Here is a 123,379-nt window from a genome sequence, read left to right on the forward strand (position 1 = left end):
TACGTATATGTATATCGGCCATCCTCGATGTGACAGGCAAATTGGTTTAGCATAAAAACTTCCATTACTCTTTTGCTGGAAAAATACTAAGCACAGATTCGTGATTAGTATACCCCATTTACTATAGGGTTAAACTTGAAACACATTTTCATTAGAAAAAAACTTGGGTATATGTTATTGGTGGCTATAAAAAATAATAACAAGGGTTTTGCCAAGATGGCGCTGTAATACGTCACATATTATGTGTAAACCAAAAATAATGACGCTGAGATGGCGCTGTAAATCAATATTTACGCAAAAGATTCCGCTTTAAGATTATTAACCACAGTACATACAGTGGAACCTTATTCGTGGGGAATTCTCGGTGGTAACATAGCCGCCACCTTGGAAAAACACAGTGCTGTATATATTGAGTACAAAAACTTGAGTCATAAAATAGCAAATATTATATATATAGCTGTCTTATATAAAGCGAAATTATTTATTTTTGCTATATTTCACTTATAGAAGATTTTAACATCAATGTGTGCCATATTATATGAAAAAAATGATTTAATGTAGATGAGATATTTTAAAAGTGGTGAGAATAAAATACAGCTCTCATACAAGTACTTCTCTGTGGTAAGTTATTTTTGGCCACATTTATTTAAAATTTACTGACACAGATGCTTCTAGGCAGGTTCATAACTTCAACGCTGGGGGTTTCGACGATGTGCAGATCTGTCCAAAGGGGTACACCTCAAGGAGGCGTGCTATCCCCACTTCTATGGATCCTAACAATGAATAGTATGTTGTTAGATCTAGAGAAAGGGGGAGTATATGTGGTGGCCTACGCTGATGATGTGGCGGTATCAATTAGGGGAAAATTCCCACATATACTCTCGGACCTTATGCAAACAAGGCTAAATGAGATAAATCGTTGGGCAAAATCATGTGGATTAAGCCTAAATGCAACCAAAACTGAATTAGTGATGTTTACAAGGAAACTCAAGATTCCAGAGTTCACACCGCCATCATTAAACGGCACCTCGCTACCAATTAATTAAAAGACAAGCTACCTGGGACTAATTTAAGACAGGAAGCTGTTATGGAAACCAAACTTGGAGGCCAGGGTAAAGAAGGCAGCTTTGGCACTATACACTTGCAAAAGAATGGTTGGACCAAAATGGGGACTAACTCCCCGCGTATCACATAGGCTCTACACAGCTGTAGTAAGACCGATTATGACATATGGGATACTGGTCTGGTGGCCAATAATTGACAAGAAGTACGCAGTAAAGCGTATGGTAAGTTTACAAATAGCGGCATGTATATGTATCAGTGGAGCTCTCAGAACAACGCCGAGCCAGGCATTAGATGCGATTCTGTATTTACTGCCTATAGATCTATTCTGCAAGCAACTGGCGGCGAAATCGGCACTAAGGCTGAGGGAATGGTCGCTACTGCAAAACTGCAATAGGAGACATTCCAGTATACTCGGCAAGTTCCCATTTCTACCGAATAGTATGGACTTTCGAAATCCTATAGAAATGAATCTAAACTCGGACCTACACATATCCTTCCCCTCTAGAGAGGAGTGGGAATTGGGAAAAGTGGACAAAAATTTAGAGATAAGTATCTATACAGACGGTTCAGAGAAACTGGATACCAGAATCGCTTTCCGATTACCGGATCACTGCAGTGTTTTTCAAGCAGAGATCTCTGCAATTAAAGAAAGCCGTCTCATTTTGCAAAAAGAGTGCTAACGACTAAGCACATAGCATTTTTCACACACATTCATATTTTCGGATAGTCAAGCGGCTTTAAAATCACTAAAGTCGCATAGAATATCATCGAAGATAATGAAAGAGTGTTTGGATTTACTAATAGCAATGACATCATATTTCACGATACACCTGCAATGGATCCCGGGAAATAGCGACATTCCTGGAAACTGTGTAGCAGATGAATTAGCCAGATTGGGCACAACATTGCAGTTAGATGCAATTGGAATTTATATACCTCTGGCAACGTGCAGATACCTAATAGATAAACATGCTGTTTATATGGCTGAATCACAATGGAAACAATCAACGACTTGTTCCGTAAGTAGACAAACATGGCCTGAATGGAGTAAGAGCCGCACTTGTCGTTTACTGAAATTTAAGCGGAATGACACAAGAACCTTTGTAGGGGTGTTAGCGGGACACTGTCTGATTGGTAGACACGCCAGCAGGCTGGGGTTACCTTGTAACGATTACTGCAGAAGCAGCCAGGAAGAAGAAGATGAAGAATCGATTACACACCTTCTATGTGGATGTAAGGCTCTGTATATGAAAAGAATTGCAACTATTGTACGCGGTTTTCTCGAGGATATGGGTGAAGTTGCTCATATCAAGTTATGTGAACTTTTTCACTTTATTAAGACCACAGGGCGGTTCAAAGATGACTCTATAGTGTGAGGGATCACAGTCCCAGTGGTGTCCCAATGGGCCTCCAAAAGGCCTAGGTGCGTCGTTTTGACAACCACATAACCTTACCTAACCTACTGACACAAAATTAAAAAAAAAATATATTTGCTAGTTTTTACTTGAATTATTTACAAATATTTATATTTAAAATATTTTGCATTTTCCGCACCACCCCTGGCGTATGCAATAAGGCGCGTTACCGACTTTTTTTATGTGCTCGGTTCCCCTGTAGGCATATTTTCACCTTTACAACTTAAATTTAAAAGGAAAACATGATATAAAAAATGTAGTAATCACAACATATTATAAATAAATATTTTAATTTTGCAAAATTAAGTTCATAAGTTCTTACAGATATTAAATAAATATAAAAGAAACAAGTAAGGAAGGGCTAAGTTCGGGTGTAACCGAACACTTTATACTCTCGCTATTTATTTATTTAACTTTATTTATATTATGTATATAATACACAATTTGACCAACATATTCGTCATATATATTGTATAAAATCCATTGAAAGTTGGAAACCATAATATTAGGTTAGAAGCACCGAGGTCCTCGTGTTCGATATATGGGGCCTTAAAAACCTATGGTCCGATTTAGGCGATTTATAGAATGGGACTGCCACACTATAAACATAGTATTTGTGCAAAGTTCTGCACCGATATCTTCACTAGTGCTTACTTTATATATTGTAATGTAAACGATTCAGATCGTCTTCAAAGTTCTGGTATATAGGAAGTAAGCGTGGTTGTGAAGCGAGTTGGCAAGTTTCATTGAAATCGGTCGAGTAGTTCCTGAGATATGGTTTTTGACCCATAAGTGGGCGACGCCACGGCCATTTTCAATTTTGTAAAAAAATCTCAGTGCAGCTTCCATCTGCTATTTCTTATGTGAAATTTAGTGTTTCTGACGTTTTTCATTAGTGAGATAACCCACTTTTAGTAATTTTCAACCTAACCTTTGTATGGGAGGTGGGCGTGGTTATTATCCGATTTCAACTATTTTCATGATGTATGGTGACGTACGTAAGAGAACCGACTGCAGAAATATTGGTTTATATATCTTTATTGGTTTGCGAGATATATACAAATAACCGATTTGGGGGCGGGGCCACGCCCACTTCCCCGAAAAAATTACATCCAAATATGCCCCTTCATAGTGCGATCCTTCATACCACATTTTATTTCCATAGCTTAATTTATGGCTTAGTTATGGCACTTTATGTGTTTTCGGTTTTCGCCATTTTGTGGGCGTGGCAGTGGTCTGATTTTGCTCATTTTCGAAAGCAACCTTCCTATGGTGAATCAAGGTATCTTAGTTTTTACTCAAGTTACAGCTTGCACAGACGGACGGACAGACAGACATTCGGATTTGAACTCCCCTCTTCACCCTGATCACTTTGGTATATATAACCCTATAACTAACTCGTTTAGTTTTGGGTGTTACAAACAACCGTTATGTGAACAAAACTATAATACTCTCTTTAGCAACTTTTGTTGCGAGAGTATAAAAACAACAAGTTTTATTTAATAATAGTTTATCAGATTCAATTAGTGTCCCTTCAGGCGTTCCACAAGGTAGTCATCTCGGTCCGATTCTGTTCTTGTTGCTCATCAATGATATACCTTCCGTAATTAAGTTTTCAGAAATTTTGTTATATGCTTATAAAACTTTTTAAATCAAATACTTCTTATAACGAAAGGACTGAGTTACAATCGGATTTAAATAATTTAGTTACTTGGTGTCACAAAAATGTATGCCACTGAATCTTAAAAAATGTAAAACGGTGAGCTTTTCTCGTAGATCTGTTGACCATTCTCCATATGTATTAAATAATTTCAGTCCAGAGCAAGTTTTTAGCTTTGTTGATTTAGGAGTTACTATGGATCCTAAACTAAATTTTAACTCTCATGTAAATTCAATAGTTTTAAAAGCTAAAGGTGCTCTTAGCTTTGTTAAACGTTGGTCTAAAGAATATAGTGATCCGTATATTACTAAAATTATTTTTACAACATTAGTAAGGCCTACATTGGAATATTGTTCTGTTGGATGGAACCCTAGTCCGTTGAAAAACAATTTTTAATTTTCCCTTTACGTCATTTACATTGGGATTCAAGATTGAATCTTCCTCCGTATACTAGTCGTTAAAAACTCACCAGTCGCAGATAAATGGTAGGTATAATATTCCTAGTAAAACTTCAAAATGGTTTAATTTGTAGTTCATTCCTTTTGTCTGATATTAAGTTTAATGTCTCATTAATATTTACTTCTAAAATATTCTAGAACAAATTTGAGCTAAACGAACCATTCCGCCGAATATGTCATGATTTTAATTCTCATTCCAGCACATTTGATCCATCTGGCTCAATCTTTAGCATCAAAAAACTATTTTGTCTTCTCTTAATAAGAAATATTCAGAAATTTTAAACTTTTTGTTTTTATAAATTTTAAATCTCAGCTGTTGAAATAATTCTTTCTGTAGCTGAGCAATTTGAGAATTGGAAAAAAATATGTGGTACAAATGTACAAATTATGTGCTCTCTTAATAAAAATAATAAATAAATTTCGAGCATATAAAATGTTCGGGTTCACCGGTACATAGCCCTTCCTTACATATTAAATATAAAGTTGAAACAATAAAGTTCGGGTGCAATCGAACATTTGAGTTATATGCGAAGTTGTCGTTGTTGTGAACCGATTTCATTCATTTTCCACACGTGTCATCAGGGTGTCAAGAAAATAGTATATACCGAATTTCATTGAAATCTGTTGAGTAGTTCCTGAGATATGGTGTTTGACCCATAAGTGGCCGATGCCACACCCATTTTCCATTTTGTAAAAAAATCTGAGTACAGCTTCTTTCTGCTATTTCTTCTGTAAAATTTAGATGTTCTGTCGTTTTTCATTAGGGAGTTAACGCACTTTTAGTAATTTGCAACCTAACCTTTGTATGGGAGGTGGGCGTGGTCATTATCCGATTTCAACTATTTTCATGGTGTATGGTGGCGAACTTAAGGGAACCGACTGCAGAAAGTTTGGTTTATATAGCTTTATTGGTTTGTGAGATATATGTATACAAATAACCTATTGGGAGCGGGGCCACGTCCACTCCCCCAAAAAAATACATTCAAATATGGCCTTTCCTAGTGTGATCCTTTGTTCCAAATTTAACTTTTATAACTTTATTTATATCTTAGTTATGACAGTTTATGTGCTTTTGGTTTTCGCCATTTTGTGGGCGTGGCAATGGTTTTTTTCCGATTTTGCCCATTTTCGAACATGTACCAAGTTTCATTAGGATATCTCAATTTTTACTCAAGTTATCGCTTTCACAAACGGACGGACAGACATCAAGATTTCAAATCTACTCGTCACCCTGGTCACTTTGGTATATATGACTCTATATCTCTCTTTTAGTTTTAGGTGTTACAAACAACCGTTATGTGAACAAAACTATAATACTCTCTTAGCAACTTTGTTGCGAGAGTATAAAAATATTTTACTCCTTTGAGCCTATAAAATGATCTATTACACTCGAACTTAACTGCCATTATTTACTTATTGTAATTGTTCAAGTTATATTTTTAATTGTTTCTACATATTCAATTAATAGGTTTGCTTCCAAATTTTCAATTCAATAGAATGGCGAACACGATTGTGCAACATTGGATACTTTATAAGGGCATCTCTTTCTATGGCAACCATCAAAAATTTAACGAATTTCAAGGTGATCGTACGTCGGATGAGAAATGTTCACGATATCGTATTTGGAGCGCATCACGAAATTTTTTAAAACCGGAGAACAAGGACCAACGAGACTGTTAACTTGATCCGACTTTCCTATCGGCCGGAATGATAGTGTACACCGTTTTCTAGGATTCACATTGACTATCTGGATAAGGGTGAAGACCCTACTATCCTGAATAATTGCAATGATTTTACCGAATTTCAGAAAATAGAGTCCCTTTTGACAAATAAAAAATATAAATCTAACCTACGTCGGAGCAACCGTCACCGCCAAGAAGGCATTTTTTGCATACTTCCAGAATACTTATTTTACATAAATAAGTTGGAGCACCGAACTGAAATGGGGCTGTATTGAAAATTAAATCAGTATGTTTCCAAAAATTTCTTTTTTAGGCTAAGAACTAGAGACCGACCGATTAATCGGCCTTGGTATCGGCATCGGCCAGTATCGGCCACAAAATTAAGCATCGGCATCGGTATCGGCATCGGCCGTATTTGGCCGATTCTTAGCCGATTCTTTCTACTTCTTTCGGATTATACTAAAATACATTTAGTTTCTTTTTTGATTTCTTTAGAGCATAAAATTTGAATTCTTCTGTTTACCATATAAAACATAGTGATTCACATTTGACTAAACTAACAATTCATAATGGTGTTAATTTAAGTCTAGTATAAAGAAATTCAACAATTTTGCATTAATGAAAGGTTTTATTTAGCACTGCTAGAATTCGATAAGTCAAATATGTACAATTTTGTTATTGAGGTTTTGAAGATAATGTCATAAAGTCACTATTATAGAAGCATTCGTAACTAGGTTAATTTATTTTTAAAAGTTTGCCATAGACAGGGTCACGAATGAATCACATGGTGCTGGCCTGGATTATAATAAGGTGCATGGAAAAGAACCTCCCAACCAAGCTTCCGAAGTTTCTATTGAGTCACTATCACTATTTGCCGCCTTTCACAATGTGAGATATAATTGACAAAAGTCATATCTTTGAAAATAACGGACTCTTTTTACTAGACCTACTATTTTCGAATATTGGCCTTAATGCTCATATTTGTCCTTAAGGGTAACCCAGGTGTCCCCATGAAAAATTGGCGATTTTAGTGAATTTTTTTAAAGAAAGTACTCGGTCGAATGTTTCGAAGTTTTTTGGACATAATAAGGTGTCCTTTCAACTATATTTTAAGATTTTTATTTTACAAAAATTTTGAAAAATAAAGGAGTTATGGGTTGTCTTGGGAGGTGCCAAAAAAAAATTTCCTCAACTGCTGACATGATTCCGGCCGAATGAGAAACTGAAACACAAAAATTTAAAAAGGTTATTAAAGTTGAATATATTCCCTATACAATGACCTACGATTATTGAAAGATATCAAAAATTAACAAAATGGCGTAGTTCTGAAAAAAATTTCGATTTTTAGGTAAAAAATGGTCGTTTTTTAAATGCCAAGTTGACAATTTTCAACAAATAAAAAAGGTCGTAGGTCATTGTATAGTAAATATATTCAAGAACATTCAGTTTAAATTTGAAGTTGATCGGTCAATATCTCGTTGAGTTATGATTTGAGTAATTTTGTGAAAAGTCGTTTCGAGAGCGATTGCTCTTTAGAATGCTGCCATTCAAAAACTATTCTAGATACGACCTTACCTTTCACAGGATATTTTTGAAATTATAAACTTTCGAATAAGCAAAAAATAAAAAATCGATTTTTTGAAAATGTCACACCGGTATACCCCCTTAAAAGAAAAAAGCTATATTGCTGATTGCGAATAACTTATTTGTTCTATCAACATATATCTTATAATAATAATTTATTTAGTTTTGAATATTAATTAAATCACTAAACAACTTCATATTTATATATGAATTGAGTTGTTTACCTATTTTGTGATGTTATTTGTCTTTGTTTTTATACTATACTAATTTACTAAATAATGTTGTTGAAGAAAGAATCGGCATCGGCCGATTCTTTTCCAAATGGCCGATTAATCGGCATCGACATCGGCCAAAATTTTGGTATCGGTCGGACACTACTAAGAACTTAACGTATCGCCCTCGTATGTTTTCTCTGCCATAATTTCTACGACACGCCACAAGACACAGACGCCACATAATGAAAATTTTAACATTTGCAGTATATGTATGTATGTATGGGTCTGAATGGATATCAATTTTTTTCTTTCGATGCCATTCCATTGTCTATGAAGGAAAATTGATAAATTCGAATCTGGTTTATTGTTAGTGCACAAGGATCCAGTACTAGTTTTCGTTTCTTTTCTTTTTTAATTGAGCAAGAGATATAATCTGTCATGTCCTTCCGAAGTAGAGAGTATATAAAATTTGACAGTCGCTGAGGACGAAAATGTAGTAAATTAAATCGTCCAGCATGCCGTTGATAGATCATAGCGTTCGTTTCATATTTTGTATGGTCCAATATATATTTATTTTTTCTCTTATTTTTACTTAATTATTATTTCAAGTATACATTTCAAGATGTCTGTAGAATTTTTAAATTTCTAGGGTTCCTATAATCAATCTGGTCTGTTCTTGCTTCCTTCCATTATTTCACATTTGTGTATTTCTAGCTGCATATGTATACGAGTATGTACGTGTGTATTTGTATATTATTTGTTGTTTCGTTGTCAAGTTCTGTTCATATTTGTCGCCTTGCAGCCATTGCCTTTGTTTCATATTTTTATCTTCTATATCAAATCGTGACCCTCTTGACCAGGTTGTCATTGCTATTGGACTCAAGTAGCGAAAATAACGATTTTTAGCCACATTTTATTGTTTGGTTTCAATGATAAATGGCAAACAAAAATTTTTAGTCGCATGCTCACCATTATTTTACAGTTGTTTTCTGTTGTTCACATTCAGTTTCGTTCCGGAAGTCATACATAGTGCACGCTTCGCATATTTATTTACGACAAATAATTCGTTAAAAAGTAAAAAATAAATAAAATGACTTTACAGCTACAAATTGAAAAGCTCAAGGGACTTGACAATTATAAAGCTTGGTCTATGACATTAAGAGCCTATTTGGAGTCCGAAGATTTATGGACGGTTGTGGAAAATGGGCCTGAAAACAATGAGGAGGTAATTATTAGTTTCAGTTTTTGTGCGAAATAAATGTAACCAAGTACGTATTTACATCCTCAGTCCCTGCTCAAAGACAAACGGGCTAAATTCATCATATTGTGTTTAATCGAGACGAAGCTTTGTCAATTTATGGTGAGCATACGGACAGCCCGTGATTTATGGACCTACTTGAGAACACAACATTCTCTGCGTTAAAACCAATTCAAATGGGACATGCCAGAAATATGAGATAATTATAATTAAATTATAGATATTATTTTCTACTACAATTATGATTAGATATGTTAATAGTTTAAGCCTTATTAATTTCATTATATAATGAAAAAGGAGAGTAAACATTTAATCTTGCAATTTATTTAAGGAAACTACGTAAGTATATGAAATACAGTGTAAGTCTTAATGCTCAATGAGGGGAAAAATATAAATAAACATAATCAAACGAAAGTATGTTAAATATGTACATATTTCAATGACTCTACAAAATTTTATTATCAAAATTGTTGTATATAATTAAATATGGTTTGCTAGGATAAGATATGATTTAAAAATCAAATTTTCAACATGAGTCCACTTCAGTTGAAGTTTTAAAATTCAACTATGCTATCAACAACAACTCAACTCGTAAAAAAATCAGTTAGCCTAACAATGAGTTCTAAAATCTAAAATCTATTAAAAAACTAGACAAGCTAAACCAAGTGATTGTACACTGTTATTTTTCTCGATTTTTATTCAACCTTTGCTTATTTTATTCATGTTTGAGTTGAAAAACATATACCATACTAAAATAAAAAGTAATCAAATTAATAAAACTTCATTTTGTACCATAGAAAATAGCTATTTGTGCAAAATGCTCCTGTCCGTGTTTTTCAAAAGTTTTAGCCAATTTGTCATAGAATTGGCCAACTTTTACGGTCCTGAAACGTTTATCTTCGCCCATTCCTCCTCAAAAATGTTGCGGAAAGTATGTTCCATAAATCCACTATTGAATTCAGATCTAGACGTAATGACGCACACCGAAGTTAGGGATTATTACGCGACTCAAAAATGGCTTTAGTATACCCTGCGACGTGGATAAGTGCGTTATCCTGCTGGAACACCCAGTTGTATCCATGATATGCCTCGCCTCACTGTCCAGCAATTCCATATATAATTTTCTTTCATACGACTCGGGACGAGGCAAATGGGAGACTTCGCTTTGGCGCTAAGAGCAGCCCACATCATTAGAGATCCACCGTCATGTTTGTGCTTATAGTAAGTATGTCGAGGGTGCAGTGGATACCTCCAATGCTTATGGTCATTTAGATGGACCACATATGTTTACACAACACAAAATATAAAATTTTGAAGCTCTACTTCTTAGAATTTGCATTTTTCGAAAAAGGATGCATGCGTTTTTATAGCGATCTTATAAGCGCGATTTGGACCCTTTGGATTCATATTTAAGATTTAAGTCTCCTTTCAAAATTTGTTGTACTCGTTGTCTGGGCACTTATAGACGAAATTCCGCTTTAATTTGGAGCAACTCCTCATGTCCTGAGTTGCCAACTTACGAATATGCCATTTGGAACGTTCATTTATCGAAGATTTTAATCCAGTACGCTTATGTTTTTTGTATTCCTCGAGGTGTCTAAAAAGTTTTGTATGCTTTTTCGATGCCACATTACTTCAGGAGTATTTACATAAAATTTAAAACATCTTTGTTCATAATCTCAATCTTCATCTGTTCGTCAGACGAAATTCGGTTCCAAGTGGCATTTTTAGCTCAAATGAAAGTTAGTTGCGGTTTATATATATGTACATATAATTATTTTCCAATTATTATTAGGTTTATCTATCAGGATAATCTTCGGATTTTTCCAGGAAATTGGATAGTATCCAAAGAGAGCACCTGTACAGCAATATTTGGTAATTCAATTAACTATGTTGGATTAAGTTCTTTTATGATGCTAATAATTTCAGACAGTGAAGTCTTAAAGGACTCGGGCGACTCGTTTGCTGTGTTAGGTAAGATTGACAACTTATAGTTGTTCTTCGGGCAATTAGATTGAAATACCTTTCTATGTGATTTATAACACAATTACCCCTTGGACCACTTCGCTCCTAATTCCCACCCATGTGTCGAATAGGCATATTGGAGTCGACTGATGGCTTCATGGACTTTTGGGCTTCCCAAAGGGAATTTTGCTTGCTTGAGTTTGGGCACTGCTTCTTTATAAATGTATGGACTCACTTTGGAATGCTAGCAAATAGATATCTAAGTATACACAAATACACATACAAGTAATTAAATAAAAATTAAAATTAATTTATTTATTCAAAGGTCTTCAGCAGCATGACTTGTAAGGTTAGCTGTCATCGAGTGGCTAAGCGTTAGAGAGAAGCCAATAAAACGCACAATACAATAATTCCATGCGCTAAAATGTCCTCTTAAACTGAAGATCCATACCTCGCATATGCCAATGCGAACGTTTGACAGCTGAGTTGAATACACATATTCTTATGAGATGACCTCCAATGCTTTCGCATGTTTTAATGAGGCATCCGCATACCCTCTTGCACGAATTCAACTGGTTAACTTTGTTGTTGCTTTCACATGTAAAATTTTTGTCAAGCGAGCAGCGCCTAAAGATAGCGAGCAGAGAAGTGACCAATCGAATACAGCTATGATTCGTATTACATATCTTATTCCATGCAAAGTGTATTAAACAAAGTGAATTAAGTATTTGATTCACCCTTATTTTAATTATAAACAATTCATGTATTTGTATACATTAAATCGTTTTTTTTTTATCTATGAAGCCACTTGCATACATATATATATATAAATTTAGATATACATATTATTATTTTCAATTTGTCAGTTGGAGCACAAAAATATGGTAAGTTGCTTTTGCTTTGCTGCTTCGAGTTGTTTTCCATAAGCAGAAAATATTCGGCATTTTCTTTTTTTATTTAAAAAGTATTTTTTTCATTTGAATTTTTTTACTTTTGAATTTCAAAATTTGAATTTTTTAATAAATGCAAAGGTTACATCAATAACAACATATGTAGATGTCAAATAAGGGTAAAGAAATATTAGCTGTCATCGATTGGCACTGAAATCGAATTGCCTATACTTGGTCGCACTGAACTATGTTTTCTGCAACAAATTTAATTTTTATTAAAGTTTTTATTCAATAAATTCAATACAAAAATACTTACGATTTATCTTCGCCTGCCATTTCATTTGTGTATAACCAAAGTGTATTCAACAAAGTGAACTAAGTATTTGACATACCCGTTTTTGACAATAAAATAGTAAACAATTCATGTATTTGTTTACATTAACCCGTCTTTTTTATCTTGAAAAATAAAATATATATTGATAAAATTGTTTGCAATTTGTCAGTTGGAGCACAAAATATTAGCAAATTGCTTCCATGAGTTGTTTTGCATAATCAGAAAGTATTCGGCATTTTCTTTTATTCATTTAAAAAATATTTTTTTTGGTTGGAAATTTGTTTACTTTTGAATTTCAAAATTTGAATTTTTGAATAAATGTAAGGGTTAAATCAATGGCAACAAACATGCCAAATTTGGGTAAAAAAAATGAAATGTCATACACTTAGTTCACTTTGTTGAATACACTTTGTGTATAACAATTTTTATTATTTTGACAGTAATTTGTCCTTTGAGCCGTTCACAATAGTAAAATGGTTCTAAAATGTGTAAAACAAAACTTGATAGCACTCAGCAAATGGCGATAGAATTTTTAATGAGGTATTCGCATACTCTCCTGCACGAATTCAACTAGATAACTTTGTTGTTGCTTTCACATCTAAAATTTTTGACAGGCGAGCAGCGCCCAAATATAGCGAGCAGAGAAGTGACTAATCGATGGCAGTTATTAAATGTCATATACTTAGTTCACTTTGTTGAATACACTTTGATTCCACGTATGTGAAACTATTTATATTGTGCAAAATTTTGCGACGTGTATAGACGCTGTTAGGATTTAACTCGCTCTGTTTGTTTTGATATAGTTTGGCTGTCAACGGAAATTTTGTAGATACAAATAAAAATACAAAAACAATGAAAGAAGTAAAGATTGGCGGGTGATCATTGTTATATTTAATTAAATTTTTAAACCAAAATCTGTGGTATTGATCATTTTAAATACATACAAATCAAATCTAATGTTCTCGCCTAAAAAAAGTTTAGAAGCTCCCAATGAATATGAATTTCCATTTACGCCGTATAAAATTCAGAAAGAGCTAATGGAAGCAGTATACAATACATTGACCCAGAAGTCGATTGGGATATTTGAGAGTCCAACGGGAACAGGAAAGTCATTGACTTTAACTTGTTCTGTTCTGAAATGGATTGAAGATCGCGAGGTAATATATTTCGTAAAATATTTTGTTACTTATTAATAGATTTCCAATTTTTAAGAGTTTGGAACGAATAGAATTAACTGAACGAATTTCTAGTCTGGACCAAGAAGTTAAACGTATTGGCAGTAGTGTTGATGTTGTTCAAGATTGGATAACAGCTAGTTATGAAGCTACGGAAAAAAAGAAACAACTTGCGACCCATCGGCGTTTTCAAAAATTATTGCAGTTACATGATGAGCACTTAAAAGAAATGCAAAAGCACCAAATAGAATTTCATAAAGAATGTCGCAATAAACATTCCAAAGTATTAGTAAGCAAAACGGAAGCAAACCAACAAAACGAGGTGACAGACCCCGTAGATTGGAATGAACACACTGATAATTCCGATATGCAAAACCAAGGTGACGAGGTTGAAGAGGAAGATAAATATCGTCCCATTCAGGTATTGTTTATATTTGTATTAGTAAACTTCGGCATGAATTCGTGAAATACCCAATTTATATGAGATTAACTATAAACCAAGAACATGAGATATGAAGTATCACTTGCATTACATGTTAACTTTTTGAATAGAGATTTATCTTTTAATAATTACATACTGCAAGCACGAAGTACCAAGTTCTAAATAATAAAAATAGTCAAATGAAACAAATATAGAATACTTTTGTAAACAATTTTTTTCCTCCAACACTATATAATAATTATAATTGTTTTTCAGATATTTTTTTGCAGTCGCACTCATTCACAGCTAGCACAAGTCGTAAGAGAAGTGAAACGCACGCCGTACGGCCGACGAATACGATGTGTCTCCTTAGCGTCCCGGCTACAGTTATGTATAAATCCGCAAGTGAAAAGATTGGCCAACGTAAGTCTAATAAACGAAAAGTGCCTAGATATGGCTCCAAAAAATAAAGATGGGAAAGAGAATGTAAAGACCAAATGTTGTGAATTCCGCAAAGTGAATTTGGTGCAGAATTTAAGTGAAACTGCCTTGTTTAATGTGATGGATATTGAGGAGTTGGTTGGTGAAGGTGAATCCATTAACTCGTGTCCCTATTATGCCGCAAGGGAAGCTGCGAAGTCAGCACAACTTGTAATGCTCACATATCAAATGCTTTTACATCGGCAGACGCGCCTTCAGGCGGGCATCGATTTGCGAGGTGCCATTGTCATTGTGGACGAGGCGCACAATTTGCTAGATACAATTGCTCATTTGTATAGCTGCGAGTTGACCTTGCAACAACTATTATTGGTACAACAACAACTTACACTGTATAAAAAGCAATTCTTAAAACGCTTCAGTTCAGCCAGCTTACTTAATATCAACCAATTAATATTCATTGTAAAACGACTTGTAAAAACACTACAAACGGACACACCTGCAGCCGAAAGGAAAGTGTCACCAATTTGCAGAGTTCTTCGCACATATGAACTTACCGCAGAGGGTGAATTCTACAATATCGACTTATTTACTTTGCTACAGTTTTGTGAAAAATCCCGACTGGCTCAAAAATTGCAAGGCTTTTCTGAAAAAACAGATTTCTCAAAAACAACGGTAGATGAGCAAATGGAAGGATCAGCTACAAAACAACTTCTTAAACAAATTGAAACTTCGCACAAAAATAAACTAAAGAATAAAACTGTTGTTGAGAAAATAGCTGATGTAAATAACATAAATAATCACACAAATGTCAATAGTGTAACACCAATCATTGCACCATTCCGCGCACTCCTCACTTTTATTGAATCGTTAACTGAAAAGGCTGAAGATGGACGGGTTGTTGTAACGAGTGATGCAACAAGTGATTCAACAAATAGCACGTTTAAGTATATTTTATTGAATCCTGGAGCCCACTTCGCAGACGTTATCCGAGATGCTCGTTCTGTAAGTAGTTTTCAACTAGCCTATTTTCGTGTATTTAAAATATTACAATGTTTATTAGATAATTGTGGCTGGAGGTACCATGCAACCGACCAGAGAATTGACTGAGCAATTATTTCGTTCATGTCCCAATCGTGTGCGGGAATATTTTTACGACCACGTTGTACCACCCGATGCAGTATTACCTCTAGTAGTTGCACAAGGGCCAACTGGTCGTCGACTTTGTTTTAACTATACTGAGCGCAGTACAACGGATATGGTAAGAACACAATTAATAGTTTCTAGTGTTCTGTGTATTTGGTTGTTGTTGTTGTAACGGTTACCCAAACCTGCCTAAACCGGTAAGCATAAATTAATTTCCAGGAAATGAGCGGTTGTCAGAGTATAGTCTAGATAAGTAGGAGTTTAACCTACTCTCAAGTTTCGCGAGTCAACTCGAGCTCTGTGGCTGTGATGGGTGGTGTTCTATCCCCAAGTACGCCATTCCGGGGAGGGAGTCGATGAAGGTATTAATGGCTCCTCTGTGAATGGCGTTCAGTCTGCCGCATCCGAAGTCCGGTCGGTGTAGTCCTGTATGTCGTCGACATATTTCAGGAAGGTACCCTTGATGGCTCTGGGTGGAGGGTCGGTTTCCAAAAGGTGAATATAGGGATGGTTTCTATGAAAGTTGAATAATAGAGGGGATAGGACACCACATTGTGGAACCCTTTTTTAATTCTTCTTTGTTTACTAGGACCGTCCTCTTGCAGGGGGTTTTTGATTTAAGCCATGAGTTATCGGAGCATTTGGTAAAAATTTTCTAATAAGATGGGTGAAATGCGATCATGTTTTGATTACTGAATTAGCAAGTCCAATACGATTAGTTAGGAATTTCTCATACGGTTTATTACACATATATATTTTTATAATTAAAACTAATAATTAGTTTTTTCATTGTTTAATTTTAATAGATACGTAATGTGATGAATTTTTAATAATTGCAGCTTACCGAATTCGGGATGATTATTCAAAATGTTTGCAGTGTGATACCGGCAGGAATTGTCTGCTTTTTTCCATCGTACGAATATCTAGACCTCGTATATAATCATTTGCAAAAATTCGGCATATTGGAGAGACTAGCGACAAAGAAACGTGTTTTCGCGGAGACGCGTGCAGCTGCGACGGCAGGTTCGTCGGTCCAGAAGCTTTTAAACGACTACAGTGCGGCTATAAAAACGCAAGGCGGTGGTGGAGCGCTGCTTTTCAGTGTTGTCGGTGGTAAGTTAAGTGAGGGACTTAACTTTGCGGATGATCTGGGTAGGTGTGTTATTGTCGTTGGCATGCCTTATCCAAATCGACAATCTGTTGAGTTACAAGAGCGTATGCGGTATTTAGATGTGACACTAAGCACTGGTGCTGGCAATGAATACTATGAAAATCTTTGCCTGAAAGCGGTAAATCAATGTATTGGGAGGTCTGTGCGGCATATCAACGATTACGCTTGTGTTTTGCTTGTGGACGAACGTTATTGCAATTCTGGTGTGCGAGCGAAGTTGCCACAGTGGATAACACGTAGCTTGCAAATACCAAAAACCTTTGGAGCAGTACAAGCGGCGACAGCTAGATTCTTTAAAAATATTAAATCCAAAAAATTTCAAACAGTATAAAATTTTCAAATTAAACATTTTTTTATCAGTATTTGAGTCCATTATGTGTTAAAACTTTTAAAAATTATATTCTTTAAAAAAATTAACAAAATTTTCATTTCATTGCACATTGAGGTTGAACAGCCTTTGTATAGTTTAAGTTTAATTTGTTTGTGCATTCTTATTTGTAATTTGTTTTTATTTTTTTAAGCTATCCATTTCTTCATATTGTTAAAAAGCATTAAAAACTATAATATGAGGAACTTATCATTCAGCATCCGTTCATTTGCATATCGAATTGAAAATTGTTGATTTATGTTTTGTTGTAGTACATACAAATATTACGTTAGAATATACTTAATATTAACTGTGCTTAGTTGATATCTAACTTCATTTGTGCATTATATTTTTGATGAAAATTATTATTTTTTTCTTATAGATGAAAGTACAATTACTTTGCTTTAATGGCTTCTAAAGACATCATACAGCATATATACTAACTTAAATTATTTTTTAATAATTAATTTAGTTCCTAAAATTATAAAAAAAAATTTTCTTAAAAAATTTTAATTTATTTATCTCTCAATATATCTACAACATTACTGACTTTAAACGAACTTTTATGGTGAAATGGAGAGAGAATGGTGAAAAACTCTGTGCTTAGCCGAACGAACCCCATTCGATGGGTTTCCGAATGCGTTGTAAAAATGTACTCTCACTGATATTTCTTTCAGTCTCTGGTTGTCGATGTCACAGTGAAAACGCGCGCGCGGGATTTCCTGTCTGTTCGATAAGCGTTGAGCGAGCGCAGCAAATCGCAGTGAATTTTATTGGGACGTTGTGGCAGACGTAATGAAAATTAACTTATATAAAACCCATTTCCAATACTTTTAAATAGTTAAAATGAACGGCGTAGCAAATAAAGTAGAAGTAGAAAATTTCGGTTGAATATTATCATATGAGTAGTTTAAACAATGTAGATATATCTGCATATGTGTATGTTTTTGCTCTACGAACTAAAAACTTTTGGAATAGCTTATAACGAAAGAAGAAAAGAATAAACTGCCTGTAGATATACCAGACGCAACGAGGAAGCAACAATTAATTTCCCTTTTTACAAAGTGAATGTCGTACAAACTTATTAACCGTGTGTGTGAATGAATGGGTATTTGGGGGTAGAACAATAAGTGGGTGACTTTCACAGGCCTATTCTTTGGGGTGGCTATACATATGTGTGTGAATGTGTGATGCGCCTAATTTCAGTCTGTGTTGTCAGAATATTGATTTTCTTAAGTCACTGTTATACATGCACAACCAAACATTATGGGGCATGCACGTAGTACCCATGTTTGTAGGTATTTGCGTGTAAGTTACACACATACATACATGGATTCGTGCATTAGAAAGAATATTGGAAATGAACCCATCAACGAATATACAGTATAAATTCATAAATCATTTATAACCCAAATATATACATTTATGTTAAAGGACTAAGTTGATTACAATCAAATTTATTTTGACCACTTGACACTTGTGGTTGCAGTGAAATCAACTCTATTCCAACCTACATTCCTTCACTCTGGCTTCGATTTGGCGCGTACACACTTACAAATATGAATATAATATGAACTGGCGTCCGATGAGTTTATAGGCCAATAACTGGAGTAAGAGACGTGGTCGTGTCTTTATATATATAGATAAACAAATAAATCCGATATTTATGAGTCAGCGCTTCGAATTGCTGTGGATTAAATGCGTATGCATGCATGTAAATGACTTTGCCTTTAATAAAACTGTGACCGAAGACATGATAATATCGGTAATTTTGCATGGGATGACGATTACTAATTTAGGTGAGTGATAATAATGGTTATAAGTATCTTACTTTTGCATGAATTCTAATATTTAATCTATTGACATGCAAACATATATACATACAGAGGTAGTCAAAATTGTTTACACATCGGACGTTTGTTTACAAGATTCACAGAAAAAGCTTTTGCTTGTTGTAGTTGTTGTCGCAGGGTAACAAAATGCTATGTTGTTATAACCCTTGATCTATTCCTGAGAGAATGAAGTCAGTTTGGCAAGAATAGCTAGAAATATGGCGGAGATATAAGCAAATGAACTGAATACTCGCAGTAGTCAAAAGTATTTACACACAACTTGAAATGGATTATCCTGTTATTTTTTATACTCTCGCAACATGGTGCAAAGAGAGTAATATAGTTTTGTTCACATAACGGTTGTTTGTAACACCTAAAACTAAACGAGTTAGATATAGAGTCATATATACCAAAGTGATCAGGGTGACGAGTGGAGTTCAAATCCGAATGTCTGTCTGTCCGTCCGTCTGTGCAAGCTGTAACTTGAGTAAAAATTGAGATATCTTGATGAAATTTGGAACACGCGTTCCTTGGCACCAAAGGAAGGTTGCTTTCGAAAATGAGTTAAATCGGACCACTGCCACGCCCACAAAATGGCGAAAACCGAAAACACATAAAGTGCCATAACTAAGCCATAAATAAAGTTATGAAAACAAAATTTGGTACAAAGGATCGCACTATGAAGGGGCATATTTGGATGTACTTTTTTTGGATAAGTGGGCGTGGCCCCGCCTCCTACTAAGTTTTTTGTACATATCTCGTAAACTGCTTGAGCTATATCAACCAAACTTTCTGGAATCGTTTCTTTTAGGTACTGCCTTATACATTCCAAAAATGGGCGAAATCGGATCTTAACCACGCCTACCTCCCATAGAAAGGTTATATTGAAAACTAATAAAACAGCCTTAATTCAGTAAGGAAAAACACCAGAAATGTTAGATTTCATGGTAAAGATGGCACAGAAGGGATACACTCAAATTAGTATACAAATTTTTAAATGGGCGTCTTATGGGCCAAAAACCATATCTCCGAAACTACTCGACCAATTTCAACAAAATTCAGTTTGTAACAATGTTTTGGCATCCTGATGGTACAGCTTGAAAATTGGCCAAATCGTATTACAACTACGCCCACTTCCCATACAACAATTTTATAATCGAACTTATTCTTTCACCTTAGATAATGCAAATGGAGATATCGGAACAAAATTTTATAAGCTATATACGTATATAGCATTAACAGTAATCGGACTATAACATTGCAGGTACCGAACCAGGTACCGAACATGAGGACCTCAGTGCCTATGACGGTAATATCCATAAATAACCAAGATATCTCATTGAAATGCAAAGGGCACATTTTTCATCAAATATTAATAGGTTTTCTCCCATCTTATTTCTTTTACCTTAGAATACATTGCATTTTTCTAATGGATTGAGTTTATACTGCATATATCTAAATAGATAATGTCGAAATATAATTATGATGATTTATTTCGATAATAATTGTGCCTTTAAGAGTATATCAATCAAGTGAATCTATGCCTAATACGGTATGTTAATATGCTACCAAATATAATTGTATCCATTCACGGTTTCGCCGAATCACGATTATTTATTTCCTTTGCATTATTTGTATACTCTAGCAACAAGTTGCACATAATATAATAGTTGTGTCCACCTAGCGGTTGTTTGTAACACTGAAATCAGTCTCTAACGTTTCAAGGCCCCAGATATCGAATGAGGACTTTAGTGCCCATGGCTATTTTTTCCTGAAAATATCCTAAATATATACAAGCCAATTTTTATACTCTCGCAACAAATGTTGCTAAAGAGAGTATTATAGTTTTGTTCACATAACGGTTGTTTGTAACACCCAAAACTAAACGAGTTAGATATAGGGTTATGTATACCAAATGGATCAGGGTGAAGAGTGGAGTTCAAATCCGAATGTCTGTCTGTCCGTCCGTCCGTCCGTCTGTGCAAGCTGTAATTTGGTTAAAAATTAAGATATCTTAATGAAACTTGGCACACTTATTTCTTGGCACCATAGGAAGGTTGCTTTCGATGAGTTAAATCGGACCACTGCCACGCCCACAAAATGGCGAAAACCGAAAACACATAAAGTGCCATAACTAAGCCATAAATAAAGCTAAGGAAATAAAATTTGGTATAAAGGATCGCACTATAAAGGGGCATATTTGGATGTAATTTTTTTGGGGAAGTGGGCGTGGCCCCGCCCCCTACTAAGATTTTTGTACATATCTCGCAAACCAATAGAGCTATATAAACCAAACTTTCTGTAGTCGTTTTTTTTAGCCACTCCTAATACAGTCCAAAAACGAAAGAAATCAGATCATAACCACGCCCACCTCCCATGCAAAAGTTAGGTTGAAAATTTCTAAAAGTGGGTTAACTCACTAACGAAAAACGTCAGAAACACTAAATTTCACATAAGAAATGGCAGATGAAAGCTGCACTCAGATTTTTTTACAAAATGGAAAATGGGCGTGGCGTCGCCCACTTATGGGTCGAAAACCATATCTCAGGAACTACTCGACCGATTTCAATGAAACTTGGTTTGTAATAGTTTCCTTGCATCTCAATGATATGTTGTGAAAATAGGCCAAATCGGTTCACAACCACGCCTACTTCCTATATACCAGAACTTTGAAGACAATCTGAATCGTTTACTTTACAATATATATAGTAAGCACTAGTGAAGATATCGATGCAGAACTTTGTACAAATACTATGTTAATAGTGTGGCAGCCCCATTCTAAAAATCGCCGAAATCGGACCATAGGTTTTTAAGGCCCCATATATCGAACACGAGGACCTCGGTGGTTCTAACCTAATATTATGGTTTCCAACTTTCAATGGATTTTATACGAATATGTGGGTCAAATTTTGTATTATATAATATAAATAAAGTTAAATATATAAATTGCGCAGGTCAACTTGATTTGCTTCACTTAAAAGATTTGTTAGTAACGATCCTTTATGAAATGGAGCAAAACGTCAGGTATGTTAACTTTTTTTAATGTCGTGAGCAGTGTAGCATCATTCACTGTTCATGCGGAATGCTAATTCAATGGTGCTGCAATATTAACAGGACTAATTGTGGAATTTTGTATGACAGTTCATACTAATCTTCTGCATTCTCTTTGAGTTATCACAGGTTTCCGCCCAGTTATCTTTAATTGTCCTTGAAATATTTCGTATCCTTTTTTAATAACATCATAAACAGTATTCCTTTAAATTCTATAAATTTCTTTCTGTCTTCAACTTAGTAACAGTCTCCGATCATTTTGTTACCATGCGACAACAACACCAACGAGCGCTTTTTCTGTGAAACTTGTAAACAAAACGTCCGATGTGTAAATAATTTCTAATATAACATTAGATCGATTTTTTCAAACATTGACGAAGAATTTCTTTTGATTTTGAAATGTGTTTTTGTGTGTATTTATGTATATGTGTATATGTATTGTAAAAAGTTTTAAAACCCGTTTGCTCTCTACAGAAGTTAAAGAGTCAAATCAAGTTAATAACTGCACCATATCTATGATAGAATAGTTATTTTTTAGGACTTAGGAATTTTCAATATTCGGAAAAGAAAATGTGATGAAATTTATCACTTTTTTGTGAACGAAAAATTAATGGTTTTCAATTTTTTTTTTTTCAAGTTCTAGTAGTTCAAAAATTTCACAGCCACTTGTGTTCTAAAGATATCTGTTGTTGATATCCAATTGTATCCTTAAGGTATGTGTTGAAGAGTAATTTATTCCCAATTGATTACGTGCAGGGGTCCTATCCTTTTCTGTGGGTGTGTATGTGTGCACAGTATTAGAAATTGGTCTAGTTCATATCTATTGTTACTAACTGTTCACTTAGCGAATAGCCGGTATATCGTAAATACTATAAGGGATTATTCGTGCTTCATTCAACCGTATATCATGTTGACATCGGTTATGTGAGTTTATTTTATTTAATTTAGGTTAATTCGTGCAAAATTACAGAACTTATAGTTCCAAATTGAGAACGTACTTATTTATATATGCGTATATAATATGTACAAGCATATATGTAAATACATTCACCCAGTAGTTAAAAGCTCAATTACACGTTCTTAGTAACGGGTATTTCCTTTAGATGTGTGGTTTTCAATGAGACAATACTATTTTCGATGTTGGACTTTTTGACAGTTGTTATTTGGTTTATACTAAGTTTGGTGGGCATTTCATAATGGACAGACTTACTCCGGAATAACGCTTATTGCTGACATACGCCTACAAAAAGTGGTCGCATTTCGGCTGGGATTTATTAGAGCCAGCTCACTTGCCCGAAATCACTTTTAAAATATAATGCCAAACCCTTAACATTATAATAAAGCTAAATTCTTCTTATTAGCTGTGATTTTAATTGACAAATATTTTTTCTGTATAAAAATCTAGACATCAAAAACTACAATGTAGCCGCTTAATCAGAAAACTGTAACTACAAAGTAACACAGGAATTAAGAATTAAGACAGTTAACTAATTTAACGTTTTAATTGCAAACTAATTTCTGACCGTATAACTTAAAGGACTATTCCATGGAATCATGGTATGTTCCTACTTATGAGTAATCTGAACTCTAGATAATATAATTTACATGCATATATGGTAACGGATAAAACGGGAATAAAAATGTATAAAAGTCCGATTGACATATATTGTGAAAGATTCAGAAATTCGCAATACATATCATATAAAAATTATTCACTACAGTTCTACTTAAATATTTGTTCTATAAACATAAAGCAAGACTTAAACCACGATTTCACTTAACCTCCTTCTTGCTTTCAATAAGTGTCGATGCAAAGATCGAAGTTGTGTGTAATGCATATGTATGTATAGGCAAAATGTATGTAGACCTCTTAGACCTATTTTGATGGGCGTATTATCTTTATATTTATACAAAATTCTTCCGTACGTGTGTACGATACTGTACTCCTCCTAATCGGCTGGACCAGTTTGAATGTAATTTTTTGACTGGTCCAATTTAAATAGAGCATTTAATTAATTTTAAAATATAAATTTATTTGATGTAACCAAAAATAGATGGCGCCATTGTTACTGTATAGAAACCGCCTAATGGTATATACAATTGTTTTGAGGAAATTTGTTTTGGAAATGTTTTTTAACTGGATGTCGCTAATGTTGGTGTACCAAATCTTCAATCCAATTATATATTAATTCTAGTTTTTCTCAATTAAAAAAAAAGTCTTGCTTAATATCCTAATAGCTTGAAATATCATGCGGGACAACGTCTGTCGGGTCCGCTAGTGTATTTATATTATACCTGATATTTATTTGAGAATTTTCTTAGTTTTTAAGTCGTTTCCGATCGCCTGTTGAATTTGCATTGACAAATTTGACGTTTCGCAACTAGTCCTATTGAGAAATAGGTAAACTTTTACTGTGTGGCATTTCTAGAGGCAATTGCATGCGTTTATTATTATATATGCGATTCTGTGTATGTACGCTGTGGTCTGCACGATTCACATTCATTTTGCCACTGATTGAGCTTTATTCATATGATCGTTGGCTAATCATATCTGCTCCGCTTCAACTTGTAGGCATACAATAGAAGTGAATAGAATTACTGGCAGGCAGATTCAACGACGCGACGGATTTAGAACGAGCATCAGATTAACAGTACGGGTGCGTACGAGATCGCGTACATTGTAGTAAAGAGCTAAATAGTGACAGTGCAAAATGGCGGTGGCGACAACAAGCAAACTTTTCGGCGTTAGCAACGTCAGTTTCGTCGTCTATGGCGTAACGATAGCGTTTTGGGCGCTTTCACTTGGAATACAACAAATCGACGCACAAAGCCCACCGCAGCAACAGGTGTGTCCCGAACAGAATGATATTGCACCCTGTATATGTACTGTAAAGAAGAACGGTCTGGATATATTGTGTGAAACCACAGATTTAGCTCATATAACTAAATCTATGGGCACTTTAAAAGGGCAAAGCCCCATAATATTCTATTTGAAATTGCGCCACAACAACCTACCTAAACTACAGGGATTTGTATTTCTGGCACTGGACATCCGCCATTTGACTATTCACAACAGCAGCTTGGCAGCCATAGAAGAGAATGCGCTCAGCTCTTTAGGTAAGTGTGCGAGACTTCTTAGAACGATCTTGAATAACATCTTGTTGCGATCTGAACATTTTTTAAATATGTCTAATAGGTAATGGACTCACACAGTTGGACATTTCGCAGAATCAAATGAAGACTGTACCATCTTCAGCCTTAAAGCATCTCTACCATTTGTTAATCCTGAATTTGAATCATAATAAAATTAGTGTTATTCATAATAATGCATTCGAAGGCATGGATACTTTGGAAATACTTACTTTGTACGAGAACAAAATCGTCACCATAGAGCCCGAAGCTTTCCGAGGCCTTGAAAAGTGAGTAATCAAGTTGCATTAAAGCTAAAATTTCCGCCAACATGTATAATGAGTCGGAATCAATTAAATATATACCTATGCTAATAAAAGACAAGTGAGATATTATCAAGTAATTTCAACGAGATCATATTTAAAATTTGAGTAAAAAATAAATTAGAGAAAGGTAAAGGCTTAAAATCAATATAAATTGAAGTATTTTGACAATTGCACTAAAATTATTCTTAGAAAGTGTACGCCTCAAATTCGAACTAATGTTACTAATTAGTATTAGTAATAATTTCAAGGTCTTCAAAGTAAGAATGAAGGAATTGCTTATGGTTCCAAATTGAAAATATTTGCTTCTAAATTAGTGTAATTAGTAACAAAACTGTCAATAATTTCCAACATTTTGAATTAATACCAGATGTTGTTTAATATTAAGATTTATAAGGTTTCGGAACAATAAGGTGGTACCACATATATTTAAGTAAAACAAAATGATGCATTTCGTCATCCATAACAATGACTTAAACTTCTTTTATATATTTGAAAAATCCAAATCCAGTGCAACGTATTAACATATATTATTGGAAAAGTTTTGAAGAGGCTCTTTATACATCCATACTGCTGAAATTTAAATTTTTTTGAACTAAATTTATAACCATTTATAACTTTATATTTATTTAGAAAATTGAAACGGTTAAATCTTGGAGGAAATGATCTCACTGCGATACCACAACAGGCGCTCTCTATACTTGACACTCTGAAGAAATTAGAAATTCAAGAGAATAAAATCGGCAGCATTCGTGAAGGCGATTTTGCAGGTGCCTTAATATTTACATATATCTATTTGTGGTTTTGTAATTTGTAAATGATTTAACACATTTAACTATACAATTAAAGGAATGGAGAGTTTGGACTCGTTGATCTTGGCGCACAACATGATCACCACTGTACCTGCAAATGTGTTTTCCCATCTAAGTATTTTGAATTCATTGGAATTGGAGGGAAATAAGATAGAAATCATTGACAAGGATGCGTTCAAGGGTTTAGAAGGTAGAAAGATTATTATTTGTTATTTATTGTTGAAATTCCATTATTACTTATTTTTTTGTATGAAAATATTTCAGAGAATCTGCAATATCTCCGCCTGGGCGACAACAATATTCAATCTATACCCAGTGAAGCTTTGCGTCCACTGCATCGGTTGCGTCACCTAGATTTAAGAAACAACAACATAAGTTTTATACAAGAAGACGCTTTCGCTGGCTATGGGGACTCACTGACATTCCTCAATTTCCAAAAGAATGAGTATGTCACGCATCCTAACTGTACACATCCGCAATCGAAAATCTATTTAATAATCTTTTATTTTCAGCTTGAAAGTTTTACCGAGTATGATTTTTGAAAATCTCAACTCACTCGAAACGCTCAATATCCAAAACAACAAGCTGTCGCGCATACCACAAGATATAATGGAGCCAATCACTGATACGCTGCGTATAATCGATATTACAGGTAATAACACTTAAAGTGCCTAAAACGCTGCTTGATTAAATAACAATTTCAAAATAACATATTTCCTACCGAATTCGTGCATCCAGATAACCCATTGGTGTGCTCGTGTGAGCTCACCTGGTTCCCGAAGCTTTTGCAAGATCTGAAGAACAGAGATGACGAAATGGCGCAGAAGAAGAAGCCCACTTGTCTCATGCCCATAGAAAATCGACAATACTACGTACAAACAATGCCATTGGAGAAGATGCACTGCGGTGGCAAAAACGCCGCTCCCAACCTACTCAACAATGCGGTGCTGCCTGTGAACGTGCTCACCAACGTAGCCGTCAGCATATTGGCAGCAGTGAGTAGATTTTAAGCTGCCACACGCTGAGACACCGATGCTGTGAAGCAATTTCATTGAAATTTACGAAACCAATGCAATTGACTGCATTACGCTTTGAAATAAAAGGATCACAAACGCTTGCTCTATTGTACGCCGGGACGTAATACATTCATACAACCAAACATCCATACATATATACATTGGCACAACGCCACAGCCACAGCAGTGGAAATGTTGAAGAGTGTCATAGATACGCGCACATGTATATTTGCTGAGAAGGATTTTCGAATATTATTGAAAATGAAACATGCATACATATCAAACGGATGCCATTGAGCTCCTACCAACATACATATCAACTACTAAGTACTAAGTTTTTGTGAAGAGTATTTAGTATAGCCTATAAGATGATTGAATTAGTTATACACTAACGTTTACTTTTTGACACATGTATTTTGCTGATGCCGAATGTTACCTAAAAGGGAGAACCATTGAAACTACATAAGCAGCTATATGAACTACTTATATCTATGTATTTATTGAAACTAAGTATATATGTATGTTTACGCCTATTATTCCTATTCCAATGTTTACTAACAAGTATTTGCTAATATTTGCTGAAGCTATATATTATAATTTTTATTTCATATACATACATACATACATATATTTAATATACTATATATTGTAATAATCTAACGTCAAAGGGAAGCTACTAATGCAAAATCAATGTCGTCGTTGTGAGATACAATCATTTTTGGGTTTGTGTATATTTAATAAAAGAAAGACATAATCGAAATTTATAAATTTAAACTAAATTAGGATAATTCACTTCAAATTCTATGCATACATTGCCAAACATAGCTAAATGTGTATTTACGTGTATGGCATTAAAAGAGAACCAAATTTCTAAAATTGAAGAGTTTTGTGCGTGTTAAAATATATGTAAGTGCACTAACATGTTACAAGAACTGATTACGGAATAAGTAGTTTGTACTCATAACATGAGCATATGAGGGGTGAAAATTAATATATATCTCGAAGTACATATGTATGTATTTGAGAATGAAAATAGAAATAGTGCATATGGTAAAAAGTGTTTTAGAAATCTCAAAATTTAAATTTTTTAAATTACTTAAAATATTTTCTTTAACTTACAATTATTATAAATATGGAATGTCCAGTAATTTGCTTTAGCTAAATAGAAGAGGCGACCAAAGATTTGTTAAATTTTATTTATTGTTTAATTATTTATTAATATTTATTAAGGAATGTTATTAAATTATACTCAACATTAATATGTTTATTCAGTTATTTAAATTTGAAAAAGCTGTTTTTGAAACATCTTACAGAAATTTTCTGAAAATCTTATATTATTTTTTTTTAGTTTTTAATTAACTTTTCAGCTACTTTTAATTTCTTAAAGTTTTCTTGCTTCTTTAAATACATAAATATATGTTAACAAATTAACACGATCTATCTACCATACATATCAGCATGTGCCATGCAATGCAGAATAGAGATTAAAAGTTGAAAATACATTTTTATAAACATTTACCGGGCCAATTTATTTTCGACGAAAGTGCAAAATAGTTTGTTACCTTTTGGAGATTATATTTATGTGGTGGTATATGTATGTACATATGTACACATACATATAGGTAAATACAAACGCATACTCGTATGTACAATTAAAATATAAGACAAAATATTTTTAGTATTTAAATTTTTTACGAATAAGCCCTGTAAAATATATTCATTGTAATGAGTAATGGCATAGAATCTTTGAGAAACGAAAATATGAAAATATTTTCAAAACAATTGGGTCAGTAATCAAAGGTTGTATGTTTGTACTCAGAAACTGAATTTATTATACACTCAAATGTACACGTAGAGGAATTGAGACGCATTGAAAACTTTTGAGAGCATTTTTTAAAGCATTTTGTAATTACATATATGCATGCTTCTTTTTAGACATCCAATATACAAATGTATACACTAACTTATTTATATTTCGAATTTCTCTTGTCTTGATTAAAAAATATTTTTTAGATCTGTTTGTTGTAATTATAGAAATATTTTATGTATATGCTACATGCTAGTAAACTAATGAGAGGCTTTATCAATTAGGGTCAGATTTGGCAGCTCTTAGTTTGATAGTGTGATAGGCATATTCTACGATTTGCGTTCCTTTAAATACAATTTTTGAAATGTAAATGTTACTACAAATATAACTGTATTTAGTTAAATAATAATAAAGAGCAGCCGGTTTAGTCTTAACAACAATTGCGAGTATTTTATTCAGTCAGTTTTTTCGTTGCATACAATTAATATATAATAATGTACCGTCATGTTGTTAATATCATAATCAATAAGACCCTTTTCATGACTTTGAGGGCAAACATAATCGCCCCTATTCCCGTTGTCGTTATCGTTTTAAAACGACTTAAGAACGCCTATTTGGCATTCCTGTTAGCGTTAACGACATTTATCGAAAATAAATTGAGATTCCCCAATTTAAAACGACTATAGAAACGACATAGAAACAGTCGTTTTTTGTCGTTGCTATAATTGGGAGCGACATAGAAACGACGCGGTTGTTTGAAGGAAAATTTGAAGTGAAGATGAAAATTCCAAATTGGAAACAGTTTGAAATTTTAATTTCTGAAATGGAAAAATAAAAAATCGCATATGCCAAGGACTTTAGAAAAGGGATAAATCCTTTAAATTTCGATTTTTGGGAGGGATATTTTTTTCTAAAAAAAAAAAATAAATCCATTCCACCGCCATCTCGCGTCGGAAATTGTTGGCATTAATAAAATTGCATTTTTATATCTAATAATATATTTAAGATATGAAAGATCTTAAAATTTAAAATGAAGAAAAAAATAGTACTCCAACAAGAGGAGGAGTTAATAAACAGACACTCATGTCTCCTTTGGCTGGACCACTAGTTAGAGTAGTCGGATTAGCCAGAAGCAAGGAGCATGAGGCGCTGGAAGTATAACATATTTTAGAAGAAAGTTTGGAGGACGCAAATGTCACCACTACTTCTTTTAAAAAACCAAATAAAGATGGAAGACTAACATTGTTGTACGTAAGTACAATAATTACAGTGATAACGTTGTTTAGAGTCAATATAGAATAGCATAAAATCAATTAAGGACTGCTTTAAACATGTGTCCCGTTACATAAGAAAGAAATTTTTATATGGGAAAAGCGCTCCTTAAAGTATACTATATAAAATATGTAGACAAAATTTGGATAACTTTTCTTAGGCGTTACGATATACTTCAAGAATACCAATTTAGGAACGAAACGACGATAAGAACGACGACGACTTAGAAACGACTATTAAAATGACAACGACAACGGGAATAGGGCCGAATGAGCCAACAAAAGTTATGGCTTAACTTAGCTGTTTGGGTTTAACTAAAAGGAAGTTAATATAATATTATATTAAAGCAATTATGTACTTAATTTATTTAAAATTTTCACAGAATCAGAATCCAAATATGAGCCAGTAACAAATTAAGTGTTGTATAAATTGGGAAATATTGTTGTTATTAACTCAAATAGCTTTAAAATATAAAGTTTTCGGCACCATGAATCCATTGAAAGGGCTGGCTATCGGTACGGTATATGCTCCCATGTTGGGAAATGCAATCAAATCTCCACAAGATAGATTTGGCAAGTATGCATCCTCGATTATCTAAATAATTTGAAGAACGGAGATGAGAATGATAATTGATTTAACGTTGTAATATTTACATGCCTTATCTAATGCATCGCAGGTGGGGCCCCAAATTAAAGTCTTGAATTTTTTCAAATTTGGATCTTCCTCCTAAGAATTGTTAATTAAATTCTTTATAATTTATTAGAAAAACAAAATGGAGTACTTTTCTTACCAAGAAGTGTTCCACGGTGACTTCCTGGTGGTCATACAAAACACAGTTGAAGGAACCATATACCCCGTCGTTTATGTAGTACATTTTTATATCCGCCTTCTTACCAGATCGCACTTCTCGCTTGGCGTGAATCTTACAAACCAAGGTGTATGCTGAAGCTACGAAAAAGCGACCAGGTTCGGCAATAATTTGAACATTTTCGTCAGGGAAATATTTGTTCAAAGATGAGTTGACAATTGCCGCAATCTTGAAATAAAAGGAGTGCGTAATATTGATAAGAATAAAACAGGATTCAAGAGAAAAAATTATTCAAAGTTTTAATTATTTTTATAATGTTCTTATAATGGCTTTTGCCAATAGACATGCGAACTTCACAGTAAGAACTTTTTATATTGAAGGTCGGTCTTTCAGTTCCTGTTTAACCCTAGTCACTAGAGCCGTCGTAGTCGATAGCATTAATCCAAAGTAATAATAAGTATGTTTGCGATATTTTACTTTGTACATACATATATACTCACAGTAGCAAATTTTTTGTCATCGGCTCCTGGGAATCCACCGCCTATATCCAACAACTTCATGTCGAAACCAAGTAACTCTCCAAATTTAAACAAATTATTTGCAGTAGCAATGGCTCTGTTATAAGCTGGATAGTCACTGCAGCCGGATCCAACGTGGAAACTTGTTCCTATCACCTTTTGGTCATGACATTGCTCATTTGGTTGGGCAAATATATTTAATTTTAATTTACTACTTACGGAAAGTCCTAAACTTTTAGCGAGGAGCATCAAAGCAGCAGCATCTTCCTCAGCATTACATCCGAATTTATCGCCCAAAGGGCACTGTGCAACTTTGGCCTCACACCGAAAGCGTATCACCAAACTTAAACGAATTTATCATACAGTTAATGAATTTAAGTAAAATATTAATATAATATTTAAAGTTATTTGAGAGTTTATGATAATTTATACAGTTATTTTTAGAACCGTAAAGATACGATTCTGATTGTAACAATATTGAATCTGAATGGATGGATACTTTCTATGAGTTGAGTTGGGAGCATAATCAAAATTATTATAGTTGTATTTATGTTACTAATATTTTAAGAATATCCATACCCAATCAATCCAATACTCAAAATCTAAAGGGTTCAAAAAATACTGCAATTGGGCTCAGTTTCAAGGCGACTTGGATAGACAAAACACCCGTCTTTGTTATGTAAAAAAATCTCTATTTCTCTTATACGATGTAAAAACCGAAAGATCAAAGAGTAAGTATAAAATTGAAAATAGTTATCAAAAGGATAGATGCTATGCGACAAATTAAGGATTCTAAAAGATCTAAGCTCTTTTCAAATAACTGAAATTTTTATGATAAACTTTTTCGTAAAAAAAAAATTAAAATTTGGCCTCGGTTGAGATTGTGATCTACAATGTCAGAAAAAGTGCTATAATTAACCATAATTCTTTACCCAAAGCGTTGTCTTACTTTGATTCAGGATAGTGCTCAAAGATTTTATAGATCTCGAACTCAGTGTCCACAGTGCTTGCCATAATTTTTTTCTCCTTAGCATACTGAAGATGACTCGGTGGTTTGCAGGGATTGGCAAATATTATGCCTTCTGGATTGGCTCCAGCTTCCAGGGCCTACGTCAAACATTTTTAAAGATATATATTTTTTAATATTAAAATCATTTACTTACGAGTTTTATTTCATTTTTGGAGGCACAGTCGAACCCGGCGCCCAAATCAGCTAGCTCCTTGACAATCAATGCATCATCATTGCACTTAACAGCTGCAAAGAGAAAATCGGATTTTCGTAAAATACATATATTTTGTGAATAAGCCCTAAACTTAGCTAGACATTTTCAAAACCCTTTTTTGAAAGTTTTTTTGTACTTTTAGTTTAGGGCTTTAGCTTTATTTTGAAGAAAAAATTCAACAATGCATGAGGAAGTTTTCAACGAGGAAAATTTATTTCTGTTTGGGAACATTATGTCGATTTTACAACTCTCTAAATTCCATTTTAGGTATTCTTTTCTATAGGGAATTAAAGGAGAATTCCTAAAACCCATCAACACAGCTTTATTGGTGACATTTGAAAATACTCTGACCAATTTATTCGATCCTTGCCCAGAGTTTTACCTTAAATATTACCTTCCAAAGCTGACATACATATATAAATGTATATGTATGAATACAAATTAAGGTCTTTTACCAAGAAAATATTCACTGTCAGTTTGTTTTCGCTAAATGTAATATTATTATATATCATTCACGGTTTACTACGTCATTTATGTACATATATCGGTTGTATATAACATATATGTACATAGCTATTACATCAAAATTCCATTACGTAGCTCACCATAGTACGGTTTGACACGCGGCATATGCTTAATCCAGGTTTTGTACTTTTTGGCGAGAGTAGAAAGATCGCATATATTCAACGCCTCCTCCATCTCTTCAACGTCAACTTCTTTAACGACTCCTTTAAGGTCTAAAACACCCTCGTATGAATTTATTTTCCTGAATTTGTACATAATTGCCGCGTCAATCTCAACAACGTAAAATATGAACGAGAACTGATTAAATGCTCCAAATTCAATATTAGAAAGACGCATTCTTATCACTTAAATCTTTTCCACATTGAAGACATTTGAGTAAGTGTATTAGTAAATATATATTAGTAAATATACAATATGTGTAATTAATTATGAGTACATGCCCAATAGGAAATGTTAACGTATATTTTTTTTTTTTTTTTGTAGAGTAGTCAAAGGAAAGCTGTGAATATATATATAAAATCGGTACTTTCGAGAATTCAACAAAGGTAATTATAGTCTAAAATCACGTTAGGCATGCTCAGAGAAACTCTTTCTAATTATGGTTTAACGAAGTAATTTTTTATAGAAAACACACAGTGTAGAAATTCTTTTAAACAATTCTCTATAATTATTTTTTTATTTTTTTCGAAAATCTAACTTCATAGCATCTGTCATACATATATGCTAGACTGTTTTATACACCATTGAATTAGCAACGAACTGTAGATTATACCCATATTTTGGATTTTTCAGTAACAATATCCTGTAATTAATAATAATTATTTTAAAAAATATATATATTTAACGTCGTAAATCGGAGAATACGTTTACTTAAGACTCAATCTCCCAGAAAAACTCAGTTTGGTCCAATACCCAACCGAGTGTTGTGCTGTGTATTTAATGTGATGTGTTTGATAAACCCTCAATAAAATATATTTGTGTTATGTATCACTTCAACTTTCCTTTTGCAAGTCACGGTTGTTGGAATTATTGAGTGCACGAGAATTCCTGTTTCTCTGTCTTGTATCTTTCTAGTTAATGAAATATCTATAAATATGCGAAATAAGTGATTCCAACTAGAATAGCTTTAATGGCTAATCATTAGGCTTAGGGTAAAATTTCTATAGCCAAGAACTCAGAAAATTTAGGTATTTAGATTACATGCATCGGCAAAATACCTTGAATTTCAGCATTGATGTCTAAAGGATGGTACAGTCAAGATAACTTCCATAACTGACAGATAAATCAGGAATGAAATTAAAGCGTCTATGGATTTGGGATTTATATATAGTATAGCATGCCTTGAAATTCCGAAACGAATATTGACTAAAATAAGTTGTCAACATATCTAATCTTATATGTACATACATATATGTGAACTTTAGAAAAATCAGTAAATGAACTACTTTGTTCAAATACATTTTAATTTATATTTAATATGAGAACCCGCAGTTCAGTCATTGGCCAATTCATTCTATTTAAAGTCAGTCATACGTAGAAAAATTATAATGCAGTTATGGGGTAGGTATATATGTATATATGTATATGTAAATAAGCACATAGTATATATTAGGTGAGCAAAACTGAATGAATTTCTGTGTTAAAATTATTTCCCACTTCCTTAAATTTAAAAGAAATTTATATATAAGTATATATATGTAGGCAAGCGTGCAGATTACATAAGTAGATACCGATTCGCTATAAGTTCTAAAAATAATTGACTTAAATTACCAAATCAGGATGCATAGAGTTGAACAAACTGGTGCGTATTTTTCAAACATTCTCGTGTATTTTCATTGTGGCAAAGCCATTTCTTCATCATGACGTTAGCGAGATGCGTGCCTCATTGCGCCTGCGCTGCCACCAAATTACGTAAATTCGTATATGTGTGTCATTCAAGTCTGTCAATGAAGCGTAGTGACCACAATGTGTCAGTGGAGTCCCTTTTTAGCAGCTTTCTTCACCCACAGCCTCACTCACGTGTTTGTGCGTGCCAAACTGTCGCCGACGACATACGAGCACGCAATGGCCCCAGTGGCACTAACGGCTCATGGGCGGCAGCATTAGTAAATATTTGCTCAGACATTGCGGTTGCCATTAGGCCAGTCGTTCAATTGATTGCAACTTCGGAATATTTTCACATTTTTCTTAACATTCATGGCTCCTTGTCGGCGCCAAAAGCATTCCTAGTCTAAGACACTCAGACCCCGCGGTTCAATGAAGTACATCGGAAGCGAGTATTAATTGGGACACGAGATGTTATGAGCACCGGGAAGTATGAATGACAGGTGTCTGCAGGAATGTTCATGTTACATACTGTCAAATAACATAAGGGGATACAAGGATGGCACAGTTACTAAAAATGACGAAGAAGTCGTGTTTGAAGGTGAGAAATTATACAATAAAAAGTAAAAGTTTAGTCTCAGTGAAAAAATCAATAATTTAAAGAATGATGGCTAAACGAAATCTTGAAAAGCAAAACCTTCAAAACCTTTATCAAGTGTAGTAATGAGTCAGATAGGCTTCCGTTCCTTAACGTGCTACTCACCGCCTTAATGTATGTAAGCACGTTAGTTCATGTGTTTTGTGTAATGAATATGAAAATCTTACCTGTACAAACAGTAAACAATAAATTGGGGTGCATGCCTTGACCAAAACACAAATCAATAAAAAGAATAATGGAAGCAAAATAGCGGGTCTCTGATCAGTAAATATGTAATCACAAGTTGTTGGCAGCACACCTTTATTTTAATTTCGCTTCTTATATGTAAATGCATGAAGTGTCAAAATTGAACATTATCTTGGTTTATCTTGTCGCCGCGAACGCAAATCGACTTAATCGTATGCCAAATATTTTGTTTAAATTTAATCAATTGATTTTCAATTTTAATCGGTTGGATAATAATAAAGGAACGTAGGGAGAACTAAGTGAAGACGGAACCCATTGTAACAATTTCACTAAACTTATTGATAGCCTCCGTTATTACAAAACGATTTTACAATTGTAAAAACTTGAATGTTTAATGTTTGTAATAAAGCCTTCCGATCGTAAATTATTTATCAATTATACACATATAAATCTCATAATGTTAAACAATGTTTGACTGAAGTTATCTCATCTATGTATCCGAGATAGTTGGATAATGCTAAATTCGTCACCCAGCATTATTTTATATGTTAAATGTGAAATTAATCGCTGATTAATCATAGCCATATTATATAGTTTTGTTCACATAACGGTTGTTTGTAAGTCATAAAACTAAACGAGTTAGATATAGGGTTATGTCTGTCTGTCCGTCCATCCGTCATAACTTCCCCTAGCTCTCATATACCTAATTATAGGGTTTTCAAAAATACGATGGTCTTAATAGCTTATAAATCGGTTAATATGAGAAATATCTTAGCCAAATTAAATGAGCATATAATCTTAAATATAATGTATGTTGGTGGTGAAAATATGTGAAATCGGTTCAGGAATTACCTCACTTTTCACTAGTCAATTAATTGTCAGGCCTGTTCGTTACATCGAATTTTTCGTTAATTCGAGTACTCACTTGGAGGGATTATTTTCAATAAAAATTAGTTAATTATCCATAAATTGCCGTTTAATAAACTATTTTATTAAATTACTTGTTAAAAAAGAAAAACCATAATAGAACAATTCAAATATTGTATTGAAAGAAGTAATGTGCTGAAAAAGCAAATTCATGTTATACGAGATCAAAATATTTTTTAATTCGTGATACTCGTAAATTTCTATAACTATTTCAAAACTTGATTAATCGTCGTTCGCTTCGTTCAATCAATGCGATAAGTTTTGAGAAATTGATATTCTTCTTCTTTGCCCCTTCTATTCTTCTTTAGTGCCACTTAACTTGCTGCTGATCAATAATTTTAAGTTTTTCTATCAAATTCACTACTTTCCTTGTACGCATTTTTTCAATTTGCACATTTCTTTTGAATTTTTTCAAGATATATTTGTAATTCTTCTTTTACCACGATTTCATTTGATTTTTAACTCTTTCTACGTATGTCTTCTTCGTGTTGCTCGTTAAACTTACTTCGTGTGTTTCGTACTTACAAATCCCCGATGTTCGTTATTTAAGGTACTCAATGTAACAAATTTCCTTGTTCGTTATAAGCGGTTTTCGTTAAAACGAATATTCATTATTTCGGAAAACTACTGTATATGGAAATACAAGTATGTATCTTCCATCGCAGTTATAGTTTTGCTCCACTATTCTGTAAACTGTTGTCATATATTATATATAAATACACATATTTTTCTAGATATTTCGCAAAATTACACCTTTTAAGCCGATGTCTGCGATAAAACTTGAAGAAGAAGATGAAATATCCAATGATAACCAAGACGTGACTTCGCGATATGAAGAACCATCTTTAACAAAACCGCAATATAAGCATGAAACCGAAACTGGTAATCAAAAATGCACTTTCAAGAGAAATAAAACCGTCCAAGACTTCGAAACGTCTTCGGCATATGAGGCTGATATAGATAATTTAAGTTCAACCGATATCGAGAGTAACACGATGCTGCAAAGTATAACTACACGCTTGTTTCTAACCTCCGACGGCTATGAATTTCAACGATTAGAGCAACCGCGTGGCGACACGGTCTCCGATGAAATAGTTTATGAGCCCGAAATCGCTACACACAAAATTGTCTTCGAAAAGGTCCGATATAAAGAGCACATCCGCTATTTCCGTCGCACTCCGTCTAATTTGAGCTTAGACAACGCTGACGACAGCAAACGCAATGAGAGTACACAAATCGCTGATCCGCTCACCGATCCACCAAAACGAACTCGCAACGCCGGCGAAGCCAAGCGTAGCTACAACGGCGGCGGCACGCGTCAACCCCCAACCGTCCAGTCTTTCCCACAAACTATACCCGCATATGTGGCTATCAATGTAATGAATTTGGAAATAAAAAATCCTGGAAAATGCGAAAGCGTTGTCATAGCAGAGCAGCGTGACCGTTTTGATAAACTGATGCCCGTTGTCAAATGGGATATCAACGGCAACTCGCTGGACGATGATTTCTACATCGACGACAGTTGGAATGATTCCACGGATATGAATTGGAATAATTCAAGTGAAAAGCGTGTTTCCCAATTCAAATTAGATAGCGAGTCTCAAAAGTCCAGTTTTCGCTCCAGTTCGACGACATTGGAAACTTGGCTGGACGAGGACTTGCTCGGCAGTTCGCTAAATGAGCGACGACTATTCGCTGGTGGCAATCTTTGTCGGTCCAAGGTGTAATGCAACGCTGCATTGCATAAACGTAAAGTTGTGAATTCTATGTATTATTACAAGTATTTAATAGTATTATATATTGTTCATATATCTACCTGCAACGGATATACTCGTATAGCTTATATTTACATGCATACATAAAAACTTTGTACCTACATACCAATATGTATCTAAGAATGAAATTGTGTCTTAAATTAAGCAATAATACGTACTTACTTTTGAACTATACTCAATATGTACATATTTTCATCTCAGCGCACCTCTAATTATAAAATAATAAATATATACAATATTATGTCTTCATACACCCAAGCATATAGTGCATCCATGGAATCATATGTATATTTATTTCAGACATTTTTATATACAGTAATCCCCGCTTAAGTACCCCTTCTTAACATGCAAGAATTTTGGGACACTTAAGAGGGAAAGGCACTTAAATGAATCCAAGCTTTTTCTCAAATATCGTCGAATATTTTTTCTTTTAGAATGAAAGCCACATTTATTTCTTATTAATAACAAAAATACTTACTAATAACAATAAATATGAAAACAAAAACATTACAAAGCTATGTATATGTTCTCCTTTTGACAATTCTCAGCGCATTCAATGTCAAAAATATTAAAAGGCACTTAAAAGAGTAAAATTGCAAACAATTTTGTTTTTGTGGCTTAAATATTACAGGCATTTCAGCGGGAAAGGCACTTAAGCGGAGGCCCTTAAGCGGCGAATTTTATATGTAAATTTAGAGAAAAACAACGATGCCACAAAATATGGTCACTTAAGCAGGAAAGATACTTAAGTGGGGATTACTGCAGTAAAAAAAGAGTCGTTGTTAAAGGTACAGATTACAAATCCGCAGGTCTTGAATTCGTTCCATTTTCTATTAAGCATTTGTACATTAACAAACATTTTGGGAACTCTATCTCGATCCGAAACTATTCATTTGAAAACATGATATGAAAAGCTTCCACAAATATTATACTACAGTTAAACATCCATAACTGGAAGTTATCCATAAATCGAACTCTTGAATTGGCAATAGAAGTCAAATCTCATACAAATTACCTACCAAGCCTCTCTAACTCGAAAGTTATTTGTGGATTATGGTGATTTGAATGAGGGAAGTTCAACTGTATTTCGACAAAAATCTGAGCAATATTGGTCATCTTCGGAGAGTAGTTTGTCTTTTATCTTTTAGACTTCGATTTCTTAAATGTTTTATGTGACATTTTGATTTGACGTTTATTTACATTTGAAATTCGACAATTGTTAATAATTCAAGTCATACTAAAAAATATTATAAATTTTAATCTCAAATAATCAAAAATGTATATTTACCTTTACAAATTGAAATTATTAATTTATTTTTGTTGGATCGCCTCTTCGTCTGAGGAGTTTTTGGTACCAGTCTATTATTCAATTTTATAATATTAATATTTCAAACAAAGCACAACTTCACCCATCTTTCCAAAATAAAATACAACTCTGAAGTATCAGCCATCGTAGTCAAATTCATTTGGCGTAAAGTGGTCACACTTGTGACCGCGTTTCCTTTCTAGGTCATGGTGCTTTTCCATAAAAACTCGGACGATTTATCAAAATGGACTAGAAAGCTACATATGTGCCTGTTTTTGAGTATTACCGTAATAGTAATTGTAAGGTAGTTCTTAAGAAACTGCATATGCGGCAGGTTATTTTCATGTAATGCTCGGGCTAAATAAAAACATACAGATTTATACATATACATAGGTATGTTAATACATACAAATGTATGTATGTACGTTCACAACTGCGCAATTGTTAAAAATTATTATTTTTTTACACAACGTAAGCACTTTCAATTAATTAAAAATATGTACATATGTATATCTGCATATAGCCAACGCACAAACGTACATATGTACATATAGTAGAGTATATACTCGTATGTATGACAGCTTTAATGTTTAAAGCATATTAAAAACTGCAATATATTTTTATGAGAGCGGCACACATACATACATATATTTATATGTATGTTTCTGAGGACCATTATTACTACCAAAAGTAATTCGACGCAAAAGCGAGACGTAGTAGCCAACGCACAAACGTACAGATCACACATACAAATATTAATCATAAAGCGACGCAAAAGTGCGCTCTGCACGTGTCAATCGCGCGTGAGAAACGTCTGCTCATTGCCTTTCCCACGCTTACAATTATTTCGTTTGAGGTTACTTGGATGCGTCCAATGCTTTCGTACCGCTTTTACCGCCATTGCTGAGGCATAGGCGAACGGCGAGTTGGTTTAATGCAGAAAATGCTTTTTGGGGTGGCTTTTCGCTTCGTCAACACACATTTGAATGTGTGTGTGCGTATGTAAGTGTTATTAGTTGATTTTGAACAAATAAAATAACGAATATGCACTCATAGTGATTACTCAGAGATCACAAACATCACAAGTCCAGTCGGGGGTGTTTGATACATTTATTCTATGAATATGGGATAAAATTCAAAACAAAGTCACACATCCATGTGTACTATGTAAGGTATACTCGTATGTAGTTTTGGTAGAATTTGTACCCACGAGTGAAGAATGTATGTGAGTAATAACTGGTAAGGATCAGTTTGAGAAAGAGATTATCTACATTTATTTATTGTTCTTTTACGAGTATAAGAGACACGATACTTGTACATATATACATACGTAAATAGGTATGTACCTTGGGTGCAAGAAAACGACAAAATGGTGGACCTGTTGAATATAAAGCCATAAGGTATATATATATATATTTGGCGTAGGAACCGCTTTAAGCGATTATAGCCGAATCCACCAGAGCGCGCCACTCATTCCTCCTTTTTGCTTTTTGGCGCCAACTGGAAACACCAAGTGAAGCCAGGTCACTTTGCACTTGGTCCTTCCACCGGAGTGGAGGTCGTCCTCTTCCGCGGCTTCCTCCAGCGGGTACTGCATCGAACACTTTCAGAGCTGGAGCATTTTCGTCCATTCGAACAACATGACCTAGCCGCAGTCTTTTTATTCGCTGAACTATGTCAATGTCGTCGTATAAATCGTACAGCTCATCGTTCTATCGTCCGCGGTATTCGCCGTTGCCAATGTTTAGAGGACCATAAATCTTGCGCAAAACCTTTCTCTCGAAAACCCCAAGAGTCGTCTCATCGGATGTTGTCATCGTCCACGCTTCAGCACCATACATCAGGACGGGAATAATGAGCGACTTATAGAGTTTGATTTTGGTTCGTCGAGAGAGGACTTTACTTTTCAATTGCCTACTCAGTCCAAAGTAGCACCTGTTGGCAAGAGTGATTCTGCGTTGGATTTCAAGGCTGACATTGTTGGTGTTGTTAATGCTGGCTCCCAGATAAACGAAATTATCTACAACTTCAAAGTTATGACTGTCAACAGTGACGTGGGAGCCAAGACGCGAGTGCGCTGACTGTTTGTTCGATGACAGGAGATATTTCGTCTTGTCCTCATTCACCACCAGACCCATACGCTTCGCTTCTTTATCCAGTCTGGAAAACGCAGAACAAACGGCGCGGTTGTTGCTTCCGATGATATCAATATCATCGGCATACGCCAGTAGCTGTACACTCTTGTAGAAGATTGTACCCTCTATATTTAGTTCTGCAGCTCGTATTATTTTTTCCAGCAATAGATTGAAGAAGTCGCACGATAGTGAGTCACCCTGTCTGAAGCCTCGTTTGGTATCGAACGGCTCGGAGAGGTCCTTCCCGATCCTGACGGAGCTTTTGGTGTTGCTCAACGTCAGCTTACATAGCCGTATTAGTTTTGCAGGGATACCAAATTCAGACATCGCGGCATAAAGGCAGCTCCTTTTCGTGCTATCGAAAGCAGCTTTAAAATCGATAAAAAGATGGTGAGTATCGATTCTTCTCTCTCGGGTCTTTTCCAAGATTTGGAGCATGGTGAATATCTGGTCCATTGTGGATTTTCCAGGTCTAAAGCCACACTGATAAGGTCCAATCAGTTCGTTGACGGTGGGCTTTAGTCTTTCACACAATACGCTCGACAAAACCTTATATGCGATATTGAGGAGACTTATACCACGGTAGTTGGCGCAGATTGTAGGGTCTCCCTTCTTATGGATTGGGCAGAGCACACAAAGATTCCAATCGTCAGGCATGCTTTTTTCCGACCATATTCTACAAAGAAGCTGATGCATGCACCTTATCAGTTCTTCGCCGCCGTATTTGATCGGCCCCCGCCGCTTTGTTGTTCTTCAAGCGGGTAATTGCTATTCGAATTTCTTCATGGTCGGGTAATGGAACATCTATTCCATCGTCATCGATTGGGGAATCGGGTTCGCCATCTCCTGGTGTTGTACTTTCACTGCCATTGAGCAGGTCGGAGAAGTGTTCCCTCCATAATCCCAGTGTGCTCTGGACATCCGTTACCAGATTACCTTCTCGGTCCCTACATGATAATGTACCGGTCATTCATAAGGTACTCGCTGGTAAATAAATCGAACGAGAAATAACATTATGTATTGAGGTATTACTTAGGACACTTTCTTGTATACATAAGTAATATGCGTTTATTGAGTTTTCCGTCAAATTAACAAATCAAATTGTGCAATTGTTCCAAATACATATGTATCTCTCTCACCGTTGAAGCTTTGGACATGTTTGAAGAAACCACGTATGAAATAAGTTTGCTTATTTGTTAGTGAAAGCATACTTTTAATACCTAATATTTATTATATGTTTCATTACTTTCGTAATGAATGTACAGCCGTTGAAAAATACTTAAGAACTATGTTGAGTTCTTGCCATTAGAGACTAAGCAGAAAAATAAATGCAAATACGTAACGGTGCTTATGTACTGAAGCTTCGATTTTACTATTTGTGAAAAAATAAACGAAATTTTTCAGAAAATGCGCAGACCTTTTGTAATTAAATTTGTCTATTTCAATTGAATTTAAAAAAAACTAACCATGGAACTATCAAGCTCAGGTGGTTATTTGCAAAAGTTGGTTTTTTACTATATTTATACAGAGCGAAAAAACAATTTGAATTTCTCAGTTTAAGTGGACAAAAAGTTAGTAGTTTAATTGAGTTGAGATAAGATTTAAACACCATTTGAAAGCCTGAACAAACAAGTCTTATTTTAAAGAAATTTAGGTTGCGCATTAGTGCGCTTCAGAAGATACATATGCTTGAATTTATGATACTTTTCTCTTTGTAAAAAAAAATATCAATAAAATTTGTGTCTATTATTTTATATTAATATTTTTTGTTAATATCCTATTCCAAATGGTTAATGATTGATTAAAAGTATTTAAATCTTCGACCGTCATATACTACAATTTGTAGACTCCTAACAATAAGATTACAAATTACATATACAAAAATGGCAAGCTAAAACTGATTCTGAAAAAAAAAACGTTTCTCAAATGAATCGAAAAACTCAGAATCAATCTAAAGAAACTTTAGGGTTAATAGTTGACCAACCCAAACTTGGATTTGGAAACACAAACGACGGCAATATCTCCAGCAGTATCTCATCAGATTTGGACTATTTTCACAACATATCATTGGGAAGCTAGGAAGTTATTATAAACCGAATTTCATCGAGTAGAGTTGGTAGAGTAGTTCCTGAGATATTGTTTTTTGACCCATAAGTGGGCGGAACCACGCCATATATCATTTTGAGTGCAGCTCTTCTGTACCATCTTTATAATGAAATTTAAGGTATTCTGGTGGTTTTCCTTACTGAATTGTAATAAAGTATTTTTAGTAGTTTTCAATATACCCTTTGTATGGGAGGTGGGCGTGGTTATGATCCGATTTCCTTAATTTTTGTACTGTATAAGGTAGTACCGAAAATAAACGACTCTAGAAAGTTTCCTTGATATAGCTTTAGTAGTTTAAGAGATATGTACAAAAAACGTAGTGGGGGCGGGGCCACTGCCAACTCTCCAAAAAAATTACATCCAAATATGCCCCTACATAGTACGATCATTTGAACAAAATTTTACTTCCATAGCTTTATTTATGGCTTAGTTATGGCACTTTTTGTGTTTCCGATTTTCGCCATTTTGTGGGCTTGAAAGTGGTCCGATTAAGCCCATTTTTGAACTTAACCTTCTTATGGTGCCAAGAAATACGTCTTCCAAGTTCAAGATATCTCAATTTTTAAAGCTTGCACGGACGGACGGACAGACTGACATCCGGATTTGAACTTTACTCGTCACCCTGATCATTTTGATATATTTAGTTTTAAAACTTACAACCAACCGTTATGTGAACAAAACTATAATACTCTCTTAGCAACTTTTGTTGCGAGAGTATAAAAAGCAAATGCACATACTAATAATTGTAGTGTCTAGTGGGTATGAAATCAATAACAGCAAAATTCGAGTATTTGCACATAAAACAACAACATTATTTGTTAAGTTATATCCATGCTACACGCTCTTTTGCTTATTGGCCAACTATCAGAGCTCAAGAAGCTCAAAACCACTCAAGTGCAAGTGAAGTCTCATGACATTCAGAATACAATTCCATTATTTCAAGAATGCGAAGATTGTCAAAAACGAACGTTCAAATTTTACCAGAATTTGTGGAATTATTTGTGGGAATAAGGGCAGTGAGGAGTACTCCACCATCACCAATGATAGTTTGGATAAACATGGCAACGACATTTATGAATATTAAATAAGAGTTTTTTTGATTCTTTTTTTAATTTTTTATTCATTACTAGTAAACCATTACTTGTTATTACAACTCCATCCAAATTTTTTTCCGTGAATTGATCCGGAAAAATAGGCCACGTTGCTCCACTGTGCGGCGTCACAATGAAATATAATCAAATATATGTAGCTGAAAAGAGGTTTAAAATTTCTCCACATATCACAGAATGTTTTCAAAGTTATATAAGATAAGATATATGGTTAATGTAAATATAAGTGTTTCTCTAAAACTGATGATATTTAAAAATTCACATAAGCCGTTTCAAAAACTTGCCTATTATAATAATACATAATTTAGAACATAGCCACCAATCAAATAAAAAACAAGTAAAGAAAGACTGCAACCGAACACTACACTCTCGCAGTTTATTGATATAGTTTTATTAAGATAACACATAATTTGACCCATATATTCGGCATTAAGACCAATAGAAAATCGTCATATATTGCATATGAAGGCTGAGATAATTCCTGAACCGATTTCATTAATTTTCACCACCAAGGTACACTATATCCACGACTATATGCTCACTTAATTTGTTAAGATATTTCACATATTAACCGATATATGCGGAATAAAGCCCACCGTATTTCATAGAAATCGGTGGAGTAGTTCCTGAGACATGCTTTTTGACCCATAAGTGGGCGATGCCACGTATATTTTCCATTTTGCAGTGGTCCGATTTCACCCAGCAACCATCTCACCAGAACATGTGTACCAAATTTCGTCAAAATTCATATCGTAATTTTTACTCAAGTTATCCGATGCACGGATGGACGAGCAGACGAACGGAAAAACAGACATACGTATTTCAACTCATCTCGTCATCCTAATCATTTAGATAGTATATATAACGCAATATGGGGGATGGGGTCTTATGTAGAAGTTCACGTAAGTGAGGAAAGTTTCTGATTGCCATTCACTTGGGAGTGGCCTGGAACGATTCTTTTGCTATAACTCAAGCAGCTCACGACTTCCGATTTTAGACCAAGTATCCTCTGGGTAGTCAACCGACATCCGTTTGAAGGCGAGCTATATAGAGAAGGTGAAGCCCGCTATGGTTTGGGACCCACCACTTAAAAGACCTCCCCAATGAAAGACCGAACAGAACCTCGGATGAGGCCTCCATGACGAAACATCGCCAAACGGCCTGAGGCTGATCGACTTCGCTGCTGCCCGAAATATGGCTGTCTGTAGTTCCAGATTCCAGCACAAGAAAATTCATCATCCCCTTATCGAAACACGCGCAATCAAATCGATTACGTTGTGATAGACGAAAGACATGTCTCCTGTGTTTTAGATGTGTGTACGCTCCGAGGACCAAATATTGATTCGGACCATTATCTAGTAGCAGCAAAGATACGCACTCGCCTCGCAAATAACGCCCGTCAACAAACACAAGGAAGGTTTGACGTCGAAATGCTGCAATCACAACCGACAGCCGAACGATTTTCTACTCGACTTGCACTCCTGCTCTCTGAGAGCACTCATCAGCATCTCGACATAAGGGAGCTGTGGAACGGCATCTCAAACTCATTGCATACCGCTGCAGCCGAAATAATTGGTCTTCGGCAACGACAATAAACCAGTTGGTACGATGAGAATTGTCGTTCGTTGTTGGGTTGGGATAGAATCCAGAGAACTGAAGAGGGAAGCGAGACGCATATGCAGACGTAAAAAGAAAGAGTCCGAAATGCGTGAGTATGAAAAGCTTGAAAAGCTGGCCGACATGGGTAACGCTCGAAAATTGTATGAAAAGATGTAGGGACCGAGGAGGTAATCTGCTAACGGATGTTCAGACCATACTGGGATTATGGAGGGAACACTTTTCCGACCTGCTGAATGACAGTGAAAGTACAACACCAGGAGATGGCGAACCCGGTTCCCCAATCGATGACGATGGAACAGATTTTCCATTACCCGACCATGAAGAAATTCGAATAGCAATATATAGCCCGCCTGAAGAACAACAAAGCGGCGGGGGCCGATAGATTACCGGACGAACTATTCAAATACGGCGGCGAAGAACTGATAAGGTGCATGCATTAGCTTCTTTGTAGAATATGGTCGGTAGAAAGCATACCTGACGAATCTCAGTATGCTCTGCCCAATCCATAAAAAGGGAGACCCCACAATCTGCGCCAATTACCATGGGATAAGCCTCCTCAATATTGCATACAAGGTCCTGTCGAGCGTATTGTGTGAAAGATTAAAGCCCACCGTCAACGAACTGATTGGACCTTATCAGTATGGATTTAGACCTGGAAAATCCACCATGGACCAGATATTCACCATGTGCCAAATCTTGTAAAAGAACCGAGAGAGAAGAATCGACACACACCACGACAAGCTGGCTTCGACAGCACGAAAAGGAGCTGCCTCTATGCCGCGATGTCTGAATTTGACAATGTCTGAAAATGTCTGAAAAAGACAATGTTTCATTATTTTATTCACAAATTGAAGTCTAATCTTCTTTTATTTTGGGCCATAACATTTAAAATCTCTTCCTCCGTCGCGTCTATATCTCTATGGATATTCAAGAGAGCCATTCCGTTCAGGCGTGCTTCTCCAGTTTTATTTCTTAAATATTTTTTAAGCCTGCGAAGTGAGGAAAACGAGCGTTCACTTGAAGCGACAGATATAGGGATTGTTGCTCCAATCTTTAAAAAACGATGACCTGTTTTGAAAATTTTTGCATCGCAACAATTCAACGCGTCTAAAAAAGTTTTGGATCTCTTTGTTTGATTTAACCAGTTCCTGAAAATATATTAAAAATTTTAGTTAGAAAATATAATCTGAAGAAAAGATTTTTAACCTTTTCCACATTCTAAATTCAGCAACGAAATCATCGGGACCTTCTACATCAGCGGACCAATGCTTTTCTAAAACACGAACAGTCTCCTGCATCTCAATAACGTCAAGATTTATGCATTTATTTGGCAAAATGTTTTCAATTTTGGAAAGCAGCTCTCGATGTTTTAAAAATCGTTCATTGATTTGGTCCAAAAAATGATCTAAAAACGGTATATAAATTGATCTGCGGTAATATTCTTCCGGTTCGCCTTCATAATTGTCGCGATTAATTTGCCGTTTCGCCAAACGCGGAATTTTGATTTCCAAATCTAATTCTGAGGCTATTGTTTTAACTGATTCAAAAATTAGTTTAAACGATTGACGCATTTCACTAATTTCAGCATACAAATTATTTGCATAAGCAACGCAGCTGCTCAAATCACAGTCTATTTGCTGCAAACATAGGCTTATGTGTTTTGATAATGCAAAAATTGGCTTTAGTATCGCCATAGCAATCACAAATTGAGGTGATTGGATTGCAGTCAACAAAGCATGTGGCTTTGATAAATCACTTCTTAAATTTTCAGTATCAAGCTCTTCCAACGCTGTACAGATCAATGGGAATAAATCGTTAAATAAAGAAAGAGATTCTAAATGCTCCACCCAACGTGTTTCGCAGAATTTAAGTAACCTCACTTGACTTGAGTTTGGAAAGGATTCAAGAATAAGATTTTTGAGCAGTGTGCCTGCTTTAGTTGACATCCGAAAAAGATTTACGGTCTCTTTCATGGTACCAATACAATTTCTTATAGCAGGTATTTTGCAAGTCGTTGCGATGGCTAAATTTAAGCTGTGATTAGCACAGTGCACTTAAAGAGCCGCTGGATATAATGTGTTGAACACATAGAAGACGACAAGCGACGAGCGACATCTGTCAAATATTGAAATACACGCGTTCTTATGGGTACAGATTTTTTGATTTTACAACAGGCTTGTAGTTGTCGTTGTCGCCAAATTAGAAATGTTTCTAATTTTGCCGACCACAATGGCCACTGTAGAGCTGCCACTAACATGTGAAATGTAAAATTAGTCAAAGTTCTCACAACTATGACGTTATTTTTCCAGCAGAAACGTAAAATAGCTTTGGTATATCATTTATAATAACAATCGATTATTTAAAACAAATAAATCGCCAATTTTTACATTTTTCGCGTAAATAATTTCACTTTAAACTAAATATGTAAATTTTATTGAAGTGAAAGATGTTAGTAGGGCAACAATGAAATTGCTCTTTAATATGTCGCTGCCGTCTTCAAAATGTTCAAGACGCTGGCTTCAAAGCGACATTTGTGGTCATCCGTCGCTACGTCGTGTCGTGTCGTCGTCTTTGTGTTCAGCACTTAAATTTTGGATGACACTAGCACAACCTTTGACATGTCCACTCATCAGACCAGTTTTTTCTGGTTGTTTCTATTAAAAATATAGACATTTTAGTTAAGACACTCAAGTATTTTTTTGCAAATAGCATAATTTTTTTTTTATTTAAATTTATTTCACAACAGTTTGCTCATGGAACGAAAACTGAAAGTCATAATAAATGAGTTTTTATTTTTCCTGTATTATGATTAACAATAAACTCTAAAAAAAATAATAGAAACCTTATTGGTGACTTTTCAGTTCAGAACTAATTTTCAAAAGAAGTCCATTTTCGACTCACAATTCCCCTTAAATCTAAAAAAATCCAGTTCAGCAGCCACAGAGTTATAAGGCAAACTCATTACTTTGAAACAAATTAAAAAAATGTCTCTGTCCAGTTTATATTTTTCTGGGTTTTTTAATTGGCCTACATTCCCACAACTTTTTAATACTATCAAGATACAATAGGTTTGTTTTTAGTTTAACATTTTCATAGTTTCAAAAAATTAAATTCTATCAGCAGAAAAGTATCAAAATAGGCCGTTTGTGAACAAAAAAGTATCAAATCACAAAATTTAGAAAAAAAAGTATCAAAACGGCAACGCTGTTAGTGACTAATGTATTCATTTATTTCACATATTATACATCGTCGGCAGAAAGATTGCTTTGAAAACAACAAATTACAATTTTTCAAATGACTATGTAGAATTAAATTCTATTATTTAAAAATTCAATTACTTTGGGGGGGAGGGGTTTAACACCCCAAAACCCCCCCCTGCGTTCACCCCTGATGTGTATATATATAGCTAAATCGATTAGTTTTTTGACTTACAAACAACCGTTATGCGAACAAAACTATAATACTCTCATAGCAACTTTGTTTCGAGAGTATAAATGTAGAAGACCTAATAGGTTAGTTTAGGTTATGTCCGAAAGAGTCTAGATATGGAATGTTATCTAGCACCTACTCGTTTTTGTAATCTAAGCTAGGGTAAACGCATCAGCATAACTAAACTAATCATGAAAAGATTCTACCATGATTAATGAAACTTTATATATAAATAAGTATGCAACAGACCTACATATATACGTATTTGGTTAGGGGTAATAGATCTTTCCAAAATTATACAACTAATTTGCATATATTTTTCTTAAAAAGGACAATAGTTTGGCTGCCGACTTGATGACATTTCTAACCGCAACATAATTAATCTCAGAGATACATACATACCTTACATAAAATAAATGGGACTCTCAGACTCTTTCGACGGATTTATTTAATTTTTTCAATTTAAAGTTCCATTTGTATATATGTACATACATATATTCGTTTGTATGTTAAATCTAGCGCGAATACAATTGAGAATGAAAACGAAAAAACTTGTTTCGAATTACACTCAAATGAAATGGTGCTTTGTATTCAATTAGTCACATCACTCAAGTTGGAGAGGGGCGAGCTGCGGCTGTGACCATTAATGTGAGACTAAAAAACGTTTAAAAGGTAAACTGTGCTAAATTTGGAAAACATGCATTAACAGCTACTTTACAATTTATCTAAACAAGTGCATATGTATGTATGTGAATGCTGAACTCTTAAAAGCCGAAATAAGTTGAATGTTTCGATTAAGTTGTACAAAGAATTCATATTGCTTTATAAATTCTGTGCGACAATTTCAATTGTGACGTGTGAAAATTGATCACTTAATAGCTTCTCCGAATGGAAAGTAATAAACACAAGAGTCAATAAAATTATGAACTTGTGATGAATTCATAGCAATCTCACACACAAAGAGCACAAAGAGGACTTTAACAATTCAACTCATTCCTCGCTGCAAAGTTACACATGCACATGTTATGATTCACCGAAAATGTCTCGTGTCTTTGATTCGTAAAAAGTAAAGAGTTGGCAAAAATTAGAAATGCTTTGCGCGTTTGTGTTTTTTACGTAAGTACCGTACGGAGTGATGCAGCGAATTGATGAGTATGGATGAGGCAAAGCAAAGCGATCATCCTGTTGAAGTATTCCCACAACACGAACACCGAGCATTGCCAATTATCGAATGATTGATACTTTCGATACGATTGATTCAAAGTGATTTCTACAGACAAGTACGTACGTATATACACACACGCACATGTAAATGGATACGGTAGAGGCGCTTAAAAGGCTCGTTTGCACACGTTTCGCCAATTTGATTTTAATTTTTAATTGCAAACGAACACGTCATTGTTTCGTGTAACCGTTCGTGAAGCCAATGACAATCGCCGATTTGGCTTTGAAGTGTCATTATCAAGGTATCGATTCCCTCCTTTCTGCCACTTCACACAGATGAATGAGTAGTTGTTGTTGCTTACGTGGTTGCGCGTGACACACAATGACCGCTAGATCCCCTGCGGCGTTAAATTTTCATTCTATCGGCATATTTTGTAACTATAGAAGGGCTAGTCGCAAGGAAAATGCGCAGACATAAAATATGTATTGTTCCGACAGTCTCAAATTCTACGCGCATCTGTAGAGTGATACACGAAGTGCACGTGAATAAATACTCGTACATATATGCAATATATGTACTTGTGGGCATGAATTTCCAATGACCTTAATTTACATTTTATTACAGTTGCATATATTGCATACGTTTGTAGGTGTGTATGAAATTCGAAACACATTGACAAGTGCAAAAATTAAAATTATTTATGATTGCAAATATTGTGTATAATAAATAATTCAGAAACTGTGGCGAAAATCGCCAATGGCCATATGCGTGCGATCGTTGCACTTTTGGCCCACTTAAATGCCCTCTTTTAAATGGACGTGTCCCGAACGTAATTGCGGCGATATATTTAATTAGCGTTCATTGTTCGAAACAAATGCTTTCGATGGGATGGCTGTATAGAATATTTTAAGAGATTTTAAATTTATTTTAGTGTTGAGATCCCTGCTTTTACCATCGATATAAAATACACATACAATTGCGAAATTAATTTTATTTTTGGAAGTTTTCTGGAAAGGTATTACGTATTTTTAATCAATTTTATTATATGTATGTATCTATCAAACTTCAATATATCTTTAGATAGCCAAACTGATTTTATAATTTAAATATACAAATATATTTTATATAAATACTAATTTGTAGCTAACTCAAGGTTTCCAACTAAACTTGTAGCTGATATAAAGATTCACGGAATTGAGAATTGAACTACAGGTCTAATTTTGAAAATGATTGATAAACATTTATGTAATACCAAACACAAATAAACAAAAAATGCTGGTTTTTATATGTATTTTATTAGTATTTATTCAGAGGAAATCTTTTTTCTAATAATATGTCTCCATGCCAAAAATTAGTGAAATCGGGTCATACTTCCTGTTTAGTGCAAACAAAAAACTCCTCTGCATTACTTTCAATTACTCCGAAAAGTAATAGAACAGTAATGCAAAGGAGATAAGCCGACCGAAACCAACTTCACTAATTTTTACAACACAACATTACACGAAGAAAAAGAAGACATCATTGGAAGGATCCGAACAAAACACCCGCGCTTTTTCTGAAGTGAACAAAACACACAATTCCAATATACAGTGAAATAAGCAAATCAAATATTCAAAACTCAAATTTAATACACAAAAAGGAAAGTGAACGACAATTCAACAATCACTTGGAGAATAACTCGGAGAGCATATCCCCCACAATCACAACATTCAACACCATACAACACAAGAAGGAAAAATCATACGCAAAACAGGTCAATAAAATAAATATATACTAACACTAAATTAAAGTTACATTGTATTTAAACATATTAACAATTATTGTACATATATATACATACACCCTTCAAAACTTAATGTACACTCAATTTTAAACAAAATACACTGAATTATTATAACGTTGAATTCCAAAATTATAACTTTTCTTTAAAACCGTAAATCGGCCCCGTTCGTCGTAAGCCGACATTTTGGTCCTTCGAGCCGGATAATTTAAAGAAAAGTTCTTCGTGGGAATTCACCCGACATCAAAATCATCGTTGGAATTACATCACGGAAACATAGTGTACCCAACAAAAAGCTTGCATGCCGAACACCACCAATAGGACACAAAAATATTAAATAAATACCTTACACTAACCAGAAAGGCAAAAACTGTAAGTGCGACCCATATTTATTATACATATTTATGTCAAAGGTGTTAATAAAAAGTGTTAAATTTTCAATTTTCAAATTGTGTGCTTAAAGGTTCTTAAATTCAATTTATTTGACTATTGAGTTTCACTAAGTTTTTATTGCATTAATTACTTGTGTACATACATAAATACACCCGAAAGAAGAAGTGCAAGAATAAAATACATTGCACTCTTCTAGTAACAAAAATAATAAATACTTAAATAAATATACACAATCGCACTCATCTACTTTTATACCTACGAACTAGCGAACTAGTTCGTATACGAATTGTTAGTGGCGGACTAATAGCGAGCAGCATATAATAACGGGTGATTTTTTTGAGGTTAGGATTTTCATGCATTAGTATTTGACAGATCACGTGGGATTTCAGACATGGTGTCAAAGAGAAAGATGCTCAGTATGCTTTGACATTTCATCATGAATAGATTACTAACGAGCAACGCTTGCAAATCATTGAATTTTATTACCAAAATCAGTGTTCGGTTCGAAATGTGAAAATCCGCTTTTTTATCGACAAATTTTGTTCAGCGATGAGGCTCATTTCTGGTTGAATGGCTACGTAAATAAGCAAAATTGCCGCATTTGGGGTGAAGAGCAACCAGAAGCCGTTCAAGAACTGCCCATGCATCCCGAAAAATGCACTGTTTGGTGTGGTTTGTACGCTGGTGGAATCATTGGACCGTATTTTTTCAAAGATGCTGTTGGACGCAACGTTACGGTGAATGGCGATCGCTATCGTTCGATGCTAACAAACTTTTTGTTGCCAAAAATGGAAGAACTGAACTTGGTTGACATGTGGTTTCAACAAGATGGCGCTACATGCCACACAGCTCGCGATTCTATGGCCATTTTGAGGGAAAACTTCGGAGAACAATTCATCTCAAGAAATGGACCCGTAAGTTGGCCACCAAGATCATGCGATTTAACGCCTTTAGACTATTTTTTGTGGGGCTACGTCAAGTCTAAAGTCTACAGAAATAAGCCAGCAACTATTCCAGCTTTGGAAGACAACATTTCCGAAGAAATTCGGGCTATTCCGGCCGAAATGCTCGAAAAAGTTGCCCAAAATTGGACTTTCCGAATGGACCACCTAAGACGCAGCCGCGGTCAACATTTAAATGAAATTATCTTCAAAAAGTAAATGTCATGAACCAATCTAACGTTTCAAATAAAGAACCGATGAGATTTTGCAAATTTTATGCGTTATTAGAACGACCAACGACCCAACAGGAAATTTGAACGGTGACTCAAAAGGAAAAATTGCGATCATTCATTAAAATTTTGCGGTTCAAATTTAATCATCTATTTTGCGTATAGATTATAAAAATATTTTTCTATTTCAAATATTAAAACTTTTAACACTTAAAAAAAAAAAAAGAAAAAAAAAATTATTCGAGTTATTCTAAATTCATTCTCCACCCAATTTATCAAACTATTTCTTCTACCTCAAACAATACCCACCCCTCCAACTAAAATGGAAGATTTCAAATTCACCACAACCGATTTAATCGAATTTGTGGAAGATTATTTCCAGACTCACACTGAAGAGGAAACTGTTTACACTCTCGAGATCAAAAGAGTCGAACTCAACTCGCTTTACGAGGAAGCGAAAAAAGCATATGCTGCAATTCGCAGACTTTCTCGTGAAACCCAAGAAACCATCGACTTTAATAAAGTCAAAGATAGATATAAAAAATGCTATCAAATGTACCTCTCTTGTTTAGCATCAATTAATGAAAATGTCGATTTACGTAAAACACAGGTGTCAAACCAACCTATAAAGGAAAGACCCTCTGAAGCCACAGCAATAGATTTCGGCCCCAAAGTTCATCTACCACCATGCGACACTGACATTTTCTACGGAGATTATACAAATTGGTTCACTTTTCGGGACATGTTTACAGCATTGTATATCCGTAACCCGACAATTAGCAATGTCGAAAAACTTTTCCACCTTACTCAGAAGACCCGAGGTGAAGCAAGAGAGGCAATTAAAAACACACCCCTTACACTTCCCTTAGCTCCCTTATGATGGGCTAAATACTTGCAATACAATATTTCCTTAGTTGTTAGACAATATAAACATCAAAAGAATTATGAATTAAAATTAATTAAATGCACTATTTATATTGAACTGAATGCTGACTACAAACCATTCTCGAATGCACCTGAAGACACACAAAAAATTGCATTCAAATCGGTCCAGCCGTTTAGGAGGAGTTCAGTGACACACGCATGTACAGATTATTTTATATAAGTTAAAGAACGAAAATATTAAAGAAAGCAAGCTCTGCAATTAATATTTCGCAACAATCGAAATGCAAGCCCAGCTTAATAACTAGCACGGAAAAAAGCCAGCGAATCAAGCAACACGCGCACCCAACTCTCACTAATAGTTTAGTTATAATTTAGCAGTCGTAACTCAACAATTGTAATTAATCAATTAATTGTCATGTAAATAAATATTGGCAAAAATTAAAGCACCCATTTTGTGTTTTCATTTTTTTTTATTATTTTCAACAAGAATAAAATTAACTTATACAAAGAAGATTAGTATTATACTCATGTCGAAATTGAGAACTCGCTAGCGATAACTCAACAAGCCTGAGTATTAAAGCGAGAATACAAGTCGCCAACAGGTCCTTCTCGTCCCTAATTAAATTCCATAGACAATGTAAACTGGCCCTATACAAAACCATCATTCGACCAGTATTATATTACGGAGCAGAGTCCTGGACGCTACTCGAAAAGGAGAAAACCAAACTGCAAATAATTGAAAGAAGTTCTAAAACATCTTTGGTGCAGTCAAAGGTAATGGCGAGTGGCGTATAAAGTGGAACAATGAGCTAGACTAACTATTTTCTTTTAAATATTTCTTTATTTAGTGAATATGATCTTTGTAGCCTAACAATAAATTATAGAATCTTAAATCTAATTAAAACTAGACAAGCACAACTAAGTGATTGAGTTTTGGTTTAACGTTGCTTATTAGTATTCTTTTTAGACGTGATTGATTACAGGAATGTACTAAAGTATTAGCCAATGGGTTTGGGTGATCTCGGAGTTTATATATGAGAATACTAAGATCTTTATGAATATTTGCATTACACATATACCATAGTGAGCACATAATTGTTTTAAGCATTATTGATTGGAATCTCTGAATTATATCGATGTTAGATGCAGAAGTCGTACCCCACTGTTGAATGCCTTACATCCAAGTCAGCTTTATGAACTATGTTGTCTAGGCAAAGTTTTGAATTTTGTGTAAAAGCTGCCCTGCGGTACACCAGCCCTTATCGGTCGTTCTTCAGATACGCAGTCTCCTACTTTAACAGTAATTTATTCTAAGGTATTTGTTTGTGGTGCGATCTATTGGACAGGCCAAAGATTTTTCAGCCCATCTAGTTTTGGTCAATAAGACAGACTTTGGCATACCTGTAGAAAGTTGCTCTTTTAGGTAAAAATTAAACACAAGAAAAATCAGTAAGCTCGTGCTATGTTTAGAGGTGCCCCATCTACATGAAGTTTCGTAAACATTTGATAAACTCTATTTGATGTTCATAGCGATGCTATGTTAGAGTAAAATAGAAATAAATGATCTTAAAGCTTGCGTGTTACGTATCAGGGGGAGGGGGATATTACTTTCTTTACACCCACCGATAGAATGGTCGTGACTTTTAGAGTTTTTCAGCTGGAATCGGGAAATTTACTGTAAGTAGCATATATTCATGATATATAAGATGCTTGTAGATTAGTTTAATGTAATTAGGACTTATTACTTGTCTTAATAGCAGAAATATCTGTCAAGTTCAAACATGACAAATGACGAGCTGTCCTGTCTTTGGTTTGCCGGACAAATTACCTGTTTCTCAAATACCTACATAAAATGGTGTCTGTTCATAAAACATTAATTAAAGCTCGAAAAAACAACAAAAGAGCTGACAGTTCTTGAAATATCTGAAAGCTTAGGAATTGTAGCTGTTTAAAAGGGTGCCGTATTCCCAAGGAGGAAGTAAGTTTCTTACTCGACCAAAGCTCAACCAGAAAAAAATTGCGATAGGCGATGTAGATATTGTTACAACTGTGAAGAATAAGAAAAATATCTAGTCCTAACCACCTCTACAAAAAAGAGATTAAATTTGACGTCATTAGCCCTTGAGTGTGATTTTACTGGAGTCTCCGACAGACCCGCTGCAATTATAGCCCCTTCTGTCTTAAAAAAACGTTCGTATTGTTTCATGGAACGATCCAAGTTGTATCATTGATCGTACAAATTTGCGCCGTGGAAAAACTAAGATCAGATCAACTTTACAAGAAGAGGATTGCAATAAAATACTTCGTGGTTTGTATTTTGACGAAAGGAAAGATAAGAATTTGGTTCGTATTGATAAACAATGGAAATTTTACAGAAAACGACAGATAGAAATCATTATGTGATTTTATCGGAACAAAGAAGCAACTAGTATTTTGGTCATGCCACCTGTGAGTCGGAGACACCAAAAACTATTAAATAAACTACATATATTATTACATTTGAAATCTAAGTCGGTAAAGCTGAGTGAATTAGCTGTTGTTGTTGGGTGCGATGGAACTGTAGTGAATGCAGGTTTCAAAGGTGGTGTTATTCGTCTGAAGGAGGAGGAATTCATTTGGCAAACACAGTGGTTTATCTGTCAATTGCATTTAAATGAGTTACCATTACGTCATCTTTGATTACATTTAGACGGACATCGGATCGCAATTACAAATTTGTCAAACAATACCTATAGTCGAATTTACCTACAATGTTACCTGAAATAACTAGGGAAGAGGTTAGTACCGACCAAAAGTAGTTATACGACGGCTATCAGTACTGGTATACAATGTGGTTTACAATTTTTTATTTTTTCTTGAAACGTAATTAGATATATTTTTACATTTCATATGATTGCAACTAGTGAAACAAAACAAAATTGTACTTTTTATTTTTGTATAAGTTCGTAGGATGTTGTTCGCTTTAGTCTACGCCTGCTATTTCTAATCTCTCCAAGTCGTCAGGCTTCTGCGTTTACGTGATTTTGCAACCTCGCTGAATGTTTCAATGCCGTTTCGTGAATAACTCCCGGACAATTTTTATATGAAGATCACGGTGCAGATCTGAATTACGTATATACCACGGGACATTTACAAATTTGCATAGGACTTTATTTTGGAACCGTTGTATCGCTTGAATGTATATCGGTGCAGCGCATCGCCACAGTTGAATTCCGTATGTCCAAATAGGTTTCAACGTTTGATTATATACGAGGATTTTGTTTGATGTTGTTAGCTGCGATTTGTTACCGATTAACCTGCTTATTTTGTTATATCTTAGATTTAGTTCTGCAACTTTTTTTGTATGTGCTCTTTCCATTTCAGCTTTGCATCTAGCGTTATGCCTAGATATTTCGCAGAGGTTGAGTATGGGATTACCACATTACCAATATGTAAGGGAATATATGTATCTAGCACTTTTGTTCGTGTTGTTTACGTGCACCATCTCTGTGTCCATTCCACTATTTTGTTAATTGAGGATTGCATTCTGTTGGCCGATTCCACTCCGTTTTTGCCTGTCGTTATGATGCAGGTATCATCAGCAAATGTGACAATTGTACAGTTTGTCGGCGTAGGCATATCCCAAGTGAACAAGATATGTAAAAGTGCTCCCAGGATACTACCTTGGGTACACCTGTTTTTATTGGTTGCAATGTGGTATACGATTGTTCCTGCTTGATTCTGAAGTAGCGGTTGCTCAAGTAAGATTCAGGTAAGTCAGTTAGATATTGTGGTAAGAAACGTCTTAATTTTTAAAGTAAACCATGGTACCATACTCTATCAAATGCCTGAGATACGTCTAGAAAGACAAATTGCAAATTAGTTTATTTTCCATCGCATCTTCCATTAAGTTTGTTATGCGATGTACTTGATCGATTGTGGAATGTTGAGCCCTAAAACCGAATTGATGAATTGGTATGATACCTTTTTCTTCAATTATGTTCTCAAGTCTTTTGATAATGACAGCTTCGAGTAGTTTAGACAAAATAGACAACAATGAGATTAGACGATATGACGAGGCTTCATGTGCACTTTTCCCAGGTTTTTGGACCTTAATGATTTCGGATACCTTCCATGACATTGGGACATATTTAACATTTAAGCAGGCGTTTATTATCGATGTAAGCTTTGTTAATGCTCTGGGTGTTAGATGTTTCAATACATCACTTGTAAATTAAGTCTAAGCCGGGAGCCTTTTTGGGCTTTAATCTAATTTTGATGATATTTTCCACTTCTATTTTTGTAGTTTGTTGAATTTCGCTTACATATTGCGTTGCTTCTAGGTTTGCGTTGTGGTTTACAATGAAATGTTTTCTCGTGCATTAATGGAGCTGAACCATTAACCTAAGTCGTTATTTGAATTCCGATATGAAAGCAATCGTTGACAAAGTATTCCAACGAAATGGATATTTTGGTCACACAAAAATCTTCTCATTGCCATGCTTGACGACGACAGATAGTATATAGGATATACTGCATATCGATAAATTGTAAAAGTAAGATCAGAGAATGGTGTCATTTTCTGACGTGTTCTGGCCTGCGCACCACACGTGAGTGGAGTGCATCGTACGTTGCCCCATGCTGTAATTAATGGCTGCTTCTGATCTTCTGAGTTGTGCAGGTTTAAACGTTTTACGTAAAGATCGCAAGAGAGATAGTGGTGGAGGCCTAGCATTCATACTACACAACACCGTGCAATATCGTTTTATCGAAGGTGACATCGTCCACAGGGCCACTATTCTAGAATGTCAAGGTGTAGCTGTCCGGTCAGGCAATGTCGAGCTCGAAATATTTAATATATACATCCCCCCAGTTACAAGTTGCCCAACACCGATACCTACGGACGTAATCGTTGGCGAACGTCAATTCTGCAAGGTGATCAAAGCTGCTACTGTTCACTTCATACCAGCCGGAGAATTGCAAATATGCGGCCGAATTTCCCGGCTGAAGCGGCAGTTTTAGCAAATGAACGTGACTCCTTACACCAGGTCGATCCCTGCGATCCCCGCATAAGGGATCTCAATTTAGAGATTCGACAACTGGTAAACAACTATAAGCGGACGAAATGGGTAGAGCACTTGAAGTCCTGGAATCTTTCCACTGGTGTGAGCAAGCTCTGGTCAACTGTCAAATCCCTGTGAAACCCGAGGAGGCATGACGACCGGGTTGAAATTCAATTCGGTAGCCATGCCTCCTCGGACCCGGAGAGGTGCGCGAGCTATTTTAGCCGACAATTTATACTGCACCCCCCGGTTGACAAGGCTAAAAGACGTGTCACCAGAAGGCTGCGCAAAATGCGAAGCAACGGCGCGCCACTTGTTTTCACCAGTGGGGAGGTTCAGGATGGATCAAGTCTTCCAAAATCATCGGCCCTGACGGAATCAATTCTCTGATGTTAAAACACATAGGTTTAACGGGAGTATAATATCTCAAAAAGGTACTTAATTTGTCGATAACAACTCTTAATATGTGGAAAATCGGAAGGGCGGTTCCACTACTGAAACCTGGGAAACCCACCTCTTATCGCCCGATAACTCTCCTTTCCCCAGTAGTGAAAACACTTGAGGCCTTGCTGCTCCCGACACTCTAGCGGAACATCAACATGGTTTCCGTAAAGTGCACATCCACGGCGACTCTCTTTACCAACTGGACGAAGGAGTACAGACTAAATCTTAATATTCATGTCGATGGCACACCAATACCGACTGTGAATAATCCCAAGATTTTGATAATCACTAAAGTACAGAGCAGCAACAAAATCCTCAAGTCACTAGCCGGTAGCACTTGGGGAAAGGACAAAGAAACGTTGCTGGCCACTTACAAGGCTATCGGCCGGCCGGTCGTAAATTACGCAGCACCGGTATGGTCGCCTGGATGCAGTGGCACGCAGATGAGGAAGATACAGACATGTCAAAACACCGCACTCCGGACAGCTATACGATGTCTCTTGATGTCACCAGAAGCACATTTGCACAATGAGGCCATTGTGCTGCCTATTAAGGAGCATAATGAACTGTTTACCAAGCAGTTTCTAAATTTTGCAGAAAGCATTATATGCTTCTGTCTAAATGGTCCTTATAGTAGAGAACTAAACTATTTTTCGATGTTCGAAAATCTTAAGGAATTGGTAGATATCGCGCGGTTTTCCAATCTCCAAAATGTCTAACATAGTATAAGAAAGCTTTGGAGATAATTACAACGACGTAAATCGAATCTAGAATCCAGTAAACTTTTGCATACATTATTTTCCATGTGATGCAGATTGTGTAAAGAGAATAACGAAAGCGTCAAACATTTGTTTTGGGTAGAAAAGGGGAACCGTATTTTCAGAATGAGAAATATAGTTTTATGTAATGCAATGCATGACTTATCTCTTTCATTGACCCAGTCACACGACATTGCGCAATATTAGGAGACGAGACTCTTAATCGTACCCACACATAAGTATGTGCGGATATACAGACACCTGTATGGAATACAGAAAATCCGTATAATATGTGTGTGCACAAACATGACCTTGAAAACGTGGGCAACAGATGTAGGCCAATTCACTTGTTGGGGCCGCACACGACCGGCGTTAGTTCAAGTCGCGTGCTCCACGCGTTTGCATGAGGCCAGCAGCAGGAGCCAGATAAACATAACGGCCAACAGCGCAGCAGCACGTCGGCAGCACAAGCCTGCTCTTTGTTATCGTAGAAATGTCAAGTGGCTACCGCGGATGCAGCATCGATAACAGAGAGCCCTTCGTGTATCAAGTTCGCGTTGTGTCAATCAACCAGAACCAATTATAATCTGAAACAAAAACTCTAGCAGCATACATATATGCATGTTTATATACATATATATGATAATATTTATTAGTAGCAACAACAAGAGTAAACAATATCAGAACACCTTATAACTCGTTACGCTCTTAGTTTATCTAATACCCACCCCGTGCATTTGATTGCTCCTTTTACCACCACAGCAAACGCACCAATAGCAAATTGACGCTGAGAGAGCATATGCTCGGCGCTCTCACATTGTTTGCTCTACAGCGAGGATCAACACGCTCTCAACGTATCCTTCCTCGTCCTTCTCCGACGCTGAGGGCTGTGGCGTGTGCTCAAAGTCGTTGAACGTTGGTGTTGTATTACAAACATCTATATACATGCTTTGGATGCGCTTTGGGCTGCTTGTCACCACCTTTGTCAGCAAAGCCGACCGACACATGCTTGCCTATAGCCAGGGGGTGGTTTGAGTCCAGATTTTATTGGCGAGGATACAATGAGCTTTGTACAGGATTCGCCAAGCGGGACAAGGGTTCAGGATATAACGGCACACGCAGGTCGCACGTTGGTCATGCGCTGCAAAATCAGTCGAACGCCGTTCGTACACACGATAAGTCACGTGTGGCTACTAGCTCTGGTAATAATTAAACAAAAATAAACACATAGTTGGTTTTCATAGAGGTTCAATCAACTTGACCACAACAAATTTCAAAACTGTAACCTGTTCCTTCAACTTAACTGTGTATTATTGATTTGTGCTACGAAAAATGGAACATAACCTTCATAACAATACGCCGGTACATTGGGGCTATGGAGCGGCTCCAGTACCAACTACGCCGCACAGTCACTGGGCACCGCCACCGCAAAGTCATAGCTTGAAACGCGCAATGTCCGAAAGTGATTGTGATGAACTCTACTCCGAGGAATCCTCGAAGGAGCAGTAAGTAATTTTTCCATTCAATTAAAGGAGAGATTTTAACCTTTGATTTTTCTTCTAAAAATCTAGAATTTCTCCAAGCGAAACTGGAAGCTGTCAGTTATTGACACGTAAGAAGAGGCGAGGTGTCATCGAGAAGAAGCGACGGGATCGCATAAACTCTTCACTTACCGAGTTGAAACGTCTTGTGCCATCGGCTTATGAAAAGCAAGGTTCTGCTAAACTGGAGAAGGCTGAAATCTTGCAATTAACCGTGGAACATTTAAAAAATCTACAATCAAAAGGTAAATTTAATGAAATGCGCTTATTTAAGCTTTTTTAGTGAAAGCTCACATACATATTCGTACATACATTTATAACGCACCGTTACTCGCATGCGCATATTGAAAATGGTTTGAACAAGAAATCAAATGAAATCGTAAAGAAAGTGATGTGTAAAATATCACACAACTTGTTGAAGTTAAATTGGTATAAATAGCAAAGTGCGTGTTTGTTGTAATCATTGAAAATCGAAATTTAATAATCCTTCGAAATATAGTGTTTTAATAGAAAATAAAAATATTGTGAAGTGCTGCAAGTGCCTGAATTAGTGACTAAATCGAACCAAAATTAATATATAGTCGAACCTCTCGAAGTTCTCCATAACTCGAACACTTGAATTGGTAATAGATGTCAAAATTCATACGAATTACCTTCCATTACTCTAAGTCTCTCCAACTCGAAGTTTTTGTGTCGATTATGGTGATTAGAGTTAGAGAAATTGAACTCTATGTACATATATTAAAATCGTAAAATACATTTTTTTAGAAATCTATAATATCAATTTCATTCAAGGGAAGTGATCTAATTAAAAGTTTAAGTGTAGTGAAATGGGTGATCCTTAATTAATTGCTACAGTTTAAAACAGGTTAAAGAAATTTTGGATTTGCAACAAATTCGTTCAGTAAAATCTATCTATCTGCAACAAAAAAGGATATTAATATCTAAGAATCTGTGCTGAACTGAACTGTGAAAATTGGTCTGCTGTGTTGTTCATTTCCGGCATTCTTGAAAGTTCTATAGAGAGATTTGCAAAAGATAGTGGATAATTAAATTAAAAGTAATAATAAAAGTTTAAATACTGAAAAAACTGAATGAAAGAGTTGTAAGAGTATTATACGTAATATTGCATTCCTATATTCGAATTTTACAAGAAAAAAATTAAAACAAAATAATATTTCTGATCGCTGTTGGCATAAGACTATTAAGAGAGTTCTTATTGAAAAAAAAGTAATAATAATAAATCAGTTTTATATCTAAAAAAAAACCTTCCCGATAGAACTTCTCCGATTTTTATTCCTTTTTAGAAACTGTTCAATTTGCTTATTGCGAACAAGTAAAAGCATTTTCTGTCACTTTCAGACACCGTTATAGCAATTATATGCCTAAAGCGTTTTCGTGAATTCGGTTTCACCAGTTTTCCCACCTAAAAAGTGCTTCCCACGCTTTCAACTTATCATACATATAATCCGCCAGTGCAACTCTCCCACCAACCACCACCACCAATTTGGTGCCATTAGTAGGATCAGCAGTCAATTGCCAACAGCAAGGGAATTGTATGCAAGTTAGCAAGTGCCTTTGTCGCGCTATTAATTCACCCGTAATGCAAATAATTCTCTATGTCCCACCAACATACATACAGACAACACTGTTATACCACGCTGGCACAAACTCACCCTCTCAGAGGGTAAAGGGGTTGCTCAAGCGCTGTGAAATATGCTCTATTGTGGGAATAAAAATCTTTATAGTTTTTATTTAGTATTTAATATGAGAAAAATGTGCGTTTGTATGTACGAGTGTATGCGTGAGTTAATTGATACACAAAGCCATCGCATGTTTGCATACATGACTGACTTTAATGACTTCTTTATAACTGTATTTATTTATATTTGTAGGTATTGAGTCGTTCAGCTATGATCCTCAACGCTTCGCCATGGATTATCATATTATCGGTTTTCGGGAGTGCGCCGCCGAGGTGGCACGCTACTTAGTGACCATAGAGGGTATGGATATACAGGACCCACTCCGCCTACGTCTGATGTCGCATTTGCAGTATTTCGTGCAACAGCGTGAATTGTCGGCCAAGAGTTGTGCCAGTCCTGGAGGCTGGACTTCGGCGTCCGCATCCAGTGGCTATCAGACGAATTGCAGTGCAACACCGTATCAATCCTATACTGGCACACCGACCGCTCATCCTGGCATTAATCCGACTTATATGCCCACGCCAATACATGCTTATCCCACGCTGAGCACCTCACCCACCACCACCTCGCACCTGCAGCTGCATCCACATCACCTACAACAACAACAACTGCAGCAGCAACCACAGCAGCAGGCGGCGTCGGTACAGGTTAATCGCGCTTCTTCGGCCAATGGAACAGTGCCAAGTGAAACGATGCCCACCATAAGCCACACAACCAATCAGCAAAATCCGCAGCAACAACAACAACAGCAGCAGCAACAGTCGCTTTCAACGCATCAAACGCAGGCAGCGCCTTCGCACGTGCAGCAAACACCTGTATCGCATGAATCACACCTCCAACAGCAACAACAACAACAGCCGACGGCACCACAAGCGCAGACGCAGCCTCAACACTACACGCAAGAGCACACGCATCCCGATCAGCAAGCCGTGACCTATGCGGACTTATCCAACGCCCAGGTCCATATTGATCACCGAAATCCCTCAGCGGCCATTGCAGCCACTGGCCTAAACTACTCCGGCTCCACGCATTACCCAGTCGCAGGTGCACAAGAGTACAATTCAAATTATGTTGCTGCCAACGGTTCCAAGCCATATCGACCATGGGGTGCAGAAATGGCCTATTAACGGCCATATGCAAATGCACGAGTATAACATAACTGCGAATATGTGTGAATGAAATAACGGCGTAATGATATTCATAACCTAGTCACGAACAAAAACAATTCAAGTCAAACTTACCCACTCAAATTATGAAATAAGAAAATATGAAAAATTTGAAGTAAATATAAATATTTATGAAAGGCACTTACATATTTAAAGTATGCATTTATATATGTAAATATGTATGCATATAGTGATCTAACGTGTACAAATATTCACATTAAAAGTTTTCTTAAGGAATTAGGATTTACTTAATTTTAGCTTTAATATAATATAAATTTTGTAAAGAAAAGAACATATAACATATACATATTTTTATACAGAATTATTGGAGATATACCATAATTGTACAAATAGAAATGGAATGGTTTATACACATAAAGCTTTTTCCTACAAACATTCTTAGATTTATATTTAAATTACAAATAGCTTGTAAAACAAAAGCAATGTATATTTTTTAAAGAAAATAAAAATAAATTAACAAGTCATAAATAACTATTATTCATATTTTAATAAGATATATATAGATAACACGGAGGCTGAAAACTGTTTGGTAAAACTATTTTTTTTTATTGAAGATAACTGTCATCGACATACTGTTAAGTGGAGAATCCATAATTTCGGTACCATTTCTCAATCGCGACACGGTAAACTGGCCGATTGGGTGCATAACCACTATATAATCAAAATGATCTATCCTTCATGATTCAAAATTTTTTTTATTTATGATTCTATTTTATTTACCTTGGTAGTCCACTGTGTTCTTCGTCTTCGTTGTTTAACCATTCAAGAATTTAGACTTCATTTAGAATAACGGAGGTGATATATTGTAATTTTACTCAAAGTATAATAGTTAGCTGATTGATAATCTCTTTGTAAATAATTAAGTGTGAGAAATTACCAGCTAAACACCTTGGTGTATTGTTCTACAACCGTCGTGCATCACAATCCAATGAAATTTTACCAATTGTAACTAAATAATACTGTATATATGTAGATTTATCTTAGGAAAAGAAGTCAGAAATTTCCAGACCTTTCCAATTCTTTACCCAATTGCATGAATAAACTCGTCAAGTCGTACCACGTTTGTAAGAATCCACAAAATATTGTAAGAAACCACAATTCGTAAAATTATCTCTCGATAACAAGTCTTAAGGCTTCGGTTAAAGCTGTTACCAAGTTTAGAATAATAAAGTTACTGAACACTAGTTATGACAAAAATGTAGTACCCACCAGTGGAAGCAGAGTAAGGCATCCTCTCCGTTGGAAAGACCAGGTGGAGAGCGATCTGTCTACACTTGGCATTTCCAACTGACGCTGAATTGCGAGGGAAAGAGAAGAATGACGAGGAATTATCGATTCGGCTATAATCGGATAAACGATTTCTATGCCAATTATATCCCAAATTATGATATATCACAACTAAGGACGAAGTATCGAATGTTTGATAATAAATTCCAAACAGTATACTTTTGTACGATGAGCTGTACGAGTTATACGACGACATTGACATAGTTCAGCGAATAAAAAGACAGCGACTACGCTGGCTAGGTCATGTTGTCCGAATGGACGAAAACACTCCAGCTCTGAATGTGTTCGATGGTGTACCCGCCGGAGGAAGCCGAGGAAAGGGAAGGCCTCCACTCCGTTGGAGGGACCAGGTAGAGAGCCACCTGCTTATACTTGGAATCTCCAACTGGCGCCGAACTACGAAGGAAACATAGGAGTGGCGCGCTTCATCGATTCGGCTATAACCGGCTAAACGGTTGAACGCCAGTCACATACATACATACTTTTGTAGTTTTCAAGTTTCCGTCATTTCAATATTCTAACAGACTCCATTATTATCCCTGGAAAAGAATTTATACGATGACTCGAAACGGTGGTCGGAATCGGTGAGGTTACTTAGGTTAAATAGGCTGATCTTCGTGACAGATTTCGCGATGGATCCCATATGGACAACTCATGGTGTAAGTCCGTTGTGATGCCAGAAGACTACTAGGTATGGATCGCAAAGATGTTATACAAAATATGAGTTTTTCAGCATTTCAGAGGTTGCTTAAATAATAAAATTTACGTAATTTCAATTTTTTTATTAATTCTTATACATCTATTATATAATTTTTTTCTTTAGTAAATAATCCAAAAGAGTATTCGCTTACTTTTCAATAATAAATATAATCGTATCCATCAGCAGGGATTTTATGACTTCCAATGAAAGACTTGTATGTATCTTTAGAAGAGTGTCCTCGTTTAAACAGTTTCAGTTCTTGTGATGATATGATCATTTTGTCGTTTTGAAAATAATAAAATCAGAGAAGAAATAGATTAGATAAAAATACGTATTCATACCTATTTTCTCGTAATCACCTTGCTGAAAAAAACGAATAACTCTGACGATTTAGATACCTCTACCATTGATCAATGCTGAGTAACTGAATGAAAAATGTAAAATATCGTCTACTTTTACTTGCAACCTTTAGAGAGCACACTCAATTCAAATTTTAATTTATTTAACAAATAAAGTATATTTCAATAATAGAATTAATATCCGCAAAAATATCAAATATCATTTTAATTAACATATGTATCTACAAACCAAGAAGCTTTTGTGTTAGAAAAGAGTAATACTCAGATTACTTTTTTCGCTAAATTTTAGAGTTCTTGTTAGGGAGTGCTTAAAACATTGCAGTGAAAATGTCAACCCTGTTCTCCAGGCACAAGAATTATTATCATTGGTCACTGAAATAGAAATTTCGTTCATGCGGTTTTCCAAATTACTTGTTATTCCAAACCAATAAGTAGATTTCTGAGTATATTTGCATATTTTTCTGTTTCAGTAGCTATTGACCACCGGTCAACCTAATTTGCATAGGCACTAGGGCAGTAGCTATTGCAGCAGCCGCAACCAAATTATGGTATGAGTATTTAAATGAATGTTTTAATATTTACAAAAAAGACACGTGTTTATTTTACTAATACGCCATAGTTAGTAGACTAGAACTTGAAAGTTTTGCATAATCCTTACTTAAGGAATGGTCACTAATTATGTACATACATATGTATTTATGTATGAATGCATGTATGACTGTAGGTAAGCGTATTGTGGATACGATGGGGTTGCAGGGCTTTGAATACCTTTAACACAACTTGGTTTCAGAAAGGTCCATATGCATATGTAAATTAGTACATGAGGACGTAGAGGACGTAAACACTTCGTGTGTTTTCGTAGGTAATTGCCGCGTTCACAGATCATTGAGCACACATTATTACTGTTTTCCTCAAACTTCATCGTACACAAAATTTTGAATGAGAGCTTTTTTCATACAAAATACAACCTCAAACGAGTGTTAGTGCTGCGGTCAAGCAACGTCCACTTCTCCGCATTCAAAAACAACTTAAAAATGGGTTTCGAAAATAGTCAAAATAGTAAATATGAAATCTTAATATTTTATCACACAAACAATAAAATCACAAACGCACTTAATATAATTTTGAAAATTTCCATTTAATTGATTTGAAATTTTCTCATCATCAATGTTTGTTTTCCATTCGCTTTGTACTCATGTTAATCTATCTCCTGACAATATTAATTTACATTGTTACATTTAGCCGTAACATTTCATGTTTTCAGCTCGGGCAAATCCAGTTATAACTGTCCACAAGTGTGAATATCTGAGAACAATAAGGCACTGTTCAAAAGTAATGACGTGCGTGTAGCTCGTGTTAAATGTGAGAGACCTTTTCGACTCGACTTCCCACGCTGCAGTCAGATCAATAGTCGCACACCCCTGTTGAATCAAACGTTTCTATCTAACTTGACTCAAAGTTTACACTCAAAATCGACGGGCTTTCAAAAACCAACCCCGTTTCACATGCGTTTAAATAATGTAAATCCATTTTCCATTTCCACAAATGTAAGTATGTATGTCTCATAATGATTTGTTATTGTTTGCATATTGATGATATTTCCCAGTTGTGTTGTCGGGGTGGTTCCACGCTCACCCAATTCGCCGCTAAGCGATAATTGCTGTATGATTACGGCAGCAACAGGTTCCTCTGCGCTTGGAACGGCAATCCAAACGTTTTGAGGTTTTTGTTGTCAATATATCAATGAGGTTAAGTGCAATTAAGTGGATAATGTTTTTACACTGTATTTTATGTTATTGCCATTTTTATTCGAAGGACATTTCATTGTCACATGTGAGCATTTGCATGTGCAGATCTATTAAAAATTGCCAATAACATATTAATACTGAAACCAAATACATGTGTATGCCACGTTCCTGCATGAAGTGCAGTTGTTATTATAGTTTCCCATATTTCATTCTCCGAGTGTCAGTTTGTTATAATATATGCACAGGTGGTCCACATGTAGCTCGTTTTAACACTCGGATGATTCGCAAATGAACATTAGGCAGATTAAAGTGGCAGGAATTATTGTAATTCTCCCAAAATTTGTGTATTTCATCGATATATTTTAAACAGTTATTAATCATATGACAACAAAACTTTCATTATAAATTCCACAGAATTCATGTACAGAGCTACTACAAAATATAAAAAAATTATAGAATTTTTCACAGTCTCTTTCCAAGCCAAATTGTATATGTATTTTAACCAACTTTCGCGATCATCAGTGTAAACAATAGTACCATCTGAAGGAAGCGATCGGTAGATTTAGTCAATAGGAAAGGAATTGTGTTCTATTAATACAATGTCAGACCACACATTACACTAGTGATTCGCCAAGATTCTTCACAATTTCCACAACAGCCAACTCTACGTCGCCGGAATTGACCCAGGTGCAGCACATAGTCGAATACTATCGCGACAAGTTGCTAAGAGAGTATAATAGTTTCACTGTATCACATAACGGTTGGTTGTAAGTCCTAAAATTAAGCGAGTTAGATATAGAGTTATACATACATATATACCAAACTGATCAGGTTGACGAATAAAGTTGAAATCTGGATGTTTGTCTGTCAGTCGGTATGTACGTCCGTCTGATATCTTGTTAAAACTTGGTACACATGTTCCTTGTTCCACTATAAAAAGGTTGGTTTCGGTTTTGGCGAAATCGGACTACTGTCACGCCCACAAAAAGGCGATAACCGAAAACATATAAAGTGCCATAACTAATCCATTTATAAGGTTATCAAAGTAAAATTTGGTACAGTATACTCTCGAACCGCCCACTTATGGGTCAAAAACCATATCTCTGAAACTATTCAACCAATTTCAATGAAATTCGGTTCATAATGTTTCCCTAGCTGCCAATATATTGAACATAAGGACCTCAGTACTGCTAATAATTTTTTTACCTAAAATATATGTAGGTAAGTCTCTCAGATATTTTAAAGATATTCAAAGGGAATATTTTTCTTCTAATAATATGTCTCCGTGCCAAAAATTAAAGATAGACGTTTCGAGATTTTACGCAATGAATGACGAAGCCATCAGCACCGCTAGGGGTGGTTAACCACCTGCTATAATTATCTCGATTGAGCAACACTATTTATTTCTGTGGACAACAGTACTTACGTTAAAATTAATAAAGCTAACTGGGTTGGCTTCACAGAATTCACTGGGAACACATTCCCTACTTTACTCATAATATTTGGCGAATTTCAATTCCGCAAGGTGATCGCTGCTGCAACTGCTTGCTTAAGTGAATTCATACCAGCCAGTAGAATTACGAATTACGTTCCTTGCGATCCGCGCATATGTGATCCCAATCTGCGCATATGTGATCCCAATCTGTAAGCTGTAGTTTAGTCGGTAATTCATATTGCACCCTCCGGTTGACAAGGAAAAAAGTCGCGTTACCAGACGGCTGCGAAAAGTGATGACAAACAACTGCGAGCCAATTACTTTCACCAGCGGGGAGGTCCGGGATGTCATCAAGAAGGCCAAGTCCTTTGTCATTGGCATTGGCCAAGTCATTGGCCCTGACGGAATTAATTTTTTGATGTTTTTTTGAAACTACCCTATAAGAGAACCGTCTTAGTGGCGTTGGGCCTGTCAAAAGTTTTTGACACCTTTCCAACCTTACAACGCATAACCATCCCTGCAGTGGAAGTCGAGTCGTCTCCCAGAACCATCCTGAAATACGTCGACGACATACAGAATTATTCCGACCGGATTTCGGATGCAACAGACTTTCGAAAAGCACTGAACGCTATTCACAGAGGAGCTATTAACACATTCATCGACAAATCAGCACCTATTGCAGACACCGAGCTCGAGTTGTCTCGCGAAACTAGAGTAACCCTCGCGCAACTACGTTCTGGATATTGAAGCAGATTAGACTCCTACCTATACCCATGCAGACTGAACCCAGACATACCCAATATGCTGTTTTGCTGTTATCCGAAATATGAAATATGAAAAGTGAAGTATAAATACTAATCGCAAATGTTAAAATTTAAAAATACCAATCAAGTTACATAGAAAACAATTCCAACTTTATCTAATTTTACAAATCAATATCTTAATATTAATTAATTTAATAGATTTACGCTCTAGCAATATGTTGCAAATTAAATTTGACTCTTTCAAAGCCATTGAAACTAATGCCATGGCACTTGATTTGGGTTACTAATTGAACCTTTTTTATAGTATTTGGCAGTTGCAGAAGCTGAAACAGTCATTACCGGTGAATTTAGACTCGGTTCGTAGGACGGATAACTTCCTTCTGCTTTTATCAGAGCGGCACATTTCCAATTCTTAGTGTAATTTTCTTTACAATAATAAACAAATATTGGTTATAACATAATTCCAGAGATAAAATATATACATACTTCTCCAAATTCGCACACATCCATCATCCCCAGTTGAAATTAACATTGTTGCGAGCATATTCCAACAAACTCTCCAAACCGGACAGTTATGATCACTAAATTTAGTTGCTTGTATATCCAGTTTAGTGTTCGCAGATGCATCACTACTTCAAAAATGTTAATTAAAGTGGATTATAGAAATAATGCTCTAAATACTTACGTTATCCCACGGATGTTAACAATGTACAAGTCTTTACTGGCGACTGCGAGCATATGAAATGTTCTACCTGGGTTAGGTGCAAATGCTAAATCTGTAACTGGTTGGGAGATTTCATTAATTGCGTCGATTTTAACCCATTTACGAGTTTCACTATAAGCAAATATAAAAACTTTTCCAGTATGTGTAGCTGTCTCGTCGCTTCCAGCCTACAAATAGTTTACTATGCATTAGTTCAAATATTCATATGCGAAAGATATGTATGTGTGCATTTGTCTATATTTAACACATACATATATAGCAACGAAGGGAATATTACTTACCGCTAGAAGTTGCGAAGATAACATGTACGTTGATGTATTCCATGATAAACAACTCAATGGTAACTTATTAGCAATTTCATGCAAAACAGGCCATTGTGTAAGGTTCATTATATCTGGAGCTTCATAAATTCTAATTATACCATCTGCCGATGCCGTAGCCAACATAAGTCCCAAGTATTTAGGAGCAAATTTAACATCAGAAACACTTGTACGAGAATCAGCCAGTGTCATTCGTCGCACCCAACGGCGCGAAGGAGTCGATAGCGAGGCAACTTTTTCTCCAACTACTTCTTCCCAAACAGATGCTGTTCGATCGAATGAGCATGTAACTAGAACTTGACCAAACTCTGGGTGAGCCCATGATATTCGCCAGATAGATCCAGAATGTGCTTTCCAATTACTGGACTCAATCCAATTACCCTTCCCATCTTCATCCCACACCTTGGATAAAAGAAATGTTAAAAAAATTCTGGCATTTTATTTATGTGTGTAATGGAGTTCAAACCTTCACTGTTTGGTCACTTGAGCAAGTTGCCATGCGGCGACCATAGTAATCAAATGCGACATCGTGGATGACATCTTTGTGATCTGCTGATATTAGTTCTACTTCAAACATTTTCCACAATACAACTGAAATTAAAATACACAACACAGCGCGCGATGTATAATTATTGAGATGTAAAATAATTGTCCAAAAAAATTAATTCAAACGTCACTGAATGCATAAAACACAGGGTGACAGAAAGAAAATGAAACCATAGCAATAAAAATTCTTCCCTAACTTGTATTTAAAAATATAATTGTTACTCTGATCTTGTAAATATATGTAATAAGTATATTGGATTTTATTGTTCTTCTATGAACAACAAATAGTTCTAGGTGGATTCAAAACCAGGTCCCGTCCGGCTATATATTGAGGGTTTCAATCACAACTGAGAAAAAATTAATTATTAATTATTTATAACTTAAACAATGTTAATTTTGTTCATATAATTTATGGATATAAAAATAAATTATATTAAGATATTACTTGCTGTTGATCAAATCTTTGTTCTCGATTTTCATTGTATACCACATACAATACGATTTGTATTTGGGGAATTTTAAACCAACCACAATTTTTCTTATGGAACCCGATATTAACTATATTTAAAACTACCTTAATATTATACTTAAAAATAATGTACAATGATGTCACACATTTCTTATTTATGTTTATTCAATATTGTGTTATTTAATATAAATTTAAAAAAATTAATTTATATATTTAAATTTATATATAAAAAGATCCTTTACATGTTTATGTTAATGCCAAGGAACCTGGCTTGGATTACTAATTGTTCCCTTTTTGTAGTATTTCGCAGTAGCAGCTGCTGCGGTAGTAAAAGGTGGGGAGTTAAGATTTGGTTCGTACGACGATAAACTGCCTTCGGCTTTTAAAACAACAGCACATTTCCAAGTTCTCGTATAATTCACTATAAAAACAATATCAAAATGTGGATTAAGAATTATACTTATACCAGAAAACTTACTTCGCCAAATCCGAACACATCCATCATCGGCAGTGGAAATCAACATTGTTCCCAGCATATTCCAACACACCCTCCAAACGGGACAGTTATGATCACTAAACTTTGTTGTTTGGATGTCAAGTTTCATATTCGAACTAGAATCACTAGAATGATTAAACACTTGTTATTAAATTTATATACTTCAACAAACTAATAAATACTTTTGTCCACGTATGTTCACAATGTATAGATCCTTACTAGCTACTGCCAAAATATGAAACCGCCGGCCGGCCGCAGGAGCAAAAGCCAAATCAGTTACTGTTTCATTTATTTCACTTATAGTCTCTACTTCAGCACACTTTCTTGCGCTTTCGTTGTAAGCAAATATAAATACTTTTCCAGTATTTGTTGCTGTATCATCACTGCCAGCCTACAAATAATTATTTAATATAACGACATGCATACTTGCACTACTCTTATAACTTACGGCTAAAATATGTGATGCAAGTTTATAAGTAGAAGTGTTCCAGGATATACAACTTAAAGGCAATTTGCATGTTATTTCGTGCTGGACTGGCCATTGTGAAAGGTTCATTATATCTGGAGCTTCGTAAATTCGAATGATTCCATCCGCTGACACTGTAGCTAATAAAAGTCCCAAATATTTGGGAGCGAATTCTACATCAGTTACACTTGTGCGTGAGTCTACTAGTGTTGTTCGTCGTACCCAACGCCGTGCTGGTGTCATAGTGGCTGCTACTTTTTCACCAGCAACTTCCTCCCATACTGAAGCTGTGCGGTCAAAAGAGCAAGTGGCTAAAACTTGTCCAAATTCTGGATGCGCCCATGATATACGCCAAATAGAACCAGAATGCGCCTTCCAACTACTGGAAACTGTCAATTTGCCCGATTCATCCTCATCCCATATCTAAGAAATATTTTATTATTCAAATATGTAATAATATTTGAACCCACTACCTTCACTGTTTGGTCACTTGAACAAGTACCCATTCGCCGACCGTAATAATCAAACGCGACATCATGAATTACATCTTTGTGATCAGCAGATATGGGATCGACTTCAAACATCTCGAAAATAACAAGAAAATTTATGTTTATTGACAACAACAGAAATCACTCGTAACAATATTTACTGCTGGCAGCTGCTTGCTCTTTGGGAGAGGAAAATGTCAAAAATGGCAAGTTGCTCTCACAGCAAGCTAAAGTAAGACCCCCTTCACACAGGCAATTTTTGTTGCGGCAATTCTTAGTTTTATAGAAGAGGGGGCGACGAGGAGAGGAGAATCGCGCCGAGTCTGCTGTGTTCGAGCAACACGCTTTGTGTTCTTATTCGTAACAGTTCGCTGCTATATAACAGTGTTGCATTTGCGCACATTTTAAAATTAATGTATACAATATATTTGAAAATTTGAATTTAATAATTTAATTTTGTATGTAATTACCAAATACATATAGAAATATGAATAATATAATTAAAATGTGTTAGAAAATTGATAATAACGATAAAAATTAGTTAATGAAATATATTTTTTTTGCTTGGAAACGATGCTTACAAGAAGTTGAGAAAATTATATGAAAGAGAATGAGAGAAAGACACGAACAGAGTTGTCGAACAAGAATTGCTCGTGTGAACGCAATGGGCGACAGCAAAAGAGAATCGCCCGAGAATTAGAAACAGAAGTTGCCTGTGTGAAAGTAGACTAACAAATTCTCGGGCGATTCTCTTTTGCTGTCGCTCATTGCGTTCACAGAGAGAATGTACATTCTCTGACAGAAGTTGACTCGTGTGAAAAAACTCAAAGGACTCAAATGAAAATTAATAAAAATATCCCCACACAGGGTGTTAAGATGTGTAATAAACTGGTGTCGAAAGAAATTTTTTAATGATAATCATATTATTCGAATATTTTAATCATGGTCTGACAATATCGTTTTAAAAATTAAAGATCATTAAAAAATGTATTATATATTGAGTTCATTCATTTTAAATATCTTAAAAAGTTTATTAAAGAAATAAAGCACTTTGATCATTCTGTGCTACGATTATTCCATTTGTCAATTTCCCATAACATTTTTATGTCGAATTAATATTACTACGAGCAAATTCGGTCGTCTAATTCATTGTATAGATCTATACAATGGTCTAATTGCTTTGAAAAGTGTTATTTTTTATTACAAGTTTTATGGAAGTGTTTATATTATTGTAAAAAACTGCATAAAATGAATTTATAGAACTAAACCATAAGAAAAGTGTGTGCTTAGTTTTAAGGTATAAATTGGGAAAGCCATTAAATGCACAATAGAAGGTAGAAAAAAGAAAGGTTTAGACAGAAAAAAAACAATGCGGAAATATGTTTATTTTATGAAGAAAATGTTTAAAATTTACATATGTACAATAATTCAAGCAATAAATAAATAAATATGATACAATATTTCGCGCTGTAAATAACCAATAATCAAAAATTTTAATTTAGACATAGCTTTTAAAAGTCTCTCACAGTGAATACTACCCCGCAAAGAATACACTTTACTCTTTTGCCCATTGATTTGACAAAGTACTACATACTCAACAATATATATATATATACAACTCAAATCGCGGAAGAATCGTGCACCTCCACCACCGTTTTCACAACGCTCACAGTCGGCAGCTCGACAGCCCTTAAAGTCAATAGGGCAGTAGTGGTGGTGATGTTTGTTGACTACATTATCACTTTGATTTTGGAATAAAACTTCTTTGGAATACTATTTCTGCTGGAAACCCCGTAAATAATAATAAAGTTTATACTGTTACCACAATGTCAGCCGATTCTGACATGGAATACTCTGACAACGATTGTGAATACGACGATTATTATAATTCAGGTGGGTAAACTTTGCAAACATATGAATACATATAACTTTTTTTTGTTAAATTATATGTATATATCTTACGAGCAATAACAAGTACATATATGTATATTTATATATTATTTAACTATATATATCGCCCTATTACAATATCTATGATTGTTATTTAAGATTTATTTTAAAATTGATACCAGAATGAAAATTCATAATGATAAAAAAGTAATAATTTAATTTAAAAGTGTAAAACAATAGCAAATGTTGAATTGTATCATTTGACAATAAAACCCTTATTGACAACCATATAAAACATAATTTTGTGTTATTATAGTTTATAATCAAATAGTCTAGAAGCAGTATGCACAAAATTCCAGTCTCAATAATTTGTTTGATATTTTTTATATCTTTCAAGCTTTGATTAAAAATGTTTCCGGTAGAAAATACACTTTCTACCAAATAGTTAATATCGACAATAGAATATATATTTACATAATCATAAAATGCCAAACTAACCTTAAGAATAATAACCATAATAATAATGGAACTTCTCTACCTCGAATCTCCATAATTCACAAAAGAACTTCGAGTTAGAGAGACTTCTGAGTTACAGAAATTTTGTATGAATTTTGACTTCTATTGCCAATTCAATAGTTCGAATTATGGAGAACTTCGAGTTAGAGCAGTTCGAGTTATGGAAGTTCAACAGTATATAGAATATTATTTTATATTTATTCAATATATTTTTTGATGAAATAAAAAAAGTATAAGTATAGAGTTCCTTTTAATATTATCACTTCTAATAAAAGATAAAAATTAATCAAATGAATTATTTTGTTAGAGTTAATAGATATCTCATTAACTGATTTAAGCATTTGCTATTGAATTAATTTATCTTATGATGAGGCCCATACGTGTGCATATCCTTACACATAATATAGACAATGAAATATCAATGTCACTATCATGAGGTGCTGTAAAGTAATGCAATGTGATTAAACTTGATTTGATGCAGTTTACGAATAGTATATTTGTGTATGACAATTACAGGAAATAATAAATTTGTTGTGTACATTGCACCACAGTTAATCTTTTGCTTATGTTCCAAAGGACTTAGTGACCTAAAACCCGCAATTTACACACGTGCATCATGAATTTTCGCATGCAAATTAATATGGTACATACATACATATATGCACTAACATATGGTACATACCTAGCTAACCTTTACTGTCGTCACTAAGAATATGCATAGTTTTGCATTCTATGCATGCACACACAAATGACGTCTTTATATACCATTTCGGCAATGAATACGTGCTACAAGTATGTGATTAAAAATTCATGTAGAATTGCGTATATTAGCTCGTTAGCTTGTTATTTCTTATGAAAACAATGTATTTTGTACATATTTAAAAAATATGATTAAGAAAAAATATATACTTATATACATACATCGATAAATGTACTGCGGAGCGCAAAGAGTCCGTTTAAAATATGTATATTTTATACTACTACTAGTTTTGCAATCGTATATCACTAGTAGTCTTTAGAGGAGACAGCTTCCTCCTTGTAATACCAAGTGGACCTTTTAGTAGTTTGGCGCCAATTGGTAATACCAAGTGAGGACAGGTCCTTCTCCATCTGGTCTTTCCATCGGAGTGGAGGCCTCCCTCGTCCTCGACTTCCACCAGCGGGTATGCATCGAAAACTTTCAGAGCTGGGGCACTTTCATCCATTCGAATAACATGACCTATCCAGAGTAGCCGCTGTCTTTTTATTCGCTGGACTTTGTCTATGTGGTACTCATTAGAGCTCTTGGTATTCGACTAACCGAATTAACCGAATAGGGCATTATTCTAATAATAATATTCGGTTTGCACTATTCGGATAATCGTCAGTCATCGACTATTCGATTAACCGCTCATTTTCGACTATTCAAATAATGAAAGTTCATTAAATTTCGATGTTTATTGAAAAATATGAAACTCATGAAAAATGCGAACAATTGACATTTTCAAAAATAAAAACAAACAAAAATCAAAGGCTGCTTGGATTTCAAACAATTTTCATTTATTCAAATGCTCCCAGCGTAGCAACTATTCGAATAGTCGCAGCGGAACAACTATTCGAATAACCGTAGTAGAACGATTATTCGAATAGTCGGAACATTGCGACTAATCGAATAGTACTAACCGGTTAATATTCGTACGAATGGTTACAAACCGAATATTCGAATAATCGGTTTTCAGTTTAATCGAATAATTTTAAGAGCCCTAGTACACATACAGCTCATCATTCCATCTTCTGCGGTATTCGCCGTTGCCAATGTTTAAGAGATCAATCTTCCGCAAAACCTATCTCTCGAAAACTCCTAGTACCGTCTCATCGGATGTTGACATCGCTTCTGCACCATAGGGACTTTTAGAGTTTAGTTTTTGTTCGTTGAGAGAGGACTTTACTTTCAATTGTCTACCCAGTCCATTGTAGCACCTGTTGGCAAGAGTGATTCTGCGTTGGATTTCAAGGCTGACATTATTATCGGTGTTGTAGCTGGCGCCTAGGTATACGAAATTATTTACAACTTCAAAGTTATGACTGTCAACAGTGACGTTGGAGACAAGACGCGAATGCGCTGACTGTTTGTTTGATGACAGGAGATATTTCGTCTTGTCCTCGTTCACCACCAGACCCATACGCTTCGCTTCCTTATCCAGCCTGGATAAAGCAGAACTAACGGCGCGGGTGTTGTTTCCAATGATATCGACCTTGTCTGACAGCTCGTTTGGTATCGAACGGCTCGGAGAGGTACTTCCCGATCCTGACGGAGCTTTTGGTGTTGCTCAACGTCAGCTTACACAGCCGTATTAATTTTGTAGGGATACCAATTTCAGACTTAGCTGCATAGAGGCACCTCCTTTTCGTGCTGTCGAAAGCAGATTTAAAATCGACAAAGAGTTGGTGTTTGTCGATCCCCGTAATAGGGACACTAATTACAACTTGATGGAACTTAGTAACTCTAAAGAGTTTTTTATTGAGAGTAGGATCACTTTCTTCCAAAATCTATAAAACGTACATAATTATTATATTTCAAACGATATTATCAAGTAGTATTACATGCATAACGTATTAATACATTCATATTGAATATTCACATAGAATATTAATTATGATTACTATTAGATCGCATAATAAACACTTTTCAATTTTTAGCTGAAGACTGCGATGTGGAACGGCTGGACCCAAAGAAAACCGATCCTGAGTACTTCGAATTTGTATGTCTCACTGTGGAGGAGGTGGAAAAATTGCTTAACGAGTCTGTAGAAAAACTCAATACGATTCTAGAGATTACACCTTCACTAGCGAAAGTGCTACTACTGGAGCACCAATGGGACAATCAAGTGGTAGTAGACAAATACCGAAAGGATGCCAATGCATTGCTGATAATAGCGCGAATAAAACCCCCAAATCCATTGCTCAGTATGCCTGATCCGTTAGCACCGTCCACCAGCAAAGACGCAGTTGCATTTGGTACGAGTAGTAGTAGTGGTAGTAGCAGTAGCAGTAGTAATGACGACTCGCCGCGCAACGCATTGATCTCAATAAGTGTATGCAACACATACAATGCAATGACACCGGGCGGTGGAATCATCTCTCAGCGCTGTCAAATGTGTCCGGTCTGCGCTAGTACTCAGATGGGTGATAAATTCTTTAGTCTCTCTTGTGGTCATGCTTTTTGCAAAGACTGTTGGTCAACGTTTTTCGATACACAAATATTTCAAGGTATTTCAACACAAATCGGCTGCATGGCCCCCATGTGCAATGTGCGAGTCCCCGAAGAATTGGTCTTGACCCTAGTGACACGTCCCGTTATGCGCGACAAGTATCAACAATTTGCCTTCAAGGACTATGTAAAGTCGCATCCTCAGTTGCGCTTCTGCCCCGGACCGAACTGTCAAAATATAGTTCGCTCACCAGAGATCTGTGCTAAACGTGTCATCTGCACTTCCTGTCATACATCATTTTGCTTCAAATGCGGCATGGATTATCATGCGCCCACTGACTGTGTAGTTATTAAAAAATGGTTAACGAAGTGTGCCGATGACAGTGAGACCGCCAATTACATAAGCGCCAACACCAAAGACTGTCCGAAATGCCACATTTGTATAGAAAAGAATGGCGGTTGCAATCACATGCTGTGTTTTAATTGTAAACATGACTTTTGTTGGATGTGCCTGGGTGATTGGAAAACGCACGGATCCGAGTACTATGAATGTTCTCGATACAAAGACAATCCGAACATTGCCAATGAATCGGTACATGTGCAAGCAAGAGAAGCGCTCAAGAAATACTTACACTACTATGAACGTTGGGAGAATCATTCGAAATCCTTACAATTGGAACAGCAAACCATTGACCGACTGCGTGACCGCATCAATGAGAAAGTGATGAAAGGACGGGGCACTTGGATTGATTGGCAGTATTTGTTCAATGCCGCTGCCCTGTTAGCGAAATGTCGGTATACACTGCAGTATACATATCCATATGCTTACTTCATGGAGAGTGGTTCGCGTAAGGACCTATTCGAATACCAGCAGGTTAGTTTAAATTATAAATCAACCAAACTTATGTAATATATTTAATGCATTAATAATATTTTTTAAGGCTCAACTTGAAGCCGAAATTGAGAACCTATCTTGGAAGATAGAACGTGCAGAAACCACAGATTTGGGTGATTTGGAGAATCAAATGGACATTGCTGAAAAGCGTCGTACAACACTGCTCAAAGATTTTTTCCCTGTGGACGTTTGAGTGCCAATAAAATGACTGCAGTAAAATAGGGAAATTAATGTATATTTAAGTAAATGTCTCAATGATTAATCCATATGTGACTATCTGGTCAACATGACTGCTAATACAAATGGATCAACTGCAATACAAACCCAATGCGCTAAATATTTGAGAGAATATTAAGGATAATCACACACATATACATACATGAACGGATAGTTACGTAATGCGTACCATATATTATTTAAGTAGATTCTAATATGTATATATTTATATAGCGATATTATCTCTGGGCAATATCTACATGGACATGAGTGAAGTTCTGTTGATGGAACATTATGAATTCACAACAAAAAACTCTTACACAGCGCATTTACATTTCGATTAGTTAAATAGCATTTAACAATAAGTATTTCATTTTAGTTTTTCAAATACCTGGGTAGTGTAATCTACAATTTTTAATGTGAATATTTGACCAAATTAGAAACTCGTTCGAAAGACGGCAACTTTAGCCAATATGGAACTGTTAGACATGTATTACCTTATTAAATTAGAAGTTCAACAAGACACATGGAACTGATTATCGAACCCAGTAAGCGATTCAATTATAAACTAACGAAGGACATCTTAGGTGCATTCTTTTCGTTTCAACGAAACAATATGTACAATGTATTGTAGTTATGCATATACATATAAAGTAATTGTAGTACTGTTGTATAAAACTAACAATTTATTAGATATTTTAGTTTATATATTTTTATTTCAGTTGGAGGGGACTAGTTATCTTCCAAGGAGTTTTCCATGCTGAACGAAATATTTTAGATATATGGTACCTAAAGTCGTCCGTTTAACATTATTTACCCAGTATTAAATGTAAAATATTAATTAATTTTTATTTTTTGTTTACTTGATAAGACTATGTAAACTTTCAATGTGATGGAGAATTTCGGGAGGTGATATTGAATTCAGCGCCAATATTCTGATGAATATGACTAGTTTCTTCCAAGTGATACATTCAATGTCTCGCAATCTAATTTTACAATGTGTATATAATATGTGGTATTAAATTGGCTTTAGATTTTTGTTTATTTTTATACTTCTTTATTTTATTTAATTGTAAATTTTACTGTGTATAGTTCGACTTATACATTTTGACTGAATAAGTAATATTATGATATATAATAAGTATAGAATAATATGGAGCTTCAACCGGAGCTCTTTAATTGTATAATTAATTATAATTAGATAACGTATCCCAACAAAGAAAGTGGAATATATATAATGAAAACAACAACTCCTACATCCCAGCTGTTATGGTATAACATCATGATATTTTCAAATTGCAATTGCATCTATATACATATATTGGGACACATTTTTATTTTAATTACCTTGTAAATTTTATCAAAAACATTAACAGCCATTCAATTGAAACAATTGATATGAAAAATATGCTTTTAAAAACATCATGCATATGAAAGTGTAATAATTAGAAAATAAAGTACATTAATAGCAATAGCGTCAATCACTTTGATTTATTTGCCTTCGGATTATTTATCGAGATTACTAACACGACAATACTACAGGCAGTCTGTCGATTACTTCCATACCTCGCGTTTACGAGTACATATTTTTTGATAAATCCGTAAAATCTCCAATATTAAAAGTTGAATGAGTTGACAAGAAAAAGCCAAACAGTATACTCTGAACTTGAATATTTTATGTTAGCGTATCTACTTCCAGGAGTGCTTTAATTTTTTATTCAAAGTCTGGTTGTTATGCTATTATAGGTGTTACCACAAATAGTTAAGGACCAGAAAGAGAACGAATGGCATAACTCGGTGAGAACTTCTAGAGCTGGTCGACTGCGTATCTTTATGGTCCAACCCCGTTGAAACAGCCTATTTCTTGTGCCTCACGTTAGACACATCCCACTACAATAATTTTGCTCTAACCATTACAGCAGTTTGATTTTTGTTAAGGTTATATGTTATTTTTTAATTTATTTTCTAAGAGCAATTATGCACATTCTCTGAAATATGTCACAAAACTTCATACAAAACAAACTTCTTGTACTAATCTCGTATAAAAAAGACAATTCAAGTCGTTGTCGTTGTTATCGTCGTTTCGTTCCAAAATTCGTATTGTAACGGATTTCCAAAATCTGTCGTTGGTCGGATCCGAAAATCCGAGTCAATCCCGGTGTAACGTAGAACCGGCTGTTGTGGGGATCATCGAACGTTCTGACAACTATGAATATCGATGTATAGATACATTTGGCAAGTTATTGATTTCGATTGTCAATTCTAGTTTGATCTGGTTCCATTTTCGATACACTGCCCTCCACTTAAGTCTGATCGTCCCGATTAGACACACTTCCAGAACCAAACGTTTAGCATTCATTCTTTTAATCTTGTCTTCTAGGACACTGTTATCCTCCTTCGCATTTCGAAAATTACCCTCCCAGTCGTCTACGACGCTGTTTCCTGTACAGCGGAGCGATAAGCCAGGAACAGGAATATATGGGTATCCTCTACACCAGTGATGGTACCTGTACACCAACTTTCCTAAAAGCTCTTCCAAATTTGGATGAATAGTTCCACCGTGATATCGGGTTGTGGATGTTATGCAGCTTCAAATGTTTTCCGGACACATAGCTTCTGACACATCTTCCAACTTTTGGCGAATCGCTCAAATTGCGCTCTCAAACTTTACTGCTTCCTCTGTCTATGACTCTTGGAACTCGTCCCTTTAGCTTCTATGCACTGAGCACTATTATGCTTTAATTTTCACAAGGTTTCCGCGTCTTGTAGCGAATTTTAGATGATGTTTCGTTTCGAACAACTATGAGAGATCGGGCAACATGTATTATTTGACAATCTACTGATCGAAATGAGGGTAGAGTTTCAGCGTTAACGATTGATTTTGGAAATCCGTTACAATATCGTAACGCCTAAGAAAAGTTATCGAATTTTTTATACATATTTTATATAGTATGCTTTAAGGCGCTCTTTTTTTAATAAACACATTTCTTTTTTAACGAAACACATATTTAAAGCAGTCCTTAATGGATTTTATGCTATTCCCTAATAGTTCTAAACAACGGTATCACTGTACTTGTTGCACGATCTGCCCAACAATTTTAGTCTTATATCTTTATTTGATTTTCTTCCAAAGGAGACTCTCTCTCCTCTATTTATTAACACCTCCTGTTGTTGCTCTACCTTCGGACTTGTTGTGAACCATTTTTCTTCGTTTTGAAGACCTATAATATAGTCATATATCTATATGCAATTTTATTCATGACTGACGAATGGATTTAATTGTTTGGATATATCCGGCCAAAAAATTTGAAATTTAAAAACTTTGAAATATGCAGGATATTTTTCCATTTTCGAAATTAAATTTTCAAACTGTTTCCGATTTGGAATTTTCATCTTCACTTCAAATATTCCTTCAAACAACCGCGTCGTTTCTATGTTGCTCTCAATTATAGCTATTGTATAGATATACAATGATTATAGCAAACACAATGAACAACTGTTTCTATGTCGTTTCAATAGTCGTTTCTAATTGGGGAATCTCAATTTATTTTCGATATATGCCGATAACGCCAACAGGAATGCCAAATAGGCGCACTTATATCATTTTAAAACGATAACGACAACGGAAATAGGACAAATATGAAAAATTTTAAATATGCTGAGAACTTGTTTTTGTAAGTATTACATTTCACGTACTCTTGAGTTGTTCGAATTTTACGCAAGTAAATCAAGATCATAATATCGCATGCTCACTCATACGTTTGCCCTTGTTATGTAGTTTCGGCTTAATAAATTGAAATAAATTCGTTATTTAATAACGAGTGGGACTGTCATAAACTGACGAGTTTTCGTTGAAACTACGAAAGCTGTCAAATTTTTTGCCTTGTTTTTCAGCTACCAAGAAGATTACCGCTGTTGTTGCAGAAGAAATATTTGCGTTTTTATTTAGCAAATGCAGATTGGACTGTAAAAGTATCCAAATTTGTTAACAAGGAGTGGTTTTTTCAGCATTAAAGTCTGTAAGAACTTAAAGAGGAAATTTTGACAGTGCGTGTTATGTATTTCCACTATTCCAGAATCGTTAGCATGCGTTCACTTTGCTGTTTTGTGAGATATAGTTAATTGGGAAGATTTATGGATACGATTCATTTCAACATGTCTGCAGCCGATGAATTTGAGGAACCGGCACCTACGCCCACTTATAATTGCAAAAGGTGTAAAAAGGTAAATACAGTTCCGGGCTATTGTAAGTTATGTACAACATATTTACATATGTATGTAAATTTTAAAAGATGATTTTATTAATTTTTATTCTTCTTAATAGACTTTTTCTTGTAAAAGAGATCAGCTACTGCACAAAAAAGAAGTTCATTTTCAAGCAAAGTCATCTTACGAGTGCAAGTTGTGCTCCAAATTTTTCTGCAATGGTGGCAATTTGGAGCGTCACATGAAAGTGCACAATGATGTGCGTCCATTTGTATGTCATATATGCGAAAAAGCTTTCGCTCAAGCGGTTAACTTACAACGTCATTTTTCGGTGCACAATGGGGAAAGACCGTATCAATGCAACTTTTGTACCAAATCCTTTACTCAACAGAGTAACATGCATCGCCATCAACTAACCCACACAGGAGAAAAACCATTCCGCTGCAAGCGTTGTGGTCGCTATTTCTCTCAGCGTGTTAACCTTAAGAAACATATAATGGGCCATTTAAATGCAAAACCTTACGCCTGTGGAATATGTCAAAAATCCTTTATTCAACTAAGTAACTTCAAGAAACACTTGCAATCTCACGTAAAAGAAGGTGTTGAAGTTGATATTGCAGCCACGGTTGCGGCCGCCACGGCCGCAGCGCGGCAAAGTATTGAATTAGCATCGCAACCTGTGTATGTAAACAATTCTAAAATTGTTAAAATGATAATAAACACATTATTTTCTTTCTTTATAGAGCGTTTGAGTGTGCGATTTGTCGAAGTATTTACGATAACTTTGCTGACTTTGAAATGCATGAGAGTGCTTGCACAGGTGCAGTACAACCAAAAGTTGAAGCTCTGGACACGAATACCTCCGTTGACATGTACTCTCCAATGAAATTCGAGGTGTCACACCTAGACACTCATGAGATAATTATTGAAACCACCAGATAAAGTAAATGTATTGAAATGCATAATATGCAAAAAATGTGAAAAATAAATTCAAATTGACCTAAAATAAACGTAAAGTACCCATCAAGTTTCTTTTTGTATTGTTATATCGACAGAAAACATACCCCAAACTAATATTCTAGTCAGAATAACGATTTGTAAAAAATTTGTCCAAATTTTCAGAATTTCAAAGGAGTTTAAAACTTGTAGAGTACAAATATATAATTATGAGCCAAACAAATATGCATTTTATGTACATTTTTCATAAGAAATGGTCTCCCATATGCGGACTTTCAGCTTAGTGCATACCGCATACCTGTAAGTTTACATGTTGTTTTGGAAAACTGAGTTAAGTCCATTTCATGAAGCATACAATTTTAAAAATGAAGGTTCATTACTGGATAAATTCAAACGTTTAGCATGGTGGTATGCACCATTAAACCGTAATGAATATGTTGTATAAATAAAATAAAATATTTAATATGCATTTATGTATTCAGAATTTACGTCTCATATGACGAAGTTAATGGTATGACATTACTTGCTAAAACAACACTTTCAAACACTTGATTACCCTGAATAAGTTTGACAATCAGCTGATTTAAATGATTCGTTTCTCGGTTGAAACATTTATTATATTGTAAACAATTTCATTTCCAATTCACGTATAAAATTTAATTATATTTAATTATACATTAAAAATGACGAAAGCTGAAAATGGAGGAAAACCTGAAGTAAAGTCTGGGAAATCTGAAAAGGACCGTTCCAATAAACGTGCTCATAAGAAAGAAAAACAAAAACCTCAAACGAAAGTATGTATCTGTTTAGTGATCATTTATTAGTTCATTATTTAATAATAATATTACATGTAACAGTAAAAAATTGTATTAATATTTTAATTTTATCACAGATTATTATTCGACATTTACCTCCAACTATGACTGAGGAAGAATTTCTTAAACAAATAGATCCACTCCCTCCGCATGATTTTTACTATTTCGCTGCACCAGATTGGTCCTTGGGTTATGACGCTACTTGCCGCGCCTATATAACTATGAAGAACTATGATGATGTGTTCTTGTTTAGAGATCGATTTGATGGATACGTTTTCGTCGATTCTAAAGGTGCTGAATATCCAGCTATCGTTGAGTTTGCACCATTTCAAGGACTCGTTAAAAATAAATCACGCCGAGTTGACAGTAAGGTAAACACTATTGAGCAAGAGCCTCACTATCAACAATTCCTAACCAAGTTGGAGGAAGACCGTGAGGCTGCGAAGGGCAGTGAAAATAAATTAGAATTTAGTTTGGACCGCAAAAAAGAAGAAAAAATAACATCAACACCATTACTGCAGTATCTGGCCAATAAAAAAGAGAAACGTCGTGAGGAGGCAAAACGACGACAAGAGGAGAAACGTCGCCAACGCGATGACGACAAAGAAAAAAGGAAACAAACACAATCTCAACAACAAGTAACAAAAATAATATCAAATACCGAAGGCGGTGGAAAAAGTGGGAATAAGTTGGCTAGTGGCAAGGAGAATATTGTCGGTGATAAAAATAACCAGCAACAACCGAACGAAGAGGGTAAAAGTTCGCGTTCCCAGCGACGAGCCGAGCGCAATCAAAGAAGACGTGAAGAGTTTGAACGTAAGCGCCAAGAACGGGATCAGCGAGATAAAGGTGGCGAAGGAAAATCAAAAACAGAGAATAATGTTGAGTCTAATTCGGCTAACGATAAAAAAGGTAAAGAACAATCCCAACATGGAAATAAGTCAGATGATGGGAAACAATCTCAGCGTAAAGAAGGGGGAAAACGATACAGTGAACGTCGGGAACGTGAAAGAAATCGCAACCGCAAGGACAAAGAAAAAGAGAAGACAAAAGATCCTTCAGCTGATGACGAAGTGCTTAAAACTGAAAGTACAGCATCAGAAGCTTTTAGAGCTGCAGCCGCTGCAGCAGTTGCTGGCGGAGAAGCCATTGTTAGCGAGTCTGTTATGAATTTTATACGTAGTGTAGCAACTGCCAAGGAGTTTGTTCCCAAGCACAAACAACAAGAAATGAAAGATCAGCAGAGGAATTCCTCTGACGAAAAGTTGGCAGAAAAAGATGATGAAAAGGAAGTAAACACGAAATCGTCAATGGAAGTGCTGAAGAAAACTGATTCGAATATAGAACTTGATACTCGTACGCCAAAACAGCGCGCAGCAGATGAACAGCGTCGTATTAGAAACAAGGTACTTGTTCAACTATCTTCAGTATACAAGATATATATGTATATTTATATATATGTATTTTTAAATATATTTATTTTTATATATATTTATTTTTATATATATTTATTTTTATATATATTTATTTTTATATATTTTTAAGGATCGTCCCTCAATTGCCATCTATCAACCGAAAGCTCGCATACGTATTTCTGAAGAGCGCGATCCCAGTACTTCTCAACCTCAAAGTAGTGGTAAAAGCGATACTCGTAGTAATCCTACTTCTGATTGTGAAAGCGTTAAAAAAGAAGAAACGAGAACCAAAAAGGTCTCTCGTTATTCAGAGCGACGGGCAGAAAGGCGCAATAATAATAATAAGGAAAAATCAAAAAAATCGCCTGATAACATTGAACCCGTTCAGAAAGATGAAGTGGAACAGTCAAATGCGGCTGAAACTTTGGACCTTGAAATCCAGGATTCTGAAAACCCCATTGAGCAATAAATATGTTTTAGAGTTTCAGTCAGAATTTATAAACAAATATAAATTATACTTTAATTTTTTACATATATGCTTAAGTTTTAACTCTCAATATTGGCGGCATCTTTCATAAATAACCCTTATTTGAATATGAGTAATGTATTTTATATTCTTAATATTATATATTAAAAATTTCTTCTGAAGAAACATAACATAAGGTTTTATAACGCTGCAATAAATAAATATCCGTAATTCCAATTCTATTTTTGTAAACAACCGCTCTTAAAACAAAATGGGGGTTACTCTATAAGTCATTGCGCAAGTGAAAATACTCCCAAAGATCGAATTCACACACATCAATTCCTGTCGCAAGTTCTCGGGAGATTCTCTTTTGCTGTCGCCTATTGCGTTCACACGAGGAATTTGTGTTCGACAACTCTGTTCGCGTTTTTCCCTCTTTGTCTTTCATATAATTTTCGCAACTTCTTGTACGCATCATTTCCAAACAAAAACATATATTTCATTAACTAATTTTTAACGTTATTCTCCATGTTCTAATATATTTTGATTATATTATGCATATTTCTATATGTATTTGCAAATTACATACAAAAAATAAATTTTTAAATTCAAATTTTATATATATACATGTGGATAGAAAAAATAAGTTATTGAAGCGAATCAGCAATATAGTTTTTTCCCTTAAGGACAAATATGAGCATTAAGGCCAATATTCGAAAATAGTAGTAAAAAGAATCCGTTATTTTCAAAGAGATGACTTTTGTCATTTATATCTCGCATTGTGAAAGTCGTCACATAGTGATAGTGACTCGATAGAAACTGAGGAAGCTTGTTTGGGAGGTTCTTTTGCATGCACCTTATATTCCAGGACAGAAACAAGTGATTGTTACGTGATCCTGACTATGGCGAGCTTTTAAAAGTAGACTCTCCTAGTTACGAATGCTTCTATAATAGTGGCTTTATGACATTATCTTCAAAATTTCAACAAGTTGTTAAACAAAACTGTGAATATTTGACATAAATCGAATCTTTCTAAACTTTCAATTTAATGCAAAATTATTGAATTTCTTTATACTAGACTTAAATTATCATCGTGATGAATTATTAGTTTAGTGTTGTGTGTTTTATATAGTAAACAGAATAATTAAAATTTTATGCTTTAAAGAAATCAAAAAAGTAAAAAAAATGTATTTTAGTGTAATCCAAAAGAAGTTGAAAGAATCGGACAAATATGGCCAATGCCGATGCTGAATTTTGAGGCCGATACTGGCCGATGCCGATACCAAGGCCGATTAATCGGTCTCTACATAGAACAGTTTTATTGCTACGAAAATTCGCAACCCGATGATTTGAAATACTTATTCATTAGAATCAGGACATATTTTTCTTTAAAAATTTTGAACAGAGAGGCGACCAGACCTCATTTTAAGCACATCAAGGTTTTGTGTATTTCCCATAGATAATTATTGCCCCCTTATTTAGTTAATCTTTTAATTTTAGTTTAATGTTCGTAGTTTACAGTATTTTTTGGATGAATAAACTGTGGATACTTAAATTTTTATTAAATTTATTTTAAATATAAATATTTGCAAATAATTTCAGTAAAAACTAGCAAAAATGCATTTTTTTTTAATTTTGTGTCAATATAGTTTAAATAAATGTGGCCAAAAATAATTTACCACAGATAATTACTTGTTTGAGCGCTGTATTTTATTCTCACCACTTAAAAAATATCTCATCTACATTAAATAATTTTTTTGCATATAATATGGCACACATTGATGTTAAAATCTTCTATAAGTGAAATATAGCAAAAATAAATAATTTTGCTTTATATAAGACATTATTAATAATATTATTATATAATATTTGATATTAAAAATTTAATTGCTCAATATATAGTGTACTGTGTTTTTCCAAGATGGCGGCTATCTTACCACCGAGAATTCCCCACGAAAAAGGTTTTCCACTGTATGTACTGTGGTATAGATAATAATTTTAAAATACAGTGGAACTTCTCTAACTCGAATCACCATAATCCACAAAAAAACTTCGAGTTAGAGAGACTTTGAGTTATAGAATTTTCATTCAAACATACATATTTTCAAAAGGCGGTAAAATATAGGTTTAAACACAGTTTTATTTATTTACTTCGCAAAAAGTTTTATGTTCATACATTCAAACATGTATTCTGTAATTTTGTTTGTTGTAATTTGCTATACTTTGGCTCTTGACGTCGTTATGCCATGCCTTTGTTAGATGATTTATGAAATCCATAAGTGTAATATTATATTTGTGTTCGCCACCGTACGATATAGAGGGACTCGTTCAAAATTCTGCCTCGATAATATTAATTTTAAATTTTGTATTATGCCCCTGTTTAAAAGTTCGATTTATGGAAGGAAATTTGTAGAAAGTTGCCACTTCAAGAGTTCGAGTTATAGAAATTCGAGTTAGGGAAGGAAATTTGTATGAAATTTGGCTTCTAAACGCTATTGCAAATTCAAGTATTCGAGTTATGGAGATCTTCGAGTTATGGAAGTTCCACTGTATGCGCAAATGCAGTACTGTTACGTCGCAGCGAACTGTTACGAATAAGAACATAAATGGTGTTGCCGACCACTGGAGACTCGCTCGATTCTCCTCTCCTCGGCGCCCCCTCTACCATAAACCAAGAATTGCCTAAAAAGGAATTGACGAGTCTGAAGGCGCACAAACGCAAATAAGATACTCTGTAAAGCGACAATCGCAGCGTAAGTTCAACGCATTTATTTTTTTCCCTTCGCAATGGAAGCGCTCTGTATTGTGTTTGTGAGTTTCAAACTCGTGCATTTTACAAAATTTTCATTCGATTTCAAACTGGCAAACGCAAGGAACAAAAAATTTAAATCAATAATGTATTTTTGTAGTTTTATTTACTAAAATAGTGTTTTTAACAGGGAACATTCCAAAAATAAAAAACATTAAATGGAAAACAGAAAATATAAATTGACCTTAGAACCAAAAAGCAAAAAGCGATGTAACTAATGAGTGGTTTAAAATAATCACACACACTTACAAATAAAGACATACATATGAGATTAAGCCATATATCATCAATAGGAATTTTAAAAATATTGTTTATCTATACTACTATTATAAAGAGGAAAGATTTGTATACATGTTTGTATTGAATAAACCCGAAAACTACTGAGCCGATTTCAAAAATTTTTTCACCATTGGAAAGCTACATTCACCCGAATAACATATGTAGGTTATATTTATTGCTAGAATCTCAACTTTCTGGAAATAGTTCTCAGGTGAGGGTATCAAAAAGACTCCGTGATGGAGAATCTTAATCTGAAATTAAAAATCGCTTGCAAGTCATTCTTTTCGCATCGCAATCGCTTGCCAGAAAGTCGTGTAACGAGCGCTCGTAGCTGCTTGCTTGCTTAACAAAATTTCAAAACATCCCAAGTGCGCACTTGAGAGTCGAGTAACGAGTGTGCAGCGGCTTGAAGAACAAAATACATATTAGTAATATACAAGCTCGCACTAGGGCGTCGAACTCTGAGCGTTCCTAACGCTTTCCTACATAACATATCGCTCATTTAGACCCCTTTCACACGGGCAATTTTTGTCGCGGCAATTCTTAGTTTTATAGGAGAGGGGGCGACGAGGAGAGGAGAATCGCGCCGAGTCTGCTGTGTTCAGGCAACACGCTTTGTGTTCTTATTCGTAACAGTTCGCTGCTACGTAACAGTGTTGCATTTGCACACATTTTAAAATTAATGTTTACAATATATTTTAAAATTTGAATTTAATCATTTAATTTTGTATGTAATTTGCAAATACATATAGAAATATGCATAATATAATTAAAATGTGCTAGAAAATTGAGAATAACGATAAAAATTATTTAATGAAATATTTTTTTGCTTGGAAACGATGCGTACAAGAAGTTGAGAAAATTATATGAAAGAGAATGACAGAAAAACCCGAACAGAGTTGTCGAACAATAATTGCTCGTGTGAACGCAAGGGGCGACAGCAAAAGAGAATCGCCCGAGAATTGGCAACAAAAGTTGCCCGTGTGAAAGTGGACTTATATGATAGTGTCACAACTCAAAAAAGTCGATTTTTCAGGAGAGCGGTTTAGAGTTTTCAAGTGTCTCTTATTTAGAAAATATAGAAAAAAATATATATAAAAAGGCATAAGTGTATTGAATAAACTAGTGGCATGTAATATATTTATTAAAATGATGAGCATATGTGGGCTAAAAAGAGTGTACTGCAGCTTTGCCGTAGGCATAAACGTGACCCCTTTAGAATTGTGTCGTTATTTGTAAAAAATATAAATAAGTTTCGCTGTCATAAGTTAAATGTGTCGTTATTGCTGAAAAACAACATGAAAAATTTAATTCCCTTTTCACAAAAATCGTTGTAATACAAAATATGTCGTTCTTTCTGAAAAGAAAACCAACTTCACCATATGACAATATGTGTTGTAACACAAAATATGTCTTTCTTTCTGAAAAAGAAGCATGCCTAATTCTGGCATAACTGAGATGTGTCGTTGTTGTGGTTAAAAAATATTGCTACATAACAAATTTAATAACGGCACATTCTTATTTCATGGTTTATGGATGTCGTCTGTCTTCTTTTTGTTTGTTTAAATGATTCAACATTAATCTTATGGTAATTTATAGAAATTCATTTTTTTCTGTTAGAGATTTGATTTTAGAACTTCATTATCACTATCGAGTTGTATGTATGTATGTAATTGGCGTAGGAACCTCTTAGGCTTCTCTTTCCAAGGACGCGAATGCGCTGACTGTTTGTTTGATGAAAGGAGATTTTTCGTCTTGTCCTCATTCACCACCAGACCCTTATTCAGTCTGGATAAAGCAGAACTAACGGCATGGTTGTAGTTTCCAATAATATTAATATCATCGGCGTACGCCAGCAGCTGTACACTCTTATAGACGATTGTACCTTCTCTATTTAGCTCTGCAGCTCGTATTATTTATTCCAGCATCATTCCCGATTCTGACTGAGCTTTTGGTGTTGCTCAACATCTGTTTAAACATCCGTATTAGTTTTGGGGGATACCAAACCGTGCAAGCGATAACTTGAGTAAAAATAGATATATATTAATGAAACTTGGAACACATGTTCCTTGGGACCGTAAGAGAAATGGGCAAAATCGGACCATTGCCACGCCCACAATATTGCGAAACCTGAAAACACACAAAGTATCATAATTAAGCCATAAATGAAGTTATAAAAGTAAAATTTGGAATAAAGGATCGTACCAGGAAGGGGCATATTTGGGTGTAATTTTTTTGAGGAAGTGGGCGGGGCCCCGCCCCAAATCGGTTATTTGTATATAACTCGCAAACCAATAAAGCTATATAAACCAACCTTTCTGCAGTCGGTTCTCTTACGTATCCCATCACACACCATGAAAATAGTTGAAATTGGATAATAACCACGCCCACCTCCCATACAAAGGTTAGGTTGAAAATTGCTTAAAGTGAATTGCACGAGGACCTCGGTGCTTCTAACCTAATATTATGGTTTCCAACTTTCAATGGACTTTATACAATATATATGACGAATATGTGGGTCAAATTGTGTTTTATATAATATTAATAAAATTAAATAAATAAATTGCGAGAGTATAAAATGTTCGGTGACACCCGAACTTAGCCCTTCCTTACTTGTTAAATAAGTAAAACGTAAAATAAAAGTTTTCTAAAGCCAAAATATGGAATTGAAGGGGGTGATACAGTAATACTTTATCGCAATGTCAATTCGAAGCACTCAATAGAAGCTACGTAAATTTCGTAAATAATTGTTGAATATAATAATATTATCTTGCCTTTAATTCTAATTAATTTTCCATACAGATATTTCAAACCTTATCCGGCGCTTTAAAGGTACGCAACCTAATTGGTGTCACTTCTGGTAGCACCGTAGAACTTTCGAAGCGATGGAATATGTGCTGCAAGCAAATCCAGAACTATGGATGCGAACAGTTGCAGTATTTTTGGACTTACCGGCACCTCAGTTGGCCGTGCCATTAGCAGCTAAAACACAGAAATTTAAGGGTAAATTTAAGTGAATGTTTGTGATCATAGAAATTAAAAAACTTCTTGTATGTCAATTAGGAGGAGTTTTTTGATTCTTTTCAACTTGTATTGAGGAATCACAACGTTGTTGTATCGCTTTACAAGGACATGGATTCACCGAAATTAGTTCAATGGAAATACTACAGCAAGAGCATGGATGTTAAGACTAGAGCGTTGCCCGTGCTAGATTCAGAATTTCTGAAACATAAGGTAATTATTACCAACTTTTATGTTGTAAAAATTCGAATTTTACTTTGTATTTTATAGAAACCCTCCTCCCAGAAATTGGATGAATCTAGTACTAGTGAAATTAATAAAAGAACAGATCTTACAAAAACTCCTAAAGAAACCAAAAGAGTCGTCACATAATGTGCGTAGCTTACACTTCCATGCCGCACGGGATATTTGACAGCCTTTGTCCGATAGCAAAAATTGTTCAACTATTCAATATGTATATAGTGTAGTACGATAATACATGTATAAAGTAAATATAATAATAAAAACCTAAATGGCATGATATTTTCAATAAATATGTAGTAAAATTAATAATTTTGTTATTAAATTCTCATTTCGGGTTTTTGTAGAACTAACCGAAAATAGCGGGTATAGTTTCAGGGCTGGAGGATGGAGTCATATGTAGAAGTTCACGTAAGTGAGGAAAGTTTCTGACTGCCATTCACTTGGGAGTGGCCAGGAACTATTCTTCTCCACATGATTCAAGCAGCTCACGACTTCCGTTCTTAGACCGAGTATCCTCTGGGTAGCCAACAGACATCCGTCTGGAAGCGAGCTAAAGTGAGACGGCGCATCCCGCTTATGCGGTTGTGCGTAGGGTTTGGGACCCACCACATAAAAACGAATAACCAATGAATAAGAAGCAACGGCCCCCCCTTTTGATGACGACCACTGCAAACGTATAAAGGACTATGATTTAAGGGCATGCACCTGGAATGTCCGGACCCTTAATTGGGAAGGTGCCTCTGTCCAGCTGGTTGATATCCTCGTAAGAGTAAAGACTGACATCACCGCAATCCAAGAAATGCGATGGACGGGACAAGGACGGAAGAAGGTGAGTCCTTGTGATATCTACTACAGCGGCGGCCATATAAAGGAGCGCAAATTCGGTGTGGGATTCGTGGTGGGAGAGAGACTCCGTCGTCGAGTCCTGGCATTCACTCCGGTGGATGAACGTCTAGCCACAATCCGCATCAAAGCGAGGTTCTTCAACATATCGCTTATTTGCGCCCATGCCCCGACGGAAGAGAAGGACGAAGTGTTCAAAGATACCTTCTATGAGCGCCTAGAACGTACCTATGAGCGCTGCCCCCGCCACGATGTCAAAATCGTACTTGGCGACAGTCGGAAAATTCAGCCTCCATGACGAAACATCACCAAACGGTCTGAGGCTGATCGAATTCGCCGGGGCCCGAAATATAGTCGTCTGTAGTACTAGATTCCAGCATAAGAAAATCCATCAAGCTACTTGCTGTCCCCGGATCGAATCACTCGCAATCAGATCGATCATGTTGTGATAGATGGACGACATGTCTCCAGTGTTTTTGATGTGCGTACGCTTCGAGGTCCCAACATCGACTCGGACCACTATCTTGTAGCAGCTAGGATACGCACCCGCCTCTGTGTAGAAAAGCGCACACGTCAACAAACACAAGGAAGGTTCGACATCGAGAAGCTGCAATCACAACCGACAACCGAACGATTTTCTACTCGACTTGCACTCCTGCTCTCTGAGAGCACTCATCAGCATCTCATTATAAGGGAGCTGTGAGACGGCATATCAAACTCCTTACGTACAGCTGCAACCGAAACCACTGGCTTTCGGAAAAGTCAAAAAAACAGCTGGTATGATGAGGATTGTCGTCTCGCAGTGGAGAGAAAACAGACTGCCTGTTGCGCAATGTTGCGATCGACCGCAACACGAGCGGGATGGGAAAGATACCGAGAGCTGAAGAGGGAAGCGAGATGTATTTGCAGACAAAAAAAGAAAAAGGCCGAAATGCGTGAGTATGAAGAGCTTGATAAACTGGCCGACAGGGGTAATGCTCGAAAATTTTACGAAAAGATCCGGCGACTAACAGAAGGTTTCAAGACCGGAGCACACTCCTGTAGGACCCCCAAAGGTGATCTAGTTATTGATGACCAGAGTATACTGAGTTTGTGGAGGGAACACCTCTCCAGCCTGCTGAATGGCAGTGAAAGTACAACACCAGGAGATGGCGAACCCGATTCTCCAATCGACGACGATGGAGCAGATGTTCCATTGCCCGACCGTGAAGAAATTCGAATAGCAATTATCCGCTTGAAGAACAATAAGGCGGCGGGTGCCGATGAATTGCCGGCCGAGCTATTCAAATACGGCGGCGTAGAGCTGAAAAGGTGCATGCATCAGCTTCTTTGTGGAATTTGGTCGGAAGAAAGCATGCCCGACGATTGGAATCTCAGTGTACTCTGCCCAATCTACAAAAAGGGAGACCCCACAATCTGCGCCAAATATCGTGGGATAAGCCTCCTTAACATCGCTAATAAGGTTCTATCGAGCGTACTGTGTGAAAGACTAAAGCCCACTGTCAACAAACTGATTGGACCTTATCAGTGTGGCTTTAGACCTGGAAAATCAACAATTAACCAAATATTCACCATGCGCCAAATCCTGGAGAAGACCCGTGAAAAGAGGATCAACACACCATCTATTTGCCGACTTTAAAGCTGCTTTCGACAGCACGAAAAGGAGCTGCCTTTATGCCGCGATGTCTGAATTTGGTATCCCCGCAAAACTAATACGGCTGTGTAAGCTGACGTTGAGCAACACCAAAAGCTCCGTCAGGATCGGGAAGGACCTCTCCGAGCCGTCCAATACCAAACGAAGTTTCAGACAAGGTGACTCGCTATCGTGTGACTTCTTTAACCTGATGCTGGAAAAAATAGTTCGAGCCGCAGAGCTAAACAGATTTTTATAAAAGTGTGTGATATCATTGGAAACAACACCCGCGCCGTTAGTTCTGCTTTTTCCCGCCTGGATAAGGAAGCGAAGCGAATGGGTCTGGTGGTGAACGAGGACAAGACGAAATATCTCCTGTCATCAAACAAACAGTCAGCGCATTCGCGTCTTGGCTCCCACGTCACTGTTGACAGTCATAACTTTGAAGTTGTAAATAATTTCGTATACCTAGGAACCAGCATTAACACCGATAATAATGTCAGCCTTGAAATCCAACGCAGAATCACTCTTGCCAACAGGTGCTATTATGGACTGAGTAGGCAATTGAAAAGTAAAGTCCTCTCTCGACGAACAAAAACTAAACTCTACAAGTCCCTCATCATTCCCGTCCTACTTTATGGTGCAGAAACGTGGACGGTGTCAACATCCGATGAGACGGCACTAGGAGTTTTCGAGAGAAAGGTTTTGCGGAAGATTTATGGTCCCTTAAACATTGGCAACGGCGAATACCGCAGAATGGAATGATGAGCTGTATGTGTTGTTCGACGACATAGACATAGTCCAGCGAATAAAAAGACAGCGGCTACGCTGTCTGGGTCATGTTGTTCTAATGGATGAAAGTGCCCCAGCTCTGAAAGTTTTCGATGCAGTACTCGCTGGTGGAAGCCGAGGAAGAGAGAGACCTCCACTCCGATGGAAGGACCAGGTTGAGAAGGACCTGTCTTCACTTGCCATGCGTGGCGCGCTGTTGTGGACTCGGCTATAACCGCGTTAGCGGTTTTTACGCCAGTCAAGAAGAGGAAGAAGTTTCAGGGCTTTTGTAAATTTCAGTACTGAAAGTGCATGTGGAGTTTTCGTTCGCGGTTTTGGGTCTTTCATCAGTGATTGTACCAAGAACAGTACTGTTTTCGTACGCAGTTATAAACGTTTCAGCGTAAACGACAGATTTTGGAAATCCGTTACAATTGGTGTCAGAAGTGGGATTGACAAATAAAACAACGTCGGAGATAATCACTAAGTTAAACGAATTAAGGATACCACCACTCAAAAGGGAGTTGGAACAACGAGGGTTAGCAACGAATGGGTTGAAAGCTGAGTTACAAGACCGGTTGCAAGAGGCCATGGAGGAAGAAAACATCAACGTTGACGAATATGGTTTCGAATCGGTGTTGGAGGAATCAACAACGAACACTTGCGTAAATGTCAGCACAGCTGAAAGGACGGGATGCACGTATATCACAGGAGACCTCACAGATAGCAGAAGTGTCAACACAGTCAGAGGTAAATGATGCATCCTTCCAATTGAAAGTGCAGGAGGAATTTGAGTCAATGGATGCGACTTCAAATAGAACAGACATATTAAAACAGCTGGAGGAGCTTGGGGAGAATATGTCCACATATTTGGAAGCAAATGAGACTTGTATGTGAAGACCTTTGGAGGCGCATGGAGAGATTTTGTTAACACATTTGGAAGTGAATGGGGTGTCCTCACAGTTGAAAGAGGAGGAGTCGATGGAGGTGACCTTACAAAGAGAACAGTTTTCAATACAGCTGGAAGTGCATGGAAAGTGTATACCCAAACAGGTTTCGGCACCGGTGTCGACACAGTTGAAGGAACAGGAGGTACATATATCGACGCAGGTGATCCCAGAGGAGACAGACGTGTCATGGACAAAAGATTGTGATCTGAAGGAAGAATGCTCTCAACAACATGAGGCTCCAGGTGTGAAACGTCCAGAGAAAGAAGAAAAGGCTGCAGAACCTCTGGTCACAAAAGCTCAGTGAAACATTTTTATGTTGGTGGCTGTTTGCTTATATCGGGTATGGAAAAGGAAAGAAGGACAAATCTCCCGATCTTGGTTGGTCGGAATGAAATATTACATAAAGTTCGCAATGAGATGCACAAAGGTCCCAACTGAGGATTCTTGAGAATCACGGATGCCTTGGAAAAATTGAAGAATCAATTTTATTGGGTTGGTCGTCCTTCAATGAGAGATTGCAATGCAGCTAAAGTGTCGAGTTCCAAGCTTCATAGTCATATGAAGCAGTATAGTACGGGAGCGGCATTTGGCCGATTCGCTATGGTTGTAGATGGTCCATTACCTACCAGCAAATTAGGAAACAGGAGTGGTTTGATGGCTAGGACGGAGAAATACCCAATTCTAAGCCAAAACACTGACGAGATGGTGGACGTGGATATCAAAAGTTGGGAGATGTGCCAGAAGCTATGTGTCCGGAAAATATTTGAAGCTGCATCACATCCACGATCCGATATCATGGTGGAAAGTTTCATCCGAAATTTGGAAGATCATTTTAGAAAACTGGTGGACAGATATCACCACAGGTGCAGAGGGTGTCCATATATCCATGTTCCTGGCTTATCGGCTTGCTGTCCAGGAATCATCGGCGTAGACGACTGCGAGTATAATTTTTGGTTACTGAATGATTTAAGGTTTAGGATTAATGTCAATGGAGAAAGGAATGTTAGAGGACAACAATAACTTAGAAGACGAGATTAAAGAAAGAAATGCTAAGCGTTTGGTTCTGGAAGTATGTCTAATCGGGACGATCAGACTTAAGTGGAGGGCAGTGTAACGAAAATCGCACCAGAACAAACTAGAATTGACAATCGAAATCAATAACTTGCCAGATGTATCTAGACATCGATATTCGTAGTTGCCAGAATGTTCGAGTGCCGATGTATCGCTTACTATCGACTATATAAGGGCTGCCGGACTCTAATAAGAGAGTTGTAGAGTGAGGACAATTCTAAGGAGAGAGTTGTCGAGTAAAGTGTAAACAAGTTATAAGTTAGAGTTGTAAAGTAGAGTATTGAGTACTAAAGTGTTAAGTTATAAGGATTTACAAATAAAGATTAGTGTATAGCCATTAAAGTGTGACTTTTATTTAACAATCCAGTGATCAAACTCAGGGTAGAGTATCAGCGTAAACGACAGATTTTGGAAATCCGTTACACTATTTTCATTGGAAGTGAGAGCGCAATGACAACGTCAAAACCCAGCAATCTTTGACACTTGACTGGAATCAGTAGGTTTTGACATTTCGCAATTGGGAAACTGAAGTTTTAAATTTTTTTTTTATGATTTGTAGCATCGGCAAATTAATATTTCATGAAAAATTATAAAAAAATTTGTTAATTGTCATTTGACATGTATTAATTAACCTTATTTCTTACTGAAAGTTCGAAAACCGGCTATTTTAACATTCCATTATATCGCTAAATGAAATGTAAATATGTACTTTTTATTATATTCTAGCAACATGTTGCACAGAGTATTATAGTTTTGTTCACATAACAGTTGTTTGTAACAACTAAAACTAAACGAGTTAGATGTAGGGTTATACATATATACCAAAACTATCAGGGAGACGAGTATATTTGAATTCCGGATGTTTGTCCGTCTGTGCAAGCGATAACTTGAGTCAAAATAGAGATATATTAATGAAACTTGGTACACATATTCCTTGGCACCATGAGACGGTTAGTATTGAAAATGGGCGAAGTCGGAGCACTACCACGCCCACGAAATGGCGAAAACCGAAAATTAATTAAATAAATTAAAAATTAAGTGCCATAACTAAGCCATAAATAAAGCTATGAAAGTATAAATGATCGCACTGTGAAGGAGCATACTTGGATGTAATTTTTTTAGGAAAGGGGCGAAACCCCGCCGCCTTCTAAGTTTTTTGTACATATCTCGTTAACTACTGAAGCTAGAACAACGAAAATAGCCTATTTTTTTAGGTACTACTTTATACATCCCAACAATGGAGGAAATCGGATTGTAACCACACCTACCTCCCATACAAAAGTTATGCTGCAAATTACTAAAAATGCTGTACTCCAATTGGTATACAAAGTTTTAAATGGGCGTGGTTCCGCCCACTTATGGCTCAAAAACCATATCTCCGAAACTACTCAACCAATTTCAATGAAATTAGGTTCGTAATATTTTCTTGGCATTCCAATGATATGTTGTGAAAATTGGCCAAATCGGTTCATAGCCACGCCTACTTATTATGTTATAGAACAATATATAAGTTAAGCACTAGTTATATTAAACATTCAATATATAAAAATTTGTAACCGTAATAAATGTTGGATATTTTAACTTAAATGTCCAAAATTTATTATTTTGTCTGATCTGGTAACGATTTTGAGGCGCTCTCACACAGGAATAAGTTGAACATCCCTTTATACCTGGTGTATGTTCTTGTGGTTACGGTTGCCGGTTGACTTTTTATTTATGGACCAAATATAGAAAAAAAGGACCAAACCTAATTCGACTTCCAAGAGGGCAAGGAAGTACGCAAGCAATTTAATTGTTTATCCCATTTTTTCATCTTTCAGGCAAATTAGTATATAGTTGCATATGTATATTAATTTATTACATGTATTAATTTTATACATATGTATATGGAACAAGTAAGGAAAGGCTAAGTTCGGGTGTGACCGAACATTTTATACTCTCGCAATTTATTGATGTAATTTTATTAAGATAACACACAATTTGACCCATATATTCGGCATAAAGTCCAATAGAATAACGAAAATCATCATATATGGTATATGAGGGCTGATGTAATACCTAAGCCGATTTCACTAATTTTCCCCTCCAAGCTACACTATATACAATACTATATGCTCACTTAATTTTGCTAAGATAACTCACATATTAATCAATATGTTCGCAGTAAAGCCTGCACATTATTAGGTATATGGGAGCTAGGGGAAGTTCTGATCCGATTTTAATAATTTTCGAAATTTTTCATCCGTGTTATCAGGGAGTCAAGAAAATAGTATATACTGAATTTCATTGAAATCAAGTAGTTCCTGAGATATGGTTTTTGACTCATAAGTGGGCGACGCCACGCCCATTTTCCATTTTGTAAAAAATCTGAGTGTAGCTTCCATCTGCCATTTCTTATGTGAAATTTAGTGTTTCTGCCGTTTTTCGTTAGTGAGTTAACGCAATTTTAGTAATTTTCAACCTAACCTTTGTATGGGAGGTGGGCGTGGTTATTATCCGATTTCTTTCATTTTTGGACTGTACTAAGAAGTGACTAAACAAAACGACTGCAGAAAGTTTGGTTTATATAGCTCTATTGTTTCCGAGATATATACAAAAAACCAATTTGAGGGCGGGACCACGCACACAACTCCAAAAAAACTACATCCAAATGTGCCCCTCCCTAATGGGATCCTATGTTCCAAATTTCATTTTCACAACTTTATTTATGGCTTAGTTATGACACTGTATAGGTTTTCGGTTTCCGCCATTTTGTGGGCGTGGCAGTGGACCGCTTTTGCCCATTTTCGAAAGCAACCTCCTCAGGGTGCCAAGGAACATGTGTTCCAAGTTTCATTAAGATATCTTAATTTTTACACAAGTCATCGCTTGCACGGACAGACGGACGGACGGACAGACATCCGGATTTCAAATCCACTTGCCATCCTGATCATTTATGTATATATAACCCCATATCTAACTCTTATATTTCTTGGTGACACAAACAACCGTTATGTGAACAAAACTATTATACTCTGTGCAACAGGTTGCGAGAGTATAAAAATAATAAAGAGAAGTGCTGAACACAAATGTCGCTTTGAAGCCAGCGTCTTGAACATTTTGAAGACGGCAGCGACATATCAAACAGCAATTTCATTGTTGCCGTACTAAAATCTGTCACTTCAATAAAATTTACATATTTAGTTTAAAGTGAAATTATTTTTGCAAAACGTGTAAAAATGGTCGATTTATTTGTTTTAAATAATCGATTGTTATTATAAATGATATATCAGAGCTATTTTACGTTTCTGCTGGCAAAATAACGTCATATTTGTTATAACATTTAATAATTTTATATTTCACATATTAGTGGCAACTCTACAGCTGCCCATTGTCGTCGCCAAAATTAGAAACATTTTTAATTTAGCCACATTTTTACTAATATCAAAAATGACTAAGACTCATTTCCACCAAACCAAAAAAAAACTCATAGTATTTTTACACTTATATGTGCCGTCAATTTATGACTGAAACGAGTTTATAGTAACAATTTGATTTTACTCACTTGTTCATTGGTCACGATGAAAATAAACTTGAAGGAGTTCGCTACACTGAAGAGAACGTATAATATAGAGAAGGTTCATGGTGTGCCGATTGTCAAAGTGATCCTCTTCTCGCAGGGGTACTCGCCGCTATAAGCCAGTCTCAGAAATCTATAAGCCAGTTTCACCACAAATTTAACATCGACGCGCTCGAAAATAGCAAAAATGAGCATTTTCTGTGTTAAATGAGAAAAATTATGTTAATTTCAATGTATTAACTATACGCTTACAGTTTCGCTTATATACAATATCACAATACATACATACATATGTAAAAAATCATGAATTATTCCATAAAATGCTTCGAAGTATCTAACAAACTAATTAGTTTATATACATATGCTAAAATTGTGATTTTTTGTTCTCAAGTCAAAGACTTGTATCGCACGTTCGCAGGGAAGAGGTCCAGGTCCCCAACTCATATTATCGTTTATATTTTTATGTCTTGATTCTTACAGAAATCAATCGTAGTTCGTTGAAATATGGCATAATAAATTGGTAGAATATTTAAATACATTTAATTATTTCTTTTAGCTAATTGTAGTCAATACTATACAATACATAATTAGCGCATTTATAATTAGGGAGGGAGGAGGGAGAGGTTTGATGGCCGCCTGCGCAACGTCAAGACGACACAACATTGCGTTGTTGGTAGAAAATCGGCTTGTCGTAAATATGTATGAATATGTATGAGAATATGCATGCAAACATATCGACATAAATTTTTGCGAGCCTCAGAATTTGTGCTGAAAATATTTTAAATCGACTCGAGGGCTATGTTGCCACTTTTATCCCTACGTTTTTGCGGTGTTGCAACTTTTCTTCTGGAGGGAGCATTAGAAAAATGTTCAATTTATAATTTTTGGCATCGCCGCGAAAAGGCGTTTGTGGACATGGCATGCGCGGGGGATGTGTATGGTGTTGCTTTTATGAATGAAGCAACTTTACCAAGTGAATGTGCGCTTGCGTTCATTAATGAAGATGTTTTTGTCGTATTTACTACAAAATTTGGCTTCACCGATTGGTTGCCATATTGACTTGTGATGTTTACAAACTTTCGCGTACGCATATGCGAATGTTTTCACAGGGCTACTGTGGGGCTCAGCAGGTGGCGGATAGCTGAACGGCCTGCAGATATGTAGGTTAGCTGCGAATATCCAATAAGCAGTCCCCGACCAAAGCAGCAGGGATGGAGGGCGTAGATTAAAAGGCTACATCGGCCCGACGAAGTCCTTGTGATGGGGCGAATTAACACCGCCTATAAATAAGTGTTAAAAAACCGAAAATCCTGTGAGCGTCTGTCTCCAAAGTAGGAGCGGCTGGAAAACACTTTCCAATACACTTTCAAGTTGACTGATGGTCAACGACTGGAACACAAACGTGTTACAAAACGGACGCCAGAGTCTGAGCCCAGTAAGACCCTGGTGAGACCCCACTGGAAACGTTTCTCGGAAATGGACTATGTCGGCGCTGACAGACGCGGCATTCGGTAACTTTAGTAAGCAGATTAACGCTGATCTGGCACTGAACGTAGGTACCCATAAGGATCTACGTCAACCCCTGCGTGACCTCCCTGCAATGCAAAAATAACCACGGGATAAACAGCGATTGCACATAACGAGCAGAGATAGCGGCCCTGAGGGGGGACCCAATTACATGAACACTACAGCACAAAACAAACATGAGTATGATAACGGACGTTAATGGAAACGGAAACGAGTCAACAGCATTTAGGCGAAGCTCAACTATAATGAGAACACCGCCACTACAGATCAGATGAGAAGGTAATATCGCAGTACGAAGTACGAAGTATCGAACAAGAAAAACTTGATAATGATACTCCTACGGTCACTGCAAATATTACTGGAGGAAATGTGGCAGCATTCTACCAACTTCGCGAACAAATCGGAAATTTGGTAACTATGCTTGACGATGGGAAAAGAAGATCTATCCATCAAGCTATGAGGGACACTATACAGCGGCTAACCACATTATACGAGCAAGCGGCCTCCGAACGAATTACCAACTCAATGCAATGTGAGCGGAGGGAAAACACGTCCCAAACTTCGCCGTGGTTTATGAAAGCGATGCAGGCTAAAAGAAAGCTTGAAAGCAGCCAAGAAACCTCTAAGAGTAAGAGGCGAAACGACATCTATAAGACGCCACAAGGGAAAACCCCTCAATGCGGAGTACTTCGAGAAGCAGAAGAAAACACTCGCCCGAAAGGACAGCCCCCCGAATGGGTACTGGTAACCAATAAAAACAAAGGGAAAAACAATAATCCAGAACCAAAAAAACGAAATATCTCAAAATGGAAACTGAAGCGCTGGTAATCTCAAAAACCAGTGACACGTCATATGCAAACATGCTTAAAAAATGAAATCCGACCCAAGACTCCAAGATCTTGGCGATAGCTTGAGTAAAACAAGGAGAACAGCCAAGGGTGAACTCCTGCTTAAACTCAAGGCAAAAACAAAGGAGCCCTCGAATAAACTTAAAGAGCGTGCATTAGAGGTTCTGAAAGACATCGCACTAGTAAGAATCCTAGGGCAGACAATCACGATTGAAATCAGAGACCTGGACGAGGCAACGACAGCCGACGAAATTTGTAAGACTAGAAATTTCCTGTAGAATGTAAAGCTATTAAATCCATGCGGCGACTAAAGGACGAAACACAAATTGCCCTCATAAGTCTTCCGGTCTCAACTTCAAACAAACTCCTCAGTACAAATAGGGTACGTATAGGTTGGGTTAATTGTGGGATCCGTGAATTCACAACGCCAGTGTAGTGCTTCAAATGCATCGAATTTGGGCATACATCTCGCAACTGCACAAACTCCAGAGATCTTACCGGCTCTTGTTACCGATGTGGGGAAAAGGAGCATGCCACGAAAGACTGCAGAAAGGACCCTCTATGTGTGTTATGTCCTCAAGGGGCAAATAAACACTCGACTGGCAGCTTCAGTTGCCCAGTATATAAAAAGGCTGTTGGGAAAAACATAGAAAAATTATTAGGTGCCTCCAATTAAACCTAAATCATTGTTCGGCCGGAAAAGTACTAGAAACAATAATATGTAGACGGCTCGAACAATATACCGAGGGAACTTCCGGGCTGAACCAAATGCAGTTCGGTTTCCGGAGAGGACGAAGCACTGTAGATGATATACAAACTGTCACGCAAATAGCAAAGAAAGCATTGGAAGGTACTAGGGGATAAAGAATACTGCATTGTTATCACCCTTGACATAAAAAATGAGTTCAATTCAGCTAACTGGACCCAGATTATCAAAGCGTTGAAAAAGTTAAATGTCCCTGAATACCTTATTCGTATTGTTATAAGTTATTTTGAAGATAGGGTGCTTGTATATGACACAGAATTCGGCCCTGAAACGTACAAAGTAACTGCCGGCGTCCCGCAGGGTTCAGTCCTTGGTCCTGTACTGTGGAATATAATGTACGACGGTGTTCTAAGAGTTGTTGTGCCGGATTCGGTAAAGATAGTAGGATATGCGGATGATATAGCGGTTGTAGTCGTGGCGAAAACACTTGACGAAGCAAAACATAAATGTAACGAAACCATGTAACGAAACCATACGGAAGTGGTACTAATGAGTAGTCGTAAGAGAGTTGAGACCATTGAGATCATTATTGATGGGCATATCATAAAATCGAGCCCATATCTCAAATACCTGGGAGTTGTCTTGGATCACAGACTCTCCTTTAAACTGCACTTGATAGCTAGCACATCAAAGCGGCGCGATCTGTGTCGGCAATATCTAGGATAATGCCCAATATCCGAGGCCCCAGGCAACAAGAGAGAAAGCTGTTAACTTGTGTTAGTAACTCAATCATTTTATACGCGGCGCCAATCTGGTTCTCTGCGCCTAAATATATTTCGTACATGAGAGGAGTCGCCTGGGTACACAGATTGGCATCTCTAAGAACCTGCTGTTCAGAACAGTATCGGACGATGCAATAAATGTTATCTCGGGTAGACCTCCATATCTATGGCCGCTGAGCGTTGCGCACTACTCCGTGATATAAGACACCACAAAGCTTGTAATCAGCAAGTACCTCAATTAAGGGAAGGTGGACCCACTCTCTGATACCCAATATTAGAGACTGGATAATGCGCGGTCATGGCGAGGTGAATTATTACCTTCTTCTTCTTCTTGACTGGCGTAGACACCGCTAACAGCCGAGTCCAAAATAGCGCGCCACGTATCCCTCCTTCTGGCAGTTTGGCGCCAATTGGTTATACCAAGCTGGTCCTTCCATCGGAGTGGAGGTCTCCCTCTTCCTCGGCTTCCACCAGCGGGTACTGCATCGAATACTTTCAGAGCTGGAGCACTTTCATCCATTCGAACAACATGACCTAGCCAGCGTAGCCGCTGTTTTTTTATTCGCTGGACTATGTCTATGTCGTCGAATAACACATACAGCTCATCGTTCCATCGTCTGCGGTATTCGCCGTTGCCAATGTTTAAGGGACCATAAATCTTCCGCAAAACCTTTCTCTCGAAAACTCCTAGTGCCGTCTCATCGGATGTTGACATCGTCCACGCTTCTGCACCGTAAAGTAGGACGGGAATGATAAGAGACTTGTAGAGTTTGGTTTTTGTTCGTCGAGAGAGGACTTTACTTTTCAATTGCCTACTTAGTCCATAGTAGCCTGTTGGCAAGAGTGATTCTGCGTTGGATTTCCAGGCTGACATTGTTATTGCTGTTAATGCTGGTTCCCAGGTAGACGAAACTATCTGCAACCTCAAAGTTATGACTGTCAACAGTGACGTGGGAGCCAAGACGCGAATGCGCTGACTGTTTGTTTGATGACAGGAGATATTTCGTCTTGCCCTCGTTCACCACCAGACCCATACGCTTCGCTTCCTTATCCAGTCTGGAAAAAGCAGAACTAACGGCGCGGGTGTTGTTTCCAATGTTATCGATAGAAGATTGTACCTTCTCTATTTACCTCTGCAGCTCGTATTATTTTCTCCATTAAAGAAATCACACGAGAGTGAGTCACCTTGTCTGGAACCTCGTCTGGTATCGAACGGCTCGGAGAAGTCCTTCCCGATCCTGACGGAGCTTTTGGTGTTGCTCAACGTCAGCTTACACAGCCGTATTAGTTTTGCGGGGATACCAAATTCAGACATCGCGGCATAAAGGCAGCTCCTTTTCGTGCTGTCGAAAGCAGCTTTAAAGTCGACAAAGAGATGGTGTGTGTCGATCCTATTTTCACGGGTCTTGGGTCCAAAATTTGGCGCATGGTGAATATCTGGTCTGTTGTTGATTTTCCAGGTTTAAAGCCACACTGATAATGTCCAATCAGTTTGTGGACGGTGGGCTTTAGTCTTTCACACAATACGCTCGACAGAACCTTATACGCGATGTTGAGGAGGCTTATCCCACGGTAATTGGCGCAAATTGTGGGTTCTCCCTTTTTGTGTATCGGCCCCCGCCGCCTTATTATACTTCAAGCGGGTAATTGCTATTCGAATTTCTTCACGGTCGGGCAATAGAACATCTGTTCCATCGTCGTCGATTGGGGAATCGGTTTCGCCATCTCCTAGTGTTGTAGTTTCACTGCCATTCAGTAGGCTGGAGAAGTGTTCCCTCCATAAACACAGTATACTCTGGTCATCAACAACTAGATCACCTCTGGGGGTCCTACAGGTGTGTGCTCCGGTCTTGAAACCTTCTGTTAGTCGCCGGATCTTTTCGTAAAATTTTCGAGCATTACCCCTGTCGGCCAGTCTATCAAGCTCTTCATACTCACACATTTCGGCCTCTTTCTTTTTTTGTCTGCAAATACGTCTCGCTTCCCTCTTCAGCTCACGGTATCTTTCCCATCCCGCTCGTGTTGCGGTCGATCGCAACATTGCGAGGTAGGCAGTCTGTTTTCTCTCCACTGCGAGACGACAATCCTCATCATACCAGCTGTTTTTTTGACTTTTCCGAAAGCCAGTGGTTTCGGTTGCAGCTGTACGTAAGGAGTTTGATATGCCATCCCACAGCTCCCTTATAATGAGATGCTGATGAGTGCTCTCAGAGATCAGGAGTGCAAGTCGAGTAGAAAATCGTTCGGTTGTCAGTTGTGATTGCAGCTTCTCGATGTCGAACCTTCCTTGTGTTTGTTGACGTGTGCGCTTTTCTACACAGAGGCGGGTGCGTATCTTAGCTGCTACAAGATAGTGGTCCGAGTCGATGTTGGGACCACGAAGCGTACGCACATCAAAAACACTGGAGACATGTCGTCCATCTATCACAACATGATCGATCTGGTTGCGAGTGATTCGATCCGGGGACAGCCATGTAGCTTCATGGATTTTCTTATGCTGGAATCTAGTACTACAGACGACCATATTTCGGGCCCCGGCGAAGTCGATCAGCCTCAGACCGTTTGGTGATGTTTCGTCATGGAGGCTGAATTTTCCGACTGTCGCCAAGCACGATTTTGACATCGTGGCGGGGGCAGCGCTCATAGGTACGTTCTAGGCGCTCATAGAAGGTATCTTTGAACACTTCGTCCTTCTCTTCCGTCGGGGCATGGGCGCAAATAAGCGATATGTTGAAGAACCTCGCTTTGATGCGGATTGTGGCTAGACGTTCATCCACCGGAGTGAATGTCAGGACTCGACGACGGAGTCTCTCTCCCACCACGAATCCCACACCGAATTTGCGCTCCTTTATATGACCGCTGTAGTAGATGTCACAAGGACCCACCTTCTTCCGTCCTTGTCCCGTCCATCGCATTTCTTGGATTGCGGTGATGTCAGTCTTTACTCTTACGAAGACATCAACCAGCTGGGCAGAGGCACCTTTCCAATTAAGGGTCCGGACATTCCAGGTGCATGCCCTTAATTCGTAGTTCTTTAAACGTTTGCAGTGGTCGTCATCAAAATTGGGGTCTCTCATCCGAGGCTGTTTTGTTCTTTTCATTGGGGGGGTGTTTTTATATGGTGGGTCCCAAACCCTACGCACAACCGCATAAGCGGGTTTCGCCTTCTCACTTTAGCTCGCCTCCAAACGGATGTCTGTTGGCTACCCAGAGGACACATGGTCTAAGACCGGAAGTCGTGAGCTGCTTGAGCCACTTGTAAAAGAATCGTTCCTGGCCACTCCCAAGTGAATGACAGTCAGAAACTTTCCTCACTTACGTGAACTTCTACATATGACTCCATCCTCCTTTACTTATTATTACCTTACCCAGTTTTTATCCGGCCACGGCTGCTTCCGAGGATACCTGTACAAATTCAAGCACGTTGAATCTCCCTACTGCGTGTGCTGTGAAAACTGTATAGAAACAGCAGATCATCTGGTGGTGAACTGTGTCCGTTTTCGAAATGAAAGGCGAATCCTGTCCGAGAAATTAGGAAAACCCCTACCAATATGTGGCGCGGACATTGTAGGTTTTATGTTATTTTCTCAGATTGCGTGGGATACAGTATGTAGCATAATAACTTACATTATGCAAAGGGTTCGAGAAGACGAAATCGCGGTAAGATCGAGAGTGCAGCCCCGCGAAGGAAAGCCGAAAGGTAGTTCCGTGGGGAAGTACAGGCACGTGATCTAGGGGTGCTTTAGTACGTATGAGCTGTATAAGCTTTGTAGCTTTGTACAGTGAATCGTGCATAATTGATGGTACGGGCCATCAATATCTTTTGAAGATTTACACCATAAAAAAAGCATATGCGAATGTAAGTTTGTGTATGCATTACTTGTTCGTCAATGACATACAAACATATGTATATACATATATGCATCTGTAGCAATGCGTGCATATGTCCTTCACTGATAACGAGACAATTCGAATTTTGGAAGATGTCCATACATATGCATCTACATATATGTATATACGCTTTTGTTTATATGTAGATATATACAAGGCTCATATAATGAAATATGTAGTTAATTTTAGTATCGTAAGAAAAGCATTTAATATAAAAATATAAACTTTAAGTAGGTATATTATTTTAAAACATAACATATGTAGGTCCGTTTAACCCTGCTTAGATAACGTACGTCTGCGATACGTACACTTGTTTTATTTTTCGTTCTCTCTCTCACAACCGTTAAAAGGGAATATTCTCGCTTTCAGTTTTCTCAGTCGTTAACTGCAGCTTGTGAGTGGTGACAGTTTTTCAGTGATAAGTGTTTTCTCTGATGAAATATTAAAAGTTTGTTTTCTGAGGTACGTCTGAGAGACGTATCGTTATCTTTTACGTCACTTTTAAACTTTTTTATGTTCTCGTTTTTTCGTGTATTTGATGAAGCACTGAGAGGTTTTATACATAATTTCTCATTTCTTTTAGTTAATAAACATGGAGAATCAAAGTGTGGATGACACAAAAATTACTGCTCTTTTGCAGGATATTTTGGATGGCTCAAATACATCGGAAAATGGAAGCGAATCAGAAAATGAATTGCTGGAGAATAATGTACAAAGCGACGTGGAAGATGAGTTTATTGATTGAAAATCCTCTCAAGAATTACCGCAAACCTCTGCACACTTTAATTCACCTTCCGATTATCGCATTATTACGCTAACCCAACCGACCCTTAAAAGTAAAAGTAAGCATTGTTCGAGAAAAACCAACAGGTGGCCTATGGCAATATTTTACGGAATACTAAACATGGCATTCATAAACTCTTATGTTATTTATTGTCATAATTCGTTTTCCAATAGTCAAAAGACATTGAGTCGTAAAGAGTATATAAAGTCACTTTCATTATCTTTGACAACGCCATGGATGCAGAAGAGATTGAAAATCACAACTTTGTCGAGAACACTAAGAAGTAATATTGAAAATTCTGCAAAAGATGAACTCAGCAATGGATGTAGTGCTAGTGGAGGTCAGCCTACCTTAAAAATGAAAAGGTACTGTGGCTTTTGCCCGTCCAAAATCCGACGTATGTCAAAAATGACATGCGTAAAATGTGACACACCCGTGTGTGGGGAACACAATAATTTAGTATGTAATTCTTGCATATAATTATGTCAAAAGTTAATTTTTTTGCATTATATAAATGAACACTGATATTGTTATCTAATCTAACTAAAACAAAATTTTTTTTTTTAAGTTTTATGTTATGAACTGGCGTCCTTTTAAAAAGACTAATTTTTTGTGATGAATTTTTAATACAAGGGAAATTTCCTTTCGATTTCTTAAATAAATAATAATTTTCTTGAAACAAATATCCAAAATAAAAGTATAATAATTAAATAAAAGATCTTCATATTAGCACATATGATTGCATATAAATGTATCAATATATAAGCAAACGGGCTAACATTCCGATATAATAGAAATGTAAACGTCTGAGCATATTTTTCATTTAATGCTCAGCAATGTTAACGTGACGCTGTTAAAATCTTTCCTTCCGCATTGGCTGTGGTGAGACTGGCTCATAGTGTTTTGTTATTTTTGACAATTTTTCAAATATTTTTCGGTATTTAGAAATTATATAGAATAATTTGTATGTATGGTTTTGATCACGATTTTATTGTTGGTATCGAAACATTTTTAAATGTTTTAAAATTTATGCTTATGATTTAAATATTATTAAATTTTCAATATCAAGTTCTTGTGTGTTACACACAAATAGAAATCTTGTCCCTTTGTCTGTCTATATGAAACGGAATATAATCTGTGTCTGTTTATCTATGTTACTTTACTGTTTGTTGTTCACATGTTTGCCCGTAATTTTCAGGTTAAGGACCCTTTTCTCCACCACTATTCATTAGATAGGGGTTTTAGTATATTTTCTATATTTGTTTTTCTATAGTAGAGTATCATTTGCTATGAATGAAATTTTTCATTAATATTTTTTATGAAATACGTATTCACAAGAATATTTCCATTTCACATTGCGTTTATTTAAAACTCTGTGTCGAGAAACGTACTAAATCGATCAGGTGAAATGTAAAACATAAACCAAATTGAACAATGAACAGATGAAATATCACAATGAACGTAATTAAATCTTAAAATCGTCATCTATAAAATGATTCAATATAATAATGCATATTTATAATTAAAATTGTTTGTTTTGTTACGAAAAGTTCGCAATTTTTGCCAACTTTTTTGCAACTCAACTCGCAGCAAAAGTTGCTAAGAGAGTATTTTAGTTTTGTTCACATAACGGTTGTTTGTAAGTCATAAAACTAAACGAGATAGATATAGGGTTATATGATCAGGGAGACGAGTCCATATTTGGATGTAATTTTTTTGGGGAAGTGGGCGTGACCCGGCCCCAAATAAATTTTTTGTATATATCTCGCAAACCAATAAAGCTATATAAACCAAACTTTCTGCAATCGGTTCCCTTACGTACCTCACCAAACACCATGAAAATAGTTGAAATCGGATAATAACCACGCCCACCTCCCATACAAAGGTTAGGTTGAAAATTACTAAAAGTGCGTTAACTCACTAACGAAAAACGTCAGAAACACTAAATTTTGCAGAAGAAATAGCAGAAAGAAGCTGCTCTCCTATTTTTTTACAAAATGGAAAATGGGCGTGGCATCGCCCACTTATGGGTCAAAAACCATATCTCAGGAACTACTCGACCGATTCGAATGAAATTAGGTATATCATATTTTCTTGACACACTAATGATACGTGTGGAAAATGGATGAAAGCGCTTCACTTCCCATATAACTCAATTTTGAATTCCATCTTATTCCTTCATTTTATAATATATACATTAGGATCAAATGAAGATAGCGGAATAAAACATTACACAAATACTGTATTTGAGCTCTGACATCACTTGTGGAAAAATTGTCAAAATCGAACCATGACTTTTCAAGGCCCCTGATATCGCATATGAAGAACTCAGTGCCTTATGGTAATTTTTCACCGCAAATATCGGTAAATCTCTCAGATATCGGAATTTAATTCAGAAGAAATCTTTTTCTTCTAATAGTGCGTCTATGTACCAGAAATGATTAAAATCGGGTCATAACTTCCCCATGCTTTCATATAGCTAATTATAAGATTTTCAAAAAAACGAGGGCTTAATAGCTTATAAATCGGTTAATATGTGAAATACTTTAGGCAAATTAAGTGAGCATATAATCTTAGATATAATGTATGTTGGTGATGAAAATTAGTGAAATCGCTTCAGGAATTATCTCAGCCTATATACTATATATAATGATTTCCCTTTTTCTATTGGACTTTATGCCGAATATATGGGTCAAATTGTGTGTTATCTTAATTAAAATATAACGTTAAATTGCGAGAGTATAACATGTTCGGTTGCACCCGAACTTAGCCTTTCCTTACATGTTTTGTACTATTGTTATTAAATTCCGTCATTGTGCACTTCTTTTTTAAGTTAATATATTTTTCACTTAGAATTTAAATTAACAATAAAGCACTATCGCTCACTTCCACCTTTTGGCTTTGTTTTATTGATTTGTACTACCGTGCAATGGCGTCTTTATTATGTCTCGTCACAGGAAATTAAAGCTAACTGTGAACGAATGTCGTAATCTTGTATTCTATCATTCTTGGTCAAAACCTACAAATCTTTTGACAGTTTGAATAGATTAGTAGCTTTTGACGCTTCGCAATTGGGAAAGTGGAACTGCCAGATTGTAATGTTGCCAAAAATTTATACGACGGAGACATTTTTAATCGCCGTGCAAGATCACTTATAAGAAAAAACGGTTGAATTTATAAACCAAATTTCTTTTTGTTTACCGCTTTTCTATAATATTCTAATCTTTTAACGAATCTACAATCATTATTAGATCCGGGATGGTCAAAATAAATATGAATAAACTTTGTATTTGCCAACTACTTTTTTTGGAAAAAACCTTACTATTGTGAATGAAAAAACGCGATGAACTGCCAATGCCTCTAGTTCAATATACAAGCTATGATAGCTTATGCTAAGTCTTCCATACAAAATAAGCTAATAGCTTAATTTGCTGGTCAAATAAAACACGCCTATTAAATGTGTTGTTGTTATCTAAATCTGTCAGAACAGGCAAGCACAAATCAATTGTCATCGAAGTCATCTATGTCCTCGCTTGAACATACATATGTAAGTTTGCAGTTGTCTGTGGTATCAATTTTCCTACATAGTATGTGCACACATACATATATATGTATGTATATCTATGATAATAAGATTTACTTGATTCCATGATAAATAAATTTACCACATACATATGTATTTTTAAAATGTTTGTGGTTTAGCCATTTGCCATGCCCATAAAATAGCGAAAACCGAAAACATATAAAGTGTCATAACTAAACCATAAATTGGTATACAAAATTTAAAGTGGGAGTGGCTGCGCCTACTTATGGGTCAAAAACCATATATCAGAAAATACTGGACCAATTTCAAAGAAATTCGATTCGTATCATTTTCATGGCGTCCCAATGATATGTTGAGTTTGCCATATCGGTTTACAACCACGCCTACTTTCCATATACCAGAACTTTGAATTGTTTACAAATATATAAAGTAAGAACTAGTGAAGATATCGGAACAGAACTTTCCACAAATACTGCATTTATAGTGTGGCATCGTCCTTATAAAAATCATCGAAATCGGACCATATGTTTTAAAGGTCCCATATACCGAACATGAGGATCTCAGTTCTTCTAATACAATTTTTTAACGAAAATATAGGGATCTCTCTCAAATATTTTGAAAAAAATCAGAGGGAATATATTTCATCTAATAATATGTATGTCTCCGTGCCAAAATTAAGTGAAATCGGGTCATAACATCTCCTAGCTCCCATATACCAAATATATGGGGTTTCGAACTTTCATTGGACTTTATACCATATAATTTGTTAATATGTTTGATAATCAGGCTGACATTATTATTGGTGTTGATGCTGGAACCTACGTAATTATCTACAACTTCAAAGTTAATCGGGTTCCCCATCTCCTGGTGTTGTACTTTCACTGCCATTCAGCAGGCTGGAGAAGTCTTCCCTCCACAAACTAAGTATACTCTAGGCATCGAATACTAGATCACCTCTGGTTGTCCTACAGGAGTGTGCTCCGGTCTTGAAACCTTCAGTTAGTCGGCGGATCTTCTCGTAGAATTTTCGAGCGTTACCCCTGTACCCCTGTCGGTGAGCTTGTTAAGCTCTCCATACTCACGTATTTCGGCCACTTTATTTTTTTGTCTGCAAATGCGTCTCGCTTCTCTATTCAGCTTTCAGTATCAACTCCATACCTCACGTGTTACGATCGATTGCAACATTGCGAGGTATGCAGTCGGTTTTCTCTCCATTGCGAGACGACAATCCTCAGCCTTTACTCTTACGAGGACAGCAACCAGCTGGGCAGAGGCACCTTCCCAATTAAGGGTCCGGACATTCCAGGTGTATGCCCTTGAATCGTAGTCCTTAATACGTTTGCAGTGGTCGTCAACAAAATTGGAGTCTCTCATCTGAGGTCTCTCGTTTTCATTGGTGAATTTTTTTATATGGTGGGTCCCAAACCCTACGCACAACCGCATAAGTGAGATTCGCTTTCTCACTTAAGCTCGCCTCAAAACGGATGTCCTCTACCCAGAGGATACTTGGTCTAAGACCGGAAGTCATGAGCTGCTTGAGCCACATGCAAAAGAATCGTTCCTGGCCACTCCCAAGTGAATTACAGTCAGAAACTTTCCTCACTTACGTGAACTTCTACAAATGACTCCATCCTCCCATATTAATAAAACTAAATAAATAAATTGTATAAAATGTTAGATTACACCAGAACTTCATTTCCTTACTTGTTTTTATTATTAAATCGATTCAGCTTGAGCTTGATATGAGCTTGAAAACCACGTTTAATTATGTACTCCAATTTTTAATTTTGGATGAATTAAACATTTTACATTAAATGACAGTGGGTGCTTAATCACGGATACATTGTGCTACCCTTGTACTGTATATATGTACATAGGTATGTATGTTACTGTTTTTAGCCTCTTGCAAACTCATCTGACATTTAATTTAGAGAACAGGTTCACTGTTTTTAGATGTCACTCTTGACAGCAAATTTTAATGACAACTTTTTGTTGAGTCCGTCAACTACACAGGCATGTAAACATTTACATACAAACGAATGATAGTTGCAATAAGATTGAAATCTGTGTGGTCAATGGAAAAAGTCAATATTTTGTATCATTTGTTTTTTGTTCTTTCGGGCAGCTAATAACAGTTACAGAGATTTGAGTAGGAGGGAGTAATAGCTCAACTATGATTCACAAGTTTTGTGAGTCCTACTACAGTGGAATTTCTCTTCGAGTTAGAGAGACTTTAACGACGAGTTAAAGAATTTTCATTACAATATAAAATTTTTCAAAAAGCTCTAAAATATAAATTTCTACCCAGTTTTATTTATTTACTTTGCATAAAGTTTTATGAACAACCGTTAAAACATGTATTCTATAATTTTTATACTCTCGCAACATGTTGCACAGAGTATAATAGTTTTGTTCACATAACGGTTGTTTGTATCATCCAGAAATAAAAGAGTTATATAGTGTATAAGAGTTATATAGTCGTAATGATAAGAATGACAAGTAAAAATAAAGATATCTTAAAGAAATTTGGTACATATTCCTTGGCACCCTGAGGAGGTTGGTATTGAAAATGGGCGAAGTCGGAGCACTGCCACGCCCACAAAATGACGAAAACCGAGAAAACATAAAGTGTCATAACTAAGCCATAAATAAAATTATAAAAGTAAATTTCGATACAAAGGATCGCACTTGGAAGGGGCATATTTGAATGTAATTCTTTTGGGGTAGTGGGTGTGGCCCCGCACCAAAATAGGTTTTTTGTATATATCTCGCAAACCAATAAAGTTATATAAACCAAACTTTCTGTAGTCGTTTTCCTTACGTAGCCCATCACACACCATGAAAATAGTTGAAATCGGATAATAACCACGCCCACCTCCCATACAAAGGTTATGTAGAAATTTACTAAAAGTGAGTTAACTCACTTACGAAAAACGTCAGAACCACTAAATTTTACAGAAGAAATAGCAGAAGGAAGCTGCACTCAGACATTAAAAAAAAGGAAAATGGGCGTGGCGTCACCCATGTCAAAAATCATATCTCAGGAACTACTTAACCGATTTCAATGAAATTCGGTATATAATATCAACAAATACAAGGAATGTTCGACGTCGAAAAGCTGCAATCGCAACAGACAGCCACGAAATACTCTACTCGACTTGCACTCCTGCTCTCTGAGAGCACTCATCAGCATCTCAGTATAAGGGAACTGTGGAACGGCATCTCAAACTCACTGCGTACCGCTGCAGCCGAAACAATTGGTTTTCGGCAACGACAAAAAACAAGCTGGTACGATGAGGAGTGCCGTCTCGCAGCGGAGAGAAAACAGACCGCCTACCTCGCAACGTTATAAACGACCACAACACGTGCGGGATGGGATAGATACCGAGAGCTGAAGAGGGAAGCGAGACACATCTGCAGACAAAAAAAGAAAGAGGCCGAAATGAGTGAGTACGAAGAGCTTGAGAAGCTGGCAGACAGAGGGAAGCTCGAAAATTTTATGAAAAAATGAAGCGACTTAACGAAGGTTTCAAGACCGGAGCATCCTCATGTAGAGACCAAGGTGGTAATCTGGCAACCGATGTCCAGGGCATACTGGGATTATGGAGGGAACACTTCTCCGACCTGCTGAATGGCAGTGAGAGTACAACCCGATCCCCCAATCGATGACGATGGAACAGATGTTCCATTACCCGACCATGAAGAAATTCGAATAGCAATTACCCGCTTGAAGAACAACAAAGCAGCGGTGGCTGATAGATTACCGGCAGAACTATTCAAATACGGCGGCGAAGAACTGATAAGGTGCATGCATCAGCTTCTTTGCAGAATATGGTCGGAAGAAAGCATGCCTGACGATTGGAATCTCAGTGTGCTCTGCCCAATCCATAAAAAGGGAGATCCCACAATCTGCGCCAATTACCGTGGGATCAGCCTCCTAAATATCGCATACAAGGTTCTATCGAGCGTACTGTGTGAAAGACTAAAGCCCACCGTCAACAAACTGATTGGACCTTATCAGTGTGGCTTTAGACCTGGAAAATCGACAACTGACCAGATATTCACCATGCTCCAAATTTTGGAGAAGACCCGTGAAAAGAGGATCGACAAACACCAGCTTTTTGTCGATTTAAAAGCTGCTTTCGACAGCACGAAAAGGAGCTGCCTTTACGCCGCGATGTCTGAATTCGGTATCCCCGCAAAACTAATACGGCTGTGTAAATTGACGTTGAGCAACACCAAAAGCTCCGTCATGATTGGGAAGGACCTCTCCGAGCCGTTCGATACCAAACGAGGTTTCAGACAAGGTGACTCACTATCGTGCGACTTCTTTAACCTGATGCTGGAAAAAATTATAAGAGCTGCAGAGCTAAACCGAGAAGGTACAATCTTCTACAAGAGTGTACAGCTATTGATATCATCGGAAGCAACAACCGCGCCGTTTGTTCTGCTTTTTCCCGCATGGATAAGGAGGCGAAGCGAATGGGTCTGGATGTGAATGAGGACAAGACGAAATATCTCCTGTCATCAAGCAAACAGTCGGCGCATTCGCGTCTTGGCTCCCACGTCACTGTTGACAGTCATAACTTTGAGGTCGTAGATAATTTCGTATACCTGGGAACCAGCATCAACAACACGAACAATGTCAGCCTCGAAATCCAGCGCAGAATAACTCTTGCCAACAGGTGCTACTTTGGACTGAGTAGGCAATTGAACAGTAAAGTCCTCTCTCGACGAACCAAAATCAAGCTCTACAAGTCGCTTATCATTCCCGTCCTGCTTTACGGTGCAGAAGCTTGGACGATGTCAACATCAGATGAGACGAAACTAGGAGTTTTCGAGAGGAAAATTTTGCGCAAGATTTATGGTCCTCAGAACATTGGCAACGGCGAATACCGCAGACGATGGAACGCTGAGCTGTACGAGTTATACGACGACATTGACATAGTTCAGCGAATAAAAAGACAGCGGCTACGCTGGCTAGGTCATGTTGTTCGAATGTACGAAAACACTCCAGCCCTGAAAGTGTTCGATGCAGTACCCGCC

The 123,379-nt window shown here is 36.2% G+C and overlaps 11 protein-coding genes and 1 long non-coding RNA gene across 19 annotated transcripts; 9 read left to right on the forward strand and 3 right to left on the reverse strand.

Annotated features, from left to right (window-relative positions):
- The first annotated feature begins 9,098 nt into the window (after positions 1 to 9,098).
- On the forward strand, positions 9,099 to 9,648 carry LOC105217491 (uncharacterized). Its single transcript, XM_011192517.3, has 2 exons — positions 9,099 to 9,304; positions 9,368 to 9,648. Exons 1-2 carry the CDS (start codon positions 9,170 to 9,172, stop codon positions 9,500 to 9,502), a joined length of 270 nt encoding a protein of 89 aa, XP_011190819.1. The 5' UTR covers positions 9,099 to 9,169; the 3' UTR covers positions 9,503 to 9,648.
- A 3,834-nt stretch (positions 9,649 to 13,482) lies between these two features.
- LOC105217490 (ATP-dependent DNA helicase DDX11) lies at positions 13,483 to 17,576 on the forward strand. The gene is made up of 5 exons (XM_011192516.3): positions 13,483 to 13,683; positions 13,739 to 14,122; positions 14,399 to 15,565; positions 15,624 to 15,821; positions 16,546 to 17,576. The coding sequence occupies exons 1-5, from the start codon at positions 13,483 to 13,485 to the stop codon at positions 17,206 to 17,208; spliced, it is 2,613 nt and encodes an 870-aa protein (XP_011190818.2). The 3' UTR covers positions 17,209 to 17,576.
- Positions 17,577 to 17,907: 331 nt separating this feature from the next.
- LOC105217488 (protein slit) lies at positions 17,908 to 31,077 on the forward strand. Its single transcript, XM_011192513.3, has 9 exons — positions 17,908 to 18,036; positions 18,734 to 19,043; positions 24,700 to 25,244; positions 25,324 to 25,546; positions 26,213 to 26,349; positions 26,429 to 26,581; positions 26,656 to 26,836; positions 26,904 to 27,043; positions 27,130 to 31,077. Exons 3-9 carry the CDS (start codon positions 24,839 to 24,841, stop codon positions 27,399 to 27,401), a joined length of 1,512 nt encoding a protein of 503 aa, XP_011190815.1. The 5' UTR covers positions 17,908 to 18,036; positions 18,734 to 19,043; positions 24,700 to 24,838; the 3' UTR covers positions 27,402 to 31,077.
- On the reverse strand, positions 30,818 to 33,911 carry LOC105217487 (ornithine decarboxylase 1). The gene is made up of 8 exons (XM_011192512.3): positions 33,641 to 33,911; positions 32,976 to 33,067; positions 32,762 to 32,919; positions 32,032 to 32,155; positions 31,795 to 31,968; positions 31,277 to 31,522; positions 31,144 to 31,212; positions 30,818 to 31,080 (listed from the first exon to the last, which is right to left on the reverse strand). The coding sequence occupies exons 1-8, from the start codon at positions 33,894 to 33,896 to the stop codon at positions 30,940 to 30,942; spliced, it is 1,260 nt and encodes a 419-aa protein (XP_011190814.3). The 5' UTR covers positions 33,897 to 33,911; the 3' UTR covers positions 30,818 to 30,939.
- Positions 33,912 to 35,343: 1,432 nt separating this feature from the next.
- On the forward strand, positions 35,344 to 40,427 carry LOC105217486 (uncharacterized). Its single transcript, XM_011192511.3, has 2 exons — positions 35,344 to 35,985; positions 37,890 to 40,427. Exons 1-2 carry the CDS (start codon positions 35,944 to 35,946, stop codon positions 38,880 to 38,882), a joined length of 1,035 nt encoding a protein of 344 aa, XP_011190813.2. The 5' UTR covers positions 35,344 to 35,943; the 3' UTR covers positions 38,883 to 40,427.
- A 13,531-nt stretch (positions 40,428 to 53,958) lies between these two features.
- Positions 53,959 to 66,855, forward strand: LOC105217514 (hairy/enhancer-of-split related with YRPW motif protein). Its single transcript, XM_011192557.3, has 3 exons — positions 53,959 to 63,778; positions 63,845 to 64,059; positions 65,710 to 66,855. Exons 1-3 carry the CDS (start codon positions 63,606 to 63,608, stop codon positions 66,642 to 66,644), a joined length of 1,323 nt encoding a protein of 440 aa, XP_011190859.1. The 5' UTR covers positions 53,959 to 63,605; the 3' UTR covers positions 66,645 to 66,855.
- Positions 66,856 to 73,125: 6,270 nt separating this feature from the next.
- Positions 73,126 to 74,736, reverse strand: LOC105217484 (nucleoporin seh1). 2 transcript variants are annotated; one of them, XM_054233794.1, is made up of 5 exons: positions 74,508 to 74,736; positions 74,003 to 74,443; positions 73,683 to 73,888; positions 73,484 to 73,629; positions 73,126 to 73,422 (listed from the first exon to the last, which is right to left on the reverse strand). In XM_054233794.1, exons 1-5 carry the CDS (start codon positions 74,616 to 74,618, stop codon positions 73,253 to 73,255), a joined length of 1,074 nt encoding a protein of 357 aa, XP_054089769.1. In that variant the 5' UTR covers positions 74,619 to 74,736; the 3' UTR covers positions 73,126 to 73,252. The 2 variants fall into 2 exon arrangements, with proteins under 2 accessions (XP_054089769.1, XP_011190811.1); XM_011192509.3 differs by having other exon boundaries at positions 73,484 to 73,626; positions 74,508 to 74,734.
- A 463-nt stretch (positions 74,737 to 75,199) lies between these two features.
- LOC105217485 (nucleoporin seh1) lies at positions 75,200 to 76,914 on the reverse strand. 2 transcript variants are annotated; one of them, XM_054233793.1, is made up of 6 exons: positions 76,668 to 76,914; positions 76,492 to 76,602; positions 76,001 to 76,441; positions 75,735 to 75,943; positions 75,535 to 75,677; positions 75,200 to 75,477 (listed from the first exon to the last, which is right to left on the reverse strand). In XM_054233793.1, exons 2-6 carry the CDS (start codon positions 76,600 to 76,602, stop codon positions 75,308 to 75,310), a joined length of 1,074 nt encoding a protein of 357 aa, XP_054089768.1. In that variant the 5' UTR covers positions 76,668 to 76,914; the 3' UTR covers positions 75,200 to 75,307. The 2 variants fall into 2 exon arrangements, with proteins under 2 accessions (XP_054089768.1, XP_011190812.1); XM_011192510.3 differs by lacking the exon at positions 76,668 to 76,914 and having other exon boundaries at positions 76,492 to 76,661.
- A 684-nt stretch (positions 76,915 to 77,598) lies between these two features.
- Positions 77,599 to 84,694, forward strand: LOC105217483 (potential E3 ubiquitin-protein ligase ariadne-2). Of its 4 annotated transcripts, none has more exons than XR_851994.3 (4): positions 77,599 to 78,399; positions 81,592 to 82,976; positions 83,044 to 83,866; positions 83,936 to 84,694. XR_851994.3 is itself a non-coding variant. In XM_011192508.3 (4 exons), the coding sequence occupies exons 2-4, from the start codon at positions 78,333 to 78,335 to the stop codon at positions 83,188 to 83,190; spliced, it is 1,599 nt and encodes a 532-aa protein (XP_011190810.1). In that variant the 5' UTR covers positions 77,599 to 77,840; positions 78,009 to 78,332; the 3' UTR covers positions 83,191 to 84,694. The 4 variants fall into 4 exon arrangements, 2 of the variants coding, with proteins under 2 accessions (XP_011190810.1, XP_028899421.1); XR_851995.3 differs by having other exon boundaries at positions 83,044 to 83,392; positions 83,448 to 84,694; XM_011192508.3 differs by having other exon boundaries at positions 77,599 to 77,840; positions 78,009 to 78,399; positions 83,044 to 84,694.
- Positions 84,695 to 87,069: 2,375 nt separating this feature from the next.
- LOC105217482 (zinc finger protein 22) lies at positions 87,070 to 88,446 on the forward strand. 2 transcript variants are annotated; one of them, XM_029043611.2, is made up of 4 exons: positions 87,070 to 87,228; positions 87,290 to 87,437; positions 87,538 to 88,100; positions 88,163 to 88,446. In XM_029043611.2, the coding sequence occupies exons 2-4, from the start codon at positions 87,348 to 87,350 to the stop codon at positions 88,359 to 88,361; spliced, it is 852 nt and encodes a 283-aa protein (XP_028899444.1). In that variant the 5' UTR covers positions 87,070 to 87,228; positions 87,290 to 87,347; the 3' UTR covers positions 88,362 to 88,446. The 2 variants fall into 2 exon arrangements, with proteins under 2 accessions (XP_028899444.1, XP_011190807.1); XM_011192505.3 differs by having other exon boundaries at positions 87,072 to 87,232.
- Positions 88,447 to 88,956: 510 nt separating this feature from the next.
- LOC105217481 (regulator of nonsense transcripts 3B) lies at positions 88,957 to 91,309 on the forward strand. The gene is made up of 3 exons (XM_029043592.2): positions 88,957 to 89,170; positions 89,269 to 90,597; positions 90,737 to 91,309. Exons 1-3 carry the CDS (start codon positions 89,060 to 89,062, stop codon positions 91,073 to 91,075), a joined length of 1,779 nt encoding a protein of 592 aa, XP_028899425.2. The 5' UTR covers positions 88,957 to 89,059; the 3' UTR covers positions 91,076 to 91,309.
- Positions 91,310 to 93,797: 2,488 nt separating this feature from the next.
- On the forward strand, positions 93,798 to 97,918 carry LOC128922493 (uncharacterized). Of its 2 annotated transcripts, none has more exons than XR_008471711.1 (4): positions 93,798 to 95,748; positions 96,963 to 97,163; positions 97,224 to 97,394; positions 97,452 to 97,918. It is a non-coding gene; the product is annotated as an uncharacterized LOC128922493 (long non-coding RNA). The 2 variants fall into 2 exon arrangements; XR_008471710.1 differs by having other exon boundaries at positions 93,801 to 96,899; positions 97,452 to 97,916.
- The last annotated feature ends 25,461 nt before the right edge of the window (positions 97,919 to 123,379 follow it).

Source organism: Zeugodacus cucurbitae, chromosome 6, assembly GCF_028554725.1.
Source record: "Zeugodacus cucurbitae isolate PBARC_wt_2022May chromosome 6, idZeuCucr1.2, whole genome shotgun sequence".
NCBI classification, from domain to species: Eukaryota; Metazoa; Arthropoda; class Insecta; order Diptera; family Tephritidae; genus Zeugodacus; species Zeugodacus cucurbitae.

Coding starts and splice junctions, on each gene's coding strand:
- LOC105217491 (XM_011192517.3), top strand. CDS start 9,170: ATGACTTTACAGCTACAAATTGAAAAGCTCAAGGGACTTGACAATTAT. Junction 9,305..9,367: donor GGCCTGAAAACAATGAGGAG/GTAATTATTAGT, acceptor TTACATCCTCAG/TCCCTGCTCAAAGACAAACG.
- LOC105217490 (XM_011192516.3), top strand. CDS start 13,483: ATGTTCTCGCCTAAAAAAAGTTTAGAAGCTCCCAATGAATATGAATTT. Junction 13,684..13,738: donor AATGGATTGAAGATCGCGAG/GTAATATATTTC, acceptor CCAATTTTTAAG/AGTTTGGAACGAATAGAATT. Junction 15,822..16,545: donor AGCGCAGTACAACGGATATG/GTAAGAACACAA, acceptor TAATAATTGCAG/CTTACCGAATTCGGGATGAT.
- LOC105217488 (XM_011192513.3), top strand. CDS start 24,839: ATGGCGGTGGCGACAACAAGCAAACTTTTCGGCGTTAGCAACGTCAGT. Junction 25,547..26,212: donor GCTTTCCGAGGCCTTGAAAA/GTGAGTAATCAA, acceptor ATATTTATTTAG/AAAATTGAAACGGTTAAATC. Junction 26,350..26,428: donor TCGTGAAGGCGATTTTGCAG/GTGCCTTAATAT, acceptor ATACAATTAAAG/GAATGGAGAGTTTGGACTCG.
- LOC105217487 (XM_011192512.3), bottom strand. CDS start 33,896: ATGCGTCTTTCTAATATTGAATTTGGAGCATTTAATCAGTTCTCGTTC. Junction 32,156..32,761: donor GAGCACTATCCTGAATCAAA/GTAAGACAACGC, acceptor AATTCGTTTAAG/TTTGGTGATACGCTTTCGGT. Junction 31,081..31,143: donor CCTGCGATGCATTAGATAAG/GCATGTAAATAT, acceptor CAAATTATTTAG/ATAATCGAGGATGCATACTT.
- LOC105217486 (XM_011192511.3), top strand. CDS start 35,944: ATGGCACAGTTACTAAAAATGACGAAGAAGTCGTGTTTGAAG. Junction 35,986..37,889: donor CGAAGAAGTCGTGTTTGAAG/GTGAGAAATTAT, acceptor ATATTTTTCTAG/ATATTTCGCAAAATTACACC.
- LOC105217514 (XM_011192557.3), top strand. CDS start 63,606: ATGGAACATAACCTTCATAACAATACGCCGGTACATTGGGGCTATGGA. Junction 63,779..63,844: donor GAGGAATCCTCGAAGGAGCA/GTAAGTAATTTT, acceptor CTAAAAATCTAG/AATTTCTCCAAGCGAAACTG. Junction 64,060..65,709: donor AAAAAATCTACAATCAAAAG/GTAAATTTAATG, acceptor TTATATTTGTAG/GTATTGAGTCGTTCAGCTAT.
- LOC105217484 (XM_054233794.1), bottom strand. CDS start 74,618: ATGTTTGAAGTAGAACTAATATCAGCAGATCACAAAGATGTCATCCAC. Junction 74,444..74,507: donor CAAGTGACCAAACAGTGAAG/GTTTGAACTCCA, acceptor CTTTTATCCAAG/GTGTGGGATGAAGATGGGAA. Junction 73,630..73,682: donor GTTAACATCCGTGGGATAAC/GTAAGTATTTAG, acceptor ACATTTTTGAAG/TAGTGATGCATCTGCGAACA.
- LOC105217485 (XM_054233793.1), bottom strand. CDS start 76,602: ATGTTTGAAGTCGATCCCATATCTGCTGATCACAAAGATGTAATTCAT. Junction 75,944..76,000: donor TTGCATCACATATTTTAGCC/GTAAGTTATAAG, acceptor AATTATTTGTAG/GCTGGCAGTGATGATACAGC. Junction 75,678..75,734: donor GTGAACATACGTGGACAAAA/GTATTTATTAGT, acceptor TAATCATTCTAG/TGATTCTAGTTCGAATATGA.
- LOC105217483 (XM_011192508.3), top strand. CDS start 78,333: ATGTCAGCCGATTCTGACATGGAATACTCTGACAACGATTGTGAATAC. Junction 78,400..81,591: donor CGACGATTATTATAATTCAG/GTGGGTAAACTT, acceptor TTCAATTTTTAG/CTGAAGACTGCGATGTGGAA. Junction 82,977..83,043: donor ACCTATTCGAATACCAGCAG/GTTAGTTTAAAT, acceptor ATATTTTTTAAG/GCTCAACTTGAAGCCGAAAT.
- LOC105217482 (XM_029043611.2), top strand. CDS start 87,348: ATGGATACGATTCATTTCAACATGTCTGCAGCCGATGAATTTGAGGAA. Junction 87,438..87,537: donor ATTGCAAAAGGTGTAAAAAG/GTAAATACAGTT, acceptor TCTTCTTAATAG/ACTTTTTCTTGTAAAAGAGA. Junction 88,101..88,162: donor GAATTAGCATCGCAACCTGT/GTATGTAAACAA, acceptor CTTTCTTTATAG/AGCGTTTGAGTGTGCGATTT.
- LOC105217481 (XM_029043592.2), top strand. CDS start 89,060: ATGACGAAAGCTGAAAATGGAGGAAAACCTGAAGTAAAGTCTGGGAAA. Junction 89,171..89,268: donor AACAAAAACCTCAAACGAAA/GTATGTATCTGT, acceptor ATTTTATCACAG/ATTATTATTCGACATTTACC. Junction 90,598..90,736: donor AGCGTCGTATTAGAAACAAG/GTACTTGTTCAA, acceptor TATATTTTTAAG/GATCGTCCCTCAATTGCCAT.